This window comes from Mustela nivalis (assembly GCF_964662115.1).
Source record: "Mustela nivalis genome assembly, chromosome: 7".
NCBI classification, from domain to species: Eukaryota; Metazoa; Chordata; class Mammalia; order Carnivora; family Mustelidae; genus Mustela; species Mustela nivalis.
Window position 1 is genome coordinate 134,166,817 of NC_139026.1, and position 110,716 is coordinate 134,277,532.

General features: G+C 40.1%; 1 protein-coding gene across 3 annotated transcripts; it reads left to right on the top strand.

Annotated features, from left to right (window-relative positions):
- Positions 1 to 2,273: 2,273 nt before the first annotated feature.
- Positions 2,274 to 109,934, top strand: APBB1IP (amyloid beta precursor protein binding family B member 1 interacting protein). Of its 3 annotated transcripts, none has more exons than XM_082740881.1 (15): positions 2,274 to 2,479; positions 3,033 to 3,396; positions 48,445 to 48,516; positions 53,655 to 53,742; positions 56,694 to 56,986; positions 59,781 to 59,858; positions 66,062 to 66,221; positions 67,424 to 67,545; positions 81,094 to 81,192; positions 83,432 to 83,575; positions 88,207 to 88,317; positions 98,078 to 98,176; positions 98,754 to 98,859; positions 106,657 to 106,760; positions 109,083 to 109,934. In XM_082740881.1, exons 3-15 carry the CDS (start codon positions 48,445 to 48,447, stop codon positions 109,596 to 109,598), a joined length of 1,992 nt encoding a protein of 663 aa, XP_082597007.1. In that variant the 5' UTR covers positions 2,274 to 2,479; positions 3,033 to 3,396; the 3' UTR covers positions 109,599 to 109,934. The 3 variants fall into 3 exon arrangements, with proteins under 3 accessions (XP_082597007.1, XP_082597006.1, XP_082597005.1); XM_082740880.1 differs by lacking the exon at positions 2,274 to 2,479 and adding an exon at positions 2,560 to 2,847; XM_082740879.1 differs by lacking the exon at positions 2,274 to 2,479 and having other exon boundaries at positions 2,567 to 3,396.
- The last annotated feature ends 782 nt before the right edge of the window (positions 109,935 to 110,716 follow it).

Below are 110,716 nucleotides of genomic sequence, written 5' to 3' on the forward strand. Positions count from 1 at the left end.
AAACTAAAAGCTTCTGCACAGTAAGGGAAGCCATCAACAAAACCAAAAGGCATCCTACTGAATGGAAGAAGATGTTTGCAAATGATACATATAATAAAGCATTAATATCCAAAGTACCTAAGAACTCATGCAACTCAACACTAATAAAACAAATAATGCAATTTAAAAATGGGCAGAGGATCTGAACGGACATTTTCTGAAGAAAAACAGATGGCCAACAGACACATGAAAGATGCTCAATGCCACTAATTATCGGGGAAATACAAATCAACACCACAGTGACATACCACTTCACACCTGTCAGAATGGCTAGAATCAAGATGAGAAATAAAAAGTGTTGGCGAGGATGTGGAGAAAAGGGAATACTTGCATGCTGTTGGTGAGGATGTTAATTTGTCCAGCCACTCTGGAAAACAATATGGAGGTTCCTCAAGAAATTAAAAAGAAAGAAAGAAAGAAAGAAAGAAAGAAAGAAAGACCCTATGATCCAGTAATTCTACTTCTGGGTATTTACCAGATGAAAATGTAAACACTAATTTGAAAAGATATGGGCATCCCTCTGTTTATTACAGCATTATTTGCAATAACCAAGACATGGAAGCAACCTTAGTGTTCATCAGTAGATAAAGATAAAGAAGATGTGATATGTACATACAATAGAAGATAACTAAGCCATAAAAATGAATGAAATCTTGCTATTTATAATTATACGGAGGGACACAAAAAGTATTTCAGTAGGTAAAACAAGTCCAACACAGAAAGACAAATTTCTTATGATTTCCCTGATATGTGGAACCTAAAAAAAAAAAAAAATGAACAAAGAAAATACAAAAACAGACTTATAAATACAGAGAACAAACTGGTAGTTGCCAGAGATGAGGAGGTAGAGGGATGGGTGAAATTGATAAGGGCAATTAAGAGGTACAAACTTTGTTATAAATTAAATAAGTCCCAGGAATGAAAAGGACAGCATGGGAAATATAGTCAACAATACTACAATAATTTTGTATAGTAATGGGGGTAACTACACTTACCATGGGGAGCATTTTTAATGTATATAATTGTCAAATCACTATGTGTGATTTGTACTATAAACACCTGAAACTAACATAATATTATACATAAACTATATTTCAGTTTCAAAGAAAAAAAGAACTTAAAAACTTTTTTTTTTTTAAAGATTTTATTTATTTATTTGACAGAGAAATCACAAGTAGGCAGAGAGGCAGGCAGAGAGAGAGAGAGAGGAGGAAGCAGGCTCCCTGCTGAGCAAAGAGCCCGACGCGGGACTCGATCCCAGGACCCTGAGATCATGACCTGAGCCGAAGGCAGCGGCTTAACCACTGAGCCACCCAGGCGCCCCAAGAACTTAAAAACTTTTTAATCATCAGTTATCTCTACTCTCTTTAACATTTAACCTTGCTCTTCCTTCTCTTGGAATGTTTTTCCAAATCTTGGAAGGGCTGCCCCTTCCATTACTTTCCTATTAAGTTACTCCATTGCTGGACTTGACTTTCTATATAGTACTGACTGCTCAGAACCTTCCAATGGCTTCCCATCTCACAGTGAAGTCCCTATCATAGCCAGAAAGGACACACGTGATCTGGCCACAATTTACTCTTTGATCTCATATACCACTTGTCTCCTTCTCACTCTGCTCTGTCCATATTAGCTTACTTGCTGTTCTTCCAGCCATCTCAAGTGCTTTCCTAACCCAGAGCCTTTGAATATTCTCATCCAAAAATCGACATGAATTAATCTCTCATGTCATTTAGGCCTGGCTCAAGTGACACGTATCAGAAAGCTCTTCCTTGATAATCCTAATTAATGCAAAGTCTCCATCCCCACTACTAAAACCCTCACCTTTTAATTCCCTTCAATATACTTCTATTACTTAACATATTAAATATTAATTTGCTTTCTCCCATCTTGAAAGTACCATCCACCATAGCAGGAACTGTTTTCTTCACAACTATTTTCATTGTTCTTAGATGAATAGGTAGGTGCCTAAAAGTTTTTTGGTTTTTTTTTTTTTTTTTTTTTTACTAAATAAATGACTGAACTATGTTAATTTACCTAATTAATTTACATGTCTAATGTATGTCTTTATATCTTCACCACCTTCCCCACATAAAAGCCCTTGAGGACACAGCTGTATAGGGGAAGAGGAGGTTAATTCAGCCACATTTACAAATCCTAACTGTTTTCAACTTCTGTATTTTCAGATCCCTCCACCTTCAGGAGGCTTCACTTCCAGAGCCTCGGGTTAGTTCCAGTCAGTCCTTCGCTATTACAAATCCTGCGGCCAAGAATGGGCGTGGGTATTGCAAAACTTCTTGTCCTCACTCTACCGTCCTAATACATCCCTAAATGTGCGATTTCTGGATCAAACGGTAACTGCATAGACAAGTTTAATCGTTATTGCTGAATTCGTCTCCACGGGATTCAGACGATTTTGAGATTTCCACCAGCGACGTGTGTGAGCCCCCGTTTCTTTACAGCCTCGCCCGCCAACTCCGTGTGGTTAAGCTTTCGGGGGGAGGGGAAGGCGGTTGCCAATCGGACAGTTGAGAAATGGGCTGAGCCGAGAACGCTCTTCCCCACCAGACCCCCGACCCCCGACGCTCCCACCCCGGGTCCCGCAGAGACCCGCGCCCGGCCGAGCGCGTCCCTGCGGCCTGGCGGGCTGACGCGCAGGCGCGGGGTCGCTCTGCGCCGCTCTCCCGCGCCGAGTCCCCCAAGGGTGGGCTCCGCGCGGGGCGGGAAGCTCCGGCCTTGCTCAACGGGCCCGAAAGAGGAAGCGCAGAGGGGCTGAAGTAAACGCTTGGGAAGGCCGTTGCAAAAGAGGTCAGGGTCTCGGGCTTCTGAGGAGCCGTCCTCTGGCCACACACCCCTTAGCCACTAACATGGAGCGACGAAGAGAGATCACTTAGCGAGGGGATTCTCAGAGAAGGGGGCGCGCGTGGGGGAGGGGCGGGAGAGGAAGGCCCAACTTTTCCCAGAACTTAAAACTTTTTTTCCCCCCCTTCAAGGGTGCGGTGTGAAGGAGGAGAGATAAGGGAAATGAGGCACAGACCCGATGAGTTGGGAAGAGCAGCCCCCGGGAGTTAGAGGAGCCTTCATCCACGCGTCCTCCCGCGGCTGTGCCTCCAGCCGGGCGGCCCCGTTGCACCTCGATGCAAAGCGGCGCGGAGGGCGCCACACGTCTGCGCGCTGCGTGGGAAGGGCAGGGCTGACACCACTTCCTCCCCGAGGCGGCGGACCTGAACCCGGGTGGAGCCCAGTGGAGCCCCCCGCGCCTTCCCTGCCGCTGCCCCGCGCCCGGCCCCGAGCCCCGCCCGCGCCCGCGGTCGCGTCCGCGCAGAGTCCCAGCCGAGATCCCGCGGAGCCGTCAAGGTAAGCGGCGCCGGCCGGTCGGGGCGCCCTGCGAGCCTCAGCCGGGACCCTCGGGGCAGCCGCGGAACCATGTGTCCCGTGGGTCTGGTCCCCAGCTCCCGGCCGTGGCCCCGGAGAACTCGCGCCCGCGGCTTGGCCCTCGAGGGGAGCGCGTACCCGGGGTCCCCTCTGCCGACCTCGGCCCTGGACCCAGCTACGCGGAGGGGGGCGGGGGGAGGTTGGGGTGCGGGCTGCTCTTCCCCGCGTCCTCTTTCATCACTCTTGACTGGTTTCCTGCGCAGAAAATTGCTTCAGGGACAGACGGGGAACCTGTGTAACCCTCGCCGGTGCGGCAGCCCAGGAGCCCCCAACCTGACCCCTTGAAAGGACTTCCTGGGGGGCATTTTAGGGCACTTTAGGGGATTTTAGGGTAGGGTCAGTGCAAGTCGTGTGAGAATTTGAGAGAGACAATCGCAGTCGGACGTGTCTTAGGGTGTTTCCTGACTTTAAAACTTTTGGACGACTGTTCTTAAAAAAAAAAAAAAAATCTTTACCAGTGATTGGCCTTTTCACTTGAAAATAAGATAGAGGACCGATTTGGACACGAGGAGTCAGTCTCTTAATTTGGCTTGGAGTGAATGTCCAGAATGCCATTGTACAGCATGAAGGAAACAGTAGGATGTCGTATCTGGGAGTCCCCCTGAAGACTTTGCCCCCTGCACCCCTGATTGTCCCTGTGGGGACGTATTTCTTATTTATGCTGTTGTGGAACATCAAACATGTAGTTGCTCAGAGTGGTACCTCTCAGAGTAAAGGGGTTCCAGAAGGACTTTCAGTGTGTTACTAAGAGAAAGAGAAAAGGGGTAACCGAGGAAGGTAACATGGGGGAAAGGTACATGAGTTTATTACTCCCCGGGATATTATTTCTGGCCACAAAATGCGATTTAAATAAAGGCAAGGATACTTAATTCCTACTACTAATTCTCAGTTCTAGGCCTCTGAGCAGGATTTTCAGAAAAGAGAGCTTTTGTCCACTGGCAGTTTTCCCTCTGGCCTCATTGAAATAGTCTTACAGTTAAAGACTGGCTAGCAAAATCCACAGAAAATCTGCCAAGAAATCTTCTATAATGTCTTCCGGGTGGTATTTCCTGCCTGTTCAATATGTTGTGAAAGATCTCAGGAATATAATGTCATCTTCAGGCTATTAATAATCTTCACACTGATACTAATATTTGTGTCTTTGTTGCGTCCTTGGGAAATTTGAATTATAGTTCCATATATGCCTGTAGCTAGACAAGGGTGACTTTGATGTAATTGCTTTAACCTCTCTGGACCTGAGATAACTTATTGGTAAAGTGAGATTGTTGGACTAGAGGATGTCTGTCATTACAGCAGCAGTTGGAGAACTGTTACAGTTCTTTGAATTTGTCTTTGTCTGATACACTGGCAAAGTTAGAATTGCTGATCACACAGAAAAGAACAGAAAATCATGATGATAACAAATTTGTTTTTAAAAGATTCTATTTATTTATTGATTTGATAGAGATCGCAGGTAGGCAGAGAAGGGGGGGGGGAGCAGGCTCCCTGCTGAGCAGAGAGCTGGACACACAGGGCTGGATCCCAGGACCCTGAAACCATGACTGAGCCAAAGGCAGTGGCTTAACCCACTAAGCCACCCAGGTGCCCCATGATAACAGATTTTGTTAGAGTCTAAAATATCAACATTTTTGAGGCCTTTTGTTTCTAAGAAGTTCTTCTATAAAAATAGTCAATTTTGAGTCTATATGTAAGATGGCAGATCTCCATTCTGTTGGAAAACTGAGATGGGGAATTGATGTGCTCAGGCTTGGGCAGGTGGATATTAAATTTCAAAATTCTCCAATGATTATTTCTCAAGAAATATAACTTTATAATATGGATTGCTTTATGATTCATTTACTTTAAATCTTAAGCACAGTACTTGGTTATGTAGTGTCCATTAATTGTTTCATATTTATATATTCTAGGAATGTATACCAATCACCTACTTTTTTAACCTTTTTTTACTTATAATTAAAAAGTTCTAGGTATTTTCATATTATTATTAGAATGAGCTATTTATGAAATTTATTGCCAAAATGTCTCTGTTTGATATGCTACTCTGAATTTCTTCAAAGCATACTACTTTCAAAAGCATTATTATTTTCAGTTACTTCTAAATCCTCTTCTATCTTATTTTAATTATCTTTACATCCAAAACCTTTTAGTGAGTCCACAATCTTATAATAAATTAACCTGGCATTTCATAGTTTACCACAACAAAATATTTTCCATTTTAAATACCTCATGAGTTCATTTATAGGCAATAGAAGGATCTTAGTAATTCTTGCCTCAAAATAGAATAATTCTTGGGGCGCCTGGGTGGCTCAGTGGGTTAAGCCTCTGCCTCGGCTTGGGTCATGATCTCAGGGTCCTGGGATCGAGTCCTGCGTCAGGCTCTCTGCTCAGCAGGGAGCCTGCTTCCCCTTCTCTCTCTGCCTGCCTCTCTGCCTACTTGTGATCTCTCTCTCCCTCTGTCAAATAAATAAATAAAATCCTTAGGGAAAAAATAGAATAATTTTTATTAACATAAGTAATATTTTAGTATATAAATATGTCTATATTTTATGTCAGTTCTGTCATCCTGTGTGGCAAGTAGCTTAAAGTTCAATAAAAATATTATAAATTCAAGTACATAATAAATGCCAGGATTTGGGGCACCTGGGTGGCTCAGTGGTTAAAGCCTCTGCCTTCGGCTCAGGTCGTGATCCCGGGGTCCTGGGATCGAGCCTCACATCGGGCTCTCTGCTCAGCAGGAAGCCTGCCTCCTCCTCCTCTCTCTCTCTGCCTGCCTCTCTGCCTACTTGTGATCTGTCTGTCAAATAAATAAAAATAATAAATAAATAAATAAATGCCAGGATTTGAGGTATTAGATGGGTACACTGATTGTATAGTCATGTGTATATGTATTACAGTTATAGTTGTCGTGAGAAACATGATTTGTAGGGGAAACTGCTATGTATTTGGAAAAGTTAACAGTAAGATGTCTCTTGAGTAGAGACAACAGCAGGACTAAGGAAGGGCACTGAATGAGCTACACTCAGTTTAATGGGCTAGACTGTACATGTGGCATGACAAGTCGGGGCCTATGGACAGCTTCTAGGGACTAGAGGATGGGACCTGCCACCGCCACATCCTCATTACCTAGCTAAATTCCTGGGACCATAGCTGGGACTCAGAAAGTGTTTGCTAAGTGTCTAGATAATATTAGTTCCCCTTCTGGGTTGTACCATCAAAATGTCACAGGATCCTGACCTAGGCAGCCCCGTTGGTACCAGTCCTGAGGTCTGAGCAGGTAGAAATGGAGCATCACTCCAAGGAAGCATTCCTTCCCAGCATGCACTGTGAAGCTTGAATTCATGATGCAGTTTCCAGATATTTCCTGAAGATTGATGATGCACTTGAATCATTAAGAATCATATTGTAAGAGCTGTCTTTTTTCTTCTCTGTCAACTCGGTTTCCTCTTTATCACCAGATGGTGATCGTAAATAAATAGTCTTTTTATTTAGCTTAGATTTTGGACCAGACTCTGCTAATTAATTTAGGTGTGTCATTACATTAATCCTCACATCCTGAGCCTATGCTGTTGTTATTATCATTGAGGAAATGAAAGCACAGAAAGGTTAAGAGGGTTACACAGAGAGTGAGAAGAGGAGTTGAACTTTGAACTGAACTAGTCTCATACCAAAACCCTAGGAGCTGTCACAGGGACAGAACTCAAATGGTGAAAAAACATGGGACCTTTCCTCAGTGAACATTGGGTGGGGGGACATTAATGAGCAGTTATAGTTCTATTCGTGACCAGAATTGTGTGCTGTGGAGGCAGATATCAGATCCCTATACCACAGTGGGGTCAGGGAACAGCGGAGGATGAAACGAAGGTAACCAAGGAACTTGCCTTGCTATAGTGGGAAGACAAGATATTATAATCACTAGTGAAGTTATTATCTTTATATATATCTTCTGAAAAAGTAATCTGCTTTGGCAGCCATCACATGTTTTTATTTTTATCTTTATTCTCATCCCTCTTAATAGCTTGCTAGGTTGATTTAATCAATAAAGCAATGAGTGTAATTTTTTTGTTGTTTCTGCTGGGGACCTTTCTGATTTGATCTCCTATCACAGACTCATCAGTGAGATGGTTATGGGCTCCGGGAGAGTGTAAGTGCTAAATCAACAGCAATTATGTTTCCACAAACTGGCTAGAAGATTTATGCCCAGAGAGCTGTATCATATCAAACTGAGGGGAAAATAAAGAGTGGTAGTAGAATAAATAAGTGCTAGACTGGATTTATTTTTGTCCTTCCTTTTTTATTATGAAGTGTTTCATGCATATAAAAGATGGTGTATAATGTATATGTAAATTATAATAATAATAATGAAGCCAATACCTGGATACCTGTCACCCAGCTGAGGAAGTAAAATATTACCAGTATATCTTCTGACTTCCTCCTAATAGCATTCTCCTTTTTTCTCAACAGACACAATCAGTATTGAGAATGTGTTGATTTTTTTTAAAAGCATTTAGGAAGCATGTATATGCGTTTGTAAACATGTCAAACTGGGAATTAAGAGTACATTGGCACTTGGGAAACTGAGATTAGAATCTCCACCATCTGTAGACACGATTATAAATAGACTGCCCTGTTAAGTGAAGACAACTTATTTTAAATAACATAAAAGCAAAGTGGCTTATAAATGATCAGGAGTAAGTACCATGGAAATAGTTAAGGGTTTATATTAGTCATTACTGAAATGACCAAGATTCATCAGTGGATAACTATAACTTTTAAGGGTAATAAAGAATATTTAATTTAGGAACTGCTACTTTTCTCATATTACTTAGATTTCTGCTTTAAATACAATTCAGTCATTTGAAAAATATTTGCCAGGCACTGTTTCAGGTGCTTGAGACATGTTGGCGAACAGGAGAGGCAAGGATCTCTGCATTTATGGAGTTTATATTCTAGTGAAAAGATACAGACAATAGTCAGTAAACAAAATTAGTAAGTAAATAATATAGGTAGTAATAAGTGAAAAGTGTCAAAAAAACAATTGAGCAAAGTAAAGTTGTAGTATGTATGTATTTATTTATTTATTTAAAGATTTTATTTATTTGTTTGACAGACAGGGATTACAAGCAGGCAGGGAGGCAGGCAGAGGGGGTGGGGGGAGCAGGCTCTCTGCTGAGCAGAGAGCCCGATGCAGGACTCGATTCCAGGACCCTGGAATCATGCCCTGAGCCATAGGCAGAGGCTTTAACCCACTGAGCCACCCGGGCGCCCCAAAGTTGTAGTATTTAATAAGGTGTTCAGTCTTGGCCTCATTGGGTGGATATGATTTGAAAAAAATTTTGATGGAGTTAATAAGAGGCTCTGTGGGAGAACTGTGTTCCCAGCAGTGGGAACAGCCAGGGCCAAGGCTGTAAGGCAAAGGTCTGCCTGGTGTATTCAAGAAACAAGAAGGTCCATGTGACTAGGAGGTATAAGAACAGGAAGAGAGTAGCAAGAGGTGTGGTTGAAGAGGAACACAAAGAGGTGGCAGATCATGTAGGTCTTGTGGGCCATTATAAGAATTTTCGCTTTTACTCTGAGTGAAATTGAGGGGTGATTGTAGGATTCTGATGAAAGGAGTAGCATGATCTGACTTACATTTAAAAGGCTCACTCTGACTGCTCGAGAACGAGGTGAACGAGTAAGGATGAAAGCCAGGAGCCCGTTACGAAGCTTTGGGAATCACCATGTATTTTGAAAGTAGAGCCAACAGGATGTGGGGTTTGAGAGAAAGAGGAGTCAGTGATGACTCCAAAGTCTTGGCCTAAACATCTGGAAGATGGAACTACCATCATTTGACAGGGGGAGGTTGGAGAGGAGATGGTCAGAAGCTCAGCTTCAGGTATAGATACGAAATATCAACTGGTAATAACTATGCACTTATTAGATAGAAGGCTAAGGTCATTTAGGCTAAGTAGTTATTTGGGAAGATATTGTTATTTTGATTTTACAGAATTAGAAATGATAGTTTGGGAGTTAAAGAAATAGAACATAAAACCAGATTTTTTAGGTCCTAAAGCTTTAACCATTCTTTCAAAATTTTCTGAAGAGGAAAGAAAAGAAAAAAAAGAAAACCTTGCTGAAAGGGCTGACCAATAATCTTTATTATACAGATAAGAACATAGTCAACTAATCAGTACTCTTCCACCTCTGTGAGACTCTAGACAAGGAAAATTATTTTTAATGAGTGGAAAAGCAAGAAATAGATACCAAAGATCACACATAAAGTGCTAACCAGTGCCAAGGGCATTATGTAATACAAGGTTTCTGTGATTGTGTTTAATAGAAGATTCTGAGGGACAAAGGACAGAGGCCTTTTCCAAAAAGATTCTTATCTCAACCAAAGGCTAAGATATTTATATTTTCAAAATCTAAGACCAAATTCAGAAAAGAGGGGAGTTTTAATCTTGGCATGTCTGGATTTTAGACAGATGCAAGTGTTTGAGCAGGGCTAAAGGGTCACTAACAGCTGTTGAAGAATGTTAGATCTCACCATTATAGTATTTGAAAAGCTGAAAGTACTTCCTACTTCATTACGAAGTAGACTGAAATGGTGATAGTCTATACTTCATTTGTCTGGCTATAACAGGCATCAAAACAGCATGGTTATAGAATGTTAGTATTTAGTGGAATGCTGCTTTAGTGGTCGATTACTGTTTAATAGACTGTTTTTCACCAGGCACAACTCCAGTCTTCAATTAAGTTTATTAAGATTTCATCTCAAAAATAAAAGAAAGAATTCGTTAGGGAAGAGGGGAATACCACAAATTTTTCACAGATTTACAGAATATGAATTATGTTACTAATTAAGTAAATTTATCTAAGACTCTGTTTATAGTACAGCATTAACAAACTCATTCATGCCTGCTAATAACATAAAATTCACAACTGACAGGTCAATGAACTGAGTAACTTTAGGATATAGTATTAGTTGGGTTTTTTTTTTTTCCCTTCCTTCTGATTAAATTCCGTAAATGATATGGCTTAGCAAACCAAGACTATTTCTTAACATGCTTACTAATTCAGTGACATTATATTTACTGTATTGCAAGCAACAAACATAAATGAAGGTGCTTGGGCCATGACTGTGGGTAAATGCAATGCAATGCTGTAAACACATGGCTCATAAGACCACTAGTGAATACAGAAGCTGAAATTCCAAGGTAGCTCACTGCACTATCCCTCAAAGTGAGGCTCACAGAGGGAGTATGGTTCTTACACGTGTCTTTGAATTGCATGAAACTGCTCAACATGCTGCAATCATAATTTTATTTTATTTTTTCAGTTTCACACACATCCAGTGAAGGCCAACCATGTGCCCAGGGTGAAGGATATAAAACAGAATAAGATGTGGCCCCTAACCTCAAGAAGCTTCTAGTTGAGTGGGAGAGACAGGCCTGTAATAAACATGTTCCCATGTCTGATATGCAATATAGGTGCAGAAATAGTATGGTGAAGAAGGCACTATAGAGAAGAGATCAGTGGGGGGTGACCAAGAGGCACTTTAAAGGATAAAGGTATTTCCAGGTGCCCAGTGGAAGAAGGCCACCTGAGGCACATGTATGAAACAGTTTCGCAGTGCTGGAGCATAAAGTACAGTGGGAAAGGAAATGGGGCAATTCTGATTTAACACTTGGTGAGTAATATTCAAATTGGATTCATACGATACGGTCACCACAACCTACCATCTTTGAGTCAAACGTTTAGGCACTTGTAATAACAGAACTGTAGCACTCTAGACCAGCCCTGTTCAATAGAACTATAATGCAAACCATATGTATAACTTCAAATTTTCAAGAAGCCACATTAGAAGCAGTAAAAAAATAAAAATCACTAATTTTAGTAACATACTTTAATTCCTATATATCCCAAATCATCATTTAGCTGATTAATATTAATTATACTAAATTGCATTAAGCTTAAGTCATACTAAAATCATTGGTGAAGTTGTTCGTTCTTTTTCTTCATACCAAGCTTTTTAAACCAAACATACTTTACCCTGATAGCACATCTCCGTTTGAACTAGCCACCACTGAAGGGCTCAATAGCCTCACAAACTACTGGCTACCAAATTAGGTAGCGCAACTCTAGATAATGGCACAATTATTGTACCCTAACTATGTGCTGACTCTTCAGATGCATGGAGGATATTAGATGAATTACAAAGTAAGCTAAAGGGAAAAAGAAGGGAACAGCATTTTCTATTAGTATGGGATCTATCCCTGGAACCTGATTTTAATTCATATTTAAATCTGCTCTCAAATACTATATTAGTCCTCTAGCAGCAAAAACAAACAAACTTAGATTATTATTGCTTACCTTCCTTTTTACTCTTTCTCTTCCCCTCCCGCCCTATTTTTTGGATTCTGCCTCATCCTAACAGGGACCGAAAAAGAATGGAAATAAATGGTGGAGCAGTATGCCCTAAACCCACATCCGCCAAAATGTGAACTGTTGCCCTGGGCGACAGTGGTTACCACCTCTCTCTCTCTCTCTCTGAACCACCGCCCCCCCAACCCCACCCGTTTCCACCTACTAGTTCATAAGCATCAACAGCAGCTCTCTTTGCTGTGGTTCCCAAGTCTAGAAATACACCTCCTGGGGGTTCAGGGAGGGCAGGTAATGATAAGATTTGGAAGATGGAGTTGTTTTGATTCATGGGTTTGGTATGAAAAAGCCTCAGGGATATTCTCATGCTCTCTCTTATTCAGAATGGTTAAGAATCTCTGTCGTAGAAACAGTACTTACAGATGTCCTTCCCAGTGGCCCAGTCCTTCTAAAATGCCTGGTCTATGAAAAAATGGCAGTCCAGCTAAGATTCTAGGTATACAGAAATGCAGCAAACAAAAGTACCCATCCAGTTGTGAACATGGGAATGTGTGTGTGAATATGAGACTGATACTTATCCACTACTGTTTTAGATACAGAACGTAGTAACAAAAGTAACTATGATGTTGATAACAATAATAGCTGATACTAACGCTTTCTATGCACCTGGCACCATACTAAGCACTCTACAGACACCAGCCCATCCCTGTGGGAGAGGGTCTATTTTTCATTGCCATTTTACAGCTGAAGAAACTAAGCCAACCAAGAGGTTAAATACCTGCCCAAGATTACCCAGCTGCTAAGTGTATTTACTGAGTAAATAGTGTGTGTCAACACTTGATGAAAATACAAGATTCTATATCTGAGCTCATGATGTAGTGTGAAAGACACACAATTATATTAGAACTGGACTTGTAGATGTTATAACAGAGGTTTGAGCAAAGCAGCTGCCAGTTTTCACCTCTTAATAATGACAGTCCTTGTTTTCTAAAGGCAACATGGAGTGCTGATTGTGAACATGAACTTTTGAGTTAGACCCAGGCACAGTCCAGTTCACCACTTGCTAGCTACATGAGCAGAAATTTCTTAATTTCTCTAGGCTTGAGTTTTAAAACTATAAAATTAGAATAATGTCACCATGTCAGGGGTTGTTTTGAAAATTAAATGATACGCTCTGAGTGCCTGACCTGTAGTGATTATTCCATCTTTATAACGCCTACTCTAGTTACTTTAAAGTTGGTGTTATGGGGCGCCTGAGTGCCTCAGTGGGTTAAAGCCTCTGTCTTCGGCTTGGGTCATGATCCCAGGGTCTGGGATCAAGCCCCGCATCAGGCTCTCTGCTCAGCAGGGAGCCTGCTTCCCTCTCTCTCTGTCTGCCTCTCTGCCTACTTGTGATCTCTGTCTGTCAAAAAAATAAAGTCGGTGTTAGTATATATTAATAGGAGCTAACATATAGTGAGTTCTCAGTGCCAGCCATGACACTCTGCCAGGTACCAACAGAGTTAAGGTATAAATTTTGCCTCTGAAACATAGTCTAGAAGATTACAGTACATATTAAGAGATAAACCATAAGGAAACTGATGAACTTTCAAATGAGTGATCCTCACACTGCTGCTCCCGGATTCAAGATAAGGGTAGATCACCAGGATCCAACAGTGAGCCTTGAACTGTCCTTGCATAGTGGGTAGGACTAATATAAGTTGAGAAAAAGAGGAAAATAGCACAGGGACAATACAAATGGTATATATAGAGGGAGAGAAATAAACTTTCACTGTAAACAAAGATTTAATGAAAGATGTTGATGAATTTGGAGTGGTGTGTACAGTGGATTGTTGATGAGCTCATCCTGGAAGATGTTTTCTCTTATCAGCTTTACTAGCCAGCTGGGAACATGCCAGGATGGCCCGCCACAGGCAACTATGAGGGCTATAGATCAACCATCTAGCCTCGGCTTCCTGGCTAGACTAGACTAGACTTCCTGACCTGCTCCTTCACCTTCTGCTTGTCTCTGATTGACATGGACTTTCCAGATTGGGTGTTTGTACCCTTTGAAAGAAGAGTGCTCAGATAGCCTACTGACTTGATCTTGGAGACAGCTGATGTTCCTTGGGCTACAGTACAAACCCTGATCACTCCTGGAAAAGGCATCAGGGGCCAGTTGCCCCTGGTGCATATTGACAGAAGAGGGCCTTGAATGGCCCTCCACAATTTGATATAAAAGAACAAGAGAATAATTTCATTTTTGACAGGCTGTCTCTGCTGCACATCTTCGTTTGTGTTACTCAGGAACGTGCTGGAACAATGAGACAGATGGTGTAAGGAGTTCAGACTCTTTACCAAGAGGCAAACAAATGATAGAGATGCCATTATTTTTTAGGTTATTGAAATATGAAGGTGAGCCATGAATTAAGTGATGTGAACTTATTGTCATCAAAAAAGTATTTAAGGTTTGTAGTTTAACTTAGTAAAGTTCCATGGTAACTGTTCTGTGAAACATATATAAAACACATACACTTCTAGAAGTTGAATTTCACTCCATATCTGTTGATTCAGTAGTTTGAGGTTCTTGAGGTTTGGGGGTATTTTGTTTTGTTTTGTTTTGCCGGTATCTGTGTATTTTATATCAAGGATTAATTTCTATGTCAAGTTAATCAGTAATCTTTCTGTGGTTGGACTCAGTCTAAGCTAGTATTATTGGAGTTTGGTTCTTTGCAGGAGCGATGATAAATTTACCCTAAATCTGTTTGGAATAGTCCTGGATTATAGCATATAGTGTTTGCTGTTACAGTTTCTTTATATTTTTATCAGAGTGGCTGGTTCACTGCTACGTATATTTGCATGAACGACGCAGTGAATATTTTCTGATTCAATGTGCAGAACACTGTAAGTTATTACATCACAGAAAGGGAAAAAGACCTTTTGGGGGGGACTTAAAGTATAAATAACACTCTGTTCTCAATAGTATCCATTAAAAATGACTCGTACTCCACAAAAATGAACTCAAAATGGATCATAGACCTAAATGAAGTGCTAAAATTGTAACACTCTTAGGAAAAACATAGGATTAGATCTTTATAAACTTGGGTGAAATAATAGTTTCTTAGGTACAATACCAAACAAACACACACATGCACAAATAGATAAATTGAACTACTTTCAAATTTAAAACTTCTGTGCTACAAGCAGTGCCATCAAGAAAGTGCAAAGACAACGCACAGAATAGAAGAAAATATTTTATTTGAAAATTCTATACAGAGTCCCTACCTTATAATGGTTCGATTCATAGTTTTTTGTTTTTTAATTTACTATGGTGTGAAAGCAGTGCTCATTCAGTAGAAACTGTACTTTAGATTTTGGATGTGGAGTGTTCAATAAATTACATAAGATACCCAACACTTTATTATAAAAGAGGTTTTGTGTTAGATGATTTTGCCCACCTGTCGGCTAATGTAAATATTCTGAACACGCTTAAGGTCAGCTAGGCAAAGCTATGATGTTCAGTAGGTTAGGCATATTAAATGCATTTTTTACTCGGGATTTTCACCTTATGATGATTTTATTGAAATGTAACCCATCTGTGTTTGTTAAGGGACTTACATTCAGAATATTTAAAGAAGCCTTATGACAACAACATAATAATGCATATAAAAGACATATAATCCATTTTTTATTAAATTTTTTTATTTTTTTATAAACATATAATGTATTTTTATCCTCAGGGGTACAGGCCTATGAATCGCCAGGTTTACACACTTCCAGCACTCACCATAGCACACACCCTCCCGAATGTCCATAACTCCATATAATCCATTTTAATACTAGGGAAAGGCTCTGAGTAAACTTTTCTCCAAAGAAGATACAGAAATGACCAATTAGCACATGAAAATTGCTCAGCAGCATTAGACAAACGGGAAATGCAAATCTAAACCACAGTGAGAACTTCATGCTGACTAGGAGGGCTCGACTTAAAATGACAGACACACGTATTGATGAGGACATGGGGAAATTTGAAACTTCATACACTGCCAGTGGAATGTAAAATCCCACCACAGATTTGGAAAAACGGTTCAGCACTTTCTCAAAAAGTTAAAGTTATCATACAATCCAGCAGTTACATTCCTGGGAATCCTAAGAGAAATGAAAACTCATTCCAGGCAAAATCTTGTACACATATCTTCATAGCAGCATAATTAATAATAGCTGAAAAGTGGAAGCAACCCAAGTGTTCATCAAAATATGGTTAATCAAAATATGGTGTTTCAATACAATGAAGTATTCAGCAATAAAAAGAAACAAAGTGCTGATAGATATTACAACATGGATGAACTTTGAAAACATTATCCTAAGTGAAAGAAGCCAGACACAAAAGACCACATTTTAAAACAAGTTTTTTTAATTTAAGTTTTCCATAGTTAGTGTGAAGTGAAATATTGGTTTCTGGAGTAGAATTCAGTGATTCATCACATAAATACAACAGCCAGTGCTCTTCACAAGTACCCTCTTTGATACCCATCACCCACCCAGCCTGTCCCCCACTCACCTCCCTCCATCAACCCTCAGTTTGTTCTCTATCATTAAGAGTCTCCTATGGTTTGTTTCCCTCACTCCTTTTTTTCCCTCTCTCCCATATGTTCACCTGAGTGAGCTAATATGGTGTTTGTCTTTCTCTGACTTATTTCACTTAGCATAATACACTCTAGCTCCAACCACGTCATTGCAAATGGTAAGATTTCTTTCTTTTTAACAGCTGAGTAATATTTATATATGTATGCATTTATGAATATGTATGTATATATGTATAACCCATCTTCCTTATCCATTCATCAGTTGAATGGACATTTGGGCTCTCTCCATAGTTTGGCTATTGTTGATAAGGCTGGTGTAAGTATCAGGGTGCATGTACCCTTAGAATCTGTATTTTTGTATCCTTTGGATAAATATCTTGTAGTGCATTTTCTGGATTGTAAGGTAGTTCTATTTTTAACTCTTTGAGGGACCTCCATACAGTTTTCCAGAGTAGCTGAACCAGTTTGTGTTCCCATCAATGGTGTAAGAGGTTTCCTCTTTCTCCACATTCTTACCAACATTTGTTGTTGCTTGCATTGTTAATGTTAGCCATTCTGACAAGTGTGAGGTGGTATCTCATTGTGATTTGCATTTCCCTGATGATCAGTGATGTTGAGCATCTTTTCAGGCGTCTCTTAACCATCTGGATGTCTTTGGAAAAGTGTCTATTCATGTCTTAACTGGATTATTGGTTTTTTAGGTGTCAAGTTTGATAAATTCTTTATAGATTTTGGATATTAACCCTTTATCAGATATGTCATTTGTGAATATCTTCTCCCATTCCATAGGCTGCCTTTTAGTTTCTCTGATTGTTTCCTTCACTGTGCAGAAGCTTTTTATCTTGATGAAATCCCAGTAGTTCATTTTTGCTTTTTGTTTCCCTTGCCTCCTGCAATGTGTTTAGTAAGAAGTTGTTATGATCAAGGTCAAAGAGGTTTCTGATTGTGTTCCCTTCTAGGATTTTGATGGTTTTCTCTCTCACATTTAGGTCTTTCGGCCATTTTGAATTTTTTTTTTTTGAATTTATTTTTGTATATGGTATAAGAACGTGATCCAGTTTCATTCTTCTGCCTGTTGCTTACCAGTTTTCCCAACACCATGTGTTGAAGAGACTGTCTTTTTTCCATCAAATATTCTTTCCTGCTTTGTTGAAGATTAATTAGTTGACCATGTAGATGTGGAATTCTGGGTTGTCTGTTTTTGTGCCAGCCACCATACTGTCTTGATGCCTACAGCTTTGTAATATAGCTTGAAATCTGCAATCGTGATGCTTCCAATTTTGTTTTCCTTTTTCAATATTCCTCTGGCTATTTGGGGTCTTTTGTGGCTCCATATAAATTTTAGAATTGTTCGTTCTAGCTCTGTGAAAACTTCTGGTGGTAATTTGATAAGGATTGCATTAAATGTGTATATTGCCTTGAGTAGTATAGACATCTTAACAATGTTTGTTCTTCCAATCCATGAGAATGGAATGGTTTTTCCATTTCTTTGTGTCCCCTTCAATTTCTTTGCTAAGTGTTCTATAGTTTTCAGGGTACATTTTTGTTTTGTTTTGTTTTGTTTTGTTTTGTTTTTTAGGGGATGGAGAAGGGGAAAGGGAGAAAGAGAGAATCTTAAACAGGTTCCATGCCCAGCACAGGGCTCGATCTCACAATCCTGAGTTCATGACCTGAGCCATAATCAAGAGTTGGACACTTACTCAGCTGAGCACCCAGACACCCACAGTATAGATCTTTAACTCTTTAGTTAGGTTTATTTCTAGGTATTTATTGTTTTTAGTGAAATTGCAAATAAGATTTATTCCTTGATTTCTATTTCTGCTCCTTCATTATTGGTGTATACAAATGCAATAGATTTTTGCACATTGATTTTCTATCCTGCAACTTTGCTGAATTCATGTATTAGTTCTAACAACTTTTTTGATGGAGTCTTTTGGATTTTCTACATAGAGTATCATGTCAAAAAGATGACATATTGTATGGCTTCATTTATCTGAAATGCCCTAAATAAGCAAATTTATATGAAGAGAAAGTAGATTGGTGATTGCTTAGGGAGGGGGAGGAAAATGGTGAGTGACTGCTAATGAGAATGGAGGGGTTTTTTGTTTGTTTTTTTAAGATTTTATTTGACAGAGAGAAAGAGACCGTGAGAGAGGGAACATAGGCAGGGGAAGTGGGAGAGGGAGAAACAGGCCCCCTACTAAGCAGGGTGCCTGACGCAGGGCCCAGTCCCAGGACCCTGGGATCATGACCTGAGCCAAAGGCAGACAGTAAATGACTGAGCCACCCAAGTGCCCCAAGTATGGAGTTTCCTTTAGGAGGGAAGAAAATGTTCTAAAATCATATTTTAGTAATAGTTGCACAACCCTATGGAAATACCAAAAACTATTGAATTATAAACTTTTAAGTGTTATATGAACTATATCTTAATAAAACTATTTTTTAAAATATGGCATGCAGGGCCTGTGTTCAAGGTGCTGCTCTAACCACTAAGAAGATGAAAAGATGCATTAGAAACAATCTGTGCTCTGACTTCAGTACCTTAAAGAAAGCATCTGGTGTGCCTGGGGATTATAAAGAAAAAGTAGATACAGCAGCAGAGGAGGTTTTATGGGAAGAGCATGATGATGTCTGGAAGATGAAGTGGGGACTGGACTGTGAAAGAACATAAAAGCCACATTAAAGAGTATAGACTATATCTTGCAGACAAGAGAAAGCCACTGAAAAGTTTTGCTAATTGAAAGGCTATGAAGAGATCTGGGCTTTAATAAGAAAACGCTGGTGGCAGTTTAGACACCGGATTAAAGGAGAGACTAGAGGTAAGCAGATAAATAATAAGCAGATGACAGAGTCCTGGTAGGACCTGTGGAGGACCTGAACTAGGGTCCTCCTAGGACCCTAGTTTTGGAAAGACCATATGGGACAAGTTCAAGGGCATCAGGAAGGCTGCATTGACAGATACTCTGGCTCCAGCTGGCGACCTCAGGAACAAATGGCTAACAAGAGGCCCCTGAAATTCCTGAGAATGACTGAGGGGAGATCATTGGACTATAGGTAAAGGCAAATATAGTCTCGTTTTTTTTTAATGTGGGGGGAATATTATCTGGGCAGAGGGATAGTCATGTCTTGGTGGCTCCTTTTAGCCATAAGTCTGAGTCTGGTCATTGCAAAAACCCACAGCTCTGAGGTTAACCCACCCTGTGTTTCTTCGCTGAGCCTGTTCTTGCCTTGTCTCATCCACTTTTCCACTTCCTAAAGCCTCTGTTTCAGTTCCACAATTCTCGTGGCTCACGCACTTGACTTCAGTGCCTTCTGCCCAAACACCCAGTCTCAGCCTCACTTCACTGCACTGATCTTCCCTGGCATTTGATTAGCACCCAGAGCTGTGCTGACTTTCTCCCCAGTTCCCGAGATGATTGCTAACTTAGATCTTACTCCACCATGACCTTACCCCACCCCCATGGCAAGCCGGAGGGTGGGGAAAGGGGGGGTGTTGAGAAGCAGGGGGAGAAGAGGAAGCTGGCAGGGGACCACACTGTGGTTGAACCACTGCCCTCTGTGGGAATGACCTGTGGACAACGGAAGTATAAATGCAGGACTCGGTGTGAGGAGAGAAATAGAGACATGGATAAGCGAGCTGTTTCTGCTTCACTCTGCAGAAGTATCTACAGAGAGATTAGATAATAGGATAAAGATAATAGAAAACAAAGATCAGGGAGGATCTACCCCCAAAATAATTCTGAATCACAACTAAAATGACTAAATCATTTTTATGAAGTGGTAACTTCATTGCCGCCTTTATTTCAAAAAGTAGTTATAGCTGCATCTTTATTCATGTTTATGAAATCTGGATATTTTTATGGTCATACCTGGCCAAGACAGCCACTTAGACAACAGGAAAATGAGTGGAATGGCAAGTGTGAGGACTTAATGTGTGGTGTCTTGGAAGTTTTACTGAGCTGTTTACCTGGAAAAGTTCATGAACACCTGATCAAAGAAACTAACAAGGAACAGTTTCCCATTTTTCTGTGTCCCTAATAAAATTAACCTAAATTGTCTCTTAATAAATCATGTCTTTTATATCAGGACATCAGTGAACAGTTGCAGGGTTTTAAAATAAATTATTGGTGGTAAAGCTGGTGTAAAATAAAGATTATAATATGCCAGCCAAAAACATTTAGACTGCATTTCATATTGTGTTTCCCATTATGGTAAGATTATAAAGCACCAATTTCTTTAATATTCTTCAATATATTTCTACATACTCTTGTGTTCCATCATTGTTTTATTCTTATAATATTACTGGTTTGCTTTAATTATTATTGTGGAAGGCATTCATTATTTTTTTCCCCCCCTCCAAATTTCCTCTGAATTTGACTCTGGCTAAACTGAGTATGTGTGTGTGTTTATGTTTTCCCATGGCTATTTTCTAGGTAGTTTGAAATTGTCCTTTTGAAATTTTTTCCTCTAATCCCAAAGTTCTTAGGGAAATACCTTTTTCTTAAGGACTTCTTTTATTTATTCAATATCTTATTAGTATTTTCCATTTTATTATATTTAACTGGAAAATACAGCTTATACAATTTCTCCTTTAGATTTTTTGATATTTTCTGGTATATGACTAGTTTTCAATAAATATCATAAGCTAAGGCTTAATTTTAATGCAAAGCCTGATTTTTACTCAAATTTGTTGTGATATCTTAATTTTTTTCCATTAATCAATCCTATATAGAGAAGAAATGTGTCACCATTGCTAAGGACATAATTTTATAAGCCATATCTTTAGTATTATTTCTCTATGACATTGATTTGTATTCAAAATAATTTGAATACATAAAAGTATATATTTTTGGCTAGAAAGTTTAATAATGAATCATTTCTGAGCCTACACAAATAATGCTAAATTTTTAGTTGCTGTTGTTGCTCCAAAGAAATAATGAAAGTAATTAGTTTCTGACAAGAAAAACACTCCCTGGAAAGCTACTAAGCATAGTAAAAAAAAAAAAAAAAAAAAAAAACAACCACTATCTTTTGTAAAAATAATCATAAAATTCACCAGTCAGAAGCAACACATGAAGCATACATATGAAAATGTATTTTCTTTTCACTAAGAGCATGGGCAAGAAAGATAAGGAACCGTTGAAATACCCTTCCCACCTCAAATTGGTCACCTCAAATTGATTTGGCAGTGTTTTGGAGAGGAAAGTCACAAACATATAGGGTGGAGAAGAGTCCCTTTTCCTTTTTTTTGTGAACAGCTTTCACAGTGGAATTTAATGAAAAAGCAACTTATGGAATGGAAGAAAATATCTGCAAACCGTGTATCAGATAAGAAGTTAACATCCAAAAATATATCAAGAACTCCTACAACCCCATAGCTACAACAACAAAATCAACAACCCAATTTAAAAATAATCAGAGGACTCAGACATTTTTCCAAAAAAGACATACAAATGGCCAACAGGTACATGAAAAAGTACTTAACATCACTAATCATCAGGGGTGCAAATCACAACCACAGTGCAATATCATGTCACACCTGTCAGAATGCCTGTCATCAAGAAGACAGGAAATAACGAGTTGGCGAGAATGTGGAAAAGAGGGAATCCTTATACACTGTTGGGAATGTAAATTGATTCAGCTATTATGGAAAACAGTGTGGAGGTTCCTCAAAATATTAGAAATAGAACTACCTTATGGTCCGGCAATCTCTCTTCTGAGTATACATCCAAAGGGAATGAAAACAGGATCTCAAAGAGATACTTGTACTCTCATGCTCATTGCATCATGGTTCACAATAGCCAAGATTTGGAAACGACATAAGTGTCCATCAGTGGATGTGTGGATAAAGAAGATGCAGTATATTTTGTAAAAGATTTATTTGTCAGAGAGAGAGAGCACAAACAGGGGGAGCACCAGGCAGAGAGAGAAACAGGCTTCCTGCTGACCAAATAGCCCAGTGCAGGACTTGATCCCAGGACTCTGGGATTATGACCTGAGCCAAAGGCAGATGCTTAACTGAGTAGGCCACCCAGGTGTCCCACTATGGTATATATGTAGGTATAAAGGAATATTATTCAGTCTTGAGAAAAAAGGAAATCTGGCCATTTGTAACAAAACGGATAGACCTTGAAAGTGCTGTGCTAAGTGAGATAAGTCAGACAGAGAAAGACAAATACTATATGATCTCACGTAAGTGAGAGTGTAGACTCTAAAAAACAAAGCTCATAGAAACAGAAAGTAGAATGGTGGTTTCCAGGAGCTGGAGGATGGGAACATTGGGGAGAAGTTGAAGGGTACAAACTTGCCACTAGTAGAGAAGTAAGTTCTCTATCCACAGCATAGAGATTATAGTCAATAAGACTGTATTATAAACTTCAAAGTTGCTAAAAGACCAGATCTTAATTGTTTTACCACAAGAAAGAAATGATAACTATGTAACATGATAGAAATGTTAGCTAACACATGGTAGTGATCATATTGCAGTACATAAATATATCAAATCAACACATTGTATACCTTAAACATACATAATATTTTATGCTCAATTCTATCTCAATTTAAAAATGTAGGGACGCCCGGGTGGCTCAGTTGGTTAAGCAGCTGCCTTCAGCTCAGGTCATGATCCCAGCGTCCTGGGATCGAGTCCCGCATCGGGCTCCTTGCTCCGCAGGGAGCCTGCTTCTCCCTCTGACTCTGCCTTCCACTCTGTCTGCCTGTGCTTGCTCTCGCTCTCTCTCTGACAAATAAATAAATAAAATCTTTTAAAAATATATATTACATTTATATAATATGTATTAACCTCTGCTTTTGCCAGCATGCCCTTTAAATCATTGGTATGGACTTGAACCCAAATGTAACTCTTATTTTAAATTATGAAATTAATACATGATGGAAAATTTGGAAAATAGAGAAAAAGAAACCAGCACCCTAATACAAGCACTATTTCACATGTTGATTTATCTTCTAGTATTTTTTATTTGCCCCTTGTTTTCTTGCATTATTGTAAATTAGAATATAAGTCATTTGTGTCCTGCTTATTTTACTTAAATATATGGTTAAAAATAATAGCCATTATTTTTAAAAGTAACAAAAAAAAAAAACATTAAAAGCAGTACCATAACAGTCCTTCCTTTATTTGTAGGATGTTCAAATTGCTTTTAATTTCCAATAATGCTGCAGTTTCACCTTCAGGCATATAGTGTTCTTTCATAGTATGTAAATTGAATTAAATTCTTAAAGGCTGAATAAGTAAAACAAAAAGAATGAATATTTCTATGATATTAGGTATTTAATAAATATTTGTCCTTCACTACTTGTAATGATCAGAAGACAGAATCTGGGGACCCTGGGTGGCTCAGTGGGTTAAGCATCTGACTCTTGATCTCAGCTCTGGTCATGATCTCAAGATTGTGAGATCTAGCCTTGCATCAGACTCTGCACTGGGCATGGAGCCTGCTAAAGATTCTCTCTCCCTCCATCCCTCCCATCACCTTCTCAAGAAGGAAGGAAAGGAGGGAGGGAGGAAGGAAGGAAGGAAAGAAGGGAGAGAGGAAAAAGAAAACAGAATCCATTTTAGTTTAAATGGAAAGGAGTTTACTACAAGGTATATGACTGCATACAAAACTGGGGGAGCTGGGGAGTTAGCTTTGATGTTGACAGTCAGGAATAACAGGCAGGAGAAATGCCCAACCGTACCTTCAGAACTGTTGTGGTGAAAGGTCACTGCTGCCAGTACCCACTTCTCAATCTCAAATGATAGGGACACTAAATTCTATACCTGAAATCAATATTACACTGTATGTTAAGGAACTGGAATTTAAATAAAAACTTGACAAAGGTAAAATAGAAGGGACAGGGCAGCTGTGCCTGGAAGATTGTTTGTCCACATGTGGCTTTCAGTTATGTTGCTTATTTCCGCCTTGCAGATCCATGTCATTGTGTCTCCTTGATTTGATCACAGATAGAACCCTAACTGCAAAGGAGTCTGGGAAACATTATTTCTAGATTTCCAGTTTCAAGGTTATGGGAACACATCATACAAGGCACTAAGAGAATGTGTTTCAGAAAGCCACTAATATCTGCCATAGAATTATAAAGAAAGAAATGGAGGAAGGTTGAGATGAAGGGGAGAACGAAAAACCCTTTTTCTGTGACTCTTACAGTTTTAATGTTACACTCAAATTCTTCACCCAATTTGAATTTATTTTGTGTATGGTAATGGCATAGGGATCTAATCTAATTTTTTCCAAATGGATAGCAATTTCTTAAATAATTTCTTATTTCTGCTGATTATTAATTGCCAACTTTTTCATGTATTAAATTCTGTGATCTCTCTGTTCTTTTCTATTTTTTTATTTGTGTAAATCTTAAAGTATCAAATTTTTTCTTTAAAATAACTTTTTGGGGAGCCCTGGATGGCTCAGTCATTGTGTGCCTTCGGCTCAGGTCAAGATCCCTGGGATCAAACCTTGCATAGAGCTCCCTGCTCGGTGGGAAGCCTGCTTCTCCCTCACCCACTCCCCCTTCTTGTATTTGCTCTTGCTGTGTCTCTTTCTGTCAAATAAATAAGTAAAATCTTTTAAAAAATTAAAATACTTTTTAAAATCTTTATTACTTACGAGTAATCTTTTATTTCTTGGATGAAGTTTATAATAAGTTTGTTTGCTTTTGTTCATTTGTTTTACTCCATCTGGAAATTTGATTGAAATTGCAGAAAGTTTTATATTCATTTAGGAAGAATGATAACTTCACTGTATTGAATGTTCCTTTCTAATAATATTTTCTGTCCATTTGTTCAAGTTCAAGTTTTCTTATATACCATATAGATTTCTCTATCTAGAATTAACAAATTGCTTATTATTTATTTCTGTATTCTTCATAGCTTTTATTGCTATTACAAATTTGATTCTTTTGCCATATCCTTTTCTAACATTTATTGCTGGATATATAGGAATGTTGTTTTGTATATATTTGTATCACATCTATCTAATTAACTTTACTTTTTGCTTATATTCCTATGTAAACATTTATGTCATTTGCGTATTACACTAATTTCATCTTTTCCCTATTGGCTGTTTAGCAAGTCTGTTGAGGGGCTTTTGTAAATAAAGTTTGAGATCAAAGATGGTGGTGATGTAGGAGGACCCTAGGCTCCTCTTGTCCCATGAACACAACTAGATAAATGTCAAATCATCCTAAATATCCTAGAGACTGGGCTGAAGACTGACAAAACAAACTCCACAACTAAAGGGAAAGAAGAGATCACATTGAAGAAGACAGAGACTTAGACAAAATGCAAAGATGAAGGAATTTATCCCACATGAAAGAACAATATAAAGCCACAGCCAGAGATCTTGGTGAAACAGATATAAATAGCATGTCTGATGGAGAATTTAGAACAACAACCATTAGGATATTCACTGGGCTGGAGAAAAGAATAGAAAACACCAGTGAGACCCTTACCCTAGAGATAAAAAAGTTAAAAAAAAAAAAGGATCAGAGATGAAGAATATAATAAATGAGATTGGCAACAGGCTTGATTAAATGAATTACAGGCTGGAAGAAGCAGAGGAATGAAGTGGTGACCCAGAAGATAAAATAATGGACAATAATTAATATGAAGAAAAGAAAGAAGAGTATACAACATGAGAATAGATTTAAAGAACTTAGTGACTCCATCAAACATGAGAATAGACTTAGAGAGCTCAGTGACTCCATCAGTAATAACATTTGTATTATAGGAGTCCCAGAAGAAGAAGAAGAGGAGGGAAGGGGGCAGAAAATTTATCTCAAGTAATAGTAGCAGAAAACTTCCCTAATCTGGGGAAGGAAATAGACATCCACATCCAGGAAGCACATAGAATGCCCATCCAAACTATCAAAAGCAGGCTAGCACTGAGACATATTGTAATTAAATTTGCAAAATATAGTGATAAAACAAAAATCTTAAAGGCAACAAGATAAAAGAAGTCCTTAACTTATAAGAGAAAACCCATAAAGCTAGCTGGAGATTTCTCAACAGAAACTTGGCAAGCCAGAAGAAAGTGGCATGATACATTCAAAGTACTGAATGGGAAAAATCTGCAGCCACGAATATTCTGTCCAGCAAGGCTGTCATTCAGAATACGAGAGATAAAGAGATTCCCAGACAAACAAAAACTAAAAGAATTTGTGACTACTAAACCAGCCCTACAAGAAATATTAAAGGGGACTCTTTGAGTGCAGAAGAGAAACCAATAGTGACAAAGACAGTAAAGGTCAGAGAAAATCTCAAGAAACAATGACAAAATAAGTAAGAAAATGGCAATAAATACCTATGAATAATTATGGATGTAGGAAACAGTCAACAAACCAAAAGACAACCGACAAAAGGGGAAAAGATATTTGCAAATGACATATCAGATAAAGGGCTATTATCCAAAACCTATAAAGAACTTATGAAACCCAGTTTAAAGAATAAATAATCTAATCAAGAAATGGACAGAAGACATGAACAGACATTTCTTCAAAGAAGACATCCAAATGGCCAACAAATACATGAAAAAGTGCTCAACATCACTCAGCATCAGGGAAATACAAATGAAAACCACAGTGAGATACCACTTCACTCCAGTCAGAATGGCTAAAATTAACCAGTCAGGAAATGACAGGTGTTGGCAAGGATCCAGAGAAAGGGGAACCTTCCTTCACTGTTGGTGGGAATGCAAGCTGGTGTGGCCACTCCGGAAAACAGTATGGAAGTTCCTCAAAAAGTTGAAAATAGATCTACCCTACGACCCAGCAATCACACTACTGGGTATTTACCCTAAAGATACAAATGTGGTGATCCGAAGAGGCACGTGCACCCCAGTGTTTATAGCAACAAAGTCTACAATAACCAAACTATGGAAAGAATCTAGATGTCCATCAACAGATAAATGGATAAATAAGATGTGAGTGATACACACACACACACACACACACACACACACACGATGGAATACTATGCAGCCATCAAAAATGAAATCTTGTCATTTGCAATGACATGGAAGGAACTAAAGGGTATTAGGCCGAGCGAAATAAGTAAATCAGAGAAAGACAATTATCATATGATCTCTCTGATATGAGGAATTTGAGAGGCAGGACGGGAGTTCATGAGGGGAAGGGAGGGAAAAATGAAACAAAATGGGACCAGGGAGGGAGACTAATAAGAAACTTAGTCTCACAAAACAAACGGAGGGCTGCTGGAGGTGGGGGGAGGGTTACGGTGGCTGGGTGATGGACATTGGGCAGAGTATGTGCTATGGTGAGTCCTGTGAATTGTGTAAAATAAGACTGATTATTCACAGACCTGCACCCTCAAAACAAATAATACATTATATGTTTATAATTTAAAAACAAACAAAAAAAGTTACTTTGAATGTAAAAGGACTAAATGCTCCCATGAAGAGACATGGGGTGTCAGAATGGGTGAAAAAAGATAAGACCCATCTATATGCTGCCTACAAGAGATCATTTTAGACCTAAAGACACCTGTGGATTGAAAGTGCAGGTTTGGAGTTAGATTTATCTTGCAAGTGGATATCAAAATAAAGTCTGAGTAGCAATACTTACATCAGACAAACTAGACTTTGCTATTCTTGTATTGTTTTTTATCCTGCTTTGTTATCAGAGTAGTACTGGCCTCATAGGTGGATTTTGAATGTGTTCCCCCCATTCCATTATTTGTAAGATTTTAATAATGATTGTCATTAATTTTTTTAAAATGTTTGGTAGAATTCACCAGTGAAACCATATGGTCTTGGGCTTTTCTGTGCTGGGAGATTTTTGATTCCTAATTCAACTTTCATTCATGTTATTGGTCCAAGAAGATTTCCTCTACTTGTGGGAGTCAAGATTCATGATTCAATCATAAATAACTTGTGTATTTTTAGGATTTATCTGGTGTTTTTTCTACATTATCTGATTTGTTGGTATATAATTATTTATAGTAATCTGTTACCACATTATTTCTGTGGTTATCTGTTGTACTGTTTTCTCTTCCATTTCTCAATTTGGTTTCTGAGCCTTCTTTTTTTTCTTAGTTAATGTAGTTAAACTATTACCAATTTAATTTTTTGGAAAAGTGGTCTTTACTTTTAATGTCATGTTATAGTTTATTCTAATCTCTATTTTATTTATTTATGATTTTTCTTTGTTATTTCCTTCCTCTAAGTTTCAGCTAAGTTTCTTCTTTTTCTAGTTCCTTGTGGTGCAGTGTTGTTTATTTCAACTTCTTAATACAAGCATTTATAGCATAATTTCACTCTAACATCTGCTTTTGCTCCATCCCATAGGATTTGGAACATTGTGTTTTCTTTTTCTTTTGTTTTGAGACATATTTTGAACTACTGTTTGATTTCTTATTTGGCCCATTGCTTGTGCAGTAGTGTGTTGTTTAATATTTACATATTGAATATTTAATATTTTTAAATAAAAAGTTGTATTGCCACTAGCCATGGCTTGTTATCTATAGCACTTTTTCCCTTCAAGAAGACTTGAGTAGTGTAATAGAGACTATGTGATCTGTAAAACCTCAAAGGTTTACTATCTGGCTCTTTATAGAAAAGGTTTGCCAGGTCCTGCCATAAAATATCTATAAATTTGAAAATTTTATTCTGGCTTTGTATTGTCTTAGACTACCAGAATAGACAAATAATAGCAATAATGATGAGATTTTTTGACTTGTATCCAACTTTAATAGAGCAGTTTCTGTGTTTTACAATTAGAATCATGGGTGCCAGGGGCACCTGGGTAGCTCAGTCAGGAAGCATCCACCTCTTGATCTCAGCTCAGGTCTTGATCTCAGGGTCAAGAGTTCAAGCTCAATGTTAGGATCCATGCTGGGTGTGGAGCGTACTTTAAAAAAGAAAAAAAGAAAGGGTTCGGTAAATTCCATCTAAGAAAGAAAAAGAAAGAAAGATTAATGGTTGCCATTGGTTTCTAATAGATACCCTTATCAAGTTAAGGAAAGTAGGAAAGAAAGGAACTATTTCAACTTTGAAATTAAGGTTTTGATTAAGAGGAGCACATACTGGATTTAATCAACTACCTACCTGTTCACCGTGCATTAAGATGATAATATGGTCTGTCATTTAATGTTTAAGTTCGTGAATTACTCTTAATATATTTCCTACTGGTAAGCTGTCCTTGCATTCCTGTTTATTATGTATTAATTCTTTTGTATATTTCTGGAACCGATTTTCTAAAATTTTATATGAGATTTTTGCATCTATCTAAGTAGTATTAATTTTTCTTATTTTTTGATTGCTTTTTTAATAGCAACCTATTCCTGTTGCTGTGTTATCTTAAAATCCTCTGAAGGCAGCAGTTGAAATTTTTCAAAAATTTCTTTTTCATTTCTCTCATCAACTCTGTATCTTCAGGGGTCAGTGTCCTGATTTTTAGTCTTGAGGCTCCCATGCTCTTGTTTTTTCCTCAAATATTTCATGACCCTTGTTGTTGATTCATAATTTTAATGAAAGGGCTAGAATAATATAGGAAAATCGTATGGATTTACTTGGCAGCTGTTACAACCCTCTTTTTTGGCTAGAAAGCTGACTGTAGGGTTGTTTCTATAATTGAGTGTGGGGGTTAAAGACAGGCAGCTTTCCCCTTTGGTTTGTATAACAGTGAGGCATATAAATTTCACCCCTCCATAAATGCTGTTTACTGAGGCCAGCAAAGCTTTGTGCTGGAGGTGGAGCACATGAGAGTTCTTAGTGCATTTCACTGAATGTGAGCATTTCTCTTCCCACTCCCTTCTGATTGACTGATTGAATGAAGTGTTAGCTGGTTAGATTGGAATCTGTCTGTATGTCATGCATTTCCAACTTTCAAGGCACCACTCTCCTTGTTTTGGGGCACTTAATACTCCGCTTAGGAACCATTAAGACACTTCCCATGTTATTTAAGGCAAAGATTCTTGCTGATTTTAGGCTGGGGCAATTGTGACTGCTCATTTTTCCTTGTGACACAGAAACTAAGTGGTCCATAGCACTCAGTCATTTAAATAATTACTCCTCCAGTTGGGGTGCTGCCTCCTTGCTGACCCTGAGCTTGGGTGTTTTCTTGGCTCTACCTTAAGCAGTCCTCCCCTAGACTGTTTCCTTAGCCTTATTATTCACTATTACAGTCCCTTCTCCTTAACATCTTCTAGAAATTCCTCAAATTTTTTAGTATGGTGATGCCACTCTTCCTTGCTTTCCAGACTGTTACATAGTCATTTCCTTAGACTTTTAGTAGAGAGTGTATATTTACTGCCTACTATTTGGAACCAGAAGTTGTCATTTTATTTTATCATAAACCTGAGCTTAAAGGATAGGAAGAATAAATATATTTATCCCTGTGCCTCTTTGCCCTTGAACTTTTCCCTCCAGCTCCTGGCCCCAAAAACCTGCTTTCAGTTACTATAAGTATTCCTGTTCTAGAGTATCATGTAAATGGAATTATACAGTATGTAGTATTTATGTTTAACTTCTCTCATTTAACCTAATATTTTTGAGATTCATCCATGTTGTTCTGTATATTACTATTTTTTCCTTTTTTATTGATAGTAGGATTCTGTAGAATGAATATGCCACAATTTGATTATTCACTTACCAGTTTTTGGTTTTATGAATAATGCTGTTGTGAACATTTAAACATATGTCTGAGTGAGCATTTATTTTCACTTTCCTTGGGTTAATACCTTAAAGTAGAATTGCTAAGTTGAGTGGTGAATGTATGTTTAATTTTATAAGGTACGGCCATATTGTTTTTCTTTTTCTTTTTTTTAATTATTATTATGTTCAGTTAGCCAACATATAGTACATCATTAATTTTTGATGTAGTGTTTTTCAAAGAAGCTATACCATTTTGCAATTCTACTAGCAATGTATGAGATTCCAGTTGCTGTACAATCTCATCAACACTTGGCATTGTTGGTCTTCTTTTTTTTGAGATATAACTGACATATAGCTTTACATTAGTTTCAGGTGTACAACATAATGATTCCATATTTGTTTATATTGTGACATGATCATTATAGTTCTAGTTAACATCTGTCAAAATTTTTTCCTCTGATGACTTTTAAGATCTATTCTCTTAACAACTTTCAAATATATAATACAGTGTTACTAACTATAGTTACCATGCCAGACATTACTCACCTGTGACTTATTTATCTTATAACTGGATGTTTCTGCTTTTTGACCCCCTTACCCATTTCACCTGCCTTTAGTAACCATCAGTCTGTTCTCTTGTATCTATGAGCTTGGGTTTTTGGTTTGGGTTTTTTTTTTTTTTTAATTCTACATCTAAGTGAGATCATACAGTATTTGTCTTTCTCTGTCTGTGCATTTTAAATTTACCTACCTACATACAAAGCACCACTGTGTTCCAGTTACTATGCCAGGGCCTGACTATGCTAATTTAACTCTCAAATTAATTTGATGAATTAGGTTTTCTTATTCCCATGTTATAGATGGAAAACCTGGAGTTCAACAGGTTAAGTTGCTCATTCATGCAGTAGTTAGGACTGAATTCAGGTTTGATTCATCCAGTGTCACATTCACACCCAATAAATTTTCTGATGATAGAACAGGACCCCCAATATATACCATTTGAAAGATGATCAAGGGTCATTCCAAGCTCCGTATTCACTGTTTTTATTTTCTTGATATATGAATTAAGTAGAGAATTGGCTTAGTGGTTTAGCCAAAACTGACATAGAACTCTGGAGCATTCTGTGTTTTCAAGTACATCATTTTCATTCTTTATTTGTGCTCTCCTCACAACTGTAAGAGAAAAATTTTAAATGTTATAGCTGTAGACTGAGTGTGATCCCATGTAGTCTAAATGGAGAAAAATAAAATTAAAAGGTCTCATTTGCCATATATAAAAATAAAACCTATAGGAAATTGTGTGTAAATAGCCTTCACAAGAAAATTGTGAGCCATTAAATATTCTCATATATCCACAGAACTGATAGGTGTCCTGCTTTGTTTCATAAATGTCCAATCTTAACTAGTTTGCTGTTTGTTATGCTCTGTAGTTAGGTTAATTTCTGTCTAGTTAGCTTATTCAGGGACATAAATTTCTGTACTTTTCATGACAACCATCTCATAATTATGGCAAAATAAATTATTATCAATGCTGACATTGTTATAGATAATATATTATAATGATGTAATTACTAATAGTAATTAATAATAAGTTAGTGATCTTTGTACTTCCTGATGAGTAGGAGAATGATTAAATTCTCCATAGAAAAATCATTAACTTTTAAGTTTTTTTAATGGTATAATTGTATCATTATCAATATTTAATTTGCCATTTCCTAGTTATTGTCTTTAGGTGGCTGCACACTAACATTTTCGGCATTTCTATGCACTGAATTTTGACATAAACTAGTTATTTGCCCCTGTCTGATACTTATCTTTTCAGAGCTTCCATTCCTTCACATGCAAATGGGGATAATATATTTTGCATAGAAAAAATACATCTCTGTTTGTAAGATATGTGCGTGTGAATGTGTGTGTGTGTGTTTTTCAGAGCAGTAAAAAGGATAAGAGGAGGTGTAGCATATAAAACATACTTCGGGGTGAGTAGGTGGTGCAGTTGGTTAAGAGTCCAAGTCTTGGTTTTGGCTCTGGTCAGGGTCTCGGGGTCATGATCTCAAGGTCATGAGATCGAGCCCTGCATAGTGTTCTGCACTCAGCGTGGAGTCTGCCAGAGAGTCTGTCTCCCTTGGCGTCTGTCCCTGCCCACTGCACACATTCTCTCCTGCTCTCTAGTATAAATAAATAAATATTTTTTAAAAACATGGTATAGTGCTTGACACACAGAAGGTGCTCTGGAATTCTGTGCGTTATGACTCTTTGTTGTGTTTCTGTACTGTTGCATAACAAACTACCTCAAACTTAGTTTTATAAAATACACAGTTTTATTATAGTTTTGAATTCTGAATTCTGAAATTCAGACAGGCCGCAGCAGAGCTTGCTTGTCTCAGCTTCATGAGGTCCATGACCTCAACTGGTAAGATTTGAACATCTGGGGGTGACCCAAACAGCTAGACATCTGGAGGGTTTTTCACTCACCTGCCTAGCCTGGGATTGGTGATGAGAGTCCTCCTGTGGCTCTTCCAGGTGGCTCAAGCTTCTCACACTGTGGCACCTAGACTCCTATATTGAACATCTATCTAGAGGGAGTTCTGAGAGGCCCAGGGGGATGGCTTTTGAAGGCCTACCCTCCAAAGACACACAGTGTCACTTATATTGCTTTGATCAAAGTGATCATGAGTCTGCTCAGATTCAGGGGAAGGAGACGTAGATTCCACAATACAAGAAGTCTCAAAGAACTGGAGGCATGTTTAAAACCACCAAGCATCTGTCATCGTTATCATCATTATACTGTGAATATGCTTTTTATATATGAGTGAAGAAGGAAAGTACTTCACAATCCTATAGGAATTGAGTCAATATGTACTTCAAGAGTTTACCAGATACCCAGGACAGGAACATTAACTGACCTTGATTCCCCAATACCTAACATTAAACACTACATTCTTTTTCATTTTGTACTTCAAACAATAAAAAGATGTGATCATTTCTAATGCACTTTTTACATTGAGACAATGCAGGGTATGGGATGTAAAACACAAGCCATTTGTGTCTTGCTAAAGTTTTGGTTTTCATAATCCCTTTACATTATTTATTTTTGGAGTTTGCCATCTATTTATAGAGCAGTGGTTCTCAAACTTTAGTGTACAATAAAATCATAGGGATAGCTTGTTAAAAAGATTATTCATCCTCAACCCTGGAGTTACTGATGAAGTAATTTTGGAGTGGGGCCCAAGAATTTGCATTTCTAAGTGTCTGGGTACGCTTCTGCTGCTGGTCTGAGGACCCACACTCTGAGGAGGAAATGCTCAACTAAACCCTCAGATCAGCTTTGGCCTCACTACATTATTCAAATCTATGAACCTGTCATGTGCTTTCAAGCATCTGATAATGTTCTTGATAAGATATATGTATGATCTAAATGATGACAATAGGGCATTTACCATGTATCAGGCATCTAGTAAAACCTTTTCACATATTAATCCTGATAAAAACCCAGTGAAATATTCCCGTATTATGGATTTGGACACTGGAGGTAGTTAAGGTTTCCCAGCCTCACACCACAGCAAGTGCAGAGCAGAACACAAGTTTTTCAGAATCAGAAGTGTATGTTCATGCTCTTAGCTGCTACATGTCCTTCCCTCTCTGACTGCCAAGAACTCCTCACCCCAAAAGTATTAATGTTCTCTCCTCTCTGATCCTGTATTATTGTATTCATGTCTCTTTATGTTGTTATGTGGCATTAAATTATTTGCATATCGTCATCCTCTTTAGATTTTAAACTTCATTTGTTGGACATATATTCGGAATATGGATCCCACTGCTTACCAGAGGGTCTGACGGAGTTTGCGTTACGTTAATGGTTCTTGAGCTAATGATGAATTCATAAGTGGAAAATCCTGATATAAAACCACAACCTATCATTATATAAGTAAATGAGCTTGTGTGAAAATGAACAATAACTTTGTGTATGTGTTAGTGTGTCCCCCATTTCTCTAGGGCTTACTAACCTAAGGGAACAATTGGGAAATATGGTTATTACAGCAACATAAGCAATAGCCCCTGCTTCAGCCACCCTAGATGGTATCTCTACACCCCCACCTAGTAGGCTTTTCCAGGCTCATTCCTGGAGCCCTGAGCTCATGTGAGCCCTTGGATATGACTGTCATGAACCAGGGAATGCAGTCATTCCTGCTCTGATGCTGTCTTCGCAGGCTACTAGTTTTTCCTGTGGCCACTTTGCTTTTCTCCTCCCTGAAGTGGCAGTCCTGCCTTGGTCTTTTGACCTCTGTGCAGTCAGTGTGGCCTCAGCTGTTTCCCTGGGAAGTTCCAGCCTATTCCACAAAACAGAGACTTGTGTTCTTGGTTTCCATTAAGGTCTCAAAAGATGTAGTCTTTGTTTTTTCATTGATCTCCCTTTTTCAACTCATGGCCTCCCCTCCCCCACCAGTTGCAACAAGAACATCCAAGGCCCTGTGTGGTTTCTCTGGTGGGAAGGGATGGGGCAAGAGTGAGGACCCTGGTCTGGAGACAGTTGACTAACAGTATTCCATGCTGTCATCACTATCCTTCTCCTCTCCAAAGCCATGATCTGACCTCAGCCTGTGTCCTTGCACACAGAACTTCCAGGCTTCCAGGAGGCCAGAAGATGGCTATGGCTCCAATTGCTTAATAGTATGAGGACCTCTACTTCCTGAGCTCTTCCATCCAAGCCAGGCCTATTCTGTGTGCTTTACATGTGTTAATTAATAGAATTCTCACTTTGACCCCATGAGGTAGCTTTTTCCACCCCTTTTTCACAGATAAGAAAACTAACACACTGAGAAAGTAGTAACTTGGCCTAGAGTTACAGAGCAGTGAGTGGCAATGCTGGGCCTTGAGTCCAGGCATCCTGGTTCTAAACTCTAGTCTTGTTCCCGGGGAACGGTCTTGTCTGTCCCTTGCAGTTCAGTGGTTCCCCAGCCTGAGGCCCTAGATGGGCCCACATATCATTGAGAGGGAGACAAATGCACACAAAACAGAAGCCCACACACACACCACACCCTAGCTACTTAAGGAAAGTCATTTAGGACAAAAATATTAGATTTTTTTGTTTTATTTAAGGAATGAATCATCTTAAATATGGGGGAGTCAAGATTCAGTTCCTTTCTTTGAAATAGAGTGGAAAGTATTGTCAGTAGCATCTTTGAATTAGTAGAGAGGTAATTTACTAGGAGACTTAGGAAAAGAATTAAAACTGGGCTGTCACTGAAAAAAATCTCAAATGTACCTCAGATTTTTCCAATGTAAATTTTTTTCCAGGACATGTTTCACCCTGATAGGTTTTGCACACACCAGCAGTCACGGAGATGGCTGCAAATAGTTCCAAACAGAAATAAATGGCACAGTGGGACACACACTGCTTGAGCTCATTAACGCAGAATTTACACACCTGACCCTTATCATTACCAAGAGCCCCAATATTTGGGGGTTTCTAGTGACAGGTGCAGAATATTGACCATGATACAGCAACAGAAAACTCCTCACCCCACAGAAAGTCAAGAATTGGTTGATATTTCCAGTGTTATCCTGAAGCCATGCTGGATGTAATTTTTCTGCAAATGCAAACATCTGGCTCTTAGCATCATATCTCGAAAAGAAGAGCAAACCATAAATTTCCAACAATAGACACTTGATTAGATGATGGTGCAGCACATCCACGTGAAAGATGCTGGAAGCCATGAAAGTGACTTTGGAAGAATTCTGAACAAGCACATTTAATTGCTGTGACCCCAGAAAAGTTGTCTCTGTTATCTCGGTTTCCCACTCATTTCTGAAACCCTCTGTTGGCTCCCACCCTCAATGCTCGGGAGATAACTGGGGACTTACGTGCATTTAAGCCAAAGGTCATTTTTCAGTTCTCATCTTGAGAACATTCAACGTGTCTGTCATCTTTCATTGATTAGTTCATTAACGTTTTCTTTTTTGGAAGTGGAAAGATGCTGCATTGAATATTTAGAAAGATTTTAAGACCTAAGAGCACAAAGTGATTGATAGAATTACATATCATTTCTTGTTAGTATTACAAGTAAAACCAAGTCTTCACAAATTGAGAATCTAAAGATGTTAAGACGTGCAGAACATGTCAGGACACTCAGTCACTCACTACCCAAGGCCATACACTCTTGTTCCTTAAAACCCTTAGAGTTCACAGTATAATTTTTAGGCTTATCCAAGAAAGTTGGCAATTCTTGTTTATTTCTTACTTGGCTAAATACAAAGATTTATTTTTCTTTATTATCTTAAGTGCTATTGGAAGTTAAATAACTTCTCTTGATTTCCAGTAGAAGCTTTGGATAGGTAGGCCTTTAGGACCTAAAGGCAGTCTTTAGTGATGCGTAACCTGCCATTTCAGTCTCTTTTCACTTTGAAAATTACAATCTGAAAGTTTGGCAATGAATCGTATAAGTAGCTCTTCCAAATAATAATACGAAAATATCTAGAACTTTTTATTTATAAGTGGAAAAGTGTAAAAAATAATAGTGGATGATTGGTATACATTCTTAGGAGATAAAAATATAAAACTTTAACAGACACTACATAACCTAGCAAGTATTGTGTTTCAGATTTAAGGTAGCTACATCACAAAGTAATCCACACTACAGAGTTCTGTTTCTCTGTGTGTGTTTGAATGTGTGTCATCTCTAGGCAGATGCATTGTGTGAGTCTGAGTATATTTTCCACCCACGCTTCTGTGTGATTTGGGACCCATGACTCAAATTCCTGAGCACATGCTCCTCATCTGTGAAAATGGGAGAAATATTTATCCCCACATGGTTTTTGTGGGAAATAGATGATACAACATATCTATCAGCAGTTCACAAGATAAGATTTTTTTCTTTTACACCGTCTTTGTCAACCCCTACTTTTTATCTCCTCTGTTCCTCTTGTTTTGTTTTATTTTGCCTTACTTTTTTAAACTCAGGTCTGTCTTTTAAAGATTGGTTCTCGGGGCGCCTGGGTGGCTCAGTGGGTTAAAGCCTCTGCCTTCGGCTCGGGTCATGATCCCAGGGTCCTGGGATCGAGCCCCGCATCGGGCTCTCTGCTCAGCAAGGAGCCTGCTTCCTCCTCTCTCTGCCTGCCTCTCTGCCTACTGTGATCTCTGTCTGTCAAATAAATAAATAAAATCTTTAAAAAAAAAAAAAAAAGATTGGTTCTCTTGGTTTCAAAACTTCAGCAACAGCAAAAAAAGCAAGAATTGTACAACAAACATCAATATTCCCTTCACTCATATTCACTAATTACCTACATTTTATTGTATTTGTTCTATTTTTTCACTGTTTGTCTCTTAAGAGCAAAGACCTCTTACACAATCATGATACAATTACAACACTCAGGGAACTTAACTGATTTAATGCATTTTCTGTTATATAGTCTCTATTCAAATTTTCCAAATTATTCCTATATCGTTTTTTTAAGATTTTATTTATTTATTTGACAGAGAGAGAACAATTACAAGCAGGCAGGGAGGGAGGCAGAGAGAGAGGGAAGCAGGCCCCCTGCCTAGCAGCTCGATGCAGGGCTCAATCCCAGTACCCTGAGACCATGACCTGAGCTGAAGGCAGAGACTTCAATCCACTGAGTCACCCAGGCACCCCAGCCTATATCTTTTTTTATTTAAACAGTCCAAACCAGTCACTTCATTGTTTTGAAGAATATCCCTCAATTTGGATTTGTCTGATTGATTCCTCTTGGTAGAGTCAGGCTAAACATTTTGGTGGCAGCATTATGGTGACACCGTGTCCTCAGTGCATCACTTCCGGGACAATGGTGTCAGCTTGTCCCATCAGTGATGATCCTAAGTTTGATCATTTGGTTAAAGTTGGGTCCACCAGATTTCTACATTTAGAAAGAGGTAAGTAACAAGTGTTACTTACTGTGTTGCTTCTAAGTTAAGTATTTTGGGATCTTACTCAGCCGTCTCACCTACCCCGGAGCTTGACTTAGTCGAGTAGGGAGTTACTCTGAGTCAATATCATTCCCTAACCATCTTTCATCCATTCGTGCCGACATCCACCATTTATTCTTGCCTCCACTAAGGTGGTTGTAGAATCATTTTCCTTTTTTTAATCTATCTTCCCTTAGCTTCTTTTCTTCTCTGCTGTTGTCCCTTAAAACATTCATTTATTCAGCAGATACCATTGAAGGTCTTCCCTGACCAAAGCGGGCACTAGAAATATAAAGGTGAATGCTGCCCTCATGAAGCCTAAAGGAATATATTACATTTTATTCTTTAAAAACTTATTATTCATCCACTCACTGAACAAATATTTGCTATCACTATCTGCATTGCCCTACTTGTTGGGATCTAACAGTGAGCAAAAAAACAATCAATTCCTGGGGCGCCTGGGTGGCTCAGTGGGTTAAGCTGCTGCCTTCGGCTCAGGTCATGATCTCAGTGTCCTGGGATCGAGTCCCACGTCGGGCTCTCTGCTCAGCAGGGAGCCTGCTTCCCCCTCTCTCTCTCTGCCTACCTCTCCATCTACTTGTGATTTCCCTCTGTCAAAGAAATAAATAAAATCTTAAAAAAAAAAAAAAAAAAATCAATTCCTGACTTCATGTAGCTTACATTCTAGTTAGTAAGTGGAGAGAGAGAACAGAAGCAGGAAAAAGAGCTGATTTTGAAATAGGTCAGGGAAGGCCTCAGTATTGAGGGAACATGCAAGGAAAGACATAACAGCAGGGGAGAACAAGCCACTTAAGTGGGGAACAGGTGTTCCAGACAGAGAAAAGCATGCGCAAATGCATGCTTATGGTGTTCAAGGAACATCTGTAGGCTGGTGTGAGCAAAGAGTTAAAAAGAGAGAAAACCAGAGAGGCAGGGCGGGGTGGTGCTAAGTACTAGTTCAATGTGTGAAATAAGCGAGAAGTTTGGGTTGGCAGCATGCATATGGTATTTAAAGCCTGAAGCAGCATGATGTCTGCTAGGGAATGGATGTAGGTAAAGGCCAGGAGAAAAACTAGATGAGGGAGAGGAGTAGAATCAATGGAGGAGACGCAGATGAGAGGCCAGTGAGATAGATGGTTCCAGGATATCTGAGGCCTAAATATTGTACAACTAGGAAAAACTCTCTAAAAATAGAATACAAGGGCACCTGGGTGGCCCAGTTGGTGGAGTGACTGCCTTCAGCTTAGGTCATGATCCTGGAGTCCTAGGATCGAGTCCCACATCAGACTCCCTGCCCAGTAGGGGCTCTGCTTTTCCCCTCTGACCTTGCCCCTCATGTTTGATCACTCTCATTCTCTCCCTCTCTCTCTCTCTCTCTCTCTCAAATAAATAAATAAAATCTTTTTAAAAATAGAATAAAAAATTATGAATAAAAAGTTAGGAATGTGTGGCTGGGCGGCTCAGTCAGTTGAGTGTCTGCCTTCGGCTCAGGTCGTGATCCCAGAATCCTAGGATTGAGCCCCACATCAGGCTCCCTGCTCAGTGGGAGGTCTGCTTCTCTGACTCCCACTTTCCCTGCTTGTGTTGCCTCTCTTTCTGTGTCTCTCTCTGTCAAATAAAATTTTTTTTAAATCTTTTTTTTAAAAAGCAACAGAAGAAAATATTTATTTAGAGAAAGGAAATCTCAGCAGATTACCAATTTTTTAAAAGCACATATCAAACATCACAAAATACAAAAAATAATACTTATTTTTATTATTCCTATTACTTATCTGATACAATTTTTTCCTACATTTTGGCTGCATATTCTTCGACCACCTCTCTATGGGGGTGAATTTGAAATACAATTTTCTATAGAGAGAATAGATAATTTAGTCTTTCCTCCAGCACGGTTGCTCAAAAGTAATTTTATTATTGATAACTTTTAGAAAAAGTTTATTCAGTCTCATACCTCTCTGTGGTAAGACCTCATCTGTAACTTCCTCTGTGGTTTCTTCCTCTGGCAGTGTGTGTCGCCCAGGAGAAAGACCTCAGAGAACTGAGGTGTTTTCTCTCACTAGTTGTGGTGTGGGACCCCATGGCTCCCAATGGCCCAGGAAGCAGCTGGTCCCACTCAGCCTGGACCAAATGGCCATCAGTTCTTGCTACCTCCGAACTGCTAGGCTGGTCCTGGGGACAATGGAAGGTGGCCATGAAGGTAACCCTGTGCAAGGAGCAGAGAAGAACAGTGTCTCCTTCAGATCTTCTTCTTGGAATAGAAGGTAGATTCCACAGTCCTTGAGATCTATTATGGATCTAACTCTTGCTAGAGTCCAGGTGAAGTGGAGGTAGTGCTGGCAGCCCACTGGCCCCACTCTAAGCCCTGGAACCACTACCAGAATCATTTTCCAATATGAGAACTATGTTCCATACTGCTGCAGGGGTGCTAGAAGAGAAATGCTGTCCTAGAAAGGACTACAAATGAGGAGCCCTGAAGCTTAGGGTTTTTTGGCTTCAAGTGAATTAGCCTCTATTAGGAGGCAAAGCAGGAAGGAAAGCTTTTATGGAAGCTAGGTGAAAAAAGTATTTCTGAGAGAGTGATAAATAAATGGTGATAAATGTTGTTTAAGATGCTAAGAATCAATCATTGGATTTGGCAACATGAAAGTCATTGTTAATGTTGACACACAGCTAGGTGACATGCGGGAACTAAAGTCCAACTGGGGGATGTTCTGGTCAGGGTTGGGCTGCTATAACAAAAACATGAACTGGGTGGCTCACACAACAAACATTAATTTCTCACAGCTCTGAAAACTGGGAAGTCCAAGATGAAGGCACCAGCTGATCTGGTGTCTGGGGACAGCCCTCTTCATGGTTTGCTCGTGGCCATCTTCTTGTATCTGCACATGGCAGAGGGCAGAGAGAGGGAACAAGCTCTCTTGTATCTTTTCTTACAAGGGTGCTAATCCCAACATGAGGGCTCCACTGTCATGACCTTATTACCTCCCAAAATCCCCACCTCCAGAGCCCCTCACACTGGGGAATAGATTTCAACACATGGACTTTGAGGGGACACAGATACTCAGCCATGGCAAGATAGATTGAGGAGAAAATAGAGATGAGTAAGAGATGATGATTATAGATAAATGTTCACAGTTTTCTGTATGAAAATAAATATCCATAGTTTTAATTTATAAGTAAGTGGACAATATATTTCCTGTTTTCTATTTTTGTCTCTTAAATAAAAACCTTAAATTATGTTGTCACTTTAGTTCGATGTTATGGTGGATCCCAAACACAAAAGCAGCTCCCCATTCCTGATACAGATGCTCAAAATAGACTTAAAAGGCAACTTGAGAGAATCTCGAGATTTTAAAATTCACTTTTCATGGGTGCCTGGGTGGCTCAGTGGGTTAAGCCTCTGCCTTCAGCTCAGGTCATGATCTCAGAGTTCTGGGATCGAGTCCCGCATCCGGCTCTCTGCTCGTCAGGGAGCCTGCTTCCTCCTCTCTCTCTCTCTCTCTCTCTCTCTCTCTCTGCTTGCCTCTCTGCCTACTTGTGATCTCTCTCTGTCAAATGAATAAAACCTTTAAAAAAAAAATTCACTTTTCAGCCTATGTATATCCAAGTGAAAGTAGTCCACCGCTTGTCTCCCCGAGATATAGAAAAGCCATCTAGACAGATGGAAGTGAGAATATTGAGTTCATATAAATTTGTGTCGCTGTGTAAACATGCTGTTTACTTCTTAGTCTTGTTGAACATTGTTGGGTCTCTCGGCCATCTCACGTTTCACCTACCCCAGGACTTGACCTAGCACAGTGCTGCACCCCGCCCTCCTCCACCCTCCATTCACTCAAAAACAAAGCAATCTGGAAGTAAATACATTTAAAAATCATACCTTAAAAAAATTTGGTAGCCCATCTCATGTTCTATGTATGTGTCTAACTCTACGCTGTGACAAATTCTAAGGCTTTTGAAAGCTTCTCCTTAGAATTTTTAAACTGTGAAATAAACCATGTCATTTCATGATTCCTTTTTCAGGTACAAATTTTTTTTTTTCCATTTAACTCTTGCCATCACAATATTGCTTACCATAGAATGCTGTTGTCTTGACTGTTCCTTTTGTGTAACCAAACATATGCATATCCCTAGCATCCACATGAATTTCCTTTGTGATTGTAATGTTTGGTCTGTTGTCCGTGTGATCACAGTGATTACCCTACCAACTTAATAACTATTAGTTTATTTCTCAAAATTTTCACTTATCTCAGGTGTACTATAAAAAGTCTGTTAAGTTGGCCCAAGAGATTTCATCTTAGTTCTTTCTTGAGTATTATTTGATTTATGTAAAAGTTTAGAGATGCTTCTGTTTCCTGTTTTATGTTACACAGAAGCTTTAGTTTCTCCTTACCCCCAAACACTGCAAGAATTTTAACCACGTGCTATGTTGTTCCGTGAACCACTTCCTCTTGATAAGTGCTTTCATTGCATTTTGGGGGAAAAAAAAAAAAACCCTACAGTGAAAGAATCAGGTAGAATTCAATATTGTCAATTATTTTCCAGTCACACTGTATATTAGCTACGTCACAGTTCCCACTAGCATTTGTGATCTTCTGGATACTACACTCTGTATTCCATACTGTGATCTCTATAATGAACAGATTTGTTTTTTTAATTTTCTCTTCTTTAGTTTCTGTAGTTGTAATGTGTGGGCTGGTTTTTTTTTTTTTTCCTTGAAAAAGAAAAAAGGAACACTGCTATTTTTTTAATTTAAAAATAATGAAGATACCAAAGCAAATTCAAATAGAGCCTCAAATTTTTCAACCTTTTTTCTTATGAATTCTGCTGTACTTGGGCTCAGGCAATCTAGCTACAGACTGAAAGTATGACTTATCTTCACTAAGAATATAGATAGAATGCAGCTCAAAAGTTACAGTTTCAATGCAAAGTTCCAAACATTTTTTTTTACTATCTTCAAAATAAAGACATACAGTATGTAGATAAAGTCTAAGTATTTAATCCTTCACACATTGAAGAAGAGAAATACAGTTATGGGGTTTGTGAACAGTATCTGGGATCAATAAATATTTGTTGACTGACTTACATTGTATAGCCTTAGGCAAGTTACTTAACTTCTAGGTGCCTTAGTTCCCTCATCTGTGAAGTGGGGAAAATAAAAGTGTCCATCCAGGGTGGTTGTGAGGGCGGAGCTCATCTCATCAGCCAGGACATGGCACAGAGTGAGAACGCCTAACAGTGTGTTCATAGTTATTTTGATTATTATCAGGCAGATGATGAAAGGGGAGATGGCTCTCTCTCTCTCTCAACCCACAGCCGTGCACAGAACACAAAGAGAAGTAGCATCTGTTCTGGTGGAATTTTGAAGACCAGTTCTTTTTTTTTTTTTTTTTGGTAAGATTTTTTTTATTTATTTGACAGACAGAGATCACACTGAAGACCAGTTCTAACTTGTCTGAACTTAACTGACTGATTCATTTTAATGATCAGGAAGTCCTTTTTTTACACATCCCTTGTTACTTTATTGTTTTAATTTTACTAGAAGATATTCTTTCATTCTGTTATTGGTACCAGTACCTAATTCATGTAAAGATTATGCACAATTAAGAGCACAGATGAAAAGATGAGCCTTGCAAAACATTCAAATTAAACCATCCACACATATATACCTTAATCTGGTGCTCCAAGAAAGCAGGCACTTGACAAAAGCTCCTTATAAAGTTGTTTATAACACAAGATTCTTCACTGTATTGATGTTGACTGCCATATCTAGGTCATTGGGGGTAGATTAATAGAGAGTTTCTATGTGGCCTGAGCCTGCACTTCATTTCACTTCTTCCCATTAATCTGGGAGGGCATTTGGTCTCTCTGGGCTTCCAACAAAGCATTTTTAAACACAAAGATGAACAAGATCTGATCTGGAAAGAGGTTTAAACACGTTAACAAAAAAGAGTGTGATTCACTATGGCAAATGCTATTACTAGTGCTCATGTCAAGCACCATATGCTATTTTATTTAAATGTCACAACAATTCTATGAATTATATATTATTCCTCTCATTTTACAGACAAGGAAACAAATCTAAGGAGGTGAAATACCTTATCAGGTCTGTTCCTGGGGCAGGAATTTATTGATACAGTTACCAAGGACAGGGGACAGCAAATCTGTCTACAGGCTATGAAGATGCCATTGTAAAGTATTCACATGAGAGCTGGATTTTGAATAATTAATAGGATTTTATGAAGGATAGGTAGATAGGGAAGCATATTACAAGGACACAGAGAATTTTTTAAAGCCTCGTCAGACAATGTCAAAGGCTAGTATCAAGGACAGGCTGAGACCTGAACTCTTTACACTTCACCATGATCACAACATGTTTTTAAGCAAGGGAGTGACAGATTCAAATTTGTATTTCAAATTCATTGTGCTGGTGGTGAAGCTTAAGGGGGGGATCCAGGAAACTGGACATTGGATGAGCTGATGAGGGGCAGAACCATAGCTTAACAGTGAGGTTGAAGGAAAGGAGAGTGCTCTAAAGGAAAAACTAACAAGATTTTTTGGACTGTTAGATGGAAGAATGGGAGGAGTCAGGGACTAGGCCAAAGTTTCTAAATCAGGCTAATAAGTGAATGAATAATGACCATTAACTGAGTTAGGGCCCATGGGAGAAGAATGCACCAGAGGGACAATAATAATAGAAGGGCTCATAGCAGAATGTTTTTAGGCAAGGGACTCTGACAGATAAAATGAGGTCCTGATCTAGGTCCAAAATTATGGCTGGAATTGCTAATCCATTGTGTGGATAGATTTTTTTTTTTTTAAGATTTTATATATTTATTTGATAGAGCTCACAAGTAGGCAGGGGAGCAGGCGGGGGGTGGGGGCGGTGAAGCAGGCTCCCCGCTGAGCAGAAAGCCCGATGCAGGACTTGATCCCAGGACCCTGAGATCATGACCTGAGCCAAAGGCAGAGGCTTAACCCACTAAGCCACCCAGGTGCCCCATGTGGATAGATTTTTAAAATATGTATATTTGAATTTTATCTATGAAATTTATATACATGGAGAAAAGAAATCACTTGAGGATAAAAACTGAGGCTTAGAAATTTGAGCCTTAAGGAAGCACCGAGCATTAGGGCAAATTCTGTTGTCATTCAGACAGTCTTTCTAAGGCAGAATTTCAGTCTGGTTATGCAGCCTCAACCACCCACCCCTCTCCTAGCTAGCTATTTCCTCCCCTCCAGGAAAAAAAAAAAAAAACTGTCTGGTAAAGTATATTCCTTTTTTTTTTTTTTTTTTAATTAAGAGTTTGTTGTCCTTCCCAAGACCCAAAAGGAACTCAGAGATTACGTACTCACAGAAAGATGTTAATCCCACGAGATCAGGATGCGAATGAACACCGCTTGTTTTGCAATCGGTTGCTGGACTGAGGCAGCCCCACCCTCGCTCTTTGGGTGCTAATCCAAGTTACATTTTAGCTCTCAGGGCTGGGTGTTCTCTCTCTGGCTCTCTCTTTTTAATCTTGACTTCGACCTTTGGAGGATGCCACGCATACAAATAGACACAACCCTATTTTTCCTTGCGCGGACAAATGTGTATGTATATATGTGTATGTGTATACACTGTATGTATCTTGTTCTGTCCATCCCCAAAATGAGGTTTTCTTGTAGGGAGGATGAATGTGTGAGATGATTGTATTTACAGATTAATCTAAATTTACGTTAATAAAGGCGCTTAACTCAAATGTCTTCCTGTTTTCACCAAGGTTGCAATTGTTTTAAACCACAATTCATTCAAGAGCAGGCGTCCTTATGCCTGTAGGGACACAGCACAATCTTGATGTTGTCCACTCCTTTTGATAATCCAGTACCAACAGACTCCTGGAAAAGGGAATGAAAGGGCAGGGGGCAAGATTTTGCCAGATGAACACGGGAAGAGTTTCAGCAGAGGTTGTGAGAATGCTGTTGGTTTTGAGTTATTTGCATCTTAGGTGTGAGATTCACCCTGGCACGTCCCTCGCCCACTGTGTGTCAGTGGTGTGCAGGCTGAGAAACTGAGGCCTTTGCGCTCAACAGGTTTTCTGACTCATCCGTATCACATTTCTTTTCATGAAATCCTTCATCATTTTAGTGTTTTTCTGAATTTAATGATTTAAGAAAAAGCTTTAATGGCTTTTAATGGCAGGGTTCTTATTTTTAATGGCCGGGTTCTTATTATTAACATCATCTTTGGTTTCTATGAGTTTTTTTGGAACACCGGCTGGCACTTTTGAGGTTGGCAAATAAATTTATTTTTTTCACTCTGAATAGATTACTTTTCTCTTATGAAAAATTTAAAATGTGTTAGCACTAAGATTCTTTTTTAATTTGAAATACAATTTACATATCATGTTAGTTTCAGATAGTGATTGGACAATTATATACTTTATGAAATGTTCACCATGATACACTTACTCTTAACTTTCCCTGTTAATAATAATTCTTCTGAAGGATTTTTGGGGTTTTTTTGGTCACATCGTACTGCATAATATTCTAATGAAAATAAACTCATATAAGTATTTCTGGAATTTTATTGTTTATCCTGCCAGTTTACTTTTATTAAAGTAATAAATGAATCATCCATGTTGAGATTTTGAATACCGGATGAATTGTTGGAGGGGACAGCGTGTGAAACCATGAGTATTTTGTTGACTTAAATACTTTCTTTTCTCCATTTTGTAGGTAATTTAAAGAAGGGAGGGCATGACTTAGGTGCTTTGTAAGCAACTGAGAGGGAATAAAACCACATGAAAGTGGCTTCCTTCCCCAACCAGAGGCAGGACCTGTCTGCGGCAGTCTTTCCTTCCCTGACTGTAATAAACACTAAGCCTGGCAACCTGCACAAAAATAGGACTTTCTTCTTTGTTAGTCCATCTTTGCTCGCTGATGCTATGTTTACGTCCTCCTGACTCAAACTTTCACCAAAGACACCTACAGTGTCTGCCTTACTTGTCACGCACCTGAGTGCTCACCTCCTTACGTCCCATGGTCTGACCCTGAGCATTCACTGAATGGCTTTAGATTCAAACACATGCTTCCCTGGCCACGTGCCTGTTTACCTGGTTCTTTCCGACGTGTCTGCTGGTTAGTATGTGCTTGTCCCATGGTCTCATTGTCCTCTCTTATTTTAACTGAAGTCCCCTCCCCATCCTTTCTGATCAATCTAGTTTTGTAGATAATCACTTTGTCCACTTGGCCCTGCAGAGACTGGTCTAGTCTAAGAAAATAGAGTCCAAGTGTTGCTCTGAGACAGTTTTATGGTTGGGTTCGGTCTTGGACCAATCAAACTGGAGAGAAGGTAGGCATGGAATTTCAGGGTGAAGTGAGCTTTTCTCTCCAAAGCCTTCTTTTTTCAACTTACTTGCCCATGGACAGGGCTCCTGGGGAAAACAAAGAGGTGGGACATTTATCCAGGACCAGGTTTTTATTAGACTGTTTATATGTGTTTTTTTTCCTTTTTCAGATGGGTGAGTCAAACGAAGATATAGACCAGATGTTCAGCAATTTGCTGGGAGAGATGGATCTTCTAACCCAGGTAAGGACTCCTTTTTAACTTTCAAATTAGTAAAAGACAGGTTTATAGAATTTGATTTTAATATGACAAGAGAGCTATCTTTAAAAAAAAAAAAAAACTGGAGAATGACAATATTGTATCTTCCTGATATAACTGTAAGAGTGATAGAGAATGAAACAAAGCTGTTTTCCTGATTGTACTCAAGGAGGTCAGTTAATTGACTACATTGACATACATTCTGTTATCGCAGTTCCTGTGCTTATCATGTTCAGATATTTAGCCAATGACAAATTTTCCCCAACCAAACCCACACAACCACCACTACTAAACAATTATTCTTGCTGTTACTTTTATATAAAGATTAGCCAAGGAGCACCTGGGTGGCTCAGGTGCTGATCCTTCGGCTCAGGTCAGGATCCCAGCATACTGGGATCAAGCCGAGTATCAGGCTCCCTGCCCAGTGGGAAGCCTACTTCTCCTTCTCCCACTCCCCCTGCTTGTATTCCCTCTCGCTGTGTCTCTCTGTGTCAAATAAATAAATAAAATCTTTAAAAAAAAAAAAAAGACTAGCCAAGAAAATCACATGATCTTTAGTAAAAAGTACCAGTCTTTGAGGAAATGCTATGTTTTTGGTGTTTTTTTTTAAGATTTTATTTATTTATTTGACAGACAGAGATCATAAGTAGGCAGAGAGGCAGGCAGAGAGGGGGAGAGAGGAGGAAGCAGACTCCCTGCTGAGCAGAGAGCCAGATGCGGGGCTTGATCCCAAGACCCTGAAATCTTGACCTGAGCTGAAGGCAGAGGCTTTAACCCAGTGAACCACCCAGGTGCCCTGAAATGTTACATTTTAAAGGATAAGTGGGAGTTGTTGTGACTTCTGATTAGTGTGTAAAAACTTAGTCCTCTCAGAGTGGCATGAAGAGCACTCACACAAGCATCACATCTAAGAAAAAGCCCCTTCCACCAGGACTAGATTAACTCAGAAAACCCCATTGTTGGGCCGACTGGAGCCTTGGGGCTGCTGACCTGAGGACCACTGATCCAGATTACAAAGTTATGTGAGCATTAGTGTGTCTTGTAGTGTTCTCATAAATGCTTCTTTGATTCAGAGCATAGTCAGCTCATAACTTTCAGTATAATATAATAAAATAAGAATAATCTGATATTTTTAAATAAGACAAGGATCTTAAAAGTTTCCTATAAAATAATCGAAGAATAGTCTATGTTTTTTTTTAATATATTTATTTCAGGAAAAATAAATCCATTTTAGTTAGCATCTGCTTTATAGTTCATGTAAAATTCAAGGAAGTTTGGACTCTGTGAAGGAAGAAACAAAAAATGAGACAGTAGGCTTAGATGAAAAGGCTGCTGATTAACAGTGAGTGTTAGGATGGTCATCACATTCCTGCAGAGGGGACTTCTTAGGCTGCCCATGAGAGTTAAGGGTTCGGGTGAACATCTGTGATCTCCATCCATTCACTCACTTCTACTCCGGTTGGGAGAGTGACTGTTCTTTTTCTTTTTTTTTTTTTTTTCTTTTTAAGATTTGTTTATTTGAGAGAGAGAGAGAAAGAGAATGGAGGAGAGGCAGAGGGACAGGTAGAGAGAGAGAAACCCAAGCAGACTCCGTGCTGAGTGCAGAGCCCAACAGGGGCTCCCTCCCACGACCCTGAGATCAGACTTGAACTGAAACCAAGAGGCAGGCGATTAATCCACCGAGCCACTCAGGAGCTCCCTGGAACAGTTCTGACTGGCCGTGGTCTGAGGTTTTTCATAGTTCCACTCCTGAGTGTTGTTACTCTAACTCAAGAGTGGGAAGGGGGCCCCTCAGTGTGTCTTGGACCCCTGCTTCCCCTCAAGACCCTAATGGTGTTTGCTCTTTCTTTATCATGCTCAAATGGATATGGTCACAGGGCTTCCTCAGCTGATGCACTTCTCCCAACAGATAGGCCTCAAGATTTCATGGTGAAGAAAAGACCCCACTTTGACCTTGAGTCTAAAAACCTAAGCTTCAATCCAGCCATTATCAAGTGCCCTTTTAGATTATTGAGTGTTTTCTGAGCCATTAGAAAAGCTGTATTTTTATCCTCACTTGTGAATTTTGTGCAATAGTCTTTCTTTGAAGCTGCAGTGTGGTTGAAATGGTTGGACTGAACCTAGACTTCCTGATTTCCCAAAAGAAGCAAAATTAAAGGAAACTAGCATATAATAATGACTTTAACTTTTTTAATTTGAATAATTTGATGTAATTATTATATGTCATAATATGTATTAATATATTAATATATGTTATTATATAAAATATAACATTAATCAAATTTAAAATAATTTGAATAATTTCAAGCTTAGAGAAAAGTTGAAAGAATAATGCAACGAACTCCCATTTTCTTTTCTCCGAGAGTTCTCATTAATTAATGTTACTCCATTTGCATTATCATTCCCTATATCCATCTCTTTGTCTCTCTCTCTCCATATGTGTGTGTGTCTGTGCATGTGTATGTATATGTGTGTAAACATACATGTATGTCATGGATATAGAAATTGTGTATGTGTGTATATTTATATCTGTGCATAGGGAGACATAAAATCCAGAAACCAATACATATATTAACTGAATTTTTTGTGTAGAAGGGGAACCATGCCACTTCTACTATTTATGTGAGAAAGATTTATATAGACAAATATCCATGAAAATATAAAAAAGAAGAGGTAATACTACATTTAGAAAGATTCATGAAGCAGAACTAGATTCAAATATATACAAGAATTTAAAATATGATAAAAGTGGCATTTTAAATAAGTAGAAAGAAAGAAAATTGTTTAATAAATTGTGTTGAGATAATGTCTGGAAAATCAAAAGCTGGATTTCTACCTCATACCTCATATCAAAATGAGTTCCATGAGTCAAAGATCTAAATATGTTAAATATATATAGAAGGAAACATGAGAAAAATGTTTATCCAGTACTAAGATGTGGTACCCTTCCTGAGGAAAATAGGACACTCAAAAACCATAAAAGAGGGAAATATTTAAAAATAAAATTTTTTAATATCTAACATGGCAAAAACAAATTAAACTGTGAGTTCATATTGATACCAAGAATAACAAAAAATAACAAAAACAAAATTACTTTATCAGTCATCATTGGAAATTGACAGCACATTAACTTATCACTCTGAAAGTTTATAAAGAACCAAGCTTTTATAAAACTCAGTCTTTCTATGGTCCCAGTCAAACTATCTTTCAGACTAAACAAATGATTGATGAGAGTTCTTTGTTTTTTTTTTAAGATTTTATTTTTAAATAATCTCCATACCCAGGCGCCTGGGTGGCTCAGTGGGTTAAGCCTCTGCCTTCAGCTCAGGTCATGATCCATGGTCCTGGGATCAAGCCCCACATTGGGCTCTCTGCTCAGTGGGGAGCCTGCTTCCTCCTCTCTCTCTGCCTACTTGTGATCTCTGTCTGTCAAATAAATAAATAAAATCTTTAAAAAAAAAAATCTCCACACCCAAAATGAGGCTCAAATCCACAAGCCTGAGATCAAGAGTCATACACCCTAAGGACTGAGCCAGCCAGATGCCCCAAGAAAGTTCTTCTTTATTATAGAATTCCAATTAAACATATAAAAGGAGTGAAGAATTAGAAAATCACCATTATGAAACTTCTGATGAAATAATTTCCGATTTGCATATATAGAGCAGTGTTCTCAATCTTTAGTCATACACATATGACCTTCATGATTTTTGCTATGTTGCAACCCATTTGTCCTATTATTTTTCTTAATATTTGTCTTTAATTGATTTTTTAAATTATACTTTATCTCAAGTAGGTTAGAGGTTATAACTTAATTTTTTCATAAACATCCAAAGAGGTACATGATAATTTAAAGTTTAATTGTTTGTGTTTTTGTATATCATGTAAAATCACCAGACACATGGAGAGCATGCTACATTCTTTACTTCATGTTGGGCTTTGAGTGACTTTCCTATGATGAAGGGAGCTCCTTCTAGAAATCAGTCTCCTCTTTTCTCTCTTTCCATATTTTACTGGAAGTCTGTCTAATCAAACATCTATGTGTTAATATTTTGTTAGAGAACTACTTCTAATTTCTTTGAATACCATAGTAAATTATATCCTGAACAAAGATTAATTGTGCCCTAATTGTGATGTTAGACTTCTTAGTCACAGCAAATGAACTCACTAATGAATTTCTTTGTACTTTCACTAAATTTTTTGTTCTGGGATTTGCCCCTTAGTTCATCTTTCAGCCTCCCCTCTTCACAATTTTGCTGATTCTGTTTTTCAGATTGAATTCTGGAATGGCAGTCACTTTTCTGTACCTTTTATCTTTGATTCTGATTTGCTTAGATTGTTTTAACTTCTTGATTAGTGGTCTTTTTTTTGTTGTTTCTACTTATAAATGAGCGTATCCCATTACTTTATTTTCAAACATATAATGATTCTCTTCCTTCAGAAATTTAAGACATGAACCAGGATATTATTTACCAAATCAAATTAACATGAAAGGATGCACTCACTGTATGAAACTGTTCATGTTTCAGAGTGGGGGAAGCACATCTCAAACTATAGACATAAAAGTATTTTTGAAAATTTAGTAATATAGCTTTTAAATCATACAATAAGGCACTTTTTCAATTAAAAAACATTATTTACACAATTAATAACTTATTCTGTCTTAATTTCTTTTTAACAAGGATTTTATTAAATAAGAGTGTAACATGTTACTATCTAATGGCAGATTCATCCTGAAACAGCTTTTATCTTCCAAGTAACTAGACATTCCTTTTCTTTGATGTCATTACTAAAGTCCTTCTAGAATTGCATACAGTGTACACATGTCACAAATGCACCACTACAGGAGATCTTTTTTTGTTATTTAGAAAAATGAACTATCTCATGCTCATTATTCTGTTGACCTGGTTTGTTTCAGGATGATCTTGTAGAACAATTTTAAGTTACAGTTTTCTGTAGGTGAAAAAAATCACATAAAACATTTTCATGTAAGAGTACAGTTTTTAAATAACATATTCAGAAATAAAATGTGTAAATAGTAAATGATTTTTGTCTTAATGATTAAAATATACTCCAGACATGTTCATATGGTGAATAACTTTGGGGGCGGGAATCTATTTTCACAGAGCTTAGGAGTGGACACTCTTCCTCCTCCTGACCCCAAACCGCCCAGGGCTGAATTTAACTACAGTGTGGGTTTTAAAGATTTAAATGGTAAGCATAATAATTTCTTTTTTCTTAAGTAATTTGAGAGCATAATGATAACTAAAATCTGTACAAAACTATGATTTAAAACAAAAATGTAAGGAACCTGGATGTTTTAAAGTCCTGGATTTCAGACTGTGTTTTATGGTGTCTGGATTAAATTGGGGCCCAAGAAGATATTTTTGCCTACAATGAAAGGAAATATTATCCTGCATTTATGTAAAGTATCAAAACTATTTTTTTTTTTTAAGTAACGGGAGTTTCTCCTCATTACAAAGTCCTTAGAGTAATAAGGTACAGTAGTGTAACCAAACTATTAATAAGGAAATGTCCCTTCAAGGGTAATAATGAATTATCCATTTCAAAATGATTGCTTAATATATGAACGGATGCTTCAAAATATATTTTAATTGATATATAATTAATGTGTAATATATTTGCTCTGACATTTTTTCTATCCTCCCTGAGATGGTCACAGTATTTTATTAACAAAATCTCTCTTCTTATTTAGTGTGGAGACATTAGCTCATGTGCTATTCAAATTGCAATGAATCTTGAAGTAATTGCTTCCAAGTTAATGAGAATTCACTGCAACTCTTGAGAAAGATTTCCAAAGATTTTGCAATGCCCACCAAAAAATGAAAAACAGAATAATAGAGGAGCCCAAAAATCCCAAATTCCAAGTTTTATTTCTGTCACTCACTGGTTTCATTGCTTCTGTTATTTTCAATAATATTTTTATAAACCCTTAGGTGCCGTTGCCTGTATCTGGATAAATTATAATACATCTTTTCTGACTTCTTTTTTCACCTTCTTTTCTGTTTGCCATAAAAATTTACTGTTCCTGTCAATCATTTCCATCATGAATGATGGTAACACTCATGATATTTCAAAAAAAGCAATACACTTTGTTATAGTGTATAACATTAATAAATAATGTATACTCGTACATGTAAACAATGCAGATTTGCCTTATCACACTCAGAGTGGCTGAGCTTTAATCAATTTAATTAGAATTAAGAATATTACAATGACAGGATTAGGCAACTAATCTTTTCTAAGCATTCAGTACTTAATTTCCAAAACTTACTGAAAATGACAGAAACAAAGAAACCCAGCAGTATATAAACATAGTAATGTTAAAGTACAGTAGCAAAAAGCTCATGTCCTTAAGGAGATAAGACATATACCTGCAGCACAATTTGGGTCTAGGACAAAACCATTAAAAAGTACTAATATGTATTGAAAATTAAATGTGCTGGGAATTAGAAAAGAAATAAGTATTTTACTCTCTTTGCTTAAAACACTGCTAAAATGAGTTAAAACTACTTTGCCCAAAATCATTCAGAGAGTTAGTGACAGACTTCTGAACAGAATCCATGTCATTTTTATTCCCCAATTCTATATTGCTCAATTCTATATAGATAAAGTGGGAATTATGATTTGCTTTGGAAGTTGTTAATATGAGAATTATTATGGGAACTTTATCCCTAAAAATTTTATAAAGGATTAAAATCATTTGCTTAGATGGCAACCGTCACAGTGTAATTGCTGGCATTAGGAAATTGTGAATGTGCTTCGTTTGTTCTACATATATTTTCTCTGAAAATTGTTAAATTAATTTAATTTTATGAAGAAGTCATATGCAAAAATCGCTTAGAAGAAAATAAATCCTTTTCACTCAGACTGGAGATCCAGATCTTAATCTAAGTGCTGTATACACTAGAACTATTAACAAGTGGACAGTATGCCACATGGTGTTTATTATGATGTGTGGCAATAAATTCTTTTGCAAAGCCTCATGCCTGTTGCTAAGTAGGCTGCATTTACTCATTCCAGTCCATCCTGCACACAGAAGGTGACTCTTTTTCCTCGTGGGTTACTTCCATCGTGCCCATCCCGTGTTCATTACCTTTGCCATCCGCTGAAGGTCAGAGCGCTCTGCTAACACTGCTCACTGAGCCCACTCCCTCTAGGTCTCACTGTAGGTCAGCTTTCAGGATCACATGTCTGATCGCCAGTCACACATGGAGAAATTCCAGTGAGAACTGTCCTCCCTCACCCTCACTCTGAAAATCTGTCTGCCCTTTTCTTAAAACTTACCTCGCAGCTCATCATCTTACGAAGTCTTCACCGCATAACCTCAATTTTTAAAAATTGTTTTTTACTTCAGCCTCCTTAGTGCTTTATTTACTGCTATTTATCATTAATTGTTTGTTCTTTGAATCTGAGAGTTTCTGTAGTTAGATGGTGTCCCTACAGAGGCGTTACCCTTACCACAGGTCTTAAATCATATTAAACCCCAGTTGGTTGAAACCTACTTTCTTCTAAGTACATGTATCAGTGGTAGTCTGTCTGCCCTCCTGAGACCTAGGGAAAACTCCCCTCTGTCTGTTCCCAGCATGTCCCCTCCCCATCTTCTAAAACTCTCAGACTTTGCCCCAGAATATACAAGAATTCCTACTTAGCAAATCACGTGCTTGGATCTGACTTTATAGCTAATCTGTGAGGGTAGCAAACATATTGTCCTCCTTTTACTTGGTGGGGGGACAGTAGGGGAGGAATTCAGTTTTGTTGAGGCTTAATTGACAAAATTGTAAGACATTAATGTGTACAGTGTGATGACTTGATCTATGCATCCCTGGTGGAAGATGTCCTCCATCGAGTTAATTAACCCTCCATCACCTCTTTGATATCGTTGTTGAGAATATTTAAGTTCTACTCACTCAGCACGTTTCACTTATACAATAGTGTTACCAACGACAGTTACTATGTTGGATACGTTAAATTCTCAGGCTTTATTCATCTTTACCACTGAAAGTTTACACCTTTCGCCAGCCTCTCCCTGTTTCCCAGCCCCTGACCGCCAGTACCCAAATATCACTCTTAAAAATGGCCTTCTTTCAGTTTTTCCAGTATAAATTGTTGGTTTGCTCCTTAACATGATTTTCCCCCATCAGAGTCCTTAAATGCACTGGAAGACCAAGACTTAGATGCTCTCATGGCGGATCTGGTGGCAGATATAAGCGAGGCTGAGCAGAGGACAATCCAGGCACAGAAAGAGTCGTCTCAGAATCAGCGTCCTCCCGCATCCCTGGAGATGCCAGACTTCAGCGGTGCAGGGGCTCTTGGTTATGGAGCAAATGTCGCTGCAGTTAGTGTCAGCCACTATGAGAATGACTTACCTCCCCCACCAGCTGACCCCGTCGTAGACCTTCCTCCGCCACCACCACCGCCGAAACCTCTCTCTCAGGTAAGTGTGTGGGGCAAAGATGGCAGAACTCTTCACTCTGCTACCTCTGCTTCCCGTGACCTTTGACTTTCTTCAAAAAGGACAGTTACATTTATAAGTCTCTGGAGTTCTGAGATACTTAAAAAACAAGGATACCGAGTACACTCATTGCAAAACCAGAATCCTCCATGAAAAGGCATTGGTGTGTATAAAGAATATATTGGGGCCGTATTCAGGAGTGAATAGAGCTTGGCTAAAGTTTATATTTGGATGCAATGTTCCCTGACAATACGCAGTTTGGGGGTAATGTTTTATTATTTTGGCATCAACTGTGGAGCTGATAAATACATATCTGTATCCATGTGCTAGCCTGGTACATAAAGAATTGTAAGCATTCCTTACATGCTTCTGAATTTAATTAAATGAGATTTTGTTGAATCTGGCAGCTCTGTTCAGTGGGGCAGAGATACCCGTGAGTCATTTGTAGTGTCATATTTGGGTGAGGCAGTTGCGACCAAGCAGGTGATGAGTCTCGGTATTATCAAATTTCTGAACACTGGGAAGCATATATCTGGGAAATTTATATCATCATTTGGGACATTAAGTTATAATATGTCTTTTATAGAATAAAAAGAGCACTTTTAAGGATTTTCCTTATGGTAAGCCACTTGAAAAATACTTAAAAGTAAGAACCCTGCTCTGTCTCCTGTGGCTTGCACATTCTTGTACTGTGTGATGGTGGTTAGTATTCATAAATATGACCCTCGTAACGCTGAAAGTTCCTACAGTGTCTTTTGAATGAATAATTATTAAATATAAATCAAATATTGTCATACTCTATCACGTGCATTGTTCTATTGTGTACTTATTGTAGAAAAGTATTTAAAAATTAGTGATCCATGCAGAGACTCTTTTATTCCCCAGCTTTACTTCCTAATCAACATATAACACTGTATAATTTTAAGGTGTATAACGTGATGCTTTGATACACATATGTACTGCAATATGATTTTTATATGAAGGTTAGACACACCTCCAGCACTTCACATTACTTTTGTGTGCATGTATGTGGTGTGAACCCATAAGATGTAGTCTCTTAGCAACGTTCAAGTACACAATACAGTGTTGTTAACTATAGTAGCCGTGCTGTACATTTTTAGATTCCCATAACTTATTTGTCTTATAAATGGAAGTTTGTACCCTTTGACCAACATCACCCCATTTCCCCACCCCGTCCCAATCACTGGCAGCCACCATTCTACTTTCTGTTTCTGTGAGTTCGACTTTTTTAGATTCCACATATAAGTGAAATTATATGGTACCAGTCTTTCTCTGACTTACTGCACTTAGCATAAACCCTGTAGATCCACCCATGTTGTTGCACATGGCAAGATTTCATTCTTCTTTATGGAAAAATATATTCCTTTGTACCTCTACTACATTTTCTTTATCCATTCATCTATTCATCCATTCATCTTGTTTCCATGTCTTGGCTATTGTGAATAATGCTGCAGTGAACACGGAGAGTGATTTCACTTTCTTTGGATATATACCCAAAAGTGGAAATTTGGGATCATACGTATTTTTAATTTTTTGAGCAACCTCCATACTTTTTTCCATAGCGGCTGTACCAGTATACCATCCTACCAACAGTGCAAAGGGGTTCTCTCTTTCTTCACATCCTCCCCAACACTTGTTCTCTCTTGACTCTTCAACAACTGCCATTTGAAAGAGCAGAGGCTCTTAGGTAGCATCCGTGAAGATTTCTAGGAGGCCATGATTTCCTGAAACTACATGCAAAATTGAATGCACATGTAAAGCTTTATGAGCTTTCTGGCTTTCAACATATTCCTAAAGGGGTTGGTGGCTCAAAAAAAAAAAATAATTAAGGATCATTGGTGTAAGAAGATGTATGTCTCCTTTCAAGTGATTGGGATGTAACCAGAACAGCTCATTTCCTCATCATTATAAATAAGTAGGAGAAAACTGAATGGGAAGAAATCAGAAACGGAGATAAACCATGGGAGACTCTTGACTCCAGGAAACAAACAGGGCTGCTGGTGGGCAGGTGGGTTGAGGAGATGGAGTAACTAGGTGATAGGTGTTAAGGGGGGCATGTGATGTGATGAGCACTGGGTGTTACATGCAACTAATGAATCATTGAACACTACATCAAAAACTAATGATGTATTGGCTATTGAATTTAAATTTAAAATAATAATAAATAAAAGAGTCTTAATCCTATTCTTGGAATATTTGCTTACAAAAATCAAAGGGCTTTGGGGCTCATAAAATATTTCAGTCTATTTTCTGCCTACTCATGTGTTTTGGTCAGTGTTTTCTTGGTGAATTATAAGTTTGAGTCTAAGTCTTAACTTTTAAGAAAGTTAGTACCCCTTTAGGAATCGGGTAAAAACGGTGAGTTCCAGAAAATGAAAATGCACGCCGATCCGGAAGAATGTGTGTAATTTCAGGGAGTGCTCAAATCCCTTGAGATTCACTAGCAGATTCCTCAGGTCAGCCCTGTCTAGAACCACTCAGAGATTTGTGTGGACCACATAGGTGAAGCACTTCTAGAGTTGTCATAAAATCTTTGAAGTTACTAGCCCCAAGATACAAAGTGTGGCTGTGTTCTACATCTTTGGGCTGAAGATTTTTGTTATAGTCATTTAAATTCTGAAAATCAAACGTGAAATTTGATGCCCCCAACAGAGACTTCTGTCAGCATAAGGTAACTAAGACGTTAGCCACGGCATGGGTACCTCCTCACTGCTCTTGTCTAGTGGACTGTGTTGAATGTGTTGCTGTTTTACAGGAGGAAGAAGCAGCCCAGGCCAAGGCCGATAAAATTAAGCTAGCATTGGAAAAACTGAAGGAGGCCAAGGTGAAGAAGGTAAGCCGTGAATCACGTTTGCATGGGCAGTTAAATTAATAACATGGTATTATGCTGGATGATAAAAAAAGAAATAAAATTTCAAATGGTATCTTCCAAATAGTTGTAATTTTGTGAAAATTTTAGTAGAGATAATCACATAGTTTTACTTTCTGTGACATCAGTTAGCTCATTTGTGCCTGATAAATCAGGACTCTGTTAGTGTAAATGTGGAAGCTTCCAAGTTTCCATTCCCCGGGGCTCCCTCTTGGGTTCTGCTCAGGTGTTCTGTAATAGTAAGTGGCTCCACCTTCTGGACGCACCTTTACGGGGTCAGAGCTCAGCTTCCCATTGGCCTCACCTTGGCATTTCCACGACTGCTTTGTGCAATTCTGAAAACCTCCCAAGCAGCCTACAGCCCTGCCACCCGCCCTAGATGTCCTCCTTGTGTCCCGAGATCCCAAATGTTGTTTTGGCTAGTGCTCTGGGTTCAAAGCTGCATAAATTTTGAATGACCTGCTTAATCCTAGTTTCCCAATAAACCTGCAATTTTGAATGTTTTCTGTAGACTAGGTTTTCCAGGAACACATATATTATAACAAAAACACGTGAATTTAACCTCAGTAGAAGCACATACCTAGTAACAGTTAACTGTTAATAACAGTTAATTTGGTTACTTAGGAGAAAGATGAAACACATATCCTGAATATCTTCCTGAAGCGTGTATCAGGTCTAACACCACGTAAGAACTTTTTACTTCTAGTTGGGTGAAGAGCATTAGACTATGTTCCTACAGCACCCCTCCTGGTTCCTTGAAGGAAGGTGTTCAGCACATGTTGAATGATATTCAGTAAATAGTCCTTGACCACCCCTGGATCCAGACATTCAGGGTTCATCTATGAGGTCTTCCCAGACCAGTCTGTTCCCATTCATTTTTAACATGCATGCACTTTTTAGCATTATTCTTCCCAGTTCTCTACATTGATTAAATCCTGTGGCCAGTTACCGGAATCACACATCCTTGGCTTCCCTGCCCATCTCTCCCCTCGTACTAACCTTATTAAACCCGAAATGCAGCTCTCCTCCCATTCACCTGCTCTTGGCACTGCCTGGGTTTCCCAACAGCACAGTCACACACACCTGCTCACCAAAGAAATGATCCCTCTTTCCTCTCCTTTAAAACCTCCGATACCTCTTTCCTCAGCCACATTCTCTCAGCTAATGCTGTTGCTGCCTGTGGCACTGAGAAAATAGAATTACTCAAAGGAAAGGTCCATAAGCTCGTGACATTCTTGCTTTCCTGCCTGCCTGCACCTGTGACAGAGAGTCCATAGTCTTTCCTGTTACTGTGGATGAACTGTTATGTTTCTGTGTGTGCTCCACTTCCTGTCCTGTCTCTCATCCCTCTCATGCTAAAGCCTCCCACAGAACCCCATCTCACACAGAAAAGCCCAGTCCTCACAGCAGCATAAAGCGCCTCGATGATCTGGCTGCCCACTGTCCCCCACCACCTACACTCCATTCTCACTACCTGGTCTCGCCACTGCTCTTCACACACTCCAGGTATGCGCTGGCCTCAGGACCTTTGTGCTTTACTGTGCGTTGCCTTGAAAGCTCTTTCCCAGATTCCAGTGGGTTTTCTCTGTTCCTCCCCTAGGTCCGGTCACCCACTCAGTCAGGTCTCTACCTGACATTGCACATACACCCCCAATACCCGCAGCACTTCCCTACTTTCTTTTTCTCTACAGTGCTCATCACCGTCCAACATAATATCCTCCTACTTGTTTATCCTGCTTATTGCCTATGTCCACTCCCCACCCCCACAGAAGTTCTTCCAGGGAGTTTATGTTTTCTTCACTGAGGTATCCCCATCTCATAGAACAGGTGCTGGGTTTACAGAGGCAAAGCAGTTCAGGTGTGGTCCTGGCCTATGTAGAGTTAAATTCTAGAGGAGGAGTAAGTGTTAGGAAGGAAGTAAAGCAGAAAAAAGTGATGAAGAGTGCCCAAGTCACTTGTAGATGGACCTCGTGATGGGGAGGCCCTCTGAGGAGGCAGCACTGGAGCAAAGACCTTGGCAGCAAGAAGAGCCCAGCTCCCCAAGGGTGTGTTGGTGGAGCATTCCCAGGCAGGGTTGTATGGCCGTTGCTCCAAGAGCCATTGAGTAGGAGGGAAAAGGGAGGAGGATTTGAGGTCAGCGAGGCAGGTCAGGCCACACAGCCTCACAGACCTGAAGAGTCTGGAAGATATTATAAGTGCACTGGGAAGCCATTTGAGGTTTTTTTTTTTTTTTAAGATTTTATTTATTCATTTGACAGACAGAGATCACAAGCAGGCAGAGAGGCAGGCAGAGAGAGAGGAAGGGAAGCAGGCTCCCGGCCAAGCAGAGAGCCCGACCTGGGGCTCGATCCCAGGACCCTGGGATCATGACCTGAGCCGAAGGCAGAGGCTTCAACCCACTGAGCCACCCAGGCGCCCCCATTTGAGGGTTTTCAACTGGGGATAATATCTTGTTTTTAAAGATCATCCTAGCTGCTTTGTGGAAAATGGATTGTAGGGGGAAGGATGACAAGCGGATGGCCCTCTGTGCAGCCCACTCCAGCCCCGTAGCTCGCTGTCCATAACTGTGGGCTGCCCTGGGCCACTGACTTTACCTGTAAGATAAAACACAAAAGGAAATTACTTAACTATTTTAAACCACTGGATTGTTTATAAAAAGAGGGCCACGTTGGCTGTATTTTCAGAGGGGAAGTGAAAAGAGAAGTTGATTGTTAGATAAAAAGTAGGACAACTAGCTTATTCAGTTGATTTGCTTCTACTGGAGGCTAAGAGAGGGGTGGTAGATAGCAGCTGTTTCCTGCAGCGTGTCGGAAAGCCAGAGAACTTCTCCCTAACTTCGGTGGGTAAATGGTAACAGAAAACCCAAAGCACAACCTATTTTCATTCTACAAAGAAGATGTAAAACAGAAGCCACTCTGATCAGTGGGGAAAGAGAGGAAATTAAGAAGCCAACTTGTGTATTTGGTCTGATTTCAGAGGTTCCAAATGTATCCCTTAAAACAAAGCTTGTGAGCATAACCGAGACATACTTGCCCGTTACTGAAGTAACCAAGATGGGCTTCTACTAACCTTGCAACGTGGAAATCAAGTCTGTTTGAAGAACTTTGCCCTCAAGTGTTCTGTAGGGTGTGGACTTCATTTTGATTGCCAGTGATGTGCACAGCTTAGGTTATAAAGTTTTGGAAATGGAAAACTGGTGAATTTCATATGTTTGTTTGTTTGTTTGTTTGTTTTAAAGCTCAGTGACACAGGAAAACAATTGTGTGTACATGTTTAGCACAGAAGCAAAAAAAAAACCCTATGAAGGATTTAGGTCTAGCATATTCTTTTATTTAACAACTGGCAAAAGAAAAAGGAGAAATAAAAACCATAAAGTCTTTACTGTAATAGTTTAGAAAGGGAGGTTTTTCCATGCTTCATCATTCTACTCTCTAGCAAATAGCAACGATATGAAAAGTGCTCTGCTTGCTGAATCACGTAACAATATTATGTGTTGGTATAGCTACTCCTCAGCTTGTAAATGTGATAGAAGCTGTTAAGAGTAGTAAAAATAATTTCTTCTTGCTAAAAATCTCCAGCGTTCTCTTGTTGTTGTTTTTTTTATTTTCTAAGTTTTGTAATTGTAGATATTTGTAACTACATGTGGATTAAATTTGGTTTGCAATTTCTGCCAAAAAAATTTTTAAAAAACAACCTTTCATCATTGTCAAATTATGTGGTTTAGGTTTTTTGCTCTGTATTGAAAACAAAACAAAACACAAATGTTTTTTCTCAAGAATCCCTATACAAAAATGAAATGTGATCAGATATCATTAAATTTTTCCATCAGGGAGATTAAGTCTTCTCAGTCCTAACATTGGCAGTGTTTCTTAGGACCTATAGCTACTCTACAGCAATAATTCTTAGCAGAGAACAGTGGGTATACCTTCCACACACAGAAAATAAATGATAGTGAAGAAAGCTCGCTATTTGAGGATTTTCTGTTTTTCTGTGCAACCCTCCATGCTTCATTTCTCAAGTCAGATAAGTGTATTTTTGACATTGTGGCACTTGGGCCTATCATTTTAAATATGTCAAAAGACAAACATACAATACAAAAAAAAAAAGCAACTATTCAACAAGAGGTTTGTGGGATATAGATTTTGCAGGTTTTCAAGGGAAAATACAGTATCTTCCAGACAAACCTGGAGTAAAGGTCTAATCTGAATGATCCTGGGGAGAGGACTTTTCCTGCCCTGATGTCTGTGTGTTTGACTCTCCGTGTGCAGGTGTTGAGAAGGCCTAAATGCGCTTCAGTTTGTGGTCCCTGCCAGCCCCTCGCCCAGATTTCTATCTCCACCCAGACCCTTGGTTGGTTTCCGTAACTCTGCATAACAGCCCGCAGGAGCCGGGCTCTTCGTTCAACTCACTGCAGAACGTGTTCAAGATCAGATTAGGTGGAAGTGGGACAGGAGGGGCCCTTTCTCAGCGGCTCAGAACCTGACCCAAACTTTTGGGGAGGAAGAAAAATGTTATCAATTGTATGGCCTCTTTAGTCCCTCTATTCATATTTTTTAAAAGATTTTATTTATTTATCTGAGAGAGAGAGCGTGTGTGTGTGTAGTGTGAGAAAGAGAGAGAGAGAGAGAAGCAGGCTTCCCACTGAGCAGCAAGCCTGATGCAGGAGTCGATCCCAGGACCCTGAGATCATCCGGAGCCAAAGGCAGACGCTTAATATATTGAGCGACTCAGGCACCCCCATCCATGCACGTTTTTAATAGTGACAGGTCTCACTTAAGTAGCCTGCACCAACTGTAGACAAACAGAATGGGCAGAACTTGTCTTTAACTATTTCACCCTTCACTTTTCAAGTTAGAGTAGAAATTTAAGCAGAGTTGTATCGGGTATTTCTGGTTGGGGCGTTTCCAGGCCTCCCCTGGGGCTGAGGATAGTGTGTGTGGTTGCAGTACTGCGGGCCGGTGGTCAGGCAGTGTTGTCTGAAAAGGGAAAGACAACATTTCTTTCTGGCCTTGCATTCAAAGACAGACTCCAACTAGACCTGCTTCCCACTTAATTAAGTAGGATTAGTGATCATGGTAAAGAATAAAATAAAAGCACAGTTCTTCCCAGAAGGTTTTGTAGGAAATCTTCGCAAAACCTAAGTGTATAGTGAATGAGTGGGCACATTTCCAGTGTTGCTTTTGCAGACTGGATACATAGCACCATTATAACCAGTAACACTCATAAATAACAACTACTGTAATTAGAAATACACTATAAATACACAGGTGTTAGAAAAAATCCAGACCCTAGCTGTATTGCATCATGAATTAATTCTGTTACATTACATCAGAATCATGGTCTCTCGGGGTAGAGGGTGGTCAGAAGATTTAATAACTTAGCCAAGTTGCCTGGGAAAAGCCAGTAAAATCCTATGTCCTTATTGAAGATAAGTAAACTCTGCTCCCACCATACCCTCTAGATTTGGAATGGGATAACGACTAATCTGACTGTGAAATCAGAAGAATAGAATTTTTAAAAACTGAAATGAAAAGTAAATTTGATCACTGATTTGCCTTCATGCCTCCATAATAGCTTGTTTCTCAGTCTTCATTCATTTTGCTTAATCAAAGACATTCTGCTGTGACACAACCTTTTCGACCCTGTAAGACCTCTCAGTGGTGCTGCGTCGCTTGTACACCTGACCTTCAAAAGAGTTGTAAAGTAACCAGCTTGGTCTTGCTTGTATGTTAGAACCCTCGGGTTGCATGAACTAGGACTCAGCTCCAGCTGGGCAAAAGAGAATTTATTATAGAGACCCTTTCAATCAAGACATGTTTCTGCGCTCTAGGATGAACCTGGACAAGTGCCAGAAAGATATCATAAAAGCACGAAGTTAGCTGTTTTCTGTCTCCTTCACCAGAATGCAATGTCTGAAGGCTAGGCAAGCACTTCACTATGTGTGCGGTTGTTTTGTTTTGTTTCGTTTTGTTTTTGTGAATTGGTTTCTCTACACCTGTATTCTTAGCACCTTAAATAAGTACTGAGCATACAAGTTCATGGTGAGTGGCTTTGCCAGAACGCATTCTTACTTAAATTCACAGAAACTGTAGCAGTTTTGAAACCTTATGTCTGTGGCCTTCCCCAATGACTGGAATTTACTGGTTGCTCTGTGACTCTGTCCCCAGCTTGTTGTCAAGGTGCACATGAATGATAACAGCACCAAGTCACTGATGGTGGACGAGCGGCAACTGACCCGAGACGTTCTAGACAACCTTTTTGAGAAAACCCATTGTGACTGCAATGTAGACTGGTGTCTTTACGAAATCTACACAGAGCTGCAGATCGGTAAGTCTCATCCCCCGTGAGAGACTGTGCTCCAAAAACACAGTTTCTGGAGCACAGTTTGTGGGTTTGCTATATGATGGGTTTGGGCCTATTATTAAGAAGAATTTGGTTCAAGGCTATAAAGACTTGCCATAAATCACTCCCTTTATGTCAGATTCAGTGCTTGCCTCTTCGTTTCTCTGCGGTGAAGAGACTCGGATTGTTGCAAGGGACTACAGCATTGGAGGATGACAGCATTGTCATTGCCACTTCTCTAGTGGCTCCATAAGGAAAAGAAAGTGACAGGATGATACCTCTCACTGCATGCTTATGAGTAAATGGAGCCGATTTGGGGAGGACCTGAGTGTCTATAGCTAATATCCTTTAGACTTTGCTTCTTTATAGCATAACTCTGCCGTACATCAGTGTTCATTTCCCTTTCCATTGTCCCCACTCCCTTTGTCTAATTGAGGAGGCTCAGCCCCAAAGAGCAAAAGACAGTTGGTCAAAATGGATGGAGTTTAAAAAAAGAGAGAGAGAAAAATAAGAAAGCAATTAAAGAAATACCCTTGCTTCTTCTCATTGTTAAGATTACTCAGAGCAGTTCCCCCCGCCCCGCCCCCGCCCTCAGGAGAGCTTGGTGGAATACAGAATAGCCTGCCTTAGAAGCTTTCAGTGAATTTTTTTTTTTTCCTGAAGTAAAAGTTCTACAGTCAAATAACCTCTTGAAGTACTTTTCAACTCCTGGAGTCAAATAGAGAAATAAAAACCTTCCTTATGTTTAGGTTTAGTTCCAACATAGATACATTTTTTGGGGGTCTTAGGGGGTGATGTTTTAGAGCACGTATCTCATGTCCCACAGCTTCATTCAAAGTTGTTCGGCCAATTACTACTTCATGGTCCTCCACATGGATAGGAAGTTTACCGCCATCTGGGACTATTTAAAGTCAGAAATGCTAATAAGAAAAAAGTGCAGTGACTGGCCATTCTACGATATTGTATTTTCATCTGTCGTTTTTTTTTTTATGGCAAAGGAGTTGAAGACCTGACACTGAAGAAGAAATACAATAGGGGTTTTACGGTGTGACATCATGTAAGAATTAGGGATTTCTAAAAACCAGTGAGAGGTGGGAAGCATTGTGCTTAACTCAGTACTAGTTTATTTCTCTATTGGAAGGCCTAATGTCTTGGGTCCTTAAGAATGCTTTTTCTCGTTTCATCAGAAAGGATTTTTGAAGACCATGAAAATGTTGTTGAAGTCTTATCAGACTGGACAAGAGACACAGAAAATAAAGTGCTGTTTTTGGAGAAAGAGGAAAAATATGCTGTGTTTAAAAACCCCCAGGTAAGATAACTTGTATATAGGTAAACCGTATAAAGATGGAAGATTTTATTTTAGGGTCACCTGTATACTAATAAACGTGATTCATTATCTCACAATATGGCACAAATATATTCCTTTCAAAAAACACAAACCCAACTCTTCGGTCACACGTCAACTAATAGGCCCTTGAAGGATTTAGAAAGAAAAGAAGCCAATTTGTTTCTTTGGATTCAGCATCTCTGTCTATTGACTAATCCTCTTCTTCTGTCCTTATTTCCATTTGGCTACATTAATTCATTGTACCTTGATGATTCACTAAGGGTCATTAATGCTTCGTGTTTTAAAGACACTCCTTTTTGCTGTTGCTCATATTTGGTGCTTATTAATGCTGGGATAACTAACGAGAACACCTAGAAAATGTGCTATTTATTGTGATTTAATTCTACAGTCTACATAATAAAAAGCATTGTTCCCCTTCCTTCAAGTCATATGTACAAGGATATCACAGAACTAGGGGTCTTTTTCTGTTGGGGCCTCCAACCAACTGTAATTGCAGGAGAGTCATTAAGTCTTTTTGGAAAGTCAGAGAATGTTAGACTCAGAGGAGATCACTAGATACATCCAGACACCTTTATATTTTACAGATTTAAAAAAAAAAGAAAAAAGAAAAAAAAAGTCTCAGGGTGCCTGAATGGCTCAGTTGGTTAAGTGACCAACTTTTGCTTTTGGCTTGGATCATGATCTCAGGGCCCTGGGATCGAGCCCTGCATTGGGCTCCATCCTTAGCGGGGAGTCTGCTCGAGGATTCTCTCTCATCCTTTCCCTTTACCCCTCCTCCTGTGCATTGTCTCTAAAATAAGTCAATCTTTAAAATTTTTTTTAAAAAAATGAAGTCCCCTATCACTAGAGGCAGAAATAGAAGGATGCTCTCAGCTTCCTCATGAGAAAATATTCTTTTCCCTGCCCTGTGCTTTTTTCTAGAGTCATCTCTAGGTTTTGTGCTGTAGCACTGACAACAAAGCAATTAAGTACTATTGTCTTTTTACAAGTATTGAATAGTAAAAGTATGGTTGACCCTTGAATAACACATTGGGGGCTCAGGGGGACGTTAGGGCCATCAATCACCTGTGCAGTTGAAAATCTGCGTATAACTTTTCACTCCCCAGAAACTCAATTACTAATTCCCTACTATTGACTGGGAAGCCTTACCAATAACATAAACTGTTAGTTAGCACATGTTTTGTATGTTATATGTAGTATATAATGTATTTTCACAATAAAGTAAGGTGGAAAAAAGAAAACATTATTAATAAAATCACAAGGAAGAGAAAGTATGTTTATAGTCCTGTACTGTACTTATTGAAAAAAAAAAATCTGTGTATAAATGGGCCCTGAGTTGTTCAGAGATCAAGTGTACAAAGTTTTCAAACTGTAACTACCTTCAATGGCATGATTTAATGCCTATATTATTTAGGGTACCATCTCAGCTTCTTTAACAAGGAGACTCCCCAAAATCAGGGGCTCTCATCCCTGTCTTTTGCTGAACATATGTAGGCTTTTTTCTTATATATTTACCTACAAGTACAATTGCAGGACCACAGCTTATGCACATATTTAACCTTAGGATAAAGTTCGAACAGTTTTCCAAAGTGATTGCATGATTTGCCTTCATTATTGTTGAATGAGAATTCCTGTTATTCCAAATCCTTGCCAGTCCTTGGTGTTGCCATGAAAAAAATAATAAATTTAGTTATTCTGTGTGAATGTATAGAGGTATCTCCTGTGGTTTTAAGCCAAATTTCCTATTGCCAAAGATTTGAGTACCTGAACTATCATCCATGTTAAATGTCCGTTTCTGTGAGGTGCCATGATTCTTAGCCTCTCACCGGCTTGAGTGGGGGAGCAGGATGTGGCTCTCACAATGTCTCTGCACCTCTTTATGTTTCTTTTCTCTCTTGGATCTTGGCCCCTTGAGTCCTGGTTGCCTCCATTGCTCGCCAAAGCCTTTGCACAGATTTTTTTTTTTTAAGATTTTATTTATTTATTTGACAGAGAGAGATCACAAGTAGGCAGAGAGAGAGAGAGAGGGAAGCAGGCTCCCCGCCGAGCAGAGAGCCCAACGCGGGGCCCGATCCCAGGTCCCTGAGATCATGACCTGAGCTGGAGACAGCGGCCCAACCCACTGAGCCACCCAGACGCCCCTGCACAGATGTTTTTTAATCAGCTTTTCTAGCTCTTTTTGTGGAGCTTTGGTCTAACTGCAAGCTACTTTATCACAGGAGGAAGCAGAAATCCTCCTGCTGAATTCTTCTGGATAATAATATGTTCTTAAAAACCATATAAGTCGATTCTTCTAATTGACAACCACAATTAAAGACCATAATGGAAGTGGAAGCGCTCTTGAAGTTGGTGATTTTAAGTATTTCCATTTCCTCAGTGTTTGGTTGGATAATCTGTCTTTTCTGATCAGTGGTCCACATGAATAGCTACTTCAGCATGCTGACCATAGGACTCTTTCAACTTGTTCTTGAAGTAGATTGTGACCATTCCTGTGTTGATATCATGACTCCTAAAAGGGAGGCTTTGTAATTTTGAAATACCCACAGTCACTTTGTAAGAGCTGTATGCTGAGACCCTTTGATCGTTTTTAACAGGAACATTTTTTTAAGTTTACACCTTAAAGGAATAACAAATCCTAGAGAAGAGTATTTCCAGAGGAAGTTTCTTACGGAAGCACAATCTGGAGATTCTTTTAAGTGCCTTAGATTTTCTCCTTAAGCAGTGTCTCAAGCAGTTAATTCAAAAATCCAGATATATCTTGTGTTTCATATTTGGGTTGTTAGCTATTTGTCATCATTTACACATAGTGGTGAATCCCAGAACAGAGTACTACATAACTGATACCTTCTTCCGCTCCTGAGTCCGGGCTACATCTGTGAGCCTACAGACTTGATCTTCAGGCCCAGCTGCATTAGGGCACTGTCTAGGAACTATGTCAAGTGTTAGTTAGAAACTGTGCATGAAGAAATAGATTCAACCAGAAATTATCAAAGGAAAAGGCTAAGACTCTGAACAATTTATTTGTTCTTCTCAAAAAGTTTCAAAATATTGAAAGTCTTTCCTATATTGACTTATATGATGAAACTTTAATGGAATTCACTCTGTTTGCTTGGCAATAGCAGATGTTGTAGAATATCCGCTTACATGAGTAACCTGCACTATTTATGGAGAATACAAAAATGAAGATTATCTTTGCTGTTACAGCTTTAACCTGAGAGCAGTGTAGGACATAGACCGTGGACTAATGCCATCTCAAGATTAAGTCCCAGTACACAAAATGCTCCCGACAGTACAGAAGAGCCTTAGTGAAAGTGTATGCTGAGAAGTTTAGTTTTGTAATTACCACATTAGTTCATAAAACCCAAGGTCAGGAGAGCAGTGAAAGTAGGAACTGGGCAGTCAGTTAACCCTACAGTTCTAACCATAAGGCAAAAATATCCTGCACACAGATGCAGAGAGAGTGCAGCCCTAGGCAAACCACAGATCATGCTTGCTGACAGTTACTGACTACAGAGCAATCTTGCCCTGATTTAGGGTGAGTGAAGGGAAAAAACCAGCATTGTATTTATGACAAAACAGAACCTGACCGGAAATAGCATCTGAAAGACCTTCTAGACAATATATCAATACAATTAATCAACTGCAGGATTCAGAAGAAAATTGTAGAAAATTATTATCTTCAGTAGAAGGCAGTCAGATGTGGTCCAAATAAACCAGTGGAAAAGGCAACTAAATAAGAGTAAAAGAAAAGAGAATGGGAGAGAAAAGAAAGGAAATGGGAAATTAGAGTCGGGTCTGGAAAATGCTGAGATGGGACAGAGGACCAGCTGCTGTGGAGCACAGGGAGGGCGGGGAAGTTTACTCGGAGAAACTAATGTGCGAGCATTCACCTGGTAAACCTGTGGCGGTTAGCCAGGGAAGAGTAGAGGGGAAGCAAGCACTCTAAGCAGTGGGTGTCCACAAAGTCCAAAAGGAAAAAGGGACGTGCATCTGGGTCATGGGAAATGGTCCTATGGCTGACCATAGAGCGGTGAGCGTAGGGACAGGGAGTCACAGCGCATTCAGATAAACTGGTGAAAAAGAAACTTGTCAAAATAGTATATTAATTAAAATAAAAACAAGTCAGAAACAAATGTTTCCAGTCACAGTTCATGTAGTTGTAATTGTATGCGATTCATTTAAAGAGCATTTTCAGGCAGGTTGGTCAGTTTCCAGCATTCTGTTATTTTTAAGAATCCAATTACAACCATCAATGCCTACTTTGCCTATTTTTCTTTTATATTAGACTGCATTTCCCTGCCACTGTGCGATCTAACTTTGCTATCATGACTGAAGCTGTTGAATAGAATGTGCTGTACTCGGTGTTGGCACACAAAGCTGAGCTTTAGACTTTGTTCTTGCAGAAAAATGATTCATGGAAGTAGAGATGATGAGCAAAATGCCGTCTGCCAAAGGTTATGATATGAGAGAAGGTTCTGCAACCACTGATAATAGTCAAGGGTACTGTTCGTTGTAGTCAGACTTGGGGGTACTGTGCTGATTCCTGCCATCTCAGGGTCTGTCAGAGCTGATGGAGTCCTCACCCCTGTAGGCACCCACTGTACCTGGACGAGGTCCTTGTCTACCTGGCTGGGAGCAGTACAGTAGCCAGTGGCATCAAGCCATTGGTTTATATGCACTTCACTCATCAGTACCTCACCCCAACTCAAAACTTGAGGAATAGACGCCAAACAAGCAAAACTGGCTAAGAATGAAATCAATAGGGACACCTCGGTGGCTCAGTGGATTAAAGCCTCTGCCTTTGGCTCAGGTCATGATCTCAGGGTCCTGGGATGGAGCCCCGCATAGGGCTCTCTGCTCAACAAGGAGCCTGCTTCCCTTCCTCTCTCTCTGCCTACCCCTCTGCCTACTTGTGATCTCTGTCAAATAAAGAAATAAAATATTTTTTTAAAAAATGAAATCGAGATAAAAAGAAGAAACTTGAAGTCTGAGAGATGGCCCTGAAGTCTTAAAGATGGATAAAAACTTACACACTACTAAATACTGAAAGTGTATCAGAATCAGTAAGACTTATATGCTCACATCCAGAATTTTTCAACACTAGTTTAAACAGATGCAAATAATGCAATGAACAGCATATTATGGATCTTGCCATCATATTAAGGAGGCTAAGTATAGTTTCATGGCAATTTGATTTCCCACCAGCAACCATGTAGGGAGAGAGGCAGGAGGGGAGATTCCAAGCCATAGTGCAGGATTATCAAGGCCCAGAATCAAGGTAGTATGCCATGGCCAAGGATAGAAAGACCCACTGAGGCTGCTGTGGAGAATGCTACGGGGACAGTGGTGTGCAGGGCCAGGCTGATGGGCCTGCCACACTGCGCTGACCTTTTTCAGCTTCATAAACAAGGCATTTTCTGTTCAAATGTGCCTTCTACAAAACTGCCTCTCCCCAGAAAGCAGTCTCATGGAATGGCCAACACTTTGGGTCCTAAAGTCAGACGGCTGGGATTTGAATCCTCACTCCACTGCTTCGGGGTAAATACCCAATAGTGCAATTGCAGGATCATAGGGTAACTCTATTTTTAATTTTTTGAGGAATCTCCACACTGTTTTCCAAAGTGGCTGCACCTGCTTACATTCCCACCAACAGTATAAGAGGGTTCCTCTTTCTCCACATCCTCTCCAATACTTGTTGTTTACTGTCCTATTAATTTTGGCCATTCTAACTGGTGTAAGGTGGTATCTCCATGTGGTTTTGATTAGAATCTTCCTGGTGGCTAATGATGATGAACATTTTTTCATGTGTCTATTAGCCATTTGCATGTCTTCTTCGGAGAAGTGTCTGTTCATGTCTTCTGCCCATTTTTGACATGATTATCTGTGTTTTGAGTGTCGAATTTGAGGAGCTTTTTATAGATCTTGCATTGCTTTTTAGCTGTAGGCCCTTGAGCAAATCATCTAACTTCACCAAGTCTCTATTTTCTTGTCTGAAAATGGAGATAATTTGTTCTTAGAAGTGTGTGGTGAGAATTAAAGGCTGTCATCCACACAAAGTGTAGTAACTGTCATTCTTTTAGTTTGCTTCATCATAGAGATCAGTCTGGAGAAGAGAAGCAATGGAGGCACATGGGAGGATGGTAGCAGCTCTCCAGAAGGTATCAACGATGTTCTTGGATCAGGGTGATCCCACTGGAGCCAGGCCAGACTTCGATCTGGGACAGTGGTACTGTATAATCTCAGAAGTTTTGGGCAGGCACTCAAAGAAGTATGATTAGGAGTCTAACCTCAGGGTACCTGAAGTGGTTCAGGACAAATTGAGTGGGTAAGGGTTTCATCCCTAGGTTCCCCAGGATCCCAGGCATTTGCTCAAGGACTACCAGCAAACATTTCTTGAGCATCTACATTGTAATGGAATTAAGCCAGGGAAGGAGACTGTAGGTGAAATACAAGGCCAGTGGCTATGTGCTGGATGTAATGGGCAAAAGGAGCAGGAGTATCTAGGAACTACTGTGAAAATAAAAGAAGCAGCCAGCATTCTTTAGGAAGTGAAGTCCATGCAGAGGCCAGATGGGTGACATGGGGATACCCTGCTTGGCTGGGTGCCTGGAGGTAGGTGGTCAGTAGCCAGTGAACTAGAGCCAGAATGCTGTGGGCTGAGGAATCGTCATTAGCCCCATATCCTAAGCACCAAGAACAGAGTTGTCAGAGATGGGGACCTGTTCCAGCCCAGGGCCCAGGGTATAGACTTTACGGGATATAGTCTGATGAGCAGGAAAATCCCGGATGAGGAAGAGGAGATGTCATGTTCTACTCGTTAACAACTGTGGCTATTCTATAACTGAGAAAGTTTCCCAACGCTTCAAATGTCCCAGAAAATTAAGTACTTTCTCAAAGAGAAAGAGTCTGAAGAAATTCTTTTTTATTTCTCATTTGCATTTCAAGTAGGCTGATGACTAGGAGAAGAGAATAAAAGGATGGGGTGTGAGGCCACATGGAATCCCACAGGGAATGGGGGACAGGCCTCTGTGCAAGCCCCCCGCCCAGTATTTATTAAGACCTGGGGCAAGCCTGGATTGAAAGCTTACATACCATATATCTATATATTTAAAGTTCTAAATCAAATTAATAAGCAGTTAAATGTGTTCTGTCCTCCTACCTTAGGGCCTTCATGATGACCTAAAAGTTTGGACTAGTATTCTTAGATTTCTTTGAGTTCTGTGCAAGGTGGTTTCTTGGAGCTGCTCATTGCCTGCCTCTGGACTGCCTCCCTCCACCCATCCCGTCCATCCTGCCCCATGGGAGCCTTGCATGCATGATGTGAACCATCCAGCCCAGAAAGTAGGCTCCAAGCAACCCATCACTCCCGTGCAAATAGCTGCCCCTTGGCCACCCTCTGAACTAGGATGCACACTCTAACAGTGCCATCTGCCCTCAGGAAGATGGATGTAGGGCAGAGTCTCCTGGTCATTTGGGCAGGGAATTCCAAGGCCCTGGGTTTGTGGAGTGTTGACTGAAATGTGGGAGGGTCATTGGCTCCAAGCGGGCATATCCTTTTGGCCCCATAGACTTGTCGCATGTCAAGTCTGTGACTTGACAATATATGTCACTATATCACAAGTGAGTAGGGGAGTGGCTGAGTGAAGGTCAGAGCAAGGACCCCCTAAAGAGTGGAGTCAGGGTAGAGGCCCCTCTTGCTCAGATGGTACTGCTTCTTTTGGGTAAAGTGGGTTAGTACACCTACTATTTATGTATGTATGTATGTATGTATGTATTGGAGAGAGAGTGTGTGTGTGCACATGCACAAGAGGAAGGAGTAAAGGGAGAGGGAGAAGCAGACACCCCACTGAGCAGGGATCCCAACACAGGGCTCAATCTCAGGACCCTGAGATCATGATCTGAGCCAAAGGCAGACACTTAACCAACTGAACCATCTGGGTACTCTTGGACACTTAGTATCGTAACAATAGCAACTTTATTTAAAAAGCAGCTTAGTTTCTCAGCCTGGTTGTCATTAGAAAGTTCCTCTTCGCAGTTGATTGGAAGCACAGGGTCGTCTGCTATTCCCAAATAAGCGTCAGCTGTTGAAGCCGAAGTCAGCTGTGACCTGAAGAGTTTCGTTTTCCCCGGGGTTATGCTGACACAAAGTCCCACTATGCAAAGACCAGTGATGTTGTCTGAAAAGCAAAAAAGAGGTGTCAGAGCTGAGGCGTGTGTCCAGAGGTCAAACTCCCCAACATTAACATTAGCCATTCTTCTTGCCGGGAGCCTGAACAATCCATTTTTCAAAGAAGGTACTGGCAAATCAGTTAGTATAAGGTGGCTTGCTTGTTGAATTGCTTTTTATTTCTTTTAATAACATATTTTATTTTTCTGACTTCAGAAATAATGTCAACTTATTGTAAAGAAAAAAAGGTGACAAACAGAAGAAATGAAATTTAAATTATCCATAATCCTGCACTCCAGCAAGGATCATTGTTGATATTTTAGGCAATGTTCATTCCATCCTTTGTTCTGTTCCATAACTGAAATTTGGCAAATCTCCATAACTGAAACTTGGTAGTTCAGTGGTGTCTGCCCGAGTGAGGAACAGAGAGAGAAACACAACCTCATTCTGCTCCTCAGGTGCAGAAGGGTGCCAGCCACTGAGGGAGAAAATTACCTCATGGCGTCTTTCCGCCGTTCCTTTCCAACCTCCCTCTCCCACCTAGATTCATCTTTGACAATCCAGGACCAGGCCCAGCAGGAGGAAGTCTTAGAGTAATCACATTTCTGGTCTCCAGTATGGCTTCCTATTTTAAAGGAAAGTCTACCCTTGGCTTCGGTGCCCTAGAGCCCCACCCCAGCCAGTGTGGGTGTGTGTAGCAGTTAGTGTTCGATGCATAAAAGCAGCCTCCGAATCCCAGGGGCTAACAGCCACAGACATTCCCTCTCTTCTGGGTCCGTAGGTCATCCTTGGCTCCAGAATGTGAGTCAGATCTTGTCTCTTCCGTCCTCAGACCAGCAGCTCCCAGTGACACATTCTTCTCATGGTGAGCAGCAAGAATACAGGAGGACGTTTGGAAACACAGGACATGGCCTCTCGAGTCCTCTGCTCAGAATTAATGCCCTGTCCCTTCCATGCACATTCTGTCCATTCCACCCACATTCTTGCTCTGTCAAAGCAAGTCCCATGGCTAATCCCAACACAAGTAGGGCAAGGACATGAATTCTGCCCATCGTAGGGGGAGGCACTGCTCCATCACCTGATGACAGGCCATGGGTATATTCTGATACAGTCAAGAAGAGAAGAATTGGAAGGGACAGTCTGGTCATTAGCTGTGCTCCATTTGTCCACAGGCATAGCCAGACTGTTCACTGGTGGCTTGAAGATACCCAGTCCTTAACTACCTCCTGGCCTTGGAACATGCTTCTCTTCCTGCCTCGAATGTTTTCCTCCTTCCTTTTCCCTATCTGAATATGGAACATCTTTCAGGCCAGTTCAAACTTTGACCTCCTCTGCAAAGTCTTCCTTGACCATTTCCGCCTACAGTGGTTTTCTTCCTCACTGAAAATCTATAGAAATAGCTCATTTTGCATTTATTTATACTGTGTCTCATGTAGCTCCCCATCTACAGATCGTAGCCATCTGTTTTATACTTATCTTCTCAATGAGACAGAAAAAGATTCTCAGGAACCAGGAGTATTTTACATGTAAATGGTGCTCACAGGTATTTATTCATGGGCAGATACTGCTTGGTTTGTTCTTAATTCCAAGAAGGTGGTATTTTTAAAATAATTTCTTTTTAAACACATTTTTTTAAAGTAATGCTGTTTCTTTCCTTTTCAGCTGCCCCCAAATCTTGCATTTTCAGCTGTGGAAAAGGGAGCAAGCTGTAACTGAAAGTCTCATTTCCCATTTTGAAGTTCTCTTATTGCTCAGCTCAGATGATCCACAGTCCCCTGTGTAACAGATAATGAGTTCACTCTGAGCTCTGCTCCTTGCCTCAGAACAGCCCAAATGGAGTTGGCTGACGACCCGACTGATGAAAAGCTCTGACCCAAGGGCAATCAGTCCGTTCTAAGGTCTACGCTCCCCAACTCCAGCTCGGGTTTACTTTGTGTTTTTTCCATTTTCTTTTAAACAAAAACAGTATAGCACCATCTCTTGGAGAGGAAAAAACTTACTCTGAAGCTGAAAAAGTGAGAGGGGGGTCTCAGAGAAAAATCTCAGAGCAAGGACACAACTACGAATCCTGACTCTTTGGGATACCCTCATCAAATGAGGCCCTTTGCAGTTTGGAAAGGTTCTTCACTTACCTGTCCCTGCAGAATGTGACACATGTTCCCCTTTTCCCAGATGATGAGGAAAACCTCTTGCTACAGAGTTTACTCTTGTTCTCTGTTCATTCTTCCAACTCACACATAATTCCCATTTCCAGGACTCTCAAGGGAAGAGTGCTTGCAGACAGCACTCTGCCTTCATTTTTATGACTGCTTGTTTTGTTTTGTTTTGAGAAAATATACATAACATGGAATTTACCACTGTAATCATTTTTAAGTGTAGTTCAGGGACATTAATTGCATCCACACTGTTGTGGATCTGGATTCTCTCCTATGGTATTTAGAGCATTTTAAAAAACTCAAAGTTTTGGCACTGATTGGACTTAATCCTTCTGCTTCCTTATCTGTAAAATAGCAATTTGCCTCTGTTTTGGGGTTCTTGTAAGTGAGATCTCGGCGCAGAGTTCGGGCAGGTGGTGTATGTTACCTGTTGTGGTTAATCATGGTCTTCAACCCAAACATGTAAAATAAAAAGAGTTTCAGAACCCTAGGTGGTAATCACACTGATTCATGATATACTGTCCTTGCAAATAAGTGAAAGTCAAAAGTCTCAAAAAAAAACATATTAAAAGATAATGCAATAAGAATTATCAAAGTAATTGTACTTGATTTATTTCCTCTATTTAAGTAGGCAAATCACCATTTTTATGCATCCTGTTTCTTGGAAATGTCCTGATTTTGCTTATTTTGTTTGCCTCCACTCTGCTTCCTTCCCCTCTGTCCAGTACACTCTGTTTTTAAAAAATATTTATTTATTTACTTCCTTATTAAGTTTCTATTTTAATTCTAGTGTAGTTAACATACAGTGTTATATTAATTTCAGATGTAGAATATAGTGATTCAGGAATCCCATACGTTACCCAAGGCGCATCACAAGTCCCCTTCTTGATCCCTATCACCTGTTTCACCCATTCCCTCACCCACCTCCCCTCTGGTAACCATCAGCTTGTTCCCTGTAGCTAAAGGTCTGTTTCTTGGTTTGTCTGTCTGTCTGTCTCTCTCATTTTCCTTTGCTTGTTTCTTAAATTTCACATATGAGTGAAATCGTATGGTATTTGTCTTTCTCTGATTTATTTCACTTAGTGTGCTATTCTCTAAATCTACCCATGTCATTGCAAATGCGTGATTTCATTCTTTTTAATGCTGAATAATATTCCTTTGTGTATATATACCACATCTCTATCCATTCATCTATCATTGAGTACTTGGGCTGCTTTTTAAATTGGGTATTGTAAATAATGCTACAGCACATGGTGGGGTACACGTATCCCTTTGAATTCATGTTTTTTTATTTTGGGAGGAAATACCCAGCAGTGTCATTACTAGGTCATAGGGCAGTTATATTTTTAACTTTTTGAGGAATCTCCACTCTGTTTTTCACAGTGTTTGCACCAGTTTGCATTCCCACCAACAGTGCAGGAGGGCTCCCCTTTCTCCACGTCCTCGCCACCACCTGTTATTTCTTATGTTGTTCATTTTAGCCATTCTGACATGTGTGAGGTGACAGCCCATTGTAGTTTTTTAATTTGTCTTTATCTGGTGATGAGTGATACTGAGCATTTTTTCATGTGTCTGTTGACCATCTACAGTACACTCTGTTCTTAAAATTCAGTGTCAGTAAAAATCATGCAGGAAGCATGTTGGAATGCAGATATCCAGGCCCCATCCTAGAAGTTCCAGTTCAGTAGGTGGGGGTCCCGGGAACATGCATTTTGCTGAGCATCAATCTGGGGAATCACACTTGGAGAAACATCCTTGTGATATAAATAAATATTTGTGTCTAAATTCAGGAGGGTCCTGGGCGCCTAGGTGGCTCAGTAGGTTAAGCCTCTGCCTTCAGCTCAGGTTATGATCCCACCGACCTGGGACTGAGGCCTGCATCGGGCTCTCTGCTCAGCGGGGAGCCTGCTTTTCCCTCTCTCTGCCTGCCTCTCTGCCTACTTGTGATCTCTCTCTCTGTCAAATAAATAAATAAAATCTTTAAAAAAAAAAAAATAGATTCAGGAGGGTCCTTATTTTAGTTACTGTGCTCCAGAGGTATATGTTCTAGTTTTAATAAATTTTTTCATGCATTATGTCATAAAACATTTTCACTTTTAAAATCTTCAGTGTTTTAATTATGATTGTGGTCACTCATAATAATCAGTTTGTATGTTGATACCTCAGTTATAGTGATTGTGTGAAGACTAACCCTTGGATACTTGTGATTTTCTGGAAACATTCATTTAACATTTAATTTCAGCCATCTCATTGATACTTGGTATTAACAAAATATGATACATAGATTAATAACAAACTCCACTTAGAAACGAAGCACTCATTCATTAATGCTTTTAAACCATGGTCTTTGTAAGGCTAGTTTTCTTTCCAGAAATGCCCTTTCTTCTTCCGTCTGTCCCCAGAAGGTGCCAAGCAGCAAACTCCATGCTGTGATTGACCCAAATGGTTTTTAAAAATTAAAAGTCATCACCGACATTTATAAAACTCCAGATTTCAGGGACACTTGGGTGGCTCAGTCAATTAAGTGTCACTTTGGCTCAGGTCATGAGCCCAAAGTCCTGGAACCGAATCCTGCATTTGCATTGGGCTCCTTGCTCAGTAGGGAGCCTCCTTCTCCGTCTGCCTGCCATGCTTTCCTCCCCTTCACACACACACATAAATAAATCTTTAAAATGGATAAATAAAACTCCAGATTTCAGTCTTCTCTTAATAAGCCAGAATATCGAGTTCACAAGGCCTTGGGATATCACATGACACCCACGAGCCAGAGAAGACTGCCTCTTACACTTAGAGCACAGGCTCCCCCTGCTATCCAGACCCAACCTCTTCCACAATATTAGGGTCTCCCAGCCTCCAGCATTGGGCACGTGTCGTAGACAATGGAATTTAACAACTAAATGGTGTTATATCCTTTGCTAGTGTTTTCAGTCTTACGTTTGTGTCCTCATTGACCATGCACAGTAGCAAGATCAGAAGTATTCACATAAGCCTCAGTGATACTATAGTCAGCACAGCATAGGGTATGAGTCTGCCCAGCTCCTACCGACCTATGCTGTGGTTCCCACTTCATTTCCTGTTGGTGTGTGCTCTCCCTCCAGCAGGACCATGAGTTCCCTACAGTGGCTAGCATGGCAATGAACACTTTCTGATCTGCTCTTTTAATATTTTTTTTAATATTTTATTTAGAATTTTTACCTGGATAACAAAGGAAAAAAAGATGGAAAAAAAGATGGAAAGGAAACAAACGAGAAAATGAATGCTAAGAACAAGGAATCCTTACTTGAGGTAAGTGTAATTTTGCTGAGTGGAAGAAAAGAGAAGGGTATTAACTGTATCTATTTTTAAATTATTTGCTTCTTGGAACAATGGGAGACTCTGAGACACACTGAAATTTTAACTTGGGGTTTTAAAATCAGATTATTACTAAATTATAGCTATTTAGATAATTAAACTGGTTCTTTGAATCAGTTGCCTAAAAGTATGGCTTCAGACTATATTTTACTTTCATGAAGTTGGGTTAGAAATTCTTGACTAAAACACTTATGAATCCACAAAAAAACTCATCTCCAAACATTCCATGTTTTTCTTTACTTTAGTGTTCCATTGAAGTTAGGGGTAAGGGGTTTCTAAACCTTCTTTACAATTCTGTGATGCTCTTCCAGTAGCCAGGTGTGTTAGGAAGTATAAACTTTGGAGTTGGGAGACCTGGGCGTAGCGGAAACACAGTATCCATTACTGTGCACATGTTGGTGATTATCACTCTAGAACCATGTTCCAGAAGTTCATCTGACAGTTTTTTCTGAAACTCCTAGTGAGTTTTCACATACTAGCCATGCTAAAACTCAGGGATCTGTTCCCAGCACACAATGCAGGTGAGTGCAGAGATCGCCAGTCACAGGCGGGCGTGCTGGAGCCCTGGACAGGCTTTCTTCACCTTAAACAGTGTTTTGACCTTTTCTTGAGTTCATAGATTTGAGGCTTCTTCTGAAAACTCAGAAGACCTGGTGACACCTGGGCCGCTTTCACAGCCGGAGCCAGCTCACTGACATTGACGAGCACACCCTCCCCTTCACCAAGGTCTGGCTGGGCTCCCACACAGGTTTCTGTCCCCACCAAGTTCTCCAAGCCCTGTACCAGATGGGAGAGCACAAGAACCTTCTGCTATCCCTGAGCTCCTGAAAACATGTTGCAAATTCTGCTTTGTGGGGCAAAGAGCGCAGTGGGTGTTTCCTGCAGAGGCCCAGCCGTGGTGATGATGTTCTCTGCTTTTATCAGGCTCCAGGTGGAGCTGAGCAAGAGAAAGCTCCAGGGGTCCCTAGCAGCAAGGAGACTCAGGTCCTGAGTATACCTAGCAGTGACCAATGACGGGGACTGACAGACATGGATGGGGAGGGTGAAGTTTCCTGACAGCCATTTGTTTATCATCATTGCTTGTCCATCAGCTGTAAATCAGGGACTGCTTATGCCTTGATTTATACAATTGCCTCAATAGTTTTTGATATAGGAATTCAGCAGTGTATTAAAAGCTGGATGTGAGAGAAAATACAAAACACATTACACCATGACTAATCAGCATTATCCTGCTTTCTAATTTGGACCAAAAATCTGATTGAAGAAATTATTGACAGGACAACTAAGGCTAGCTAAATTGGGGGAAAACAGGAACAAAAATGTATCCCAGCTCCACTACATATAAATTTACTTGCAGAGTACAAAATTAAAAGTTACCCTACATTTATGAGATGGAATGAAAGGAAGTTGAAAGTTATAAAAAAAGAAAGCCCAAAATAAATTTGAGTATTTGAACTAGGAGATAGAATGACATGTAATTTTAGTGTACTACTTTTTGAAAGAAATTTACTAAGAATTATATAATTGAATGCAAGTTTTGACAGTTGAAAATCTATACCTAGAAAATGTACTCTGTCCCTTTCCTTTTCTGATACTGTAGCATTAATTGCTTTCTTTATTCTTCAGTAAGAAAACCCTCACAAGAATAAATTAACTTATCCATATTTAGGTATAGGATTATATATTCTAATTTTCTATTTCCTAGCAGTAAAATAGCATGTTTTTTTTACTTACAGGAAAAGGAAGAATTCCTCTATTTACCAACTTATAATACAAAATAATATGATACAATATAATATAATTACAGAAATAGCCTTTATGTAATTTTTACCTTTACAGTAAGCCGAGATTGTGCTCACAACATTTCTTGTGAATCTCGGCTACTATGACTTAGTTTTTGTAAGGAGAGGAACTGAGATTGAGTCACTTGCCCACATTGACAAAGCTAAGTGGTGAAGAAGTCTTGAGTCTAACTCAAGAGCTGAGATTCCACCACCACGGTGTCCCTCCTCTCTTTTCCCAACTAGCATGCAATGTAAGTGTATGCATTCCGAGTTACAAACAAATGACTTCTAGCTTAAAGCCTAGTTTGCCTTAGTTTGTTTAAATGTGAACAAAAATGTGGTTTTTGTTTCTTTCGTGTGTTCTCTATAATTGGGAATTTCGATTTCAGGAAAGCTTCTGTGGGTCATCCATTATTGTGCCCGAACTTGAAGGAGCTCTCTACTTGAAAGAAGATGGAAAGAAATCCTGGAAAAGACGCTATTTTCTATTACGGGCTTCTGGAATTTATTATGTACCCAAAGGAAAGACTAAGGTCAGAAGGAAAAATAATCTCTTCATCAAAAAACCATTTTATGGAAATGAAACTAAAGAAATCCTAAGGTGGCGATTTAAATGCACTAGAAATTTATGTTGTTAACAATGTTTATACAAACACATACCCTATTCAGACAGAACCACAGAAGTCCTTTTGAGTTTTTCCATAGCTTTCTCCTGAAGGTGAAAATTTTGTATGTTTTAAAGTCAGATTTCAAAATTTATGGCAGAAGCACTTTCCTACAGATTCACTTGTTACTTTACATATCTATTTCTGAAGTTTTTTTCTCCCTGTATTTACCCTATTGTTCTATGGTCATTATAGTAAGCTTCCTTTATCTGGAATCCTAGAGGTATAAGTGTTGGGAGATCTACATTAAGACTATAGCCCTTCTACTCTGAAATTTAAATTGTTCTCTAAGGTGTACTAGATTCATTTACCTGTGTATTTTAGAGGAGGATTTTAGGTGTCATTAAACTACTTGGTGGGGCACCTGGGTGCCTCAGTGGCTTAAAGCCTCTGCCTTCGGCTCAGGTCATGATCCCAGGTTCCTGGGATCAAGCCCCGCATCGGGCTCTCTGTTCTGCGGGGAGTCTGCTTTCTCCTCTTTCTCTGCCTGCCTCTCCTCCTACTTGTGATCTCTGTCTATCAAATAAATAAATAAAATCTTAAAAAAAAAACACAACTACTTGGTGATTTAGGATTATTGCCTCAGATCTACAAGCATATCATAAATTCATCATCTTTTTTTTTTTATTTTTTTTTTAAGATTTTATTTATTTATTTGAAAGACGGAGATCACAAGTAGGCAGAGAGGCAGGCAGAGAGAGAGAGAGAGGGAAGCAGGCTTCCTGCGGAGCAGGGAGCCCGATGCGGGGCTCGATCCCAGGACCCTGAGATCATGACCCGAGCCAAAGGCAGCAGCCCAAACCACTGAGCCACCCAGGCGCCCCATAAATTCATCATCTTTGAAATGAATTTTGACTCTCATTCTGACCGTTAGCGTTTTCTAAAACCTTTTTTTAGAGGCTTGGAGCATTTCCACCTTTTGCTTGAAAGCTTTAGGATACCTCTCCCGTCTACATCTGGGCTAAGCTGAAGCATTTTGCCTTCACTGCCAAATCCAGGGCACCACCAAATGGCATAGGTACAAATTGCAGGCTTCTTCTAATAAGGCTTGGCCCACATTCCCAAGCAGGTGAAATCCCGGGAAATATCCAGGTCTGCTCCTCTAGTTAGAAGACTCTCTGACCTCTGTCGGAAGGCAGGAGAGGCATTATGGGTAGGGCTTGGTTTAGGGCAGCTACTGCTCCCACTTACTGTCAATCTTAGAGAACTAGTACTTTCCCATTTGTGCCATCTTCAGTCCAGTCCCACACTGCGGACGTAAGAACTGACCCACAGATAATTTTATTTTAGAAGTGTTTGGGGGGCGAAGTCTTTAGCATGGACATGTAAATGAGATGTATAAATAAACCCATCACAGCACACTTAGTGATAAAATGAGAAGTGTTCACACTGGCTTTGGACCAGAGTACTTTGTATCACTGCTACCATTAACCTTGGAATGGAGAAACAAGCCAAGAGTCAAGAAAAAGAATAAGAAGTAGAGTTTTTGGAAAGAAGGGGCAAAACTCTCTTTAGTCACACTTGACATGATTGTCTACCAGACAATATAAGACACTCAACTGAAAAACTATTAGGACCAAATAAATTTACCAAATGAAAATTTGTTTTCTTTTGTATTAACAATATGCAAATTAAAATATAATGCAAAATATTTTATGCATAGTAAGAACAAAAATTACAAAATACTTAACAATAAACTTAACAGGAAATGTTCAAGACCTATGTGGCATAAAATATAAAATTTAATTAAAAAGAAGTGAAACAGAACTGAAATAAATAGAAATGTACTATGTTGGTGGATGAAGAGATATTCTCTCCCAAACTTTCTATATATTAAATCCTAAGAAAAAATTTTTTTTCTAAGATTTTATTTATTTGTCAGAGAGGAAGACAGAGAACATGCACAAGCATGGCAAGAGGCAGGCAGAGGCTCCCCGCAGAACAAGGAGCCTGATGCAGGACTCGATTCCAGTACCTTGGGATTATGACCTGGGCCAAAGACAGCCGCTCAGCCAACTGAGCCACCTGGGCGTCCCCCAAGAAAAATTTCAATAGGATTGTTTTGACTTGAATTTCACAGACTGATTTTTAAATTTATCAGAGGAGTGCCTGAGTGGCTCAGTTTGTTAAGTGTCCAACTCTTGATCTCGGCTCAGGTCTTGATCTTAGGTTTGTGAGTTCAAGCCCCATTTTGAAAAAAAATAAAAATAAAATTAATCAGGAAGAGATATTGTTAACCCCCCAAAAGGTTGTAAAGAACATTAAGGTAGAACTCCTTCCACATGCCAAAACATTAGATAAAAACAGTACAAGCAGAGAAAACAGATCAACACAGAGATCTAGTAAATTAGGGAAATTAAAGGAGCATTTTATACTAGTGGGGAAAGAATATGGTATTTAATAAATAACATTGAAATAATCATATCCATTTGGAGAAAATAGTTTCTTACCTCGTTCCAAATTAAATCGTAGATTGATTAAATGTATTTAGAAAAAAATATAAAATCTTCTTTATATTTTGTTTTAAATTTTCTGAGAAAATACAGGTTTATATTCTTATAATTTGGGGATGGGGAAACCTTCAGCAAGACTAAGAACTCAAAATTATAAAGGAAAAACTTGACAAATTTGTGTTAAAGTGTTTTTTAATTATTTTTTAATTTAAATTCAATGTAATTAACACTTGGTGTATTAGTTTCAGAAGTAATTTAGTGATTCATCGGTTTCATATAATACCAGTGCTCATTGCATCAAGTGCCCTCCTTAATGCCGTCACCCAGTTACCCCAGCCCCCCCACCCATGTGTTTTTTTAATTCTTTACTGCTAAAGATACCAAACAGGAAGTTAAAGACTAGCTCTGGAGTTAGAGAGTACATGTAGCATCTATATACAAATATGAATATCCATAAAATATTAAGACCTCAAGAAATCAACAAGGAAAAAAATGCCCATAGAAAAATAACAAAGCTTATTAAGTGAAAATGTACAGGAAAACAGTATCAATAAACTGTGAACAACTAAAAAGTTGCTCCGTCTTACCTATAGCGTATCAGGGAAATGTAAAAGGAAAGGTGAAATATGTCTTCCTATGAGATTGCTAAAATGAACAATCTTGATAATATCCAGATTTCAGCAGGAATAAGAAAAATGGGCACCATCATGCTCACAAGGTTGGAATATAAACTGGTACAGCCAAATTGGGGGACAATTTAGCAAGATCTATTCAAACACAAAGGGGAGTACCCTTTCAGATGGCAGCTCTGCATTTTGCAGTCTGCCCCACGGAAATATTTACTCATATGCACCGTGTTTTTTGCAAGAGCAAAATATTGCAATAATCTGCTGTCATCTGTGGTAAGAATGGTTAAATAAATCATTACGCCATGGAGTGGAGTGCTTTGCGCTCATTCCGTGACTGTCGTGTATTCATCTGCATGTTTGGACGTAGAAAGACCCCAAGACACTGTTAAGCAAGTAACAAGTTAATGAGCAGTATTTGCAGTAAAATCTCGTCCTTCTTAGTTTTAAAATTGTATGTGTATATGTATGTATGTGGGTATGTGTACACATACATATGCATATAACTGTTCACCCAGAAACATCTGGAAAAATACTTCCAATAAATAATATATGTAATTCATTTATTTATATATATGTGCAATACATTGTTCTTAAAATTATGATGAATAGGTTTTCTTCAATTTAAAAGAAAACAAGATTTTGAAAATCCAGAATACCTTATGAGAAAAAATACTGTACAACCATCTTTGAAGGAGGAATTGTGCACTGAGGTGTTGCGATTCTGCCCTCTACCTTAACCTGGTAAAGCATTACAGAATGTGGAGGTTAAAAAAGGAGTAATATGGCGAATTTGTAATTGAAGTGTAACCGAATATGTAGATTAGAGGTTGCAGTCCTCACAACGCACATTATACATGGAGGAGAGGTTTCTGTCTCCATGGCAACCCTGACAGCCCCGAAGAGAAAGCATGAAAGGAATCTTTTTTTCTCAGGCAGAAGTGCATGAAAAGTGTGCTAATTTACTGAACATCAGTTTTACCTCTTATTGTTCATCCTGAGGAGGACTTTTTCTTTTTTAATGCTCAATCATGAAATCCAACACTGACTTGGAATGACAAAAGCCAGAATGAAATTCCTGACGAGTGGTCAGTCCCCTTGTCCCGGCTGCATCAGTAACTGGCGTGTCAAGGTCAGCCCATCAACTCTAACCCCAAGAGACCTGGTACAGGTGCTACAAGAGCAGCACTACAGTACTCCTCTCCATTTCCGGGTCTGTGGTGCCCCGTGTTGTCTCTTTAACCTCTAAAAATGCCGGCTTGACTTTTGGCACATATATACAGGATAGATACTTAAATAAGTTACCTACAATTCAATATTTTTCTGCTAATGTGTAATCCTTAGTTGTACCATCAAGGACAACCTTAAAAAATTATTAGTTGCCAACTCCACTAAGATAAGCTTTTTCGTTCTCTTTCAGACATCTCGAGATCTGGCTTGTTTTATACAGTTCAAAAATGTCAACATTTACTATGGGATTCAGTGTAAAATGAGATACAAAGCACCCACTGACTACTGCTTTGTCTTAAAGGTATGTCGTAAGAAGTCCTTGATTTAGATGTGTGAGCAATTCGAGTTAGTATTTCCTTTTAAGGGAAAAAAATGCTAACTGTCATATAATTAACCACAACTGTATCCTAATAATTTTTTTATTTTAAACCAAAATAGGAAAAGTGGAAACATTTCTGCCCTTAGTTCCTGTTTCTGAGTCTAAAACTTTATAATGAATCTATCCAGGCTTCTTTGTCACTTATAAAAATATTTGCAAGCTCTCCATATTGAACAGATCTGATACAGTTTTTCAGTTTCTTTATCAGACCATTATTACGTTGTAAGAAGCTTTTAGAAATTAGGAACTTTACAAGATGTACTAGAAAAATACAGAAAATATAAAATTAGTAAAAAATAACTTTTGTCTAAAAATAGCACTACTGGGTCTTGAACCTTCTTAAGGTGTATGTTATCAAAAGGCAATTATCTGGTGTTTGGTAAGGTTGACATTAGCACCATATTTTGGAAGGTTGGACAGAAGTAACTGTTTTCTGCCAAATTAACAACTGACTCCCAGGAATGGATTCGGAGAATTTATGTAGCTGTTCTGACCATACCACCCCCTAAAACACCATAAATTCTTCTCAGCCCCTCAATCACATCTCACACCGAAGAGTGCAGGTTATAGTTATAGCCCAAAGCTATGTGCAGAATTTCTCCTGAGAGTCAGCTCCCTCATTTTCCATCTGGGATAGAAGTCTGTGGAACAGGTAGCAAATAAGATCAGGTTCCTGGTGAGTATCTTTTGTAGGTTGGTCACCCATCCCCCACAAAGGAAGAACCCCATCACAATGTTCTAGAAATGTATGCTGCCAGACTCCGTGTGGGTGTCCTTGTACTCCTTGGCAAAGCTGTCACCTCTCCTGAGGAAGTGGTTCAAAGTCTATACTATAGGTTTCTATCATTTTCATAAGTGGAGGACAACACTTAACATTTAGCGTGTAGAACAAACATTCTTAGTAAAGGAGCACATCACTAGAGATGACCTTGTACCCGCTGTCATTTCAGAGGTGCCCCACTAGTGTGGTATTATCATGCGTCTGTTACTCTAGGAGCTGGTTGTCTCCTAGACCCAAACATTCCCAGAACCCTGACAGTGCAGGCAGCCTGGGCATTCATTCACTCGTTGGCTCATTCATTCATTCATCTACTCAATATTGACCGAATGCCAGCTTCCTACTAGGTACTGTCCCGGCGCTAGGAATACAGAAGTGAAGTTCAGGTCTTGATCTCAGGGTCATGAATTTAAGCCCTACATTGGGCTCCTAAAAAAGCAAGCAAGCAGGCAACCAGGTGGTGGCTCAGAGGCCACTCTCTAAGACTGCTGTTTGCTTGCATGCAAAATCTCTGCCTTGTCCCACCCCTGCCACCAGCTGGCCTGAACCGTGTCTTCGTTGTGTTCCTAGCTAACCCCAGAGCCCTTACTTGGAATTCTGAGACCCTGAGAAGTTACCAAACTGGAGGCCTTCATTTCCACGTGTTCTTTCCAATGCCCACATCTCTGAAGCAGGGAGAAGGTTTTATGTTTTAAAAGTTTTGTTTTAAAGATTTTATTTATTTATTTATTTGTTTGACAGAGAGCTAGAGAAAGAGCCCAAGTAGACAGAAGAGCAGGGAGTGGGAGTGAAAGAAGCAGGCTCTCCACCAAACAGGGAGCCCAATGTGGGGCTCGATCCCAGAACCCTGGAATCATGACCTGAGCCAAAGTCAGACGCTTCACCAACTGAACCACCCAGGCGCCCGAGGGAGAAGGTTTTGAGAGAAGTTCTGAAGTGCTGACCAGTAACTGGACAGCCCAGACTTAGAACTTCTTAGAAATAGAAGTTCTAAGACTCTAAACCCACTGACTCAAAACACTTAAGGATGGGGCCCAGGCATTTTTGCTTTCCCTGCGCACGGCCAAGTTTTACACATAAGAGTATTAGAGTGTGTGTGTCTCACCTCTAACACCCACAGTTAGGGCTTAGCTGGCAGCAGAGTGTACTTCCGAGTGGACAAATTGAATGACAACTGTCAGGAGGGAACAAAGGCCCTGACCCCAGGGCTGGGGCCCAGAGACTGGAACAGGGATGTCTGGTGAGTGAAAGAGAAGATCTCAGACCCAGAGGTTCCCAGGATGAGGTTTCAACACAGTGAGCGGGACAGGAACTCCGTTTCTCATGCCAGCTCACAAGTCTGGAAGTAGCTCCTGGAATCGTGATTTGAATGATCTGACTGGGTTGTGGGTAACTCCGGGCGGCACCAAGAATTGCCATGCTGAGGCCCAGGCTCCAGAATAGGCCCAGGCTAGGCAGAATACCTAGGGTATTCTAGAATACCTAGAACCCGCATATCCCAGGCATAAGCCTTCAGCAGAGGGTTGGGGGCCTCCCTGAAGTGGGGTGTAGGGGTGGTACAGGGCTCCAAGATAGAGAAAAAGGCAGACCTGATGGATATAGAAATGGCCGGGAGTCAGGAGCAGTCCTCATGGGTTCATTTCCCTTTCCCTCGGAATGGGGTCAGTTTTGTTCTCAAACCAGTTTTATGAGCAGTCCCCTGCTCACTCTCCTCGTAAGCATGCTTCTCAGTGCCTTCCCCAAATACCGGGAATTGTTATTAATTTGCTGAGTAAAAGGCTCTGTCACAGTTTGGAGAGCTTAATTTGTTTTTGAACATTTGGTCACTTATTTCCCTTTCTGTCCAAATGGAAAAAAAGTCTCTTGATATTAACACATTTCATTAGGGTGAACAGATGTACAGCATTCAGAGAATACATACGTATTTTACGAAAGGAAATCGGGATATGGAGAAGCAGGTTAAGAGATTGTGTGATTCCATAGCCATGCACTGATTGAGAAATCCCATCCAAAAGTGTCTTAGTCAGTGCGAGCTCACTGATTATGACAGCCCGTGGGGTGCTGTCAGGAAGACAGGAGTCATCTGGCCCATTATCGACACTCTCTGCACCCACTGCCCCCTTCTACAAAGTGGGGATGATTGTACCCAGCCCTTCTTGTGTGGATGAAATAATGTATGTTCCTAGAAACATAACACTCATTAATTGGTAGTCATTATGACAACACTTTATCATTAACTAATATTTCTGTTTACCAGAAATTCTCAAATTTTACTGTGCATGAGAATCACTAAGGGAGATACTAAAACAGATTTCTGGGCCCAGAAATATTCTGATCAGTGGGTCTGAGATCAGGTCTAGGAATTAGCTCTTCCAATAGATTCCCAGGTACTGCAGCCGCCGTTTGCCAGGACCACACTCAGAGAAGGCAGGATAGACGTCACCTCTCCCTTAGTCTCTTAGAGCTTGTGCATACTCACAGGAAAGATATCAGAATCCAAAGAAAGGATTTAGTGCTCAAGAATCATTTCTCTCTTTGTACTGTGTCTTTGAAGCACACTCCCGTTCTGAGCCATTGACAGAGTTCCTCTTTTGTGAATTCTTTCTCACTCCATTCTGAGGCTAAATGCCATGGGGCAGGGGAAGTAAATATCAATCTGAAATTTTATTTAGTGTTTTATATTTTTATTGGATTTCTACCCTAGTGGAATATAAACACCTCAAGGGCAAGGACTGTTTCTTTTGTGTTTATTACTATGTTCTGGAGCCTGAATCAGCATTAAATGCTTCATTCACATCGGTTGAAGGAATGAATGAACCAAAAGGCACATCAACCCCCCTGCCCCATTGTGTTTTTCAAAACCTGGTTCTGTATTTAATATTATAGTAATAGTAACGCGCTCTCTCATGGTACAGGCTCTGTGTTGGGTCCTGTCGTGCATTATTTCGCTTAATCTTTCAGTAGCCCTTCAAGAGAAGTATTATCATCTCTACATTATAGATGTAGAAACAGAAACTCTTAGAGGTTCATGAACTTGGCCAAGGTCACCCATGCTTATTGTTAAACATGGTGTGTGTTCTCCTGAGAACAAACTCTCTTCACTCCTATCTTGAGTTTCTTTGAGCTGAGATTTGGGGTCAGCATTCTTTCAGTACTGCACCTTCCCTTCCCCAGTCTGCTCAAGAGCCACACCACGTGTGGGGCTCGTACAGTTGAGCTAAGCGGCTTACTTCTGGTTCTTGAGTCTGCTTTGTGCTGACCAGGTCAGCTCCTGCATGCACAGAAGATTTTAGCAGCTTTTCCCTTGCTTTCTGCTCAACTCGATCTTCTGTTTCATCCCCTGACATCATCTATACTCTTCTCGAGGAGTCTCTCACCTACGAACGTCTCTAGTCTGAACACCTTCCCTTCCAATTGGAGAAGACAGAGAAAGGAAGGACTGGGTTGTCCTGGCTTACTTCCTGTTTTCCTCTAAACTTAATCTAACAGTCATCATCCTTCCAGCTTTGTGTCGCAGAGGAAAAGTCTCCTTCCTCCACAGCCAGTCCCTCCACCAGGAGCCCTTCCCTGGGACTGCGCCAGCCAGGACTCCCTTTGGCGTCAGCATCTTCACCCTCTCTCCAGAGGATTCTTCTCTTGGGCTACAACACATCCAAATAGTGTGAAGATTGGCGGGGGTTCCAAATCACTTCCCTCAGTTTGATCTGCCCCACACCTGTGGCTTCCGCCTTCCCTTTCACTCAGATTTCTTGAGCAAGCAGTATGCTCTAGTCATCCTCAACTTTTATTCTGTCGGTAAAACTCATTCATTCCAAAATATGTCTCTCCGGCCTACTGCTATCCAGGACCTAGAATACGTAGAGAATAAAACAAAGAACTTGGCTTTGTAGTGCTCGCCCTCTGGCTGGTTTCTCCTCCCTCCGGTGCTGAAACTACTATTAAAGTTGCTGGTGAACAATCCGCTGTTTCAGTCCTCAGCCTTCTGGTCCTCCTGGTATCATTTGCTTTGGTGATAAACGCTTCCCCCTCACCCCAGCCCCCTCTGTCCACCTACTCCTCCATTTCTGTGGGTTCCTCCACCTCCCACACACACTGGAAAGTTCTCCAGGGTTCTGTATTCCTTTCTCACCAGACTCTAGCTCTTTCGGAGAAATCCTATTCACAGCCACAGCTCCTGCCATTGTCTGGACGCAAATAATTCCCAGTCTATAGAGAATTGTTTCACCTTTTCTCCCAGTCTTACACCTAAGATAACTATGTGTCCAAGGGCACTTCAGCCATAACCCGGCAGATGGTGACCCCAGCCTCTCCACCCTCACAAACTCCTCCTCTCTGCAGTCCCAGTCGAGATGAACGGTACCATCACCCACTATACGACTTTTGGGGGGCCTCCATAACAAAGTTGCACAAGCCGCTGGCTTAAAGCAACAAAAATTTATGCTCTCACAATTCAGGAATCCAGAAGTTTGAAATCAAGGTGTCCGTAGGGTTGCTTCCTTTCGAAGGACTCTGAGGGAAAATCTGTCCCATGCCTATCTCCTAGCTTCTGTCAATTTCTAGCAAGTCTTGGCCTTCCTTGGCTTACACCCACGTAACGCCAGTCTCTGCCTCTGTATCACGTGGTCTTCACTCTCTGCACGCCTGCTGCTTCTCTTCCCACAAGAACAAGGTCATATTGGACAAAGACCCACCCAAATCAGGTGTGACCTCATTTTGACTTGATTATGTCTACAGAGATCCTATATACAAACACAGGCACATTCACAGGTACCAGCCGTTAGGATGACAACATGTCTTTAGAGAGGACACAGTGACACCCATAATACCCAACTCCTTTTCCAGGCTACAAATAGAGAAATCATCCTAGAAGTCCATTCTCTTCCCTCTCTTGTCCAATCCGTCATCAAGCTCTGACTTCCCATCCGCCATGTCTCTCATCCAGCCTACTCGGTCTGTTCTTCCTCCACACCCCAGGCCCATCTTCCACATAACTGCTGGTAGCTGCCTGCATCCGTCTACTCTTCTAAAGTGTCTGGTGCCTACAGGACAATGTCCAGATGCTAGCCTGACAACAGGCTCTGGACTCTGGCTCCAGCTCATTTTCTGCTTCTTTCCATGGCTCCCTGGCCTTAGCCACGCAGAATTTCTAGATGTGCCTTAGATGGGATCAAATGATAGAATACACTTCTTCCAAAGAGCCTTTCTCATTCTCTGTTTTCAGACTTTTACTAGGAAATTCACCATGTCATAGGGCAATCATATATTTGTTGACATATATCTCCTCCAGCAACATCCTAACCACCACTTTCTAATTATGGTGTGAGCCTCTTACCCTCCTTATTAATGACAGGAATATTTCTTAGCACCCAAAGGTATTTGGTGAATTCACAGGTCCTTAGTTCTTAGCCACTCCTTCAGCCTTTGGTTTTACCTTCTTGACACAGTTTTCTCATTTGTAACACATAGTTCCCTCAGTTTAGAGGATCTGTAAGATCCTTTTTAACAGCAATGTTCTGCAGTTGTCCTGACCCTTGTGTATTGTGCTGCATGAAAGAGCTTCTCTCTTTCAGGAGCAATGCAACCAAATGCACAAGAGTCGGGCCAATGGTACCAAACCAGCACTTATTTTTTCTTAAACCCCCTTGCAAATAATTTTTCAGTGAAAGACTTAGGAAGGAAACCCCTTGGCAAGATCCCAAGCCCCATGACTGGAAAACAAGCACAGTGACTTTGCTGTATGACGCCCTGAGAGCCAGAAAGGAACCTTGTGCCCATGAGATAATTCATCTTAGAACCATAAAATCTGAGGATTGCAAGCTACCTTGGAGGTCAATGGACGCTGATTCCCCAGTATACCTTTGGAGTGTGCGTGTAGTGTAAGGAAGTCAGTGAGAATGTTGAAGACAATGAACCAAGGTCCATACAGTGACCTCATCATCATAGGAGGAGCCAAGTTCAAGTGTTCTTGCCTCTGTTTTATCCTCAAAACCCATTATATTCATTGGAATAACCGCATTTTACTCTATTTGGATAAATAGCATACTTAAGAAATTATTTATCATGCTGTTTAAATGGGAGCGTCTACACAGACAGCTGATTCACACACCTCATCGCAAGCACAGTGTGACGTATAGTCTGCTCTTGGAAACTGGTTCTCACATGGCATGAACCAAAAAAACGAACGAAAAATATTTTAATATACCAAGCCCAAAATAACAGTGTTAACTTTTAAAATTTCTCAGGAATAAAAAAATAACATATGCTTTCTGAGAAAAATTATAAGCATTAAGTGGCTGAAGAGACCTGTGTTTGCTCCTCTTATGTGACCCTCAGCAAGAATGCTGTTGTAAGTCAGGGAGCTGTGTTTCTGGTATTGAATAACAAGAACTTTGGTTTGGCTTTGTGGATTCTGTTGTCTGAGGAAGGCTGCAGGCATCTGTGGAATGTTACATTCCATCCAGGAAATAAGTCACTTGTCATCAATACGACCTTCCAGTTAATTAATGTTACAAATCCACCTTTGCCGTTGGGCCACATTATCTGAGTTGATAGAGAATTTACTTTTCAAAGGCCTCCACAGAGAATGATCACTGGGGTTACAGTAATAATAAAGCTAAAATCTGACATTCAGAATTAATCAGGAAGCATTGAACACCAGTTATGGGAACCAGTGCAGCAGCCATTTAGAAGTGTGTGCTGCCATCTGCTGACCATAATGAAGAACTACATGCAACGCCTGTGAACCAGGTGGTGTCGCCCTTGGAAAACCGAAGACCATTCTTCAAGTGATGCCGAGGCAAATTCTCAGAGTAAGGACCTAAACAAAGAGAATGGTCCGTTTACAGAGAAAAGTATGAAGGTGGTCTTTCCTCAACTGGGTCAAAAGGCCAAAAGGAAGAATTCTTTACAATTTCTGAATTTTTCTGTTACCTTTAAAGTTTGGAATTCTGCTCTAATAGCTTAATGTAAATACAGAAATTCTCAGCTGCAGGACAAGAGACCCCCAAGACGCTGGTGGACCATGACGTAAAATAGTAAAATAGTAACTTCTCTGGGACTCAGTTTACTTATTTGTAAAGCCAAGACTTCCTAATCTTTCATCACACTCTTAGAGTCTGTAGGAGTCTTGTTATCCTCTCTGGGCAGTGACAGCAGTGAGTTGTGAGACAGATCAGCGGGGTGACCATCCAGATGCTGCTCCTCAGGTTCAGACTGACGTTCAAAAGCACAACGCCCCTTGCTTAGGTCAACTTTGAAAATAGCCATTTTCTTGATGGTCTGTGATGGAGCCGAAAGCAAAAGTGAAGGTCTGTGCCATACCGTAGGAGAGGAATGCCAGCTCTGCTCCTTTCCTGCCCACGAACACGGCTCCCACTCTCTTGGCGTTCCACTTCCCCGCCTCTTCATCCCCATTCTCGCAGGGCTAGCAAGCCCCTCTGAGAGGTAGAGGCAAAGGAGTTGGTCTTACACACACATACACACATACACACACACACACACATGCACACACAATGGTTATGGTTGTAATTATTCTATAGAATAATTACTAAAAATTATAATGACCCAGGGCACCTGGGTGTCTCGGGCAGTTAAGCCTCCAACTCTTGTTTTCAGCTCAGGTCATGATCTCAGAATCCTGGGATGGAACCCTGTCTTGGGCTCCACGCTCAGTGGGGAGTCTGCTTCTCTCTCTCCCTCTCCCCCACAACTTGGGAGTGCTCTCCCTCTCTCTCAAATAAATAAATAAATCTTTTTTAAAAATGATAACAACCCATGAAAATATACATGGCATAAATCTTAGAATCTAGATTTTGTTGCCTGTCGTTCATTTCATAGCCGTAAGACTTCTGGCTGAACCAGAAATCTTGCTCTTGTTTATTTCCTTCAACAAGTATTTCCAGCTCTGGACCAGAATACTGATCACGCACCAGTCCGCACTGACATGGGGGACTTCAGCAGGACATGTTTCAGACATTTGTCCCCACCCTCATGGAGCACAGTCTATGAAAGAAACGCCCAACAGAAATTACAAGGGCAATGAGGATTAAGAAAGAGGGGCCCAGTATCTTTCTTCTTCATACCTGCGGGCATCTCTCCTCTCTCTGAATGTGAGCTCCTGGAAGGCCCAGATCCTAGTGCAGCATCTCAAGCCATTGCCACTTGAGAATAGACCGAGTATTCCTTCTCTGGGCCATCCTTCCAGAGACCACAGTGACCAGTTTGCAAAAGAAATGACAATTAAGAATGGGAGAAATCTGAATTCCTCGTAACAGAAATACCCAGTCTGACTGGGAGTCACAGAGCATTAATTCTGTGACATAAGAATTACATCATGTAGGGTCCTTTATCTGAATGGAGAGACGATTCGGATTTCTTGTGGGAAAGGAAACATGTTGTATGCGGATGCTTTCAAAAGCTAAAAAAGCAGAAGAGAAAATTATTATGGCTAATATAGTAAGAACTGCTTATGACAAATCATGTCACAGGTTCCTTAAGTCCTTTCAAAATTTAGTCCATTTAAAAGTACCCCTATTCTTCATGAGGTCAAGCGCTGCATTGGGCTCCACACTCATTGGAGAAACGGAGTTTGCTTGAGATTCCCTCTCCTTCTGCCCCTCATTTCTCTCTCTCTCTCAAATAAATAAAATCTTTAAATAATAATAAAATAAAATATAAAAATATCCCTATTCTTTTTATACATATTCTTTATTTTTTTAATTAATTTATTTTTATTTATTTATTTTTTTTAATAAACATGTATTTTTATAAAAATATCCCTATTCTTAATCCTAAAATTGCTACCAGCAATTTTCCACCATCTCAGGAAATCATATACATTTTTTTTTAATTCAAACTATGCTAATAAATAATTTATAAATGGTCTTTGAAATTACCTTTTTCTAGCATCCCCAGATTCAGAAGGAGTCCCAGTACATCAAATACCTTTGCTGTGACGACGCAAGGACCCTAAACCAGTGGGTCATGGGAATAAGGATTGCCAAGGTAAGAGAGCATTTGGGCTCCCCCTGTCTTGAACTGCACACCAGCGTCCTGACCTGGGCGCAGACTCTGTGCTACTTGCAAACATCTGACCCATCCTGGGCTGGTCAGTGCTGCCGAAGGCCCGACTTCTTTACTTGCCCACAGGGTTTTTTTAATAGGCGAGAGTGATGGAAACACAGACCTCTCTAACGAACTGAGAATCAAGGGTTTACTCTCCCGTGAGGCTTCTCAGATCTTTATTTACTCATCGAGAGCTTTATTTACTCATAGTATGTAATTAAGAAACACAACACATAACCTGTGGTAGATTTCCATGGAGACCCACGTAATCAGAACTGAGTGGCGAAAGCCCTCCTCTGACATCTAGTAGAAGTATTAACTGACTCTGCTAATCTGGCAAATCATTTAACATGAGAAAACAATCTGTGGATTTTTTACTGAAATAAACTAAAAAACAGCTCAGGAAAGAAGTAAAAAGGGTAGTTAGTACTTTTTTCCTCAATATGTATATTGCAGTTGGGTCCGAGATTTTGGATAAATGGATTTCTTTCTTGCTTCTTCTGTGTTTTCTCCCCAGTATGGCAAGACTCTCTTTGATAACTATCAGCGGGCTGTGGAGAGGGCCGGGCTCGCCTCCCGGTGGACAAACCTGGGCCCTGCCAGCGCGGCCCCACCTTCTACAGGTACCGTGCAGGGAAATCCTGACAAGCTTAGCGCTCAGGTTCAAACTTACCCAACACATTTGATAAAAACAGAACTTTGTTGGCTCAAGATCTCCTCACACACCTGTATGTTTATGAATAGATTCTTAGCAAAGCTTCAACATTTATAATGTTGAACAATAATACTATACAGCTTCAGCATTTATAACCAACTTTTATAAATGTGATTCTCAGCAAAGTTTCAACCACTTTCTCATGATAGGCTTGTGGATTAGATGGTGATCACCAGTTTAGGCTGAGCTAGTAGAATACTGTGTCTCAACGGAGTAAAAAGGTGTCCAAAGCTCCATTAGCACCCAGCAGACAGCCCCCACAAAGGACGAGATCATCTCCTGGTGTTTTGCCTCATGGTATCGTGGCCAAAGCCTTGTACCCAATTTTGGACATGACATTCTGTGGTAACATAACAGCTTCTTGTTTGTATTTTTGAGAAGGACAAAACTTTGAGAGATGAAGTGTGTACAAGGCATCATTTTACATAGACTATTTCTGGTTCCTACACCAACCCTGCAAAGTATAGTTTATTATCCACACTCCACAACAGGAGAAATTCTGAAGCTGGAATAAGTGAGTGTCTCGTGTCTTCTCTGTGGCTGAGCTATAATTCAAACACCTTGTCTTTATGATAAATAATGATTGAAAGAACTGGAACCAATTACAGCAGGAAAGTTCTGGTCATTGCCCTTCAGTGTTAGAGAATGGTCATATCGAAGGCCAGTATATATATTCTTTGCTGCTGAAAGGGTCACAGCTGCTTGAAAGTGTACAATATGGCAGATTTGACCCAATACCTAAAGAGGTTTTCCTTGGATGTGTCCAGATGAACTGCTTTGTGTGCAGTGAGCTTCTGAAAGTGTTTTTGCTACATAAAACTGTTTTCTGCAGAGCACTTACCACGATTTGTAATTATTTTATGTATTCATGAACATGTTTAGTGCCTGTTTTCTCCACTGGACTCTAAGTGTCCAAAAGACAAAGGACCATCTCACCATGTTGCACATTGTGTTCCCGGAGTTTACAAGCCAGGCATATAGTAAATATTTATTGAGTTACTAAATGAAGGGTTGCTGAGTTTGGGTTGGAGTTGGGCTTCCTAATTCTGTCAGTCTTCAGCTTGGGAGTGAAACACCACTTGGAGTTCCAGGCTGTCCGTTTTCCACTTCCCAAGATGGAGTCCTTCTTTGGGATGAGGCATCCTGAGACCACCAGGGGCATCTTTACCAGGAGCACGGGACTCTTTTCCAGTAAAGGCTCCTGGGCTATTTCTGAGGCAGATCCAGTGGCCTCAGATCTTACTCACTGAGGGTGAGCCTGTAAGGCTCTAAGTCTTTTGAGTTGAGGGAACACTAAGATGCCTTTCCTTTCCAGACAACCAAAGAATTTTTTCTTCTGAGCATTTTTCTCTAAAATTGGGATCACTGACTTTAGCAAAAAGCTCTGTTTCTTACCAGCTAATGGCTGTAGTTATTTTTCACAAGCATTGACATCTCAGCCATTTCCCAGAAGGGAGCAGCTAGTATAGACTGACAGACACACTGTCACCCAGACAGGTTTCATAGCCCGGCTCTGCCTGACTGAGTATCCATCAGGGAGTTTGGGCTTCGTGGTCAGCAGCCAGGAAGAGCCGTATCCAGTCAGATGCTCAGGGGGTCATCTGTGGCATCAGCTGTATTCATTTTGCTCATTCAGATCACAGACTGTCTCTGTGGTTCAATGAGAAATATATCTGGTCTTTGGCCTCAGTTCCAGACACAGCCTCAAGAGCGCAAGGAATTTCCTGAGGGATCGTGTCTTTGTTATGCCAGTGAGGCGGCTCTGGCCGGCCAGGGTGACTTCAGGATGGGGGCTGGTCGCCAAAAAGACCAAGCAAGTGATTCCACCACAGAGCTCTGGACGTCACCCACAACAGGGCCTTTAATACCGCCCACTGATCTTACTACGGTTCCGAGACTAGCGGCTCTCAGCTGAGGGTCACCATGCCCCCTACGGAAGATTTGGCAATGCCTACAAGCAGTTTTGGTTGTCACACCTTGGGGGAAATGCTTATGATATCTAATGGGTACAGGCTAAGCATGCTGCCTGTCCTAACATGACAGCTCCCCACACAATAAAGAATTTACCAGTCCCAGATGTCAATAACATTGAGAAGACCTGTTCCTGTCAATGTAATTCCTAGATTCTCTCACTGTTTCAGATGTTTTTCACTCTCCTCAGTCTTCCAACCCCGAAATCCTTCACTCTCAGCAAAGAAAATGGAACCATCAAGTGGGAACTCCTTTGACTTCCCACCATGAAAACCAACAATTTACCTGCATCTGTTAAGTTACTCCCTAACAAGAGCCAGTCCTTCCATGCCTGCTCTGGTCCCCTATTCTGACACCAGTCGATCTTCTGCAGTATCACTCTGATGCCCACCACTGGAGTTAGCTCAGACCCCACAGGCCAATGGTACCATCCCCAACAAGGCTGCCTTTCTTCAGACACCAGGCATACTTTTGACCTACTGCCTACAATTTTAGGTGTTCCCACTACCCCTTCAGCTTCAACACATCACCAGAATGAGTCACAGAACTCAGGAAAGTGCTATTATTATTATTATTATTATTATTATTATAAAGGATACAGATCAGGGCCAGCCAAATAAAGAGTCACACAGGGCAAGGTCTAGGAGGGCCCTGGCTGCAGAGCTGCTTTGTCCTCTCACCAACCACATGGCTGATTTCAGTGCCCTCCCCAGAGGTTGGTTTAGCTCAAAGCCCCCACCCCTCTAATCACCTATTAGTGTTTCTGGTAGTCAACCCACATGCCAAGCCATCTTGTTAGCATAAACTCAGATGGGATTCTAGGGTTTCACTGAATAGCAAAGACATTCCAGTCATTCTGGAAATACCAGGAGTTTTAGAAGTTCTGTGCCAGGAACTCAGGATCAAGACTAGACAGATGCTTTATCATACCATCCTTTTCTTCTTTCTCTTCTGCTCTACGGGGTCCTTCTCATCAACATTGTTCCCTTCTTCAAACAAATAAGTTTTAAAACCAATTCCACATCTCCCTCCAGCTACTGCCCCCCAACAAGCAAACTATTCTGAAGGGTAGACCGCATGTGCCGCCTCCACTTTTCTACCCTCACTCGCTCTTCCACTCATTTCAGGCAAGTTTCTGCCTCTAATGTCCCATGGAGAAGGCTCTTGCCAATCCCACCAGTGGCTTCTATGCAACAAAATGCCTCTGTGCAACTAAACCCATTTTCTTATCTGACCTTTCAGCAGCATCAACACAATTGACCTCTCCTGCCTGAAGCATTCTCCTGTATTGGCTTTTCAATAGTACACACTCCACATCTTCCATTCCACCCCCAACTTCTCTGGCCACTCTTTTCTAATGTCCTCTACTAACTCTTCTTCTATGCCACCTTAAATTACCCACAACCCAGTCAATCCTAATCCTCTTCTCATGTTACACTGTCTCTCTAACTGGTCTAAATCCACTCATGGCACCATTTTTGTGCTGACCACCCACAAATCTATTAATCCAACCCAGACTTCTCTGTTAACATCCGAAACCATGTATGCAACTGTCTGCCCAGGGGCTCCACTTGTATACATCAGACACAACATCATCATCTTATCCTCCAAACCTGCTCTTCCATTGTTGGTCTCAAGGTTCTGTTAATAATAATCACCATCTGCCCAGTTACTCATGCAGGACACATGCAAGAAAAGCTCACTCATCCGAATCCAGTCATCCCCAAATCCTGTTGATTCTACCTTCTAAATATTGGTCAAATCTGTCGAGGTCTGTTCATCTCCATTCCCACAAAACCCAAGCTGCCATGATTTTTCACTTGGCCTCCAGTGGTGGTGGCATACCAGCTCAATTCCCTACATTTGCAGACTTCTATCCCTCCCTGAGTCACCTTTCTAAATGCAAATGTGATCTCTCCCCTATGGGTAGCATTTCAGAAGCTTTCCACTAACCTTAGATAAAGTCCCAAATCCTTAGCAAGGCCAACCAAGCCTGCATAATAAGACCTTGCCCAGCTCTGCCACCTCTTTTCCTGACCTGTTTCGTCCTGTTCCTGGCTCATGGGCCACTTGCTTTTCCTAGTTCTTCAAAGCCCCAAACAGCATCCTTTCTTAGGGACTTCAGATGATGTTCCCTCTGTGATATTTTTTCTTTCTTGTGGTTAAGCCCTTCCTATTGATGAAGTTCTAGAACCTAGGTGAGGTTTGGTGGGCTGAGGTCCAGAGCCGATGACCAAGAAAGAATTCTTGAGACATCTTTGGTTCAAAGGCGCCAGCTTTTGCTTTGTCCTCAGCCAGCCTCGTGCTCCCTCATCACTATCCTCAGGTCTACAATGAATTGTCCTTTATAAGCCAGTTTGATTAGTTTAGAGCTGTTTTCTCCTCTAGACACGAAAGGGCATCATGAGGTTTTTCTGCTATGACTTCCCAACTGAAAAAACATGGAGGCATTGTTCTGTATCCAAAGTGCTTCACAAGTAATTTATTCTTGATAAATGACAGCTTTTTTTTTTTTTTTTTCATATTAGAGAACAGCCATAAAGGGTTTTGTTTGGGGTTTTGTTTTGTTTTTAGTACTTATTAAATCACTTTGACTTTAGCAACTATTTTTAGTCAGGACTCTTCACATGGCAATTGACAGAAATCCAACTCAGTCTGGCTTAAACAACAAAGAGTGAGGGAGAGAGATTTATTAATGCACAAAACTAGGAGGTCCAGAGGTAGGCAGCTTTCAGGCACAGCAAGATCCAGGACTGTAAGTGATGTCATCAACATCTTCAAGATATGGTCTCTTTCTTAGGCACTGCCTCCATAAGGTGGTGAGGACTGCCAGTGATTCCCTAGGCTTACATCCTTCACACAGCTATAAATATTAGTACAAATAGAATGCCCCATCTCTGAAAAAGTTCTGGAAGGGTTCTGTTTCATGCCCATTCCTAACGATCTCACAGTGCCCAAGAGGTTGCTGCCCTTGGACTTGCCCGGTCAAGTGGGAGAATTGGCCTTTCACAAACCATGTGAGTTAAGAATGAGGGGTGTGGTGCTTGGTCTCCTTTTCAGAATGCACTTGAGTCCTATAAAGCATTTGGGGCTCATATTTGTTCAATCAGCTTCCGACCCCTAATTCCTCTGAGGACTCCTAAAGAGAGAGTAGGAAAGACTCTATTGCTGCTTGATGGCTGGGACTGTTAATAGAATGAACCCAGACAACCTGGAACCCAAGTACCTACAGAATATATGGGTTATGTGGGTACCCATGGGTTGTCCCAGGATGGCGCAGAGAGCCCACAGAAAAGACTGGATCTCCTGGTACATGGGAAGACCACAGCTTGGAGCATTTGGGATATTATTATTATTATTATTATTCATTTGTTCTCACAGACAGATTAAAGACCAGCACATCATAGTTAACATAATAACACACACTGTGTTGGTGAGAAATCAGCCTGTGTTTGGGCAAAAGAAGCAAAAAGAAAATACATTTGTGCCCTTTAAAGGAATTTCCCCCAGTGGTCTTCAGGATTCAGCTTCAGTTTCTGTTTGCTTTGTACAAGTGTTTATATATAAAGAAAGGATTTGAATATGTATAAGAAAATCCTAAGTATAAACATCCTAAGACTTTAAGATGCTTAGACTTGTTGCTTCCTGGCCTCCAGAACAAAGCTGTGGCTAATTAGAGCCGTTTAATGAGCCTTAGAGCTAGAGAAATGCACATTTACCAGTCACATCATGTAGGTTCTGACAGCACAGAGGGCGTGCTGAGGAGAGCAAGGGAAGGTCCACTCAGAACAAGGAGGCGGCTGTCCTTGCTGAATGAGGAACATGGATTTTGTAAGAAAAAACTGGCAGTAGAGAAAGTGGTTATAGCCTGTTCTAATATTTCAACCGCATAAGTGGACACAAATATCTTTATCCTGAAATCACTTCAAACACACAGAAAAGTTGTTAAGAACAGTACTGTGAACGCTTTTCCCAGATCACCAATACTAAGGATTTGTCCTATTTGTCTTATTTCTATCTCCCAACTCCCGCTTCTCCATATCCTGCCCACAGACATGTGCTTTCCAAATCCCTTCAGAGTAGACTGACTACCTCACACACGTTTCCCCTCCAGTCTTGCCTTTGTGGTTCTTAAAGTCACGACTATTCTCTTACTAACCATAGTACAATTATCAAATCTGGAGAATTGCATATTAGTATTATCTGAACCACAGCCCGTGTTCCAGTTCGGCCGGCTGTCTCAGCAGTGCCTTCGATAGCCCGCGGGTTTCCCTGGCACACACTCCGTCCGGGATTGTGTGTGGCATTTACTTATTGTGTCTCCTTAGTCCCCCTTCATCTGGAATATTCCCCCAGCCTTTCTCTGTCAGGACACTAACACTTTTTAAGAACAAGGGCCATTTATTTTATAGAACACCCCTCAGTTTGGTCGTGTCTGATGTTTCCTTATGATTCATCTCAGGTAGTGCATTTTTGGCAGGAATCCTGCGTGAGGGCTGCGTGTCCTTCGCAGGGTATCACGATAGGAGGCATATGGTGTCTATTTGCCCCTCATTGGAAACATTCATTTTGACCACTCGGCTAATGTGTTTTCCAATTTCTGTCCTGTACACATTTCCAGCTGGTATTTAATAATTTGTAGAGAGATACTAGAGACCTTATTAATATTCTCTTATCAAACACTCGCTTCTTCTCAAGCTCAAGTTCTTAACACTCTGAGTTGTTACGTAGATGGATGAGTTTCTCAAACTATTGGGAAAATATTTGAAGAAGCAAGTTAAAGGTCATTTCATAAATATCTGACAGAACAGCTGGCATTGAGCATAGCTAAAGCAGTCTCTGAGTTCACTCTGTCATCGTGGGCTGGGTGGCAGTTCGGTCATTCTGTGGAGAGATGGCCATGCTTTTCAGGATATTCTTTAAGGAACCACAGAGATCCACGTACATCTGAAGAACCCTATCAGGTTCCCTGAAAACTGTGAAACCTCAGTCTCACTTTTGTGACAAAGGGTAAACCAAAAGGCAGGAAAATAAGTGCTTATCAGAACTTTCTGGAAGAAAGCCTGTTCCAGGTTATCTCAGGAGTCTGCACATTTTCCTCAGTCCCCTCGGTCTACTGTTTTTGTGCCCCTAATATGTTTTGTTGAGAAAAATGTTCAAAAGTTGTTCCTGTACACAGCACAGTATGAAACCAGAAACATATTTTTCGGAAAAATCTTCAACAGCAGGAATTTTTTTAATAGTTTTTCAGAGTTTATTCTCCACTTATCAAGGGGCTTTTGAGGGACGCCTGGTGGCTCAGTTAGTTAAGTGTCCGACTTTTGATTTCAGCTCAGGTCATGATCTCAGGTTGTTGAGATAGAGCCCTTAGTAGGGCTCTGTGTTGCGTGTGGAGCCTGTTTAAGGTTCTCTCTCTGCTTCTCCCTCCCTACTCTTCCTCTCCAAAATAAAAATAAAAATAAAAAAAAGGTCTTTTGAAAAAGAACGCACTATTCTCTAGGCCCCTAGTTAATGGAGATGTTATATTCTATATAAAGCATTCACTTTCCTGAACCTTTGCTGAATCTCCTGAAGTATTGCCATAGAACGTCAGATTTTCTGTTAAGGCCTGTGTACCTATGACTCCTTGTCTTTTGCTTTGGAAATATATAAACTACTTTATGTTTTTAGATGAACTTGCAAGAATGTTGAATATGCCTTACCCACCCTTCTTGTTTTTCTCCCCTCTTATCAGGGCTTAAAGCAGGCACCACTCAAGCCAATGGTCAGATCCCCCAGACTGTACATTCTGTAAGTGCTGTTCTTGAAGAAGCCCAGAGGCATGCAGAAACAGCTAAGGTAAGGCCAGAGAGGAACTGACCTCATTCTCAGCCTCTTTCTGGTAAGCCCGTATTCTAAACCATTAGCAGTGTGCAGTAACTGCTCTGAGAAAAGAGAAAATCTAGTTACAACAACTAAGAAGTCATTATAATTTCATTTAAGTAATTGGCTTTTTTTTTTTAATCTTAAATGTATACGGACTAGAATAGAAAGTTAAAGCCAACTGTTATCACATTGCTCCAGGAAAATGTAAAAAAAAAATTTTTTTTAATACTTTTGCTTGGTAAATAGTTTTAATTTGGCTACACTGATTTCGGCTGAAGAGATTTTCTTGGTTTAAACAAGTGGTTTTAGCATTTTGAAAGTAGACCCTGAGTTTTAAGTCTTTGGGATTTTTACTTATCTTTTTCTGAATAAATTAGAGCAACCAGTTAGTCAGAAGCCCTATATTAAATGCTGACTAAGCCCCCAAACCAGATTAGATGACTGCTAAAAAGGTTCTATTAGAAAATGTGCATTTTAATGTTCTACATACATCCCCAGGGTGATGGAGAAGAAAACACATTTTAAAATAATAGCCAAATTGACATAACATTCTCCATAACTTTTTCTTCAGTAGAGGAGATTAATGAAGATTTATTTAATCTGAAAATTGTAGCTGAAAGTTAAAATCTAGTTACTAGTCTATTTGGGAACATATCGACTGACTATTCCATTGAATATTTTTCATGTGTGATTCAAGCAGCCTTGAATAATTGTACCTTCCATAATTTTTCACTTCACTCCCCCCTTTCACTTTGTCCATCAGCCTATGATGGGAAGAATTAAATCTTGTATTTATTGAAACTGTTATAATTTTTGAAAACCGTTGTAGAAAGTGTTTCTCTAATATTCTTATGCGCTTCTCAAGTTCGACATCAGGCACTGAGCCGTCAGCTCTTATTTCTATGGTTCCTGTAAGGCAACTGAAGAGAAGCACTCGAAAATACTGAAAGCAATGAAAGGATCCCAGAATAGAACTGACTTAGCTTTGTGTGAACATCAATTCCCAAAATGCCGGTTGAGAATTTTTTTTTAAGTCATCACTAGTCAACTAGCTCATCTTGCCAAGCAAATAAACTGAATAAAATAGAAACTCAATTGTAAGGCACTTTGTAGGAGAAAAACAAAACAAAACATAACTTCTAAATTTAATCGACAGTGGTAAGACGTTGCTAAGCCAAAAAAAAGCTTGATAAATTGTAAATTGCAATGATAATTATCACTAAAACAGAGGGATTCAGCTAAGCTGCCTGAAATTCCTGAGGAAGTTGCATTATATAAATGTAAGTTACTGTTATCTGTTCCACCGTTGGCAGAAGGAGGACTCTGCCTCTTCAGCCTTTGAGCAAGTCTGGTGTTGTGGTTTCCACCACAACATGGGCTGCATGACTTTCCTCTTTCGAACCCAGGCACACACCTGGCTCACTTGATATCATCATAACCTTGAGGCATTAGATAATAACTAAGCCTGTGATGCTCGTTTTATCCCTGACGGCCGACTGTCACAGGGTTTAACAAAAGGTAAATCTAAGATTGTGGACTCCGTGTGGGCCTCCTCTGTCCACCCACCACCTCCCTTGAAGTGGTCATGCCGAAGGAGAAAAGCGTGTAATTGGCTTCTCCCTGGTAGCTCACAGTCCTGGGGAGCAGCACGTTTGTTCTCAGCAGGCCAGCAATCACTGATGCAAGAGAAGGCAGAAAAGGTCTGCTAGGAGAGTTACTCTTTGTGCCCAGATTTGTACAAAGGTTACCGGTAACCTAGTGAAAACTCCGTTTAATTTTTCCCTCCCATCTTCCTTGTACTAATCAAAGGAGGACATCTAAGCCAGGAGATTTGGGGAAGTTGGGGGGAAGCTTCTTCATCTCCTTTCGGCCACCGGAGGTATGATACAGAAGCAAAATTGTTTCATAGACACCTGCTCCTCAGACCAGGAAAAATGTTAGGGCTGCACATGCCCAGGACCTGGGCTGGCTTGTGTTGGGAACCAAGGCACGAGTGGGAATTCCAGGAGAGCCATTTTGCTTCCGTTTTGAATTTCCTTAGACTGAGATTAGCGTAGGTAAAGACCTCCTGTTCCATTTACTTAAGAAGACATAGTAGATAAGCGTTAAAGAATGTTACTATCAGTAAAAACGTTAAGGGTCATTTGGAGTCATTCTCCTAAGGCAGAGCAAAGAGGAGCTAGCTGGTGAACCGCCTGTGGTCTCCGGGCCTGAGCGATGGAGGCTCCCCCCACCCCTTGGGAGGCAGATCTCTCCTTTCAGTGGAAATGTCATGCTGTGGTTGCTCTGTTGAAGGACAAGAAGCCAGCCCTCGGTAACCACGACCCAGGAGCGCCCAGGGCCCACCAGCTGCCCAAGTCCAGCCTGCCACCTCCCCCTCCAGTGCGACGGTCTTCAGACGTCTGCGGCAGCCCGGCGACAGTGCCCAGGGCCAAAGGCCCGAGGGGAGGCTTCCCTGCCCCGCCCGACGACTCTCTGCCACCACCGCCTCCGCCGCCACCCCTGGAGGACGACGAGCTCCCTCCGCCGCCCCCTGATTTTAACGACGGGCCCCCGGACTTCGTGCCTCCCCCACCGCCGTCGTTTGCAGGGGATGCGGGCTCTCAGCTACCGCCCCCGCCGCCTCCCCCGCCTGCACCTGCACCTGCACCCGAGGCCCCGAAGCCGCCCCCGGTTGGCGTTAAAAGGCCTCCTGCTCCGCCGAAGAGGAAAGAGAACCCCGGACCGCCCGGCGGGGGAGGCAGCGGAGAGCAAGATTTCATGTCCGATCTAATGAAAGCTTTGCAAAAGAAAAGAGGCAACATGTCCTAAGGAAAACAGATAAATATCTTCTTGTGATGGGCATAATCTTTTCTAACCTCAAGTGCATTTTTACTACTCTATTTTTGTGACATCTTGTTCATTTTCGGTAAAATATCGACACATTCAGTCGAGAAATGATGTAAAATGTCACTGTAGCTCAAATACATTCATAACCATTAACCTAACACAGAAGTTAAAGAATCTGCCCAAATGTACATATCTTCACTGTTTCCGCTTCTGTGAATTCATTTTCCCTTCCAAGTTAACTAAAAAATGTTTTTATGTTCATTCATTTTAATATGTTCAGAAGCATCAAATTAATAAAGTTTATTTTTTTCTTGGAAACAGTATTTCTAAAAATATTTTTAAAAATAAATCTATTGGGGCGCCTGGGTGGCTCAGTGGGTTAAAGCTGCTGCCTTCAGCTCAGGTCATGATCTCAGGGTCCTGGGATCGAGTCCCGCATCGGGCTCTCTGCTCCGCAGGGAGCCTGCCTCCCTCTCTCTCTCTCTGCCTGCCTTTCCATCTACTTGTGATTTCTCTCTGTCAAATAAATAAATAAAATCTTTAAAAAAAAAAAAAAATAAATAAAATAAATCTATTGCGATATCCTGTTATAGTATACTTTGGACCTTTTAAAATAGCTTTCAAAGTCGTGGGCCATCTAAAGTGTTATTAATCTTCGAGGTATTTTTCCATCTCCACCCCCAAAGACCTTCAGAATTTTCTGGAAAAAAAAAATTGAAAGAGGGAAAAACAGGAGAGGTAGAATGAATTCAGTGTCTTTGAGACTCATGGCTTGATGGATGGGAATCCTGGACCTCCGTTGTTTGGGTTTCCAGTGGTCAAATAGCATAGTAATGAAGAAAAGAGATAGGTAGAGTTTGGGGCTTCTCTGTTATAACACTGTTGTAAGTATCCTATAAATTAATACTTAGAGACAGGAAAAGGCAGCCATTTATGTTATTTAACCTGGAATGCTTTCTCTCAAAAATTTTTTTAAGATTTTTTATTTTTATATTTATTTGACAGAGAGAGTGAGTCAGCGAGAGAGGGAATACAAGCAGGGGGAGTGAGAGAGGGAGAGACAGGCTTCCCACAGAACAAGGAGTCAGATGCGGGGCTCG

Bases quoted from the DNA above. Each gene is read 5' to 3' on its own strand.
- APBB1IP (XM_082740881.1), top strand. From the start codon at position 48,445: ATGGGTGAGTCAAACGAAGATATAGACCAGATGTTCAGCAATTTGCTG. The intron at 66,222-67,423 runs GTAAGTCTCATC...TCGTTTCATCAG, and splicing joins CTACACAGAGCTGCAGATCG to AAAGGATTTTTGAAGACCAT. The intron at 88,318-98,077 runs GTATGTCGTAAG...ACCTTTTTCTAG, and splicing joins ACTACTGCTTTGTCTTAAAG to CATCCCCAGATTCAGAAGGA.